We start from the raw sequence: 136,056 nt of genomic DNA on the forward strand, positions 1-136,056 counted from the left end.
AACCCAAACCAATCTATGATTCCATGATATCATACCTGTGTGTTTGTAATCTACGTAACAGAACCCATAGATTTTTTTTTTTTAATTGCAAAAAAATGCTTTGTACAGAACATTACCTGTGGTTTTCATTATGGTTGTTGAACTACATACACATTTTGTAATATTTATAAATAAATTACTATGTATCTATAAGTGGATTGCAATCAGCTGTTTAATTTGCAGTTTATTTACCCAAAAGTGATTTTTCTAAAGGTTAAATTAGGAGACAATATATCCCATCCTATAAGATTATCATTCATTGCCTAATATAATATGCTTTCAAATGACCTTTATGCCACATCCCTTATTTAAGTTTTGAAACAGTAAGTAACAACTTCTGATCTGAGCAACTTCCCCACAGAAGACATTCCAAAACTGAAAGGATCAGAATGTAATACCTACCAATTGCTCTTCTGAAATAATTTTAAGAGGGTTTACAAATATCAACATAATCTTTACTTGCAAAGTAATTTTTATTAATTTTTAAACATTTGAGGGTTTTACTTGGATAAATCTTCTGTCTTAATGAGAAATGGTATTACAAAACAGAAGATAGGGTCTTAAAACTGAAAGAGATTTCTTAGGTCACTGAGTCCACTATCCTGCTATTAGAGGAAACTGTGTCATATAATCCCTTGCAGAAACTTTTCAAGCCCCATCTTATGGTAGCCTGATATGTTTACCCCCCGCTTCTGTTGCAAATCTGTTCCAGAACTTCATTGTTTTGGTGGTTAGAAACCTCCTTCTAATTTTCAGATTAAGTTTATTCAAGAATCCATTTGTTTTTGTGCCAATATTCATCCTTCAGCTTAAATAGCTCTTCTCCCTCCCTGGTGTTTAGCCCTGATATATTTATAGACAGCCATCATATTCCCTCTCAGCCTTCCTTTTGCTAAACTAAATACAGATTTTTTAGTCTCTTCTTTCTCAACAGATCTTCAGTCCACTGGTCCTTCTTCTAGGCTTTATTTCTACTCATCTGAGTCTGAACTCATCTGTCTGAATGTGAATTCAAATTCCCATAATAATCCATTTTAGGTTAAATTACTACATTGTGCAGTAGATCAATATTTCCATATTTCCATAACATATTACAGTCTTGGGTCTGTAGTTGCCTTTTTGTGTAAGTACACTAGATAGCCACCATCTATTCTACTGGTACCTATCTTCTTTTCTACTACTCAGTTACTGGGAAAGTTCTCCATTAACAGCAAAATTTTTGTTAGCCTCCAAGTGCATGACCTTACATTTTGCATTATAGCAGTGTGGTTTGTTTCCATTAGTTCAATCATCAAGGTCATTCATTGTTTTTCCATACAGCATCCCACTGCAGCTTTGTTGATGGTGCCTAGTTTTGTGAAACCAGCCACTGCAATAAACTTATTTTTCTCTTCTTTGCCAAACAATAATATCAATCCCAAGACTAACTCCCAAATAAATCTACTAGAACACATTATTAATTCTGGTACTCTCCTGTTTGATACCACCTGCTGCCATTTCCTTCATTCTGCTCTGATAAATATCACCTTATTTCTGTGATTCTCAATGTGTAGCAAAACTCTTCTGCCACTCAGTCCCTCTTTCCCCAAAAGCACTCTACTTAATGATCCTTTTCATGAACTGTCTTAGCACCTGCCCTTTTAAGAAAGGACAAATAATTTTAATTTTTAACTTCTGAACTCTGCCATTCAGCTGACTTGATTAACTAGATCACAGTTTATTAAAATTTGCTTTATGAAATCAAGGGCTTTAGATATAGACCCACTTTATCTTCTTTCCATACAATTTACACAACATCAACGTTTAGGATCATTTTCTACTACCAGTTTTTCTATACTGTCCTGTCCTCAAACTGTAAGTCCAAGTCTAAAATAGCATGATTTCATGTTGGGTTTGTGACATCTTGCTGAGAAAAGCTGTCAGCTATGACACTCAGCTATTTTTGGGGCCCTGCCACCATTAATAACATTTGCTCTCCAACCTACTAAATCAATTAAATTAAAAAAAAAGGCGAATAGCTTTTTGCCACCTTAATGGGTTGAAGTGACTTAAGTGTCAGCCAGGTACCAAAGACTCCACAAAAAGAGCACAGAAGAGTGTGCAGCCTAAAGGAGGAGAGAATGACTCCATTTCAGCAGGAGGGAGCTGTTGCATGAACCTAGCTTCTCATCTTACCATAACCTATCTTTGGAGCAGCATCTGTGTATGTATTCCTATATATAAAGAAAATTCCCTATTCTTCTTAAATCCTATTTCTTTCTAGATTTTCACTTGTGGATCTCAAAAACTATTTGATCACAAGTATTAAAGATCAAGCACTGAATTTGGTTAGTTAAACCTTTTCTAGTTTCCTAAACAAGATCTTTTTACTTAAGAGGTTGAAGATCTCCTCCTGTGGGGTGTGTAAGAACAGTGCTGAATGAAAGAGCTTCTGTGTACCTTCACATTTGTTTCTTCCCATTAATTCTGGCTTATGATATTCCTTTTTTTATCCTGGTATTTCTCATACTGAATAACTTGAATAAGATCATGGTCCATGGTTTCACCACAGGCAAGTTGCTGTATGATAAAGCTGCTGCCAAAAGTAGTAGTCCTGTCCTCTTCTCAGTAACTAGCTATTAATTTATGTCACCTTTCTATGGTGACATGAGCATTCTTGCAGCTAAAAATTGGCCAATTTTCAGTTGGACCAACATGCTGATCTTTCTGCATGTGCAGTCAGATAAGTGATAGTGCCTGATAAAGGAATGTAGTAGGAAGCATAGGGAAGTAATGTGTATCCCAATTTTGAAACAGCAATATAAGTCTGCAGAAATTGAAGTGATGCTACATATATATAAAGGAATTAGTAGTTTTTGGCTGATGACCTGGCTTCCCTTTATCTCAGTAAGATTGACAATGTAGTTTTTAATTGGTTATTAGCATTGTTTAGAGCTGAGAGAAAAAAGCAAACTTGCAAAATATGAAATTACCAAGTGAATTTTATTTCATAATGCTTAAATTTGGTCAGTTTTTAAAACCTTCTTTAATATATTTCTTGTAATAAATGTAATTTAAAAATCATATTATTAAAATCATAATAAGATTCTCTTACTGCAAATCACTGTAATGATAGTTTGGCAATATTGTGATATGTACTTCATAGACAAAAACTGGAAAAAACAGTCATTTTTTTATTAACTTTTTCACTTTCAAAGAAAAGCCATTTTTCTTCAGTTTCATTTAGTGTCTGAGCCTGTTCTAGCAATGAACAAATTTGCTTTTTTAGGCAACACTTGTCCTTTCCTGTTGGATGAGGACTGTGCCATAGTCAACAGGACCATCAGGTTGGATTCATGCACTGCTCCTTTATATTCTAAAAGGCCATTTGGAAATATTAGTTGGGGTGGAACACAGTCAGGGCATTTACTAGAGAACATTTCCACGATGGCTTTGTTAAACTGTAAGGTGGATGGGTGAATATTCTAAACAGCAGACTCCCTTCCTTGCCAGGAGACTAAGAATATGTCCTGCACAGAGCCTTGCACATGGGAAGATTGCAGCTCTACTTCCCACAAAGAGAAGATTTTGTGATGACGCTCTCATAAGACTCCTGACTGACTTGACCATTTCTGCCTTTAAAAATACTACAGTCTTGGACTTGGGCTTGTGATGAGAAAACCAAAATTCTTTCTCTTTAAACATGTCATCATGGTGCAGCCTCTTTTTCACATACACAGTTTTTTCATCCTTGTTTGTAATAACAATGCTTTATCCTCAATTTCGGACCCCCCACTAGTACACTGTCACCCCCAGAGCTGAATCTGCTGTGATCTTTTTATTTTTGTGATCTTTCAAAGGTCCATAGTTTCCTTTTAACTTTCTCGTCTCTGAAGGTACCTTCCCTTCAATCCCTTGCTCTTACTCTAAAACTCTAATTTCTTTCACAAACTTTTCTTCATTTAGTTCTAAACCATTCTTGCTCATCATAATTGTGTTATACATGAAAATGTAATTGAAGCAATAAAAACTTTGCAAAGTGTATTGCCTACAGGTTAGGAAGTGCAACATTCCCTACATCCCCATGCAACATCAGTTCTAAAAGGCCAGTTCTTAAAATCACAACGAATTTGTGACATGGCTTTTAGGAACTGCCATCTCTGCTCTCTGGAGTTGCTGTTTCCTATCCTTGTGTCCCACTGCCTATGTTCAGCTCAACAGGCAGCTCCTTGTCCCACTTTGTCAGCTTATGGTGATTCAGGCTCAAAAATCCCCACCCTGTGATCCTACCCTCAAGCTGCATTAGTACAAATTCAGACTGGATATTAAAAAGTTCTTCACTGAGAGGGTGGTCAAGTACTGGAACAAGCTCTCCAGGGAAGTGCTTCTGGCCCCAAGACTGTAGGTGTTCAAGAACACCTATTTGAACAATAGTCTCAGATATATGATTTAAGTTGTCCTGTGTGCAGTCAGGAGTTGAATTTTATGATCCTCATGGGTTGCATAGAATATCCAACTCAGGATATTCTGTGATTTCATAGTTCCTTTGACACCTATCACTAGCACACGACAGCTTCACAAACATTAATGCATTTATCCCATTTTATACACAGAGAGCATACCATTAGTGTCAAAAATATGTGTTATTTGGCTGCCTGTTTTGGATGGCTGCATTTGTCAAGGATATAGCATTTATTTCTACACTTTATTTGGCAATCCCATCTGACATCAACTTTGTTTGCAGTTGAAAAGTCTTCACAGCATGGGGCTGGGTGCCCAGAAAGTGAAAAATACCTATTTTTCATCACCTGTCCCAAAACTGAATTAAATGAGATTCAGCCATTGAAACAAGACAAAGAGATAATCCAGTTGTTCAGGAAATATTCTTCTGTCCAAAGAACACACTTTTTCTTCATGAAACTAAATTCCTCAGTCACTGTACTGTGTAGTTTTTGTACTAGAAATGGTAAATACATAGAGTCATACGATCAGCAGGCTACTTCACATCTTATTGTGAGCACTAGATATCTTGTGTACTGAAATAAGTAAGAAATGCCCTGTGGTTCAAACAGAATGTGATCTCTCACAGATAAAGGACTGTATCTTCCAGGAGTTTGAATTAAATCTTCACAAGTAACCTGAGTTTGAATGCTCTCTATTTTCTGACTGTTTTAATGTCTGTGTTTTTAAAACTTCCCAAATTACTTTTAGGAGTTAACAAATCCAGAAAAACAACCATCAGAAATTCTGTCTTGTTAAAGCAAATTTACATCCCTGGGGCTCATCCAAAAAGTTCAAAACTCACAAGTTTATACAACAAATCCTGGTGGCATAAGCCAGTAGCAAATGAAAGTGGGAAAAAAATACAATCCGTGAATTCTGTGTAGTTCGATCATTTGGGAGAGACAAGGTAAAACATTAGGTTGTCTCTTTACCTTAGGAATCCTGGGTCCTGAGCTGTGTTCAAAAGGACCATACATTCCCCTTTCTTCTGCACCACTACCTGCTCTGCAGCCTATGTCTCAGTCTTCCATTTTCTCACATCTTAATTTCCAGTTTGAAGATGCGCATCCTGGCACAGTTGAGGCTTATATCCTAGTCCCCTATTTCTTGAAACATCATTCTAGCTCTAGTTCTTTCCTAATCTCAGTAATCATTCAATCCCTTCAAGCATATCTTCTCACATTTATGTATTCCAGCACCGTTTCCCTGCTCTCAGTTCTTGGCATTCGGGAATAATGACAGAATTTGGACCTCAGACTGGAGCATATCAATATGTATGTAATCAAGAATTTATCAGTCACAAGCTAACTTGTGCAAACAGAAAATTTTCAAACTTACAGGAACATAAAAACATAAAAGCAGTCAAACCAAAGGTTTGTTTAGCCCAAGATCCCATCTCTCACTGTGGCCAGTGGTGGACATCTAGAGAGCAGCAGAAGACAGCAGCACATTGATACCTCCCAAATACTGTCCCAGCTTCCATCTTATCACTTTTGCAAATATAGGTCAGTGAATAGAAATCAAGAGGGAGGGAGGGAGGGAGGAAACAACAGATTGCATACGTTGTCGTGGATCATAGCTGTTAAATACATTGGTTTCAAGGTTTCTTTTAGAACAAACAGGATGTTTTTGTGGATTTCAATGAGCTCTGCCCCATGGCTTTTTGTTAACATTATGTCACATTTTAAAGATTTGGGATTTTCAAGATGCGTAACCTTGACCATATTATCAAAACAACCCACCCAGCCCGAAGTCATTGCTCTGCTGGAGAACAGTTGATCCACTAAGGTAAGTGGCTTGTTTTCCTACTCAATTAGATACCAATTAATCGCTAGACAAGGAATCATAGAATAGAATAATGGAATATCCTGTGTTGGAAGGGGCCCACAAGAATCATCTAGTCCAACTCCTAGCCATTGTGGAAAATGAACTGACTGATTGTGTCAAAATAGAGATGCTGTGAGACAGTGGAGAATTGATGAGGCTGATTCAGCAAAACCACAAGCTTGGCCACTTGCTCACCCTGCACCTGGGCTTGAGCAAGGCTTAACAACCGAATGGTGCCTGGGCTGAACGAGGGGCCCCTCAGCCCGATGATGTCTCAGTGAAGTGCAGAAGAGCATCCACGTCTCTGTGCCAGCCCTCAGCCCCACTGCCCCTTCACCATGCACAACAAGCCTTGGTTTAGATCTGCTCCTCTGAGGAGACAACGATGGGAGTAAAGCCCTGGTGAAGGTGTGATGGCCACCACTGATGACTCAGCTGTGTGGAGGAGCACACTGAAGTACCACAGGTCTGTGATGTGTTTATTTCAGTCACAAGATAGGTAGATCAGTTTGATGAAGGTAATCAAAGACCCTCATTAGTCCCTTGTTTATATATTAAAAACCACACCCACCAATATGAAAATAAGAAAACAGATGTTCCCCTACCCCACATCTACGATGGCGGCAACAGGAAGCCAATGATTTTTAACTATGGTCGTTCATCCATTTGCCCAAGAAGTATAAAATTGATATTTGAAATTCTCCACTATGGAAGGACAAGATTACAACCCTACTCTGCAGACAAGTCAATGTGCTTGCCCCTCTCCTCTCCTCAAGGCAGGTGCAACTCTGTGGTAAGATTTGCGTCTCTGACTGCATTGGAGCTTACCTGGGAACACCTGTACACAGAACTATGCATTGATATTTTGTAATCTAGTGCAGTTATTAGTGATCTAAGAAGAATCTATGACCTATTTTTTCAGTAAACTACACTATTTGTGAAGCTGTGCTTATGAAAGTTCTTATTCAACATGACCAGATTTATAGTGTTGAATTGGTAAACTACATTATTCCCGAATCTGTGATTTGTGAATGTTCTTGCTGAATGCAACCAGACTTCAGTGCCTAATTGGTCATAAATCAGAAATTAAGCTCAGCGCACCAAGCCTCTCTGAGCTCTAGGGACTAGTTGGAATGCAAAATTTTTTTTTTGCATTCTGAGTTTTCCGCCAAATTTCATATACTTACTTCAATAACTCTGCACAGGACATCCCTAAGAATCACACCATATGCCTGCGAGCATTTTTCAAACAATTCTTCAACTCTGTCAGGCTTGGTGCTGTGATGACTTCCCCGAGGAGCCTATTCCAGTGCCCAAACATCCTCTGGGTGAAAACCTTTTCCTGATGTCCAGCTCAAACCTCCCCTGACACCGCTTCATGCAGTTCCCTTAATTTCTATCACTGGTCACCAGAGAGAAAGAGGTTGGCACCGTGAGAAGGTCTCCCCTCAGTCTCAGGAAGAGGTAGAACTTTGATGTAGCACATAAAAGAGGAAGCTTAAAACCACGTAACCTACAGGAGAAAGTTTCATCTGAACTTAAAATATAATTTCTGATAAATCCCTTTATAACAATGCCAAATGCCACAAATTTTAACTCTCTGCAGTATAGAGATCTTTAATGGAATGGAAGAATGTCAACAGATACATTATACTGATTGAAAAAATTGAGTATGAGACTCTCTAACTATGTTGGTAAAACAGAAGTAAAAGTGTGGAACAAGTAAAGCTCTGAACACACCTATGAGAAATGATCCTAGGCTGGAAGCTGCTCTACAAAGATGCTTCAACACACACAATGTAAAATGGCTGGAGATAATTAGTGGAAAATCCCCATTATGAAGACCTATCCATCAGGAAATGACTAGGGAATCAGAGAGCAGAAATTAATGTAATCATGTACTTCATACAATCTGGGAATGGGAAAGAAACGAGTTTCAGAGTTTTCTTGCGCTATACCTGATAGGCTACTGATAATAGCAGCAAAATTTACGATGGCATAATTTACAGAAACTCTTGCTTTGGATTTTGTGGGGACTCAAGAGATGAGAAGTCACTTTCCACTGTACACAGGTGTAGCACGTGATCCCGTAAGAAATTTATAAAATTGAATTGGAGGTCTTCCTTGGTTTTGACTGTAAGCCACTTCGTTAATGCTGTTAATCTGTAAGGACATGTCACTCTCATAAAATGATATCATATTTCAGTAAGAGAGTGCAAGGAACAAATAGACATTTTAATATTTCTACATGCAAACTTATCAGCTGGGAAGAAATTTTACCATCTTTGGAGTCCAGGTGCTCTGTTCTGGCCAGTCACAGTCAAATAGGATTCTTCAGCACAGTCTTGTAGGCAAGAGGACCATTATAACCCTTAAATGCATAAAGAAAAACATATTAAGAGGCTGTAGGGAAGTTATATTACAGTTGTACTTGCCAAAGTTGTGGACTAGTGCTAAAATGACCATTGACTGTTTAGGGTAGTTGGTTTGCTAATTGGAAACCCAACCCAACTTTTGGATGTCATGAAGCCAATCCGTAGTGACAGACACCATTGTACTAAGAAGCTCAGTTGATTTTAGCCTTGTACAAATCCTAACTTTCCTTACCATTTCTCCCCTGGGAAACTTATGTTTGGTAGAACCAGAGCATCTTGCTCTTTTCTTAAATGTGGAGGTCAGATAGAACAAAAAGAAAAAAAAAAAAAAAAGACACAGGCTGCACTGGAACTACTTATCAAGCCTTTGTCTGGGTTCTTCATCACTATAAAGGTTTTAATAATTTTTTCCCCCTAAACTTTTACTATAATTCACATGGGAAATAATTCTGAGAAAGTCTTTATTATGTTATTATGTTATTATTATTTATTATTTATTATGTTATTATGTTGTTTTTGGCACCCAAAGGTCTATTCTAGAATCAATCAGCAGAGAAGAGACAACATCCCTTCCTAGCCTTCTGTCAATAAAGCCATTCTGGATATCCTTTTTTTTCAATAATAGGGCCCAGGTAGTTTAGTTAGAATTAAGAAGACAGATGCAAAAATGTCCTCTGACACTTAAAATACGTGTGATCTAAGGAGTTCTTCAGAGAAAGACTGATGAGTATCATGTTACTGTTTATTTAAATGTGATTATCATAAGTAGATGGTACATCAAGTAGAAAAGTTCACAATGTAGAACTGTTAAAGAAGACTTAAGATCACTTTCTTGTTATGCTATAAAAGAAAAAATAAGGTTTTTGTATTCCTCAGAATATGTATATTTTTATTTCTTTGGAAAGAAGTGGGATTTTGTCTAGAAAAAACTGACTGTGTTACCAGTTTTTCTTCTGGAGGAAAAAAATCAACACCCAAAGTTGTTGGGAAACCCACTGACTAAGCAGAGGTATTGTATTTCCCTCTAAGCAGCTTTGTGTTGCTGGTTTTGTTGTTTGTAGCAATTACTAATTTTGGAGAGCTTTTCAAGCATGATTAAATTCTAAGAGAAAGATAGCACAAAAAAACTTGTGCTTTATTTACAAAGAGCAGTTAATAACAGTTGACCAGTTATTTCTCCTGAATTGGGTTGCATTTCTTAATTCTAATTTTCCTGCAACAACAAACATCAAGGGGATTAATTTTCTTTGCAGTTACCTAGATGCAAGTTCAGATATATATTTTAAATTAATAATTACATTGTTGTCAATATCTATATTTGATAGAGAAAATAATCTGATTCAGACATTTTTGTGTGGATTAATGGGTGCATTAAGAATTCACTGAAGTTCTGTATCAAGTCTGTCGCTGCTGTGAATATCATAACCAAAATAACCAATGTGATGTGTCACAAAAACCAAATCCAATGTGATGCTTTCAGAATTAAAATTAAACTATTTTACTAGAACTAGAAGCAGAGAAGTAAACAGGAATTTGTGTAACACAAATGATATTAATGTCAAAACCTTTATTTGTTTATTCTAAGATATGCACTTTTGTAAAAAACATTTCTTGGTGTATGGAATAGAATTTCAAAGCGGTTTAACTTTCTTTCTTTCACTGATTTAGGGGTGGCTTCAGAACCTTCACAGAATTCCTACCCTTCCCAATTCCCTCAGTTGTAAAGACTCTAAAGCAGGTTTTTCTCAGGTATCGATCACTTTTAAGTTTCAGACTAAATGTGATCAATGTAAAAAAATAGAGAGAAACTACAGTGTTTCCCTGTTGTAGTGTTTTCACTTTCCAATTGTCACTAAGAAGCTGATGTACTGAATATTCCCAGTTATATACCAGCTGAGGTAGCAGTTTTCTAGTGTTTGGCATTGGCCCAGGGAACTGAGATTACTCTTCTTTGCTATAAAATGAAGGAATTATGTACTATTTGATAAAAAGTGATTGTGAAATATTCAACCGTGTTCATCACTTACAAAAATACTCTGGAGGAAAAAGGGAATTAGCTAACCTTTTAGAAAAGATCACTATGAAATTTTCTGCACAGCACAGGCTTTTTAAATGCAGGAGTGGAATATTGCTAAGCCAGTGTATCTTGCATTATAGAGAAAGAAACATGAAAGTTAAGTGTTTGGACAGTACTCATTTTAAATGCAAGGTTAATAATACTGCCTTGAGATTAACCTTCTTTCTCCAAAATACTCAATGTCTTTTACTTACTAGCTGTTGACAAGCTTTATTCCAAGATGAGTCTTGCCAAAGTCAGTGGATGCTGAAAGCAGAATTTTGAAATTAAAACACTTAAAATCATATATATTATATTTTAATAGCTGCAAATATTTCCACCTACTATTTCTCAAGAAGCAGTAGAACATGCAAACAGGCCACAGCAAAACCCATAGGTTTTCATTGGAAGAAAACACTGAACTCCGGAAGGCAGAGCTGTCAAAGGATTTAACACATCAAGTAGTCAGTCAAGTGCCCACTGACAAAGTTAAAAAGAACCAAAGAATGTTCCAGTGCATGCAGAGGGCTGGTGTGAATTCGTCAAAAATAAATGCCACTAACGGAGTGGCAGGGAAACAATGCGGGAGCAGAAAGCAGATCTCAAGAATACCATTAAGTGCTCAAGAAAAAAAGCCAGGAGCATGATTACAACCTAAATGCAAAGATAAGCAAAGAATGACAGTGCTCATTAAATGTATGGGGTGGATCTCCTGCAAAAACAAACAAAGCTCTAGGATCAGCTTCTAACTTGTCCACTTGTGAGGATTTGAGGTGATCAGCTACGGAGCTGTTAGCCCAGAAAGTGACTCCCAGAGCAATCTCACTGGAGGACACAATAGGATGTGAGCCTTAACACATCGATGTGACTTGGATTTCTCAGTGGCACGAGTGAGCAACAGCACCTCTCCGGCTCCGCAATGTATTTTGCAGCTGAGCATGGTTTTACAGGGAACAGAGTAAAGAGTTTTAAACCGAACAAAGTAGAAATTCTACTGTGGACTTGTGGCAATATTTCCACTTGAATATAAGGAAGAACATTTTTACTATGCAGGTGACCAAGCCCTGTAACAGATTGCCCAGAGTGTTTGTGGAGTCTCTCTCACTGAGACTGATATTCAAGAACAATTCTCTGCTATGTGCTCTAGGATGACCCTGCTTGAGCACAGAGGTTGCACCCGATGACCCGTTGTGGTCCCGTTCAACCTTACCTATTTTGTGATTCTGTGAATACCACTTAAAATGTTAATTCCATAATGAAAAGCTGGTTTTAGAGGTTTTGACTACATAGTATGATTTGCTGAAGTTTGTTTCTAAGAATTTTAGTCATTGGAGCAAATTAAACGTTAAACAGTAAAGAAGAAGTGAGCTGGTCTCAGCAGACCAAAGTTTTCGGTTGTCATTACATTTTTGTAATCTGAAATGATCCTTTAACATCATAGTACATATTTGCAAATAACTTGTCATCCTCCTCTGGAGACAGGAAAAGTAATATTTTTAAATAACTTAGGATGATATTGAATGCTTTTATATTTTTAACTCTTTATCTATGTAGAATACAACCATTTTTACATTGATAAGATGTTCTGAGAGCTGGAAAAGTGTCACCAGTATGGGTATGGAAAGCAACTTACTTCACCGGAGGTATCATCTACAAATTTTAATGTTCAGTATTGGAGACAGCTCCTTTGTTGAGTGACAGCTGCATCCACAAGGACTCTTATCCACTGTGTGACAGAGAGAGTGCACCTCAGCAGGGGTGCGAATCTGAGACTGGTGGGAAGCTGGGTGGGGTTCAACACGGACTTTCTACTCTGCTTTGTAATTGAAAAAGGGATACCTGGAATGTCAAGTTTCCCATTAGAGAAACAAATGTTTTCAAAGACTTGATGAAAAAGATAAAAAGTAATGACCAGCGAAGTAGTGGACTTCTCACTACTATTTGTATCAGTCATGGTAGGTGAGATTATCAAGATACACAGCTAGAAGTGTCTCATCTGTTGTGTATGGCACAAAAGGAATCCCGTGGAAACAAAGAGATGCAACATGAAATCAAAAGTGTGATAGTGCTGGCTATGATGTTATTATATTGAGAAAAAGGACTTGCTTACGTGAACAACTTACTCCATCATTATTTGCTTAAAATTACAGTTTAGAATGCACCAGAGATAGTGTGAAGTACCAGAACAGTTAGTTATTCCTGGCAAACTTACCACTGTGAGTAGTAAAAATGACAGTCATTATAGAAGTAGTGTAGTATCTTCTGCAAATAGAAATTATAAAATCAAGGAGAATGGCATCAGCAGTAAGTGTAAAAGAAACTATCTGACACCTTTGGGAACGGCTAATTACCCTGCAGAAGTCTGTGCACACTGAATGATCAGAAGGGGTCAGCATGTGACAGCGTGCCAGCTCTGTTTAGAACATCAGACAAATATTCTGGCACTCTTCAGATACTGATCAGAGAATTAATAACTAATTCCATTTCAACTACTGTGCTGTATATTTAGGTGCAAAAGGTCTAAAATATTCTTTAAATATTCTATGTAATGAACTGTAAATTGTGGAAGTAATAAGGCCCTCAAAGAAAAATTCCCTGAGCAGACAATAAGTTACAATGGCTCAGCTCACATATGAATAGTTCCAGCTGCTTTTTGAGGAAATGGTATCAAAGTGACACATCAGCCTCTCACTCTCCTGCCATGAATGGATTAGTGAAATGATTCATTCAGCCATTTGAGAAAGCAATCTGTGCTCCATTCCTGCATGGTATTAAGCTAGCTAGCTCAAGCTAGTTACCACAACACAATAATCTTCTGTCTGTAGAAAGGCACTCTGGCACTATCCTTTGTAGGACTTAATTTAAGACCTCACCAGGATTTTCTAATCCTTAATGTACAGGATACTGAATAAATATTATGACTGAACAGTTACAACTGAAAACATCAGAGCTTTCATGTTACAAAAAAAAAAAAAGTAAAATTTGGAAGCATTTGGAAAGGTGGAGTAATTAGAACAGAAAGTGATCCCATCCTCTGCTTCACTAAGCTGAAATCTCATAGAACTAATTAGGTTGTGAAGAAGACATGGGATGTTAAGGCCAAAAGAGATCTCTCAAGGTCATGTAGCCCATTGCTTTGGCCAAATGCAAAATTAATTCTATCTTTATCATTCCCAACCTGCTCTTTAAAACTTTAGTTAGCTTGGTTTTAAATGACCTCTACAGCCTCATGAGTTTTATTCCAACATTTCAACACCTTCAACATTCAAAGTTTTTTCTGACATCTAATTTGAATATTTCTTCCTTTTTCAGAACAAATAAAAACAGACCATGTTCCTAATTTCTTCCAGTCTCTACTCTCTACAACTCTAGTCATTCTTTTGGTTTTCTCTGGACTCTTGCTAGTTGATACAGGACCTTGTTCAGAGCCACAAACTGGACATGGCATTTCCTTAGATGAGTCTTCAGAGCCATATAATGTGTGTCTATTTCCTTTGTCGAGCTGACTGTACTACTGTCCATCCACTCCACAGGAGTCTCACATCCTTCTTTGCAGAACAGTCACCTGAGCACTTTATTGTTCTCCATTCTATATTTGATTATTTTTGTCTGAAAGTAGCATCTTTTCTCTGTTGAATTTAACCTTTTTTTTTCCTTCAGATGATTTCTCTGATTTACTTTTTTGAATACTAATCCTGACTAAACACAACTAAAATCTCTCCCATATTTGTGCGAAGTTGAGGTTTCTATTTAACTACTCAGATACCTTTTGAAATAGGGAAAAATACTGAATCCTGTCCTTACAGGACTCCAGTTAATACACTATCCAAACAGTCAATAAAAACTCTATTAGTGCAGTTTTGCATTACAGTAGTTTCATCCAGATCATCTTTCTCCAGGTTATTTATCAGGCTCTCACATATAGGAATATCAAACCCTTTACTTAAGTCAGTATACAAAACATCAACCAGTTCTCCATCTGTAAAACCAATTAATATGCCACAGAAAACAATTTAACTAACTTGCTATGATTTGTTCTATGCTAGCCATAACTTTTGTTCTTTCTGATTCTTACAAGTCATTTGTTCCAGCGTTCTTACAGGAAAAGACTGATTGGTTTATGATTTTGTTATTTATCTTTCTCTGTTTTAAATGTTTTCCCTTTTCTAATCTCTCAGTACTTTTTAGAATTTGTTAAAGCTAGCTGCTAACTACTTCACCCACATCCTAGACAGAGGTTTCTTAGGCTCAGACAGTTTGAGAGTTCAAACACAATTTATATTACATACAGTTACATACAATTACATACAATTACATACAATCCAAAGTATTTTCTAGTCTGCTCATGCTTATTCTTGGCTGAATACTTACTCCTTTAGCAATAGGTCTTGTGTTACCATCTGATTGCAGCTAACCTTGATGGTAGAACCTGATGCAAAAAAAAAAAAAAAAAAAGCATTAAACTATCAGATCTGTTAATAACTTTCTTATGTATTGCTCAGTGGGCCAATTATTTTCTTAGCATGGTATTGCTAATGTATTTAAATATTTTTTGTGAGTCTTGGCCTCTCTGAGTTTTCTACCTTTATATTTATGCTATTATATTTTCATTTCTGGTAATTTGACCTATTTTGCACTTTCTCTGTGTTGCCTTGCTGTTTAAGAAGAACTCATGGTTTAACCAGGTTGGTCTCTTTGTACATTTACTGTCTTTCGTACACAATGAAACAGTTCGCATTTGTGTACATACATTATTGAGGAACTGGTATCATGCCCTAATTTCTGCCTACTTTTACTTCCCAAAAGTCTGGAATTCCTATTTTCTATTTTCTTCTTCCAAGGTGTTCTAACTTCACATTTTCAACCAGTTCCTCAGTTGGTTAAAAGTATCCTGTAGGATATTCCTTCAAGGTTCTTTCTCCTGCTGCATCAACAGTTTTTCACTGTCGGGACAGTCTGTGTCCCATTGTGTTCTTTTCCCAACAAATAAAAAGCCTAATTAATTATCTGCATTATTATCAAATAGTTGCTCTTAACCATCTGTCTACATGACCACAATTAGTTACAACTTTTGGTTTGCTGGTCTGTGATAGGTTCCCACAGTGGTAACACCCATACTTATTTCCTTTATTCTTTGTCCAGAAATCTTCAGTATAAGATGCCCTTCTACCATCTGCAGCTCATAGCAAAGATAAGTCTTTGCTTTTTTAATTATCTATGTCATTTAACAACAGGTTTTACACCATTCTAGTTCCCTGAAAAATAATACAATCTGTTGCTCCGATTTTATGAGCATTTGAATAATGGATTAGGATTTAAAGGTCTTTAGACATAGTTGTATTTAAGTGGAGAAGTGAAAAAAGAGGGTGTTGTTCATCTTCTAAACATCAGGTGAAGACTGAAGATTCACGACTCCTTTTATAAGTATGAACTGTCAGGGGTTCTGTTTAATTTAAGATATCCTCATCATCCTGTAAATTTTTATCCTGCAAAGATTCAGAGGATGCCCTAATCCTTCTAATGCTATAGTGTGGGTTAGCAAATTCTCAGTTTAAAAGACCTTTCTGACTAATCCCAGTGCACCATGCATAAATTTGTGTGGTGTCATCTCCTAGCCCTTGAAGAAGTCTATGGACTGAGGTATATCATGACAGGGGATTCCCGTTCCGCTGTGGGTTCTCTGCTGGAGTAGTGGTGACAGGACCTGCCTTCTCCACTATCCTGGCAAGTAGAATCCTCGAGTATCCTGAATTGGAAAGAACACACAAGGATCATTGAAGTCTAACTGCTGGCCCCAACAGGTCACACCCAAGAATCACACACGTGCCTGGGCACCCTCTGTTATCTACTCCCAGACAGGCCTCAGGGGATGACTCTGCTCAGAAACAATGAAGTGACTACAGGAATCCTCATCTCCCTTCAGAGCAGAAGCAAGAGCAGGAAGAGGTATGCATAGATAGTACTCCTTTGTAGCTGAGCTATTCATGTACCTTAGTCTGGAAGAAATCATCTGTAAATCCTTTCGTTCACATAGTTCTTTCACTAAGTGGTTGTTTCCTCTCACAGCTCACACTTCTTGTTTAGGTTTAGAGATTACACACCTTCAGACAGTCACACCTAATTTATGATTGCAGTGTTTCCTACAGAAACACATGACTGGAAATTAGCTTTTTAAGTTTTAAATACAAGTCCAAGGGGTTTTTTTAAGAAGATTTTTGCAGGAGTTATACAGCAGGCACTAGGATATAACATCTATGTTTTAATCCTACCCTAGATAAAGTTAGCTCTCAATATCCCAGAAAAACTCTGAAATGCATTATTCAGATCAGGTAGGTTTTCTATCATGTTGTTAGGCTAAGAATGAGATTCTAAGATAGACATTGAATAATCAACTGATTTTCAAATGTGACACCTGATAGTCCCTAATGAGCTTACTGGTAGCTCTTAATTATTGTTGCCAATAAAAGCGAACTATGCATTTAGAAAAACAAATATGGATAGAAGATGCTAATTGAAATGTCCATTAGAAAACCAGCAGTTTTTAAGGAGCTATAGGGCAAGAATACAATCAGTTACCACACACCAAAAACTTCTCTTGCACCCTAAGATTACATAGTGAACTTTCTATATACCACATTCTATTATGAGAAGGAAATTTTACTTGAAACTGTCCCTATTTAAGTAATTTTCACAGTGCACTATCTCAGAAGCATTCTGGTTTCTTTAATCTTTCTCAGTCTTTATATGCTGCCGCTGAAATTGTTACTCAGATGCTTTAGTTAAAACCACACCATGCAAATTAAATACAATAGGTAATTTCTGAAGACATGTGTCCTCTGCTTGATTGTCAGTGGAGGTTGAGAGCAGACCCAACTTCTGACCTTTAAAGACATTCTGCACAGAAAGAGGTGCTAGGCTTCCTGAAATTAGCACCTCTCTTTGGAGAGTTTGCAAGCTTTTATACAAGTGACAGCAAAGAAAAACCTGCACAAAACTTGACCTTGACTAATGCATTTCTACACATATTCCAGCTATTCACTACATAGAGGCAATCTGATATTAGCATGTCAGGTTCTTCTCAGGGGTGTAATTTTTATCAAGGTAATTAATTTTTAGTTATCTTCAGACAGCCTTGCTCTCTTCTCCCCAGTCACCCTAGATAGGAGGTGGTCCATCTTTGGCATTAGCACAGCCTTATCATTCTTGTGGTACCTTGCTGTCATTCTCCACTTTGAGGATCAAAGTATTGCATCACAAACATTGAAGCCCGGTGATGCAAAGTCCTGAGCTCACAAAACCTACTCAGAAATATCAAATGTATAAAAAATGTGAAGGTGGTCCTAGAGAATTTTATATTGGATCAGGTATTATCAAGCTACTTTTGACTTCTTGCTGAATCAAGGATACTTTGGCCTCCTATAGACAGTATGAAAAATTACAGCCTTTAAAAAAGAGACTGTATCAAATGCTATGGTAGTGTGATGGAAATGCAGTGCTTTGTTCATGCTTGATTTATATAAATCTGGACTGGAAGGTGATCCACTATGCACGAATTTGGAACCAGGTCTGAGGCTTCTCCTGGTCAAGGGAAACACTCCAATGAATGATCAGTACACTTATTGCACTCATTATAATTACATATAATTTTACTTAGTTACAGCTCTGTTTAGGTGAAACATCCCTTTCACTATTTTTCCCAGGACTTTTAAGGGTAGAAGATAGGACAGAAATAGATCCTTCTGAACTAGTGGATCTAGATACTACAAGGTATTTGTCTATCACACTATTGTGGCTTTATAACATGAATATTTTGTGTTGAAGCAATTTTAAACCGTATGTCTGTGCTGCACAACATTAGGGTAGTTTCTCCATCATCTGGAATTCAGAACTAGTCTGCCCAACTTTTCGAGTCAGACAAATTAACTAAAATAAAAAATACAGGGAATTTTGATGAAACCTTAATTGTTCTGACAACAGTTATGCAGCAGTAGCAGTACAGTTTCCGTTGGTAAGATTGAACCAACTAGATTGCATATTTAACTACAGTAAAAAACAGTGTATTCTAGTGAAATAATCATGAAAATAGGAGACATGCCCCAGCTTCAGCTGAGTAAATGAAGATGCAATATTTTGCCACTTGAAAGTCAAGTAAGTAACCACAGTTTTTACTTTACAGTTACTCCCAGTCAGTATCTGGAAGGTGAGTAGAAAAAGATCTGTAATTGTGTAACTAAAAAGAAACGTGTAACTTTAAAAAATACCTTGTCTGCAACATCTGGTATTTGGGATACTAGGGACATTTACCATGGTATCTTTGTAGGTAGATAGATAGTTTTGTGACTGGTTCCATACAGATCTTTAAACCAGCTGAACTGGGATAAATGCAAAGACAGGACACAAACTCCCACAAAAACAACAGCAGCTCCAGTCTCCAAGAAAAAACAGGCTGATGAATGTTCTTCCTTCATCATTATTTTACTGCGCAGCACAACTAGCTGACTGTGTAATGATGATCTCCAAACCACTTTTTAATGTAATTCCTCTCATTCTACATCAAATAACTTTGCATATCAAGAAGGCCTCTGTAATCTTTGAAGGCAATTTTTTACTGAGACTTCATTCAAGCTTGATCTCTATATGCCATTCACCCATTCATTTAAGCTACCCTGGAGAGCAAGTTTCTATTGCTTTCCACAAGTTTAGAGAAAGAATAAGAGTTGTCTTTGATGGTCTTACTGTATTTCTTTGTATAATATAAGCCTTTTTCACACTGCTGCAATGTGCTTGGTTTTCCTCTCTGCACTATTTATTCCTCTGATCCTCAAACATATGTTGGAAGAAGTAGCAGATTCATACCATAATATGGAATATATATTTTTAATTCTTGAATAACCAAAACTTTTATCACACTCTCAAAATTATTTGCATCTGAGGATGCTGGGATAGGCTTCCCTGGAGTGATTCTGAAATACACAAAGGATGTTTTATAACAGTAAACACAGTGCTTCTCACAGGCAACTCTTCTGTAGGTTAAACATTCACACTGTCTGGATGGACTGCAGTCTGTGTTCACAGATTTATGTGTATTTTTCACCCATTTTGCACAGTATGGTCTTCTGAAAGTTCACTTGGCAAGAAACAGTTTTGCTAAGTATAAAGTGTGAAATCTGGCAATAAAGTTTTAAATTAAACCCAGCATTTTTCAGCCCACATTCTGGCAACTGCTGTCTTCTTCAACAGTATCAATTTCTAGCCAGTATTATGTGCCATGTCCACCACCAATTTTTCAGAGCAACATACTCACAGCTACTGAGATACCAGATATCACAGGGCAACAGGATGGGCAGGGATGAGTATAACACCTCTGTTGAAGATGAGGTGAATGTGACCCCGAAGAAAGAATAAATTGAAAAAGAAGGAGTAAAATGACATTATTCTCTTTCAAATGTATTTCCCATTGGATAAGTGTCTTGTAAGACTAAATACACCTGAGCAGATCCTGGCCAAGTAGCCATTAAGGTGATGTTCAGTCCTGTTGGCAGAAGGGATTCTGTCTTGGGAGACCTTTCTCAGCCCTGACATTTCCAGGTGTGAACAGATGGGTCAGTGTAGACTGAACCTCTTTACTATATGTATCAAAAAGATAATATAATTCTGAGTATTTAAGTGCTCTCTTCTTGAGTACAAATCAGTTACAGGATTGTGTAAATCAATTACTTAGCCAACAAGTTAAAACTGATTGTGTTCAAAGTTATCTATACCATGTGTAGCCTTAAACCCTAACTTTTGTCCTAATATGGAATCAAGGTGGATCATTTTTCACTGTTGAGAACCACTGGGACCTCCAGTACTGTATTCTTCTAACATCATATACGGGGCTGTACTCCATCAATGACCATTTCCAGTATTCCCAGAGGTGAAAACACGCCCTCCACAGAGGGCAAATCCACAGTGCACTAGCACTCTCTTTAAAAATAGCGTCCAATTCTCGTAGTTATCAAAAGGAATGAAGCCACTGTTGTCCCCAGGCCTCTATTTTGACAGTTTTGTGACCCTTGGATGGGCTGGGCCTGCCCCTGTGGTAGGGTGGTCAGCTCAGTTCATCAGGAGAAACAGCACAGACCTGGAAAATGTCAGAATAAAACAAATCAGCCTGCACTCTCAGGAAGAACAAGACATGCTGGCATTGTGGAAGGGATCAATTATTCATTAGGTTCCTCACAGGTGACTTTATGTACTGCCTCTGCTAAGCCTCCAGTTATAGCAGAAAATAAAGTAATTAAGCAAGGAGTTTGATTATTGGTGCTAAACAAGTATTTTAAAAGGCAGCCTATGGTAGCATATTTGCTAAAAGATGAGAGATTAAGATAAGAGAGTTGCAATGATATGAGGCTATAGGGATGTAGAATAAATGAGAGGATTTCCATATACATAACAAAAAGTGTGTTTTTCACACATGAAAGGAATTTCCACTTCAACCTGGTCACTTCCTGCAAGTGCAGCTTGATCTCTTTCTGTTTGCATAACCCATCTCCTTCTTACAGCTCGATCTGCTGCTTGCTCAAGTACAGCAAATTTTTGTGCTGACTGAAGCATTTTTTCCTTTTAACACTGTTCATCCTTCTGTCTTTTATGGGAACATTCACTGAAGTGAATGGTGTGGAGGATACTAGTGTACAACCCATGCCAGAGATAATAGCTTCAGCTGTCAGTGTATTTTGGTATTTTGACCAGCCATCTCTCCATCATCCAAGCACTCTGTCTCAGGCATCTCCCACAAACAGCAGAAGCATGAAAAAATGGTGGTGATGTTGCCATGCTGTTGAATGAAGACTTTCATCCTGCCAGTGCACTTGCACTGCAGGTTGGCACATGCTAGTTCCTCACATTGCCCATGCATCTTCTTTCTTCTTTCCTTCTATGTAAGGCCAGAATATGTTGCATTTGGTTTTCTATCATCTGTGTTCTAGACTTGGCCATATTCGTCTTGATGAGTGGGCTGGATGTCACTGTTCTCCAGTTATTTTCCTTTCTGTTCCTATTATTGACCTGTATCTGTAGCTTCCTTATATTACCCATATGACAATGCAACTTGGAAAGGTTGCTATTCTTCAGTGATGGTTGTACTCACCAAATGCTTAATTGTGTGTCCCTTAATATCAGGTCTTTTTCTCTTACTATCACAGAAAATCTCCTTTGCATTATCTTCTCTTAATTTAAACATACTCTTCACCATTCTTTTTCTATTTTTAATTGAAAACAGGAAATCTGTTCTCTAATCAGTCAACTGGTTACCAAACCAAAGCTAATCAATGCTAATCAGTTTAGTCCCTGAAATAATATACCTCGATGGTTCAAAATTGATTAACAGCACTCCAAGTCTCAACTTCTGATATTCAGTCTTGCAGCTGTCTGTATGGCAAATTTTACCTGTGCTCAGATTCTTTCCAGTGCAAAACCATTTACAGTCCACTGCAATGCATGGTAGTACCTTGTGTAAGTGTGGCCACCAGCCAAATTTAGGTGACATAGTTCAGGACCAAATCATATAAAGATCCCACTTGATTAAATAAGAAAGAAAAAGTAAAAATAAATACAAGGAGGTTTTGGGTTTTTTTTTTGCCATGAGAAATACTGAGAAAGAAAAATTCTTTTGACACAGAGAGCTCAGGTATAAGTAATCAGGTTATTGAGATATTATAAGCAAACTTCTCTCACCAGTCCCAGTTTCTATACACAGGCTCAGAGATAGCTCAAGATCCCTTCACACTTGGACCCTGGCCAGTCTATTCTTTCCTTCCTTTCCATCAAACTGGCCTCTCTATTTTAGGGCTTCACTGAAACCTGATGTGTCTTGGAAAGCGTGTGCACATGTCTGAGGATGCTCTCCTCATTGTGTTCTGCACTCATCACATTCAGGATAGTGTGCCATGATTGGGCTAGTTTGAGAAAAAGTATCTCAAGGGTTCTGGTTGCTTGCAGTTCTCCACTGAGCGTCCACCAAGTAAGCTCATCTGCAAAAAGCTGAATTAGTGACTTTTTGTGGCCTTATCATCTCAGGTTTGATTGTGTCCAGAGGAACTGGACACAGGACTTAGGACATTCCAGAACCCTAGGTTCCAGGTGCTTCTGCATCATCACAGTTTTTTCAAATGTCGGGACATTTCCCATATATACTAACAGAGGCATTCATCCCTAGCCTATCTAAGCTCAGAACATGGGTCCCACTGTGCAAACACTTTAGGCGGCTGGGTTTGTTTGTGATCTGCTTTGTATATTGTACATGGAAAAAGAGGCTGCATGCAGGATGCCCCTGTGAGCACCAGGTGATCAGGTGAGCAGATTTGCAGAGTTGTATGGGTATCTGGCTTTCAGGTTGGGTTTATTTATTTTTTTTTTCTTTCTAGTCCTGTTCCTACAAGCAGTACATTTGGTCCTTTGTCTTATTAAAATAAATGACCACAGTGTCCCAATTTTTCTCAGAATTGGAACATCTAATGAACATCACTTGCTTTGGGGATTTGTTCTCCTCACATTTCTGCCATAGGATAACTGGATTCTGTGTGTGATAATACACTAGTAATCTTGGGAATTTATACTTGAAGAATTTCCTTCATTTGAGAATTCAGAGTACTTAAAAGTTAATTCATTTATGTGAAGTAAGTAAACATTATCCCCAGTGCAGAAACTGAGATACTATGAAAATCAAGACTTTGTAGGCTGTATGTCTCATAGACACCTGTATAAACAATGGCATTATTTTTGAAGGAAGTAAATACTTAAGGCTTCTACTGATTTTAGCCTCTAGCCTTTATCACCTGCTTTGGAAAATATTGACTTAAATAAGTTGTGCTGCATCACAGAATGTTGTGTTAAATGTGTTCACATCAAGTATCTGCCTTTGGTCTGACATTCAAACGGAAATCCTTCTTTAGTTCCCTTTACAGTCCTTAATATTAGGAAAAAATATACCAGGAAAAAAACCCCCACAAACCACCACATCCCAAACCAAAAAGATATATGCATCTTATCTAAGCAGATATGATGTACTGTTGTCTTAAATTTCTCTATGGGATAGTACAATTTCTAATAGATTTCTTTATTGCTGGGCAGCAAAGCAATCTTGCTATGCTACAGATTTAACCAGTGACTCCCAGGAACTGTCACAGTGTGTGGAGCACCACCAGGACCTGTGGGAGCAACTTATTCCAGCCTGTAACTAATCAGTCACTGGTGCAGGGAGCCACTCAAGGGAGCAGTTCCCTGCTGCGTGGTTTAAACGAGATTCCATCAGGGATAGAAGCTGGCTGGCTGCAGGAGAGTTGTTTTGAAGTGCAAGAGGTTTTCTCTGAGATCACACTATCGTTGCAAGGCTGCCTGACCTTCAGGCATGTACAGCAGTTTACTGTGTTTGTTGAATGAGCTGAACTGCCCTTGCATTTACTTTGGGATTGGATCTTTCTTGAGAGATTAACTGGGGAGCCTGTGGCCTTCTTTATTCTGGTCTGAAAAGGGATAAAATGGACTATACTACTCAACTTTGGACTACAACTTTAGGCAAAAATGTGGGTCTATATTTAAAGTTTTTGCTCAAATTTTATTGTTTATTTCACTATCATGATTCAGTGTGCTACAGTCATCAACTACCTGCTTGGTCGCTGAGCTATTTCCTTGAAAAAGTAACTTTACCTTAATCTAAAGATGAGTTGGGGGCAAGAAATATGTGCTCAGGTCTCATTTACTCCAGTCTACAATTTCAGCTCAAGTCCACTTTAATGAACGTTGTACCAGATAGGTGGCAACACTTACCTGAAAGATAGCTGTCATAGGGATAGAAAAACTTTAAGCTGTAGCAGGATCTCCTCAAATGCCTTAGGTGAGGTTTTTACAGGGACAGATTCTTTGTCATGCTCATGAAGATGGATACCTCCAAATTGCAGACATGGAAGGAGCTAGTACCTTAGGGAGTGCTTCTTTCTTCCCCTCCAGTAACAGGAAAACTCTATCAGGTACTGTTTGAGATGAAGCTGGAACAGTAATATCACATTTATTAACCACAAATGCCTGCTTAAACATTTCACTTGCTCCTCTTCTCCCTCTCCCTTTATTCCTTCAGATGGATTAGTTTCCCCATCCTATTTACATGTGGCTGTATAAGCGGGAGAGTAATCCAGTAAGAAACAAGACAGGGACAGTAAGAAATGTCAGGTGAAAGAATGGAGCAGAGACTCTACAGAGCAGTTTAAGTAGTGCTGCTGGGCATGGCCACACTCACAAAAACTAGATTCACAGAGGTTTTTGGGGAAAAAAAAGTAAAACTGTTTAAAATCTGATCTAAAATCTGGTATAATTTTACACATGCACTTGAATTAACAAGTACGGAATAGCAACTATTAGCAAGTTAAAAAAAACTTAATGCCTTGTTACATAATGTGAAATTAGACTTAATTTTCTGGTATCAATTTTAATGTATCAATTTAGAGATTATATATATCTTGCTTTTTTATTTTATTTCATTTTATTTTATTTTAACAGTTAAACTGTACATCTTCTTCCTACATTTCCTTCCTAGACAGGTCAACACTTTTCCCTTAAGCATTTGGCATCAACTATCTGTCAAAAAAATAGTACAATTAATAAGAGAGGCCTTGAGGTTTCTCTAATATGGCAGTTCCTAAATTCCTGAGTGCTACACTACAGACAAACCACATTCCATTAAAAAAAAAAAAAAAAAAAAATCATCAAAGTTAACTATTTAAAAAAGTGTCAAAACAATATTCCAATTAATTTTTTCATAATTTCCTAATTTTTTTCCAGGTAAAATTTTCAAGTTACTGAGTTTTCAGGATGGTAAAATATTTTGACCTATAAAAAATGTTCAAAGATTATAAATACTATTTCTTCTCTAGCTGTAAGAGTGATTGACAGATATGAGTGAAATCAAAGAGGTTTAGGTAAAAATATTAAATAAACTCCTGAAAAATTGAGTTCACACATTCCTAATTCAGTTTAAATTTCTTCCCTTGAAAAATACAAAATTCAATTCTGGAACTGGAAAGCAAATATAAAGTCCACTGAGAAATCTTTTACCTTTTAAGATCACAGTCACTGTTCAGATTACAGAACATTTTCAGCCCCATTGGCACTGTGGAAGAGTAAGTCAATTCACAGAGATATAGCCTTATGTCCCAACTTGAATGGAAAACCAAAAGAAAAAATACAGTGAACAAATAAGAATAATGTAAGAAAATTTACAGAATACATTAACTTAATTGAATAATCAAATACAAGAAATATATTTTGCTACAAATTGTAAAAGAGATTATTTGGAGTAAAAGAGAACAAAACCCCTAACCAGTGGCCATCTACCATATTCTACTGTATCCCAAATTAAAGCTCTACTGCCTCATATGCTGACAGGATACCAAATGATTGTTTAAATGTAAATTAAGGGCTGAATATATTCAGGAAATGCTTCCTTAAGTCTCTGACTTCCTGCTTGCCTTAGTACTTTACTGTCACTCTTCTGCAGAAAAGGTAAAGACAATATGCTGGAAAATATTGTAAAAGGAGTGCACTGCATGCATTGATTATATTATTGGAGAAAGTAACTTTGGAAAACTCACGTAACGTTTGTTAAACCTATATGTCTGTCTGACAAGTACTTTCACAAGCACACATATTTTCATATATTTTCAGTCCTTGTTTCCTTGAGACCAATGTTGTTTCAAAGAATAGTACTGACTATTGAAACATGAATAATTCCAAAATACAGGTCATTCCCATTAAAATAACTTTTAATATGGCATGCATTTAGGTCACTACTAATCATATTAGGTTAGGTTGTAGAGATTTTGATAAATGTGATTCATGTACATTTCAATCCATGTAAAAACAATGAAAAAATGTTGCTGAATTCTGCTAGTGTTAAGAAAAGAATACAGAGAAAGGCAGCTTTCCCACCAAGTTTAAAAATAGAAAATCCAAGTCGTGCTGTCCATCTGGGACTAGAGAGATCGTATTATTGTAGGCTTGTCACGTTCATTGCCACTTGAATTATTCTATTACAGTGATAATTCCAGTATTTGTCACCAGATGGCACTGCAACGACATGATCCCGTAACCTCTCATACTCCATTAGTAGCCGTGAGGTCACCCACCGGCAATCACAAAGAACACATCGCTATTTCGGGTTGCATTAAGCCCCTCTTCCTCCATGCCCTTATGATTTAATATTTTTAGCCAACTGGACTTGGTAAGAAAATCTCAGTAGTGGAGACCAATACCTGCCTAAAGTTAATTTGCCCAGACATTGCCATGAGCAATACTGAAGGCAAACACTGTATGTAACAGCAAGAGAAGAAGCTCCCACCTGTGTCAAGTCATGCACAGAGGTTTGCCTCAGTCCCCTCGCCTTGCAGTTGTGAATAGGATCCCAGCCTCAGGCTGACAATCTAACCTATCTGCCTATCTCATTCCCTACTTTTTCAGTGCAGAATTTTGTGTTTTCCCTTGTTTCCCTTTTCTTCTTGAACAGAGCATCCTCTTCCATGCCCTAATTTGCCTCTCAGTTCTAGAGCTCCCTGATACATTTTGTTCACGACCTACCACTGCAGGTTGAATTACAAGTACTGATCCTAACTGTGACTCATTTCAGATTTTAGGAAGTAGAAGGAAATAAACCTGGGAGTCCGGAGATGTGTTGAGCACTAAGCTACAGTCGCCTTTGAGGAGTCAGTTTCAGCACTATCACCATTGTCATCACTGGAGTGCTGACATCAGAGCAATCACATTGAAGTTGTGCAAAGCTAACCACAAACAATGTCAGATTTTTATTTGCAGATCAAGATGTGTAGCATTTTCAACTTTTCAGCATAAAAAGCTCTTACGGCTTCCTTTTAGAGATCTGATGCATTCCTGATATTCAGCAGGATGCTGATATTTGGTAGGAAAGTAATGCTATGATACAGAAAATTAAAGGCTAGGACAGTTCCTTCTGTCTCATATGGCACATGTCTAGGTGCGTGTTTTGGAAATACAGCCAAATCTCTTGATAGCATGAACACTTTAGCATACACCAAACATAACCTGGCTCTGCAGCAGACAAAATAAAAAATACCGCTGATTTTCACAATTCTGTTACTTTTTTTTTCCAATAAACGTTCTTCTCAATAGAGCAAAAGTGATTGTACTATAGATACTCATGCATATGCAGAATATTTTATTTATGCTAGTAAATTTAAGTACAAAACCATCTGTGAGATGATAATCTAAAACAATACATGAGTAAGAAAAGAGAGTCTGGCAGTACATGTAAAGACAGAAATGAAATGAAATGAAATGAAATGAAATGAAATGAAATGAAATGAAATGAAATGAAATGAAATGAAATGAATTTGCAAAACCCTAAAATTCCTAAAGGAAGTGAAAACAATTAAATGGAATTGGAATGACAGGAATGAGCTGAAACTTCACAAAATGATTTGTCATTGCAATCTCTAGATTTCATTTCTTTTCATGAAATTGAGGATTTTCATCATGTCAGGGTACCAAGATTTCTCTCTTTTCACTTTTTGAATCCTGGCCAGCCATGGCCTATGGACCTTGGCAGCAGATAAGCTGGTTTCAGGTTAGGGTTCAGAGCTGCAGAGCCTACAGCTCCTGGGACACTGACACTCAAAAAGGCAGTGCAAGGGCATCAGGGTAGGTTAGCAACATTGTTGATTCAGCACTTTTTAGGCTGTGCTACCTATGGAGATGACGACCTCTGCCACAATGCCAAGCTGTCATTAGGGTTAGGGCTGTGGTTAGGGTTAGGGATGAGCGAGTAAAGGAGCCTACAGCTTCAGGAACACTGGGGCTGGAGAAGTCCTGACAAGTCTGTTCCAGCACAGCTCCACCATTGCTGCTCCTACATCTTTCTAATCTGGACCACCTATGGTGATGAGCATCTCAGCTCCAGAGAACAGATGCTATCAGACTTAGATGGATTGAGAGAGGAAAAGAGCCTCTAGCTCCAGGAACACTGGAGCTGGAAAACATGTGCCAAGAGGATCATGCAAGAGCCACAACATTTCTGCCTCAACACCTTTCAGCTTAGGGCCATGCATGGGAATGGGCACCTCAGCTGCAGCCCCAAGCTTGTTAAAAGATTTGAGTGAAAAAAAAATAAAATTCTGAAATGAGGTGAAAACAAATAAATGGTATACAATGAGATGAAGTGCAGTGAAATGAGTCAAAACTTCATTAAATTGTATTGCTTGAAATCTTGTGATTTCATTTCCTTTCATGAAATTAAGGATTTTCATTTCAGGAAAAGAAATTAAAGGAGAAATCAAGGAATGAAGGGAAATTAAATGTCAGGAAAGGAAATATAATGACATGAAATGAAATTGAAAAAAAAAAAAAATTCTGAAATTAAGTGAAAAAAAATTAATGGGGGAAAAAAGTGAAAATAATGGAATGGAAAGAAAAGAAGTGCAATGAAATGGGCTGAAACTTCACAAAATTATTTTCTTTGAAATATTGAGATTTAATTCCCTTTCATGAAATGAAGAACTCATGACTGTTTTAATTCAAAATCAGTGCTGCCGGTTGTGGCCTTTTGAATGCCAAGTTGAATAAATTCAGGCTTCCATAAAACCCCTCAAGAATGACAGAATGAATGTCAGTTATGATGTGATTATAACTGTTTCTCCCCCATTCTCCTGAAATCACTTTAATTTAGTTCAACTACATTCAAAATATTAAAGATAATAATATCAAACTAATGGAGAGTGGCTGGAACAGCCTAGGATATCCCTTATCCCTTTCAATGATCTGAACTTGATTTAGTAAGCCATAAAGATTTCAGTGGATGTTTGTAGCTGAAGGAAAACATTGGGATAAGAACTTTAAGGGACCTTTTTATCTCCTTTCAAAATATTTATTGGTTAACTGGTGTCAGTGGCAAGGTGTAGAAGTCACCAAGCCATCAAGACTTTGGGCACTTAGGGAGATAAACCGTCTGGGGCTCTTCTGATGAATGAGTAAATTATTCTGATGTGTAAATAAAGGTGAGAAATGACTGAAAGCAGCAGATATCAGATTCTTTTTGTATGTTACCTTTAAATGTTTGACCATGGGGCATTGTGCAAGTACCTCCTTCTCAAAAAAGCTGAAACAGGTGCGTGCATTATGGTTGTATTCTGAATCTGACTAATTATGCATGACAATGTATGGATCCATGAGCACATTAGGTATATGTATTTTTTCAGATGTATTTCCTTGTTTCTGGAAGGTGGGATTTTATTGCTCTATTTTACTAAACTATAATTTTTAAAATTGAGGTATTGCTATATTAAGGAAAAGTAACAATAGTATGGAATTTGTAAACACTCTTTCCTCTTCCTATTGACATTATTATAGTACACAGGAAATTGTGGCTGCAATTTAAATGGCTGCAGCATTTACTGCTAACCTGTTTTGGAAATCTCTGTTTGAAAACCATGACAGTTTTATTATCCCACATTGGTAAAAACTTACAGCCAGACTACCTTGCATCTCCTTTTTCCCCTCTACTGATGAGTACACATATACAGTGTATAGTCACATCATTTCTAGCATATATTTCACTCTTTTTCATGCTTACCCATTTTAGAAAGTCATTGGTTTGTTGTATGTTGGTTCCTTTTTTGAACACTTGTGTCTTACCACTTGCTATTGAATCCTAAATATACTTCAAAGCATTGTTCTTTGGACAGTCAAGATGCTTTAGGGATCCTATACTGCTACACTAACACCTTCATCATATCGTACACTACCTGACTTCATGCCTTTTCTATGAGTAGATATCCTTCCCCTATCATCTGTATTTTCTGAATTTAGAGGTTAAAATCTGCTTGGTTAAAAAAGCTTGGTGTCTTACACCCACAAGTCTGCTTCAGAAAGAGGTGGACTGATAAAACTGGGAACTTGTGTCTTCTCCAGGTCCTTGAACTGAGCTAGGAAGAAAGGTACAGATCTTTGTTGTACCTCAAGTGGTATAAGACAGGAGAACTTAGAATATTCTGCAATAGACAAAGTAACCCTCAAACAACACACCTGTTGTAGAATTAATTTGTTCTTGAATGTCATGCTTGATATTGCTTTTTCCAAAGAATGGTATATGCCACACACTCGCTGAAGTAACTATTACCCTCAAAAGATGGTCTGGACTTTACGTGCTAGAGTTGTATCAATGAAACAAATAATTCAGAGAAACCGTGCACTGGTTGTACTATTGCTTGAGGCACACAAGCCGAACCAAGCAGCTGTGAATCTGGCAGGAGAGCAAATCACAGTCTGGTGCTGCAGAGGAGGGAGATCCATAGTCTTTGCTATAAGAGGGTGTGCCCGAGGAAGGAAACATTTGACTTTGCACCTCTCAGAAGCAAGCTTCTCCCTTTGTAATGAGAGCTATTGCTCTGTTACAGGTTGCCCTGGAAGCCGTGTAACAAGGCCTCTCTTCACTCAGAATTGTCTCCCGCACCTGCCTCGCTTTCTGTGCCCTGTCTGTCCTCAGGTCCTCCCACATGGCACAGCAGTGCTCGGACAGCCCTTCCTGGCCTGGATCAGCAGTGGTGTGGCCAGCAGGAGCAGGGCAGTGACCGTCCCCCTGGACTCGGCACTGCTGAGGCCACACCTCAAATGCTGTGCTCAGTTCTGGGCCCCTCAGTGCAAGAAAGACATTGAGGGGCTGGAGCGTGTCCAGAGAAGGGCAACGGAGCTGGGGAAGGGTCTGGGGCACAAGTGCTGTGAAGAGCAGCTGAGGGAGCTGGGGGTGTTTAGCCTGGAGAAAAGGAGCCTCAGGGGGGACCTCATCACTCTCTGGAACTGCCTGAAAGGAGGGTGCAGCCAGGTGGGGGTCAGCCTCTTCTCCCAGGGAACAAGTGACAGGATGAGAGGAGACAGCCTCAAGTTGCACCAGGGGAGGTTTAGGTTGGATAACAGGAAAAATCTCCTCACAGAAAGAGTAATTAGACACTGGGCTGCCCAGCGTGGTGGTGAAATTACTTTCCCTGGAGGTACTTAAGGAAAAACTGGACGTGGCACTCAGTGCCGTGGTCTGGTTGACATGGCAGTGCTCGGTCCCAGGTAGGACTCGATGACCTCAAGAGGTGTTTTCCAACCTGATTGATTCTGTGGTTCTGTGACTCCCTCGGCTGTCCCCGCCGCCGCCGCCCCAGCGTCTCTAGTGTCACGCCTGCGTCCTTCTCCCGCAGCGACCAGACACTCCCAGGGCATCCCCCCTGCTGCCTTGCCCTCGGGAGAGACCCCAGCGAGGGGCTCCTCTGCCTGGGGGCGGCCTGAGGAGACCACTGCTCTAACACAACACGGCGGCGGGCAAGCATCTGTCCCTAGGGAGGGAAGGAGGGCTCTCCGTGGGCGCGGGGCAGGTTCAGCGGTGCGGCGGGGCCGAGGGGGAGCGGCGGCGGCGGCGCGGCCGTGAGGGGGAGCGGGGCCGGGGCGGGGCTTCCCGCGGGGACGGCACGACTCGCCGGGGTTGGCGGCGGCGCCATTTTGAACTGGCTGAGGGTCGGAGGCGGCGGCTGCCGAGCAGTGTTCCGCGTCCCCGGAGGGAGAACCCGCGAGGAAGGAGCGGATATGGCCGCGAATAGGAACTTGAAGCAAGTGCGGATCGAAAACAGCTCCCCAGCGGCGCCGCTGGGCATGGTGGGGGGTGGCGGCGGCGGCAACCTGAAAGGATTGCGCGGCCTAGAAGCGGAGAATGAGGCGGCGGCGGCCATGGCTCTGGCGCCGAGCAAAGAAGGTGGCGGAGATGAGGAGCAGGAGGTTGGGTTCACCATCGATATCAAGAGCTTTCTCAAACCTGGCGAGAAGAGCTACACGCAGCGTTGCCGGCTGTTCGTGGGGAATCTGCCTACTGATATCACTGAGGAGGATTTCAAGCGCCTTTTCGAGCGCTACGGGGAGCCCAGCGAGGTCTTCATCAATCGGGACCGTGGCTTCGGCTTCATCCGCCTGGTGAGGATCCGAGCGGGCCCCTGGGGCTGTCTCTGTAAGCAGAGGGCTTCGGTCCCCTGCCCCCCACCCCCTTCCCCTCCTTTTCAGCGGGTGTGAAAAAAGGCAGCATCTGCCTCTCATTCTCTTCCTCCTCGCTGCTAGCGCTGGTCCCTCCGCCTCTCCTTTCTTCCCCCTCCCCTGTTCGCCTCTCCACATCCAAGCCAGACCCCCTGCATCAGAGTAGTCCTACCAGCCCCTGGCGTTTCGGCCCTCGCCTTTACCCCACGACACTTAATACAGTTAATTTTAAAGAATGGGCAGGATTGTTTCGAAATACAGCTGCTCGTCCATCGTGAACACAGAACATAAAATCACAGAGTTGAAAAGGTTGCGCACCGCGGGTTGTTTAAATTACCTGTGCCCAGATAAGACTAGATTTTTAGGGGTAATACAATATTTGATTAAGCATGCTCGAGTTAAGCATGCAAAAAAGGGAATAATCCGAAAAACTTTTGATACTGTATTTAAACGGTAATTTAGTGTCCGAGATTAGTTTTCACGATTGCTCTGTTTAAAATGCACCGATTTGTATCATTCTGGGAATAGCTTTAAAGTGCTTTAGGTGTCTGGTTATGATTTTTCAATATATTTTACTGATTAGTTTTTTTTTTTTTTTTTTTTTTTTTTTTTTTTTTGCTTGACATCTTAAAATACTTGTGGCATTCTGCCATACATCTTTTACCCTGAGAATTCCCCGGCCTGAAATAGAAATTTTATGGAGGAAGTGAGATATATTTGCATCTCGTTACTCATTTTTGTGTGTAATAGAGATTAGATAGAGTTTTTATGTGAACTTCCCTTTTCCATTACGTTTCGGGAATATACATACATACATACATACATACATGCATGCATACATATATATGAGCAACTTGCCTAGCCAGTTGAACTGTGAAGAAAAATATAAAGAATTTCTTTAAATGTCAGAGATTGCAGCTATCAAACCTGGTGAAGATTTTTGAAGTGAGGAAAAAGGTCGTTGTTGACTTACACTGTCTCATGGATGTGGGTGCAGAAAGCCCGTTAATGTGAGACGAATGAATATATGATCAAAGAAGGTAATTTCATCGTTTGTTGATGAAATTTGAATTGGACATCCATTGAGACCAAGTGTGATATTTTCACTTACTTAAAAGCAAAACACCTTAGATCATGTAGTGTAATATTTGAATACAATTTCCTGCTGCGGGGGGCTAGGGATGCAGAATTATAAGCATTTGAGTAGGTAAATGTGAAAAGCATCAAGTTTTCAACTCTACTCAAAACCTTTGTAGTTGCACCATTACGTTTTCTAATTTGCAACAAAAAATTTGTGCCTATGTTGTTTTTTAGAATAAACCATAAGGGGTAATGAATGCATGTTTTCAATCAGAGGACAGGGACTTTGTTGGGTTTTTTGTTGTTGGTTTGGTTTGTTTTTTTTGTCTGGGGGAAAAACATTGAATGATCCTGGTGCCAGTAGCTCAAGTGAAGGAAAACAACTTTGCTACTTTTGGGGGAGGGCACAGAAAAGTGATATTTGTTGTCTTTGAAAATAAAAGATATAAATAATTTTATATCTTTATAAAGGAATCTAGGACCCTGGCTGAAATAGCAAAGGCAGAACTTGATGGTACTATTTTGAAGAGCAGACCACTTCGAATTCGATTTGCTACCCATGGAGCTGCCTTAACGGTGAAGAATTTGTCACCTGTGGTTTCCAATGAGCTCCTGGAACAAGCATTCTCACAATTCGGGCCAGTGGAAAGAGCGGTTGTTGTAGTAGATGATCGTGGCAGAGCTACAGGGAAGGGTTTTGTAGAGTTTGCAGCAAAACCTCCAGCACGGAAAGCTCTAGAAAGATGCAGTGATGGGGCATTCTTGCTTACAACGTAAGTTCACAGGTTTTTGTTTGAATTTGTGAGTATATCTTCCTGATGTGAGCAAAAATTGCATTCATGGTATTCCCTAATTCTTATTTTGTTTTCAAAATCTGAAAGCCATGACGTTAGAAATTAAAGTGTTTTGCATGAATACCACAAATATTCTTTATGGTTTTTTTTAAGAAAATCATCTTTCTTTGCTTACTGTTTATAAGATTTCTTATTACCATATGAGAGTCTGAGAGCAAAATTCTGGGTTTTTTTCCTGTTCATATGCAATATTAATTTTCCTTCACTATATAATATGGCATTTTCTGTTGAGACTTTATTTTCATTGGTTGCACTCTTCCTTATCCCAGTAACAAAATAACAGAATAATATTCCTTCGTTTCTTAACAAAACAGTGCATGGCATTGCTGGTATTTCATATATAAAGAAAGTGTTTTTGTCTCAAAAAGTATCTGTGGCATAGAAGGCCAGGATTTTCTCACTGTTTAGAAATGAAGACTGAGATTCTGAAGAGGTTTGTACTAGTGATGTTTGGAAAACAGTCTATTTCAAGGACAAGCAAGCTTGCAAATAGCAGCACTTCTCTTGCATCTCCTATTTCTGTACTTGCCAAAGAGAGTTGTTAACTGCTGTACTTTACACAGTCACAAGTGACATTTTCAAATGCTTTCTTAAAAACTGCATGAAATGATACATATTTATGATTATTTTTTATTTTTCTGATTCTCACTGGGAAAATAAGGCTGTGGTTTCACAGCATGAAAAACTTGATGCCATTGAATTTAGCTTGGAGTTCTTTTCCTGCCCTGGCTGTGCTGTTCTTTTGTGTGCCGGAGAACTTAATGAGACTTCCATAAGCCATTTGTGCTTGCTAAAACAACAGAAAAGTATTTATTTGTGTGGGGGGTCCGTTGCAGTCTGTTCAAGCACAGGAAGATGCTTGCTAATGTCAAGTCCAGCAGGGAATAAGGCAGGAGAAAATGTTGGCAGGTGAATAAGGGGTCTGGGACTCCAAATCTTCTGTGCTACTGAACTGATTAGATGGTTACATAATTGCATAGGGAATTTAATCTGAACACATCTCTACTGTTACCAGGAGGTGCCCACAATTTATTCTTATTCCCTGGGTTTTCTTGGCATTAGTAATTTAATGGAAGTGCCGTGAGCCAAACAAGGGAAGCAATGTAGTTCAGTGTTACATGAGTGCTATTCTTGGCATGAGATATGTGGCAGGGAAAAAGAAGCTGAGATATGAGGGGAAGGTATTGCTGTTTTACTGCCTGGATAGATCAGTTGAATTGAAATGACCATCTAACTATGGCCTGAGTGAATAAAAAGTACTTGATTGTTTTCTTGCTTAGGTGACTTGTTCCCTAATGCACAGTTGCAAAGATAATTAGCATGAATCTGCTACCATCTATCTTTACATTTTGCTTCAGAGTCTGAAGTTTTATCTTTTTTATCTGAAAACTCTTTGCCTGATCAGAACACCTTTCAGTTCCGGTTTAAATGTATCAAAAGTAGACATTCAGAACATTAGTGTTATAACATAGTTGTTTTACATCATAACTTGATAACACCACAGTTCAGTTACATTTAAATAGCAGAACTGTCAGCAATTGCCATGCACATAGCATCAGAAAAAACAGTTGCTGAGTGGTACCCTGTGATTCTGGACTTCATCTTTTTAATAGGAACTTGAAGCCCAGAGTAAAATATATTGGGGGGAGTCATTGGTTTGGTTTTGGTTTTTCTGTTTTGTTTTGTTTTGTTTTTTCTCATGAGGGGCATGGGCAGTAGGGGAAGATCTGCAAAGTGAAATGAAGGCATGGAGCACAACAAATGAGTGCTGGTGTTTCGAAAATCGTGTCTGTAGTGCTCTGTGTTTTGTAATCTCTGCTCCCAAGACTGATGCAAAGAGCTTTTTACACTACTCAGAATTCTTACCTTGCTCTCTTTGGCAGTACTGGCTCATGCTTGCCTGTGGTTACTATGTATCAAGAAAGCTGTTTTTCAGAGATAATTTAGGATTCTAATTTGTGAGTGTATGGTTGTTCCAATAATGGATTTGAAATAACTTAAACAGAAATGTTTTTCTTATTATCACTGTAATATTAATATCAAATTATCGAGCTGTTTTCAGTTGTAGAGTAACTAAAGCAAAACTAGTTGCAGAAGTCAGTAGAAATATGAATAGGTTGTGCTGCTCTGTTTTGGGTTTGGTGCTTTCCCAGAAAATCATGGCCTCTGTGGTGCCTCACTGATGAAAACAGAAAGGTAGTTCCTTCCTAAATATTTTGTAGTTATTGGTAGATGGTTTTGGTATTTAAAAAAAAACCAAAACAACCCAGAACTGTGTCAAGTAAATTGTTGTTTCTAGGCTGAATAGCTGGATTTGGGCATAGAAAATTACTTTCTGAAGGTAATTCTTAAGATTGGGATTCATTGGAATTCTGATTTAAGACAAGACACAGGAATTACATGTTAGCTTTCTGATTGTTTCTTCAAAATGCTAAAATGAGTTATAATTGCTTCAGTAATGATTCAGTTATTAAATTAAAAATGTTTCCCAGAACACCTCGACCTGTTGTTGTAGAACCAATGGAGCAATTTGATGATGAGGATGGACTCCCTGAGAAGCTAATGCAAAAAACACAACAGTACCACAAGTAAGTTGTGGTTAGCCTTTTTTATAAAACATGATTTATGCACTTAGTTACCTTTGTAAATATACACTAATTAATTAATTTAATTAATTAAACTTTTGAGTTTGTGTAGCAGGAGGAAGTGCTTCTGTATGTTGTGCTGTTTTGTTTCAAAGGATTAAACAGAGCTTTCCCAAATTTCCTAATCATAATGAATTTAGACATGGCTCGTTGGTTTAACGTTCTGTGCATTTATTGTAGTAGAGAGATTCTTGGCCTACACTGCATTCAGTGGAAGCTTGTTGGTAGCAAACTACAGCCTTTTATGAATTAAAGGTGTGGTCTAATCCTGCAGAGATTTTGAATACCCACAGACCTTTATGTTCTCTGAATAGCCCCTGAACTATTTGGAGCCTCCCTGGCATGTAAATCTTTGCAGCTTCCACAGTTCAGGTAAAACTTTGAGCATGACATGAGAAAATAAATCTCAATCATGAGATAGAAGACCCCTAATCTGAAAATACTAGCTTTTAGTATTGTAATTTGCCATTCATGTTGCTTGAATCTAAAATGTTTATGTTGGTAAGACTGTAGAACACCACTTCTTAAAAATTTGTCACTGTTAGGTACAGTATAAGTGTTAGAATGGGAAATGCAGGCTCATTTTAATGGTTACAGATTCTGGCTAATATTCTGGGCTGTCTAGTAAGCATTTATGTTTATTTAAATAACTGGTTTAGTGAATTGACTGCTTGATATAGAAGGCTGAATGCTGTTAATCTAGTGTTGCAGCTTAGTCTTTTGTACTGATGTCAATACAAATTTTTATCTTAAGATTAAATAAATTGAAATTTTATTTGGGCAATTTTTGGAAAATTGTCTTTTTACTTGTCTTAATGTCTGATCTAAGCTGTGTCTCGTTCAGAATGTAGTCATCTGACAGGTTAATGAAAAGTGAGATCTACACTTGAAGTGATTATTTATAACATTCTCTAGCTGTTATAGATGTTGATCTAAATGTATCCTTCTGTACATTTTTTCTGCAAAATTTTTATTAGGGAAAGAGAACAGCCTCCACGCTTTGCTCAGCCTGGAACATTTGAGTTTGAGTATGCTTCGCGGTGGAAGGCTCTTGATGAGATGGAAAAGCAGCAGCGTGAACAGGTTGACAGGAACATTAGAGAAGCCAAAGAGAAACTTGAGGCAGAAATGGAAGCAGCTAGGCATGAGCATCAGCTAATGCTGATGAGGCAAGGTAAAACCCGATAATCTACTAGTATTAAATTTGTTTTGTCACAGATATTTTTCTTTTGTGTAGCATATTGAGCTGTATGCTTGGACATTTTGCTGGTCACCGTTTAATTAAATGCATTTAACTGAGAAAAAGGAATACTTCTCTATGCACATATTCCTTGATGATTTGCAGAAAATAAGTACCTGATAAAGAGGTGATTGTCTAAGTCTCATTTTCTTCACTTTCTAAATTTATCTGGAGGAAGAAGTTTACTTAGCCTATTTTTCCTGAATAGGAACATATGCTCCCAGTGTGGAGCCATGCTGTTTTTCTGAGGTTTTGTACAGAGCATAATGTCTTGTGCAGAAGACATTAAAGCATAAAAAACATAAAGAGCATAAGGTTTTATAGAGGGTGTAATAACATATATATTCAAAACAGAAAACTGTTTTGAAATGCCAGACAGTTGCTGCAGCACCTGAAATGACAGCTGTTTCTTGGTTTATTTTCCAAGAAAAACTGTTAAAAGCATTAAATTTCCTTGTAAGCACAGGTGTATATTAGAGGTGAGGAATGTGCATATGTTAATGTTAATATGATCCAAGAATGCTGCTGACAATACAGTACAGCCCTCCCCTGGCAGCTAGACACACATTGTAATTTTGTGTGTGTGACTGACATTTGTAAAGATAGTTCAGTGCCTAAGATACAGGTTGGATAAATCTACTGTTGACTTACCTAATTGTTAATATTTAACAGTGTTTTAATCCAGTTCCAGAATTCATGCTCTTTAATTTCCTTTGAATTTATTCACCTGTTGCCTGTACTTGAGGGCAAGAGTAGAGATTACTTTGTCCTAAATTCATGTCTTAATTACACGTTAAACTGAGACAAGATTATGGTGGCCTCTTCATTAAGATAGAAAAACAATTGATGGTGAAACATGGGAAAACATCTTTCATGTGTTTTTGGATATTAGGGTTTCTTTTAAGGACAACATGAAGGAAAAGATATTCTGCTTTTTCAATATTTGTTAATTGCCATTTTATATGAAAAATGAGAGCATTATTCCTTCCATTAAAGAGCCACTAAAACATGAATATATGTGTGAATTCCAGTGAGAAAATATGGGGGTTTTTTTTGGGTAGGGGGACGGTTTTTTCCCCCTCACAGTTTGGTTAGCAGAGTACCTCTTTGGTACCAGATAAACTTAGAATTTTGTTACAATACTTAGGTTTCTTCTTAGTTGCCTGCTGACATTTAATTTTCAGGGATCTAGGGATTAATAAGTATTCCTCTGTTTTAATCTTCTTAATTCTTTGGCTTCACTATGCATGAAAATAAGGTGTTTTTTTCACTTGCATTTATTTTCAAAGATTAGCTTCCTCTTGTTGCTCTGAACAGTGTGGGTTTAAGTTCATGCCATGCCAAGAATATTGATTATATTAATGAGATGCATCCCATGATGCTGTAGAAAGATGCAGTGAAGTTTCTAAGGCACCAGAACCTAGAATTAATACTTTTGTATCCCTGGTGCGCAACATCAAAATTAAAGATGTATTGAAGCAGTCATTACGAAACATGAAATAAAATATAAAATGTCATGTTTTAGTTGTGGAGTTCAGAAGAATACAGGAAAGATGAGCTTACTGGTCCATGTACTCTAGCAGGTGAAGGTTGTGTTGAAACTGCTCCATGAGAGCTAATAGGACTGTAACTCTAGGACATGTTGGTTTGAGTACTCAGGTTTTTGTACTGTGATATTAATTCTGAAGGTAGATTTAATTCTTTTGATATGTGTAATTTTTCACTTTTAAGTGTCATATTTTGACAGACTGAGTCAGAAGTAATTTGTAAAGCAGAATACATGTTTGCGTGTGTAAGTAAATTGCATGGTATTTCTCATCTATGTACTGGTGGTATACATCAAACATTTGTAAATATTTCTCATAACAATGGTTAAATAGATTAAGAAAACACTGGAAAACATGACTGAATTTATCAGAGGCTTAATTTTTTAATCAGTTATATGGAAACTTGACATTTATTTTCCATCTTTAGAACCTGAAAAATCAGCAGGTTAAACTGCTTAAAAGTCTTTGTGGAGTTGATATTCCAGTTTGTAGGATTTACTTCTGAGTGAGAGAACACCTTCACCTTCTGCTGTCTGTTATGTAGAAGGTTGAAGGTAAAATGAAGACCTTGCCCTTTTAAAAGCACAAGAAAGTGCAGAGGCTAATAATAATGCTCTCTATTTGTTTTCTTTTTTTCCCACAGCTGATTTAGTGCACATTTTTTCTGTTCAGAGAAAGGGCCTGTCAGTCAAGAATTGCCATCATTACAGGTCTTCTAATATGAATGGCTCTTGTGCGGAGTTTGAACCTCTATAACTGTGTTTTCACCTGGCCTAGTAAGCCTTTCTGCCAAGATTTGGCAGGTGTCAAATGATACTGAATCTTAATTTTCTGTGTTGAATTTTTAACATACTAACAATTTCAGGAAAGGCAATTAACTATGCTGTGGAGGAGAACACTGAGAAAAGTAGAGTGCTACGTCTTAAGAAGGGGACAGTAAATTATAGTGGTAGAGAGAAAGTATATGACTTTCCTTTTTCTGATGTGTGCCATGCAGTAGGTAGTGGAGAGCGTAAAAGTCCATGAATATTGCAGTAGTTTTCTCAGTATTGTGACTTTATCAGGATACATACAGCATTGTGAGAAAATTGATGCAGTGTCCTAGATGTAAAACCAGGATGTGATTTAAGGGATTGAGAGAGGTTTGTTTTTTTCCCCTTTTCTTTGAGAACTTAAAACTTCTGTTTCTGCAACCTGCTCCGGGGGCTTTGCCCATTTTCTACCTTTCTGTGTTTGTAAGCCACGGATCCAGGGTGTTTTCAAGTATTAGACTTAGCTTTATGGAAAGAGATGAGTTAAATGCATTGAAAATTTTGTTTAAAAAATTGAATGTTAGAACTGTAATCTGACAGTAATAACAATTTTTGTGTTGCCACATTTTTGATTGACAGCTTTTATATTTAAATACGCTTTTAATCCTGTTAGACCTCATGCGTCGTCAAGAAGAATTGAGGCGCTTGGAAGAACTTCGAAATCAAGAACTTCAAAAACGCAAGCAGATACAATTGAGGTATTTTGTCTTCTACTGTGCGAAGGTGTGGCATGCAGCCACTGTAGGCCTGCATGAATTTGGATATGTTAGCTAAACTTGCTTCTCAAAAGCATAATGTCTGATGTTTCTGATAACGTAATTCTGATATAAAAGATTGGTTTCAAGTGTTGCTTGTTTTTTTTCACTTAATTCAACTCTGCTAGATTTGTTATTAATTTCTGAGATTGCTAAATAGCATAGAAATGTCTTAGCCTATTTTTTTGCTTCATGTTTATTTTAACTGAAGCATTGCTGTAATAGGAACAGGCTTCTAAATTTTATGGCTAGGTGATCTGCATGGAGAATCATAGCATTGCAGTGTTATAGTCTGACATGGGATTTTGGAAGTTATTTTCACTTGATATTCTGGTATGTTGAAAACAATTTTTCATTTAGGATTTGATTCATGCAAAAAACTGTTTTAATGCCTTTTCTAAAGTTTAAGAAAATAGACATAGTCTCATCATGTTGATTTATACTTTCTGTGTTAAATATCACAATAAATGTCAGATAAAAAATTAGCACAAATGCATCTCAGAATTAAAAATGTGTATTTTGGCACTGTCAATGTTTTAATCCATTGTGGCTTTTTAAAAACGGAAATATTTTAAGCTGTTTACTGATATATAGCTGGAATAGTAGGTATAGAATGTATTGGTATTGAAATTACTTGTATTCCAGTAAAAAAACCAAATTAAACTTCAAAAGTACTCAAACTCATCGAGTTGAGTAGATTAGTGCCTTACACTACGTAAAAAATAATTAATGACCAGTTCTGTTTATATGCTTGATGTTACCTCTGAGACTGAGTGCAAACCTGAACAGTTCAAGAGACTAAGCTGACATAATTTTGAATAATACCCTAGACATGAAGAAGAACACAGACGTCGTGAAGAAGAGATGCTACGCCAGAGGGAACAGGAGGAGTTACGACGACAGCAGGAGGGAGGATTTAAGCCAAATTTCATGGATAATGTAAGTACAGTTCTATGGTGAAAGTCCAAATTGCAAAAGAATTTTTTCATTGTATCTTTTTTTTGCTAGTTATTGAACTGCCATCTTCTTGTTGGCTGTTTTCACCTCAGTATTTCTTCTCCTGAGTGAATTGCTACATATTCAGTAATGTAGTTACTCTTTTGTATGATGACATCACTGTTATTTTTCCTTCAAGCTGGTGGTATAACACTTCTATTAAGTGAAGGTGTTCAGATACTAATTTTGTTTACTTGGGAATTGAAATGTTTCAGTAAAATAGTTTTTGCTAAGTGGGAGGTGATAGGAATCACCCATCCTGATGTGCCCTACTTTGCCTGAAAGTTTAAATTTTCAACCAATTCATGCTGCTAAGCTTGTTTGAATTACTGGCTTTGGTTTATGCTTAACTTATTAAGAAAGTTTTCAGAAACAAAAAGGGCGATGTTAATTTCATATGGAGCCTAGAATTGCTCTCCCTTTTGACCCTGTGTAAAACTATATGATGAGAACATCCAAATCATTACTAAAGGAGACTGAAAGATTATAAAGTTGAGGGGAAATTTGTCCTCTGCTATAATCTGTACGTTGTTTATATTAGTAATTTAGGTATGCTCTGCCTCTGAAGACTCATCCTGCAGGATTAACACAATGGTGCTGTCAAAGGAGTCAGCTTCTAAATTTTTTGGTCAGAGGGTATGACTTTTTTCCTACTAACCAGATCAGTTCAGTGAATGAAAACTCTGTTGCAAATGCTTCAGTTGTCTCTTGAGTAGGATACCTTTTACTATTACAGCTATTCCTAGTGAGGAAATAATGAATAAGCAATTAATACAATGCTCTTTTACATTATTAAAATAACTGTAGTCTGCAGGAGGGTATTTTGCTCCCCTTCCACAGGTGCAACTTCATACATCAATCAGAAATGAAGTGCTGTTTTCTCAGCTACTTCCTGTGAAAGAAAAACCTATTTTACATTCTATACCATGAATTTTCTGTAGAGTTGCGAAGAATTTATTATGTATGTTCTGAGACATCCTGAGAGATCCAAAAAAATAAATGATTTCCTGTTCTCAGTAGGACATTTTTCCCCCTCATCTGCCCCTTAGTGTTTTTAGTAAAGATGGGGAGAAAGCAAAATAGTTGCTTCGATTTTACTAACAGGTGTAATACATTTTTGCTCACTGTGTTTGAGGGACTCACATCCAAAAGCAGATGGTAATTTATTTCCATATGTTCTGACTCTAAAAGAAAACTGCTTTCAGCACATCTTTTCTTCAGGGTGATGAAGTCCAAGAATTCAGAACTCGTACTGTCCTTTAGTGTGTTCTAAATATTATTGAACATAATTGGGGAAATAGCATGTAACAGTTGTCTGATATAATTTAGTAGTAGTACTTACTTATGACTTCTGTAGTGCCAAATGTGAAATTTCATATAGCTGTAATATCTTAACATAGCCTCTTTTGGGGTTGCCTGACTTTGTGACCCTGTAAGCTACTTGTCAAAACCTCCTGGCTTCTCCATGAGACCTGTGCTTCTTGCTGCAAAGATCTGTAGTAATAGGAAGCTGGGGAACCAACCCATAGCCCTGGCATGGCAGTAGCTCCCTCACATTCCATTATTGTTAGGAGGTTGTGGCCTGTATTCTGCAGCTTGGAGTGGGAAAACTAGATAATGGTAAAGGCCACCACAGCCTTTATTGGTTTAATCTTACACGTCTTGAGATTATAGATAGTATTTAGTCTCTGTGCTTAAATCGCTAACCACAGTTTCTCCATCTATGTTGCTTATCTACATTTTTGAATTCCAAACCATATATGAATAGAAACTGTTAAAATTGGTGTGCAGGATTTGGCAAGAATGTAAGATTAGAGAGGAAGAAGAGTGGTTCAAATGGAAAGTGCAAATGGAAATCACTATGCATAATTGTTATGACTTTTATACATCAGATTTTTGGAGTGGAAGGGTTAAGAGTGGAAGACTGCTTTGCAAGGGTGTAGCTTTCCTCCTCATGCATTTCTGAAATTGTGTGTTCATCTGGACTTAATTAACACACTGCAAGAAGATACAGATGTAGTTTTGCAGTAACAGCCCTACCAAAAACATTTTAACTTATGTATAAAGGACTGTAGAGTACAGGTGGTGTTTTTTAAACATCGTATGAAATTGCAGTGGCATATACAATAATACATGAAAAAAGTGTGTTCCCTAGACTAGTCTTTAGTATTCTGGTTATGTCTTGACTTTGGTTTTACTTCAACTTTAAAAGAGGAAAAATTGAAACAAAGTGGCAAATGACGTGTTTACTTTCTTTAGCAACAGTTTCTAATCAGGGCAGCTGTGTGTCTAAGCATGCCTATCATTTTATAGATGCTTGTTATAAAATGTTTTTAGATAACTGTAGTTATGTAGTGTGAATGGGAATTGAAAAAGCCTTTGCATTTTGCAGCAGAGAAAAACTGTAAATCTTTTCTAGAGATTGGAAAATGACACATAAAATCTGATTTCAACTTAGAATTTCTTATACAAATAACTTGTTTTTATTTGTTCTTACTAATACTTATTTACTGTGAACAGATTCCATCTTGCACTTACTTCTACTCTCAGATCACCATTGTACAAGTACTGAGAAAGTTATTCTCTATTTTCAGAGGTTAAAAGTTGACTCTTGGTGAGAATTGTGTTTTCTGATACTGTTGGATAGTTTTTTACCTTATCAAGTTTTGATAAACTCTTCTGGCATTATACTTGCACCATATTACAGCCTTCTGCCAACAATGTATTTAGTAGGGCAATAATAATTGTTTCTAATCCTTCTTTTTGTTTCTTAAAAGCTTTGAAAAGTAAGCTTCCTTCACTTATACCCTATCACTTTTTACTGGTCAGTCTAAAACAGGAAGATAATGGTAAGTGCAATGGCAACCAGAGTTGGACCCTCTCATGTAAGGCTGCAGTTCAACAGGCTTTCCTGTTGAACGTTTCTATCTGTGTCTTTTCCCTAACTCATTAAACTTGAATTTTTTAAAAAATAGAACTACTTTTGAAAAACGTCTTGTAGTCAAGTCTAATGCAGCTAGCGATTACTTGATTTTGTTAATGATGATAGAAATATTTTCCATGAGAGGATTTCTTTTCCTGAAGCATTCTTGTTGATGGTGATGATGAACATTAGAAATTTGATTGCATTGATTGTTAATCTAATGAGCCAGCCTGATGATGCCTAAACAATTTATTAATCTAGTTATGTGACCAGTACTAGATAAATTATTAATTAACACTTTCGTAATGATTAGGGTTTTTCCCTTCCTTTTTAAAAGTTAGTTAGTTGAAGTGTTCTCTTATAGCTCAATAATTTACATGCATTCTGATTTCATAGTAGCTTTATTGGGAAACTAGTTTTCCAGTAGTATTTTGCTAATTTTTATTTTACATTATTCTGGCTGAAAGAGGAACTGGCTGATGGTGATTTATTTTGCAACACAAAAATATTTTTAAAAAGAAAATCCTTCTGAGTGCCAGTAACACAGTAATTACTCAAACATGCAATGGTTATTATCCAGTTAGGGATGGCTTGCTTGGATTTACATTATTGAATCTCAATCAGAACAATTTTACAAAATAATTCCAGTTTCAAGACCTGCTTTTATTTGTGTCATCAACTTAGTGGTTTGGATTTAGCGTATTTAAATATTTTCTATGTGTCTAAAACAGACAACAGAATATGTATGAGTCCTAGTTTTGTATGCATGGATTTACTTCTGTAGTAAAACTGTGAAATAGTGCCAGGTGGGTATTGTACTTAGTGAAACACTAGCTGCAATAACAACCTAAAATTTACAGATCTTCTTACTGATAGTTTAAAGACGGAATTGAGAATTTTGGATGTCCTTGCCCACTTCTCTCCAAGGAAAACCGCTTTTTGAATGTGTAAGGGACTGTTGCTTGAGAATTCATCAGTTTCAGTTTCTGAATGCTTGCTGTTTTTTCATGTAAGACTTTGTATATGAAATACTTTTATTTTTCATCTAGTCTTTTCAGGAATTATTTCTGGAGGTTGTCTTGCTCTCCTTTAGGTTTTCTTGCAGAAGCACTGCTCTCAAGTATGTTGAGTAATTATCAGCATAAAGTGTCAGCTGCTAAAGCAGTGGAGATGCTTCAACAGCTGCGATTGTAGTGGACTTGGATGAAGAGCTGTAAGACAGATAAGACGAAGAAAGTAAAAAAGCACATTGCAAAACAGCAATGATGTTTCTAACTTCAGGAATGCCAATGTAACATAGTTTTTGTTCTAAGTTTGGTCCTTTGGAGCAGTTTATAAATGAAGCTTTCCATTTCTTACTGTTTAGAGCCCTATTGAGGCTTGTCTTATCCCTCACTCCTATGTTCATTTGCAGGTTAAGCATTAGACATGTTTGAAACAAGACTATCAGTTAGATTTCCTTGAACTTCAGTAATTCAGGACTAGATTTTTGCACTTCCTGCCTGTTCAAGTGAATAGAACTGGTTTTTGATCCCATCTTCTCGTAGCATTTTGCTGAAAAGCTCCAGTAATGTAAGCAGTTGGAATTTTCACTGAGTGGTGAATTGTTTCCTACCTAACTCAAAACTAAACTAAGGCAGATGCCCAGTAATAAATTATGAAACATTTTTAAGAATCTTTTCCATTTTGGTAAGTTTTCTAACAATAAATGTTGGCTATTTTATCCTGACAGCCTCGTCATATTTAAGCCTCGTATACTTAATGAAGTTAATGATGGTGAAGTTCTGTAAGTTTGTATGAATAAAATCTCAGTTTCTTGCTGCTTTATAAAAGCTCTTTTGTAGAGCGTGATTGGGCAAGATGAATTACATCCATACTGCAGTCCAGCATACATAGTTCATGTGTGACACCTTAAAGACTTTTTAAGGTAAAACTAGCTTGGAAAAAGACAAATCATTAAATGTAGACTAAAACACACCAACCTAACAAAATACTCTTGCTTTTCTTAGCAGCGGTTTTACTTCAGTGGTCAAGTTTCTTCCTATGCATAGATCAACACAGGATAGGCCTTTTAGCAAGCACTCTGTAAATATGCAGTTTGTGTTTTCATGGGCAGTCCTAGTTTTGGCAGTAGCACTGCATTATTTTTTCAAGAGTGATATACACCAGTAGACAGATTCTTAAATCATGTGTTTCTTCTGTTCCTTGGTGTTTCAGACTTGTTGCTTTGGGCAAGAGTAATACTTCCTAACTAAGCCTTAAAATACTCAATTTACATTATTTTCAGTAACTAAATAAATTATTTTCAGTCTTTAATTACATTGTCAGGTAGAAAAAACATTTAACTGTCATATCTGCTTTTAGTATGAAAAGACATTGCATGAAATCTTCAGGTATCTTTTTGTAACATGTGCTTATATACATTAAATGAAGGTGTTTCTGGAATAAGATCTTTTGGTTGGAAGTATTTCATGACCATTTTAGGATGATTCATAATGTATTTTCTAGTTTTTGTTTTTTATGTATGTTAAGGATGCTACTTAAAGTAATTTTCCAGCAGCAGAGCAAATAATTGTTACAATATTATATTTCATTTGTAACTACATTTTTGTATGTCTGAACTGTGAATATTTAGGCAATGTGATATTTTTGTGTTTTATTTAGGAGACTAATCTTTCGCTCTTTTGCAGTCATCTTTTAATGTTTGCACAAAGTGCTTTGGAAAATACTGATATGTATTTCATGTGAACTTGCAAATAGAACAAGTGACTATTCATAAGTAATTTTTTCTTTAATGTGCTGTCAAATGTGCATAAATCTCCACTATGAATTTAGGTGCTGTGGTATTACTTTTAAGTTTTCCCAAATTTGCACTTTTCTACAGTAATTGATACAGAATTTTCTGTCCATATTCTTTAGATTATCTGGTTCTGTTTATAACCTTACTCTCTCTCAGTAAGACTGATGATCAGGAAAGGAAAATAACACTTTACAGATGCTACTTATGTAATAGCAAAATGACATTAGTCTTTGTCACTCTCGGTGTTTCATGAGGCCTCAGCTGTAGCAGATGCCATTTTTGTTCAATTATTGGTAGAAAGACCTCAAGTGCATCTGTGCTTGTTTATAGAATACTCAACTTTTGCTGTTTCATGGGGTTTTTAGTAAAAAATAGAAAAATCTATCTAGAGCAGATTTAATAAGTCTATATTAATATTTTATTATTATTATTTCTGAAAATCGTTGCTGCTCACAATTTAAATAAAATCTAGTTATTCAACTTAAGCTACTTAAATAGAGTTCTTCAGTTTTTCATATTCTGACAAGTAAGAATATTTAGAAATTATATATATAACTTAGAAAAATTCCTTGTTGATGTGTTTGATAAATGCCGTATATATTTGAAGAAGCTAAAATTAATGTTTGCCTTAATAATTTTCATTTTTTCTTCCTCAGCTACTGGAGTTAAGTTTGGCTTGGAGTTTGTACACGTATTTACCCAGACTAAGAAGAAACTAATTTTCAGTTTCAGTTATCTGCTTGGTACCTGTTTCGGGCTCATCCACCTCTCTAAATCCTGAGATCTTGCTTGGTGGCACTGAGACTTGCAACCAAAATAAATTCCTCTGCTTAGTTTGTCTTTGCTCAGGGGATCTGTGTTTAAAGAAAGACTACAGCACCCAAGAAGCAATAAATGAGATTTGTTTAGAAATAGTAATTTTGGATGTGAGGAAACCTGTTAATGGGTCTGTTGAGTAGTGTGAGCAAAGTCTGTTTAGTGACCTGGTTACTCTGAAGCCAGTGCCTTCCGAGTAGTTTTTTTTTCCTTAATGTGACCTTTTGCTTAGCCTCTAGCATATTGCTTCAGTAGCTTTCACAGAGCAGAAAATTTTAGTAGTGATAATGCAGTAAACTGATAGAAACAGAAAAAATAGAAAATAACTTAGTGTTGTTACCTGTCTATTGATACCAGTCTGTCATTTTTTAAATTAAAATATTCATAACTTTTCTCATTAATATTTCACAAATCTCCTTGTCAAAGTAGTTTTTTCTTATTACTGGAGGTAGTGCTTGTTTTGGGTTATTGAATCTTCCATGAGGAAAATGGAGTTTAAATCTGATACTTCTGTCTTCCATCAAGTACACTTTAATTGTGCAGAGATTGGATATTACTTTCCTATTAATTAGCGCTTCTAATAAATAGTGGGTTTTGGTAAGAAGATGAGTTTTGGTAAAGCTGTTTTGTCGGAACAGTCATATGGGGAGCTCAGTAGAAACTAAAGCTTAAAGAGTCAATTAGATATATCTAAGGCAGATGTTTCTGCCTGAACATAATCTTAAAATCCATGGTTTGGTTTGGAAGGGGCCATTAAAGTTCATGTAGTTCATTGCCTCCTGCAATGAGCAGGCTCCTCTTGAGCTACTTTAAGCTGCTCAGAGCACCATCCAGTCCTTAATGTTTCCAGGGATGGGGCATCTATCACCTGCCTGGGCAACTTATTTCAGTATTTCATTGCCCTCATTGTAAAAAATTTCTTCCTTTCACCTAGTTTGAGTCTATCCACTATTAGTTTAAAGCTGTCACCCTATGTCCTGTCACAACAGGCCCTACTAAAACATTTGTCACTGTTATGATTTCCTGTGGTGGCTAATGGCTCATTAGTTTAGGCTTAGAATTGTGTAGGAGGAAACAGTGTTTGTATTAGTTTTGTTGTGTACGTGATATGAAGCTCTTACTACAGGTCCCAAATGCAGTTTGGGTTATCTGCTTGACAGGATAGCTGTTCCAAGAAAAAGACAATATGATGTTGAAATTAGGTTCTTCAGGCTTTTTTATCTTCCTACATGCCTCTGGTTTATAATACTTTTAAAATATTATTTACTTATGGAGTCTTCGTATTTGTTTCCCCCACCATTTCTGAATTACTAAATATTTGTTTTAACTACAGGGGAACTTCTGAGTTTAGCTAAGAACCAGCTATTAATGTTTGTCCCTATTGATTTGTTGGTCCTCCTTGAGTGCCTAACGTAATTCTGCCCTTTGGGTCTATTATACATAAATAAAATAATAGTTTTTGTTGGATATTTTTGATTAAATCAAACACTGTATCTTAAGAATGTGTGATCTTGGGTTAGGGTATTTAGCTAGAAAACAATGCTTCTCAATCTGTTTGGATTTATTCAGATGACCAGTTTCTTAAACTTGTGATGGAAATACTATAATTGCCTGGTAGAATGTACTATTTTCATCAGTCAGAACTTTGTTTTTTCAAATGACAAGCATCTTCCTTATTCAGGTTGGCCTCATGTTGCTCCAGGCCATTTCACAGGAAATAGCCTACAAGTTGTGTAAAATAACTGTGCAGCATGGCTTCCTGCAGAAAGTTTCACTGATACTTCTCTCTTTATATTTTCTTACGTTTTAGTGTGCTGTATATGTGGACAGGCCATAAGTTCATTGGAAGAATCTTAAACGTTGAACTATTCTGGTTGTAAGCAATATCCGTAACATCTATGAAAGACACTGTATGGGTGCTAGAAGTTTCTCCTACAAGACTTCCTTGTAGCATTGAAAGGCTTTGGCTTTCAGCTTCCTTTAGTCAAATACTTGCATATTCTATTCACTTGGTAACTCGAATTAATTGTGAGATAGCAACTACAATTGGACTGGTTTTATGTTATAATTTATTTGGCATATGTAATATCTGCTTGGTGAGGAAAAATTGTTAATACAGAAGTCAGGCAAAGAGTCATATTCAGTGCACTGTGGCTATAACTAATGGTGCTTTTAAGTAGGTTTTGCAGTCTTACAGTTGACACTTCAATTAAGAAGTAGATTTTCACATTAATGTTGTATAATAAAGGGTATTCTTGGCTGTTTAATTTATCTTTCAAGTAAACATGGGTGACTTTTACTACATCTTATCCTTGAATCTTGCATTTGGGGAAAACTTTTTTTGACTCCATATAGTGTTCACTCTTTTTAATATTTATATAGATTCTGGTTTTGTGCAAGGAGAATGTAACAATTTGGGTAATCTGAAATGCAGCATTGTTCTATAACACCTGATTTTCAGTTTAGTATTTTAATGCACTTTTGCATGAGGGTACAGTTAGCCCAGTCTTTTTTACCAGATAAGCAGCCCTTCAAGTCCATCCCCACCATGATAAATAGTGGAGTGCATCTTAAATCATTTGCAGCCTGCCAGGTTGTCTGTTTTGATACTTATCCACTCTTTTGACATTTCTTCAGCTCATATAAAGCCAGAATAATTCTAAGATGCCACATGAAATTCTCTAATATGCCTCTGAAGATGTGAATATATTGTGAATGTAGTGTAATTGTTACATGTCTCAGTTGTCAACTTGGTGATATGCTGTATCTTTCTTCTAGAAAGTACTTTTGTGGGTAAGTAAAGTGCCTTTGAAAAAATATTTGTATTATGTTTAGTTGTTGATCTATATTTAATTTATATTTTTAATTTTTTAACTGTTACTGAAAAAAGGAAGCTAACAGAAATGTGAGAAATATTTTTTGTATTTCTGAATCTAAGGTGGCTCCTAACTCCAGCAGAACCAGATTAATTGGCAGAATTGAGAAGGTTGCTATTAGGGGAATTGATATAATGGGATCTCATTTTTCAAAGGATTTCCAAATCTATTGAAGGTGGTTGCCTTCTATAAACACCTTCGTCTTGTAAAACAATATTTCTGAATTTTAGATTAAAATATTTGAGAAGCAGATTTTTACCTTTCTTGTGAGTCTTAGTTGTAAAATCAAGGGGAAAATTTGCCAGAACACCTCTGCATTTGTTTTCTCTCAAATCATCAACAGCAAAGGCATTTAGAAAAAGTATCCTTCTTTGCAGTTACATCCTCAGAGAGTGTTTCATGTATAGTGAAGGGATATGCTAGGATTTTTCTTTACCTGAACAGATGATGTAATGATGACTGGAGGCATGGAATTAAATTTTTTATTTTATTCCTAGCTACTGTGTATGTATGCAATTTGTTTAGGGCCTGATTTTGCCTTCTGTGTAAATTTTTTTTTTTTTTTTGGATGATGCATAACTTTTGCCTCAGGCTATGAGAAAATGAAATACATTTTTTGTAAGTTTTATGGATATTGTATATACAATGTTTTACTGTATTTTAACAAATGAGGATGAGAAAGGTGGGAGAAAAGCTCACAAATTATATTAATGTGGTGGCTTAAATGCAATATTAAAATTCAGTAAGGAGCAAGTAAGTAAAAGACAAAATAATGAATCAGAAAAGATATAAATTGCAATATGGAATCAAGTTCTGTAATCAACAGAATAGGTTCAGTGGTGTATCTTGCCTTCTTTTAGACTGTTTTCTTTTTTGTTAACAAGTTAGATTGTAATTTGAATTTTGACTTGTAATTCATTCTGAAAGTATGAGTTCTAGTATAAAACAAAGCTGTTACTTTTGTGTGTATTAGATAGTGTTGTCTTTGACCTCTAGGATTAACCTTTCCTTTAATATTTAGGATTATTAAATGTTGCTGGTTAGTGATGTATCCCCTAAAGGTCTCTTTATTAGGAGTCATATTAGTGCAATTAAACTGCTTTCTTTTCCAAAACTGTCAGTTTAGACCTGACTTAAATGTCATGTGAGAATTGATGTATTGAAAGGAAGCTAACTTCAGTTCAGATTGGGTTTTGCATCCAGCTGTAAGAGAATGACAAAATCAATACATTCTGTGAGGTCTGCAGCTGTTTAACAGTTTACTGTAAAAAGTATTTGTGAAGAATAACTTCAATTTACAATAGTAAATACTTTTGACCAGTTTTAATGACATTTGTTAATTTGGCTGTTTTTTCTCTGTGGGCTTTAGCTGCCGAGGACTATCCTTAGCAACTGATGCAGAAGGGAAATGAGACCTCACAGAAGTTGAAGGCTTTTTGTTCTCAGAACTAAAAGAAGAGAACAGAGATGTAGTGCATAGAGGTTTTTTACAAATACATCTCTATACTTTTGTTGTCAGTTTTAAAAGAGATTGCCTTCTTCAAATTAAATTGATACTTCCTTTGCAGTCTTACTGAAATGACAGTAATACTTAAGAAATTAAGAAATACTTAAGAAATACTTGACTAGTAATACATTTTTTTTTCTGTAATTGTAGTTTTTACTACCATTAGGAGTGTTTTTCCAATTTGCAGCATTTACTGGAATATGTGTATTTGTTTGTATTTCATGCAGTGTATATTCCTGATTTTACTGAGGTGATACTTTTGAATGTTTAAGGTTTTTTAGTGTTGGAATTTAGAGTCATCTCCATCAGCTTAATTTGTGACTCAAGTCAGAAAGCAGTAAATTGCCTTTATCCCATCTAGCCTTCTTAGTGTGTTTTTTCAAAGACTGAGTCTTTGGTGACAGCCACTAAACCTAACAAAAATTCCTTTCCTTAGGATTCGTATTTAAAAACAAGACTCTATCGTTTACTGCATGCTATATGTTTTATAGCTACTATTTACTTTAGTTGTTACCTAGTTTGATGTATTTGTGTAGGTTTGTGTGAAGAGATTTTATGTTTTTTCTAGACTCTTGGGTGCGTGTTATAACTCAGTTCATGGAGTTTTGAGTAGTTCCAGCTGGAAGACATTTCATACATTATACTACATCACAGTATGATGTCCAGCTCAGAGTAGGGATCAGCTCTGAATTTAGACTTCAGTGGTCAGGAACACATACAAATCTTGGATTTTGAAAGATATGTTTCATTTAAAATTAATTACTGCTATTGTATATGAACTGTGTTGGGATATTGTAACTTTTGGATCTTTCATAGAGATCTTAATTGAGGAACAAACTGCAGAGGGAAGGGTGACAAGAAGCAGTGGATGGAAGAGAAGCGTTTTATTATTTTAACTTTTTACTTTTTATTGGCACTTCCAGTGCACTTGTCATTGGAGTGAAATAGTGGACTATTCTGAGGAAAAGACAAATAATGCACAATCAAAAGTATCCCCCAAATTCTATTTTTGGTTGCTAACTAGCAGCTTTAATTACTTGTGTGATTTATGTTGTTAAAATATAGGTGTCTTTCAGTAACTTCCAATATATGTAAGGTTTAAGGGCCTTATGCCTTCTTAAGAAGTCTTTGGAAACAATTTTTCTTTTCTAGAAGGAGCTTAATGAAATAAACCACACTAGAAGAGAGTAATGAATTCTAGTAAGAGATACAGAAATGTCATACTGTTTTGATAAATATATAGTCTGTTAGACAATAAAATTCAGTTTTCGTGTTAATGAAAACAAGTGAGAATCAACAGCACTGTTAATTACAGTTTGCTCTACGCACACAACCTAGATAAAGTGCAAATTAAACGATTAATTTTCAAGTTTATGGGGAAAATGTTCTCTTCTTGCTAGGGCATTTTTTGGATGCCATGTCTTAGCATTCTTGTGGTTACTATACTATGAAAGGTGAGTAAATAGTCGCACGTTCTTCTGGACACAAACCGTTGAAAACTGTATGGTCTGTCTTCATAACATTTCTGAGATATCTTGCTTTTTTGCAGTTCTAAAATTTTCCATGCCATATTTTGTTCATACTATAATTTTGACAGCTTTGTTGCCATGAACTTTGCATCATTTGGAGACAAGATTAATTTTTGCTGGGCTGCTGCAATTGCAAGGCCCGTTTTTAAGGAAAAAAAGTAGCACTGGTTTGTCAGTTAAAAAAGTCAGGCTTATGTCTATTTGTATTTTTACTTGCAGTGTGACCTGTATCAATTCTTAGGTGTTTTTCAAAACATTTAGGTTCATGGTTCTGTAGAACAAATTTTAAAATAGTGCAATATATTTAACAAACTCAGAAGAATCATCTTGACTATTCTCTTTATATTTAGACTGCTGTATCAGTGGAGATATGAGGTGTAAGAACATAGCACATGTTACACCTCAAATACTTTGAAAAACTTGTTTCAAGTACTTGGTAAAAATGGGAGAATCCGTACTATATTAAATATAAAATACATATTTTAAAATGAGTGTATTCAATATTTTTGTTTAGATCTACTTTTTACATTTGATATTAAAATTAGTTTGCATTGTGAGAAATAAATTTTTTAATGCTTCTGTCTAAAGTAATTAAGTATTATCCTATAGTTGCCATTATAGCAATTTTTCTAAAAGATTACCCGAACGAATTGGACCCTTTTGAGGGTTGTCTGCATTAGTGCGTTCTGAAGTATTTTACAAGAATCCTGGCAACAAATGATTTGGAAAGGTTTGAGTTGTGTAAAGAGTGCTTTTGCAGTAGGACGTTTTTTGTTGCTGACTTTATCTTTTTGATAATGTTTTTTTTCTGATCTTCACAAAGTTTAACTTAAGCTTTCCTGCACATTCTTTGTCTTAGGGATTTCTTTTTTCCCTGTAATAGCATATCATCCATTTTTCTTGTTCTATTCCTGTTAAGATTGTCTTCCCAGGTACGGGTGACTTCAGAGGTTCTTAATCACCCCACATATTTCTCTTTTAAGAGTTTAACCCTGTTCTCATGCTGCTCAGTTTTAACTCCCTGTTGTGGGTAGTTGTGGGTGCCTTTGGGGAAGGGGCTGAAGCAGGCTGCTACTGAGCAGAAGAATGGGGAGTCATATAGTGAGGAAAAGAAGCTCTGAGAAGGTAACACTATCTTTGTAAAGCTCTGCAAAAAGCTTGAGTATCCAAAAATGAACCTCTTAGGTGGGCTGGAATTACCAACCAGGACTGACTCAGTTATTGTGTCAAACTGCCTGTTGGTATTCCTATCTGTTATATTTAGGCAAAACCAGTGGACTAGTTGACCTAACTTACCTATAGCAAGATGTTTATGCTCACATATTAAAGAGGTGTCCTGATTTGTGTGTGACAGGACTGATTTTTTTTTTTACCACCCAGGACTCCTCCAGATAAAATTTTTGAATACATCAAACTTTAATTATATGTACTGCTGGTTAATGTTGGAAGTTGAGTATTTTCTCTGACAGGAAGTGTAAAGTTGCCAATTCTGTGTTACGAGTACAGAAGAATTTCCTGTGCTGAAAAATCGAGGGACCATGATATGTTTCGAACATGCAACAGTAGGAATAATTATAAGCAGCAGCATCTTAATCTTGCAGACATGTTGATAAAGTAATAGGCAACAGAGACCTTAAGGCACATTTATGGATCTACCTGAAATGTTTTTTATGCTGTAATAATTGAACACTGAAGTTAAAGCTAAAAAAATGGCAAATAATTACTTCATGCTTTTTCTTTCAAAAGTTAAACTAAACAAAAGTAGGTTCTACTTATCTTTTGCTGTACTTCAGTTAACTGAAGACTGGTAGCATTTCAAGACAGGGAAAAAATGATTGATTACTACGAGGAAGACCAGTGTGTTTTTTATCATCAGAGCTTGCATATGCTTCTGTCCTTTACAAAGAAAACAAGTTCTAGTTACTAGTGCAGCTATATAGCTCTGTACTTAACATGCTTATCTAGCCAGTATTATACTTAGCCTTGTCTTGTGGCACTTGTCACATTAAGAAAACAAATACCAGCTGACTTGCAGTTGAACCTGAGATGAATCAAGTAAGGTTTGTGCCTACTGTAAAGTCTGGTGCTTTGTTTTGTAGTGAAAAAGTTTCTCACAACTGTTCGTGACGTGTCTGGTTTTCACACAAGCATGTAGGCGTGCATGTGTGCACACAATCTGACTAGTGTAAACTGATAGCCACTGTCTTTCCCTGTCCTTTTGATTTAGGGACTGACAATAGGGGTGATACACCACTTTCCCTTCTGCTTCCTGATGTCAAGACTGAGGTGTACAAGTGGGCTAATAATCAACGTGGTTGTATGTTGATTTGTGACTAATTCATGTCAGTTTATGGGTATGGTTCATCCCCATGGGGCTGCTGATTTTACTTAAAATGTCAGTTGATGTTACTGTGAAAGGTCGGTCAGAGTAGCTGCATGTTCTCTAATAAAATTTTAATATGGGTTCTAGTGTCAGAAGAAGAGATCCTCCTTAGTGTTCCATCAATGGCCTTTTTTAGCTGGACTTCAAAACCTGCCTGTGTCTTTTAGTTACCAGACCTTGTTTTTCCACTCCACATTGAGCCATATTCTTTTGAAAACAGTGTGTACTCTTCTTATGTAAAGTACTTTTTCTAGGTTAATATGAGTTACTACAAATAAAGTTGTTGACCTGAGAGCTCTTTATCATGTATCTCATGGCAATTTCCTATAGCAGGATATTTTTATAAAACTATTGGTTCTCTTCTGTCAAATAGTGGTGTCTGCTGCTTCAGGTGGCTGAAGATAGAAGACTCATGTTTGGCATACCAAATATGATTGACCAAGCTAGACTTTTGTGAACCTGTACAGATACTATGAATGTATTTTGATTTATTAATATTTCCATGTAAAAATCACTTGTACACTGATATAGTTGCCTAGTATGTGGATTTGCTTTCAAAGTGCATCTGAACATAGGCTCTTAAATCATAAGTGGAATGGTTTTTCAGAATGAGGTATATTTTAAAAAAATTTCTTATTCTCAGCATGAGTTTACTCAAGAGCAGCGTACTTGTTAATATTCCTGTAGAAAAATGAAAGAGAATTTTTTTTTATAAATTCCATTAGTTTTGTTTCGAACTGTGGATTTGTTTCTGTTTAATCTTTTTGATGTAAACAGTAATCCTAAAATCCCTTGGAATTGTCTCTGATAGAGTACTTTGTTTTCCCATAAGTGATGATTTATTTGCCACTCTGGGTACTATCCTTTGAGTATTGTTTCATAGCAGGATGGGGTTCATGTTTAGTAATGTCAGAAATCTTTTGCTGTTGGGTGATTGAGCATCTGTTGAGTCTGGATCAATTTGATGTGTTATTTATCTGTTTAGTGTAAATGAATGTTACAGTTTCTGGTGATACTACTGTTTTATGCTGATTTTAAAAGGATGTTCAGTATCTGAACTAACATCAATAGCAAAGTATAATTCATTAAAAAAATATACCACCACCAAAGTTAAGTCAAAACGATTTGAGCAATGATTAATTGGCAGGTTGAATTTATATACCATAATGTAATACATTAGGTCTTGGTTTTCAATCAACACAAGTATTTTTGAGTGTTGAAATCAGATTGAGTATTACTGAACCACAGCATTTAGGCAAGTACTGTAATAAGACCTGTTTATTTACAGGTAAAATAGAAACATTTATTAATTATAAATACTGCGAGAAGATGGATTCATTTGCAGTTGGGAGCTTTAGATTGTTGCATCTGATAAATGAAACTTACGATATTTAATCTTTAATATGCAGAAATGTACAGCATTGTTATATTGAACTTATTCATCCCTTTGATATTATAAAAATCAGGAGTATAATTAACTTCATTCCTTGCACTGTTTTTAATTAATGGAAACTTTTGAAACTGACATTTTTATTTTCATGGAGTAAATGGGAATGTTTTAAGTTCTATAAATGATAGGTTGACCATGAAAACTATGTTTACTTTCAGAGAGAACAGGAAATGAGAATGGGTGATATGGGTCCTCGTGGAGCAATAAACATGGGAGGTAGGGATCTGAAGGAAAAAGGCTTCTGTAATGTAAATTTTTGTTCTTTGGGACTGTACATGTTACTCAAGCACTATGAATTAGTGACAACTGGTAAAAAAGGAGTAAGCAATATTAGGAAATAAAAAAACTTATATCTTGCTTTCAAGTAGCTTTTCCCCCCTGTCCCCAGCGTATCTATTTTACTGCTTTGACTATACATGGTAAAAAAATTATGTGCAAGTTAAGAGAAACAAAAATCAGTGAAAAGTGATGCTCTGGGAGTTATCTGATGCAAAAGAGGAATTCTATGTTCAAAAAATATTTGGCATAATTTTGAAGGGACTACTTATTCCAATAAATTGTTACTGTAATTGCATGCAGTGAAATGATGTAGAGGTTAAAATTGGCAAGTTCTTTCTAATGTACTTGGTGTGATAAATGAATAATGTGCTTGGTGTTCTACCAATTTCCTCTAAGTCTCGTATTTGCAAATATTCTCAGTTAGCTCTTGTAACTTAAAATACTGTCACTGCTAAAAACTACTATGTGTAATCTAAAAGAGTATAATAATTAGTGCTTGCTCCATATATGCAGACTGAAACAGTTTTGAATCTTACCCAGAATATCTGCTTTTAAACAAGACTGAAACTTAAAATATTTCTTCAAAACCCCTAAATCTAACTGAACTGTGTGAACTGTTATTCTATTGGAAGCTTCCTAATGGTAATTTAAAATAAATTAAGGTGGTAATTAAAAAAAAAAGTAATACAACTATTTTTCCATATATTTTAAAATTGAAAGTGCAAAACTTAGTAAACATTTCACTTGACCTTTTGAGTAATGTGAATTTATAGAGTAATGAATCTGCTTCAGATTTTAAAACACATTATTCACGATTTCCTTGCATTTGTTGAGACACATAGCTGAAAAATAGAAATAGGCTTGTGCTTTCAGGGATGATGAAAATGATTTACAAAAAATTGTGAAGAAGAACATTGTCAAGTTATCTACAAATATTAAACTGAAGCATAAATTGAGGTGTAATTTTTATTTTAGAGTTGTACTTTTGGATATGATTGCATCATACTTGAAAATTTAATTTGAAGACTTTGTAAATATTGATACTGTGCCAGTTGTCCAGATCCACAAGATACACTTTTTTACATGTAGATTTAAAATGTGTATTTACTGCAGTTCTTAACAGTGATGTTGTTGGTCTTGCTTTATAAGTTTTATGTTAAGACTTGATTTTAAGCTTAATAATTTTAGAAATAAATTGTATCATTAAAAAAAAAATGTTACAGTAACATTGAACTGCTAATTTAAAACATCCATAGCAAATAAGTCTATCATTTATTTCTGCAGAGGCTGGATTTTAAGTTCACTCATAGAGATTTTGGTTTTTCTCCAGCATATTAACTCCATTGGTACAATCAAAATAATTGACCCCAAAACCTTACAGTAGACCTTTAAATAGTAAATCTTTAGTTGTTGACAGTAGCATCCTTTCTTACTATTTCTCTTGGAATTGTAACTATTTTTAACTGACTTCTACCTGTGCCATTTGTGGCTTCTTTTAATGTGGGACAGAGGGAGCTGGAATATCTCCAGTAACTGAAATACCTGCATGATAATTTCTTAGAAAGCAGAGTACCTCTGTGACAGATTTAGTAAGTGTTGGGCTGACTTGTATAGAACTGCTCATTTTTACAGCTTTCTGTGACAAATTCGGAGAGAATATTTATACCTCATCAGAGTATTTAGTTGGATCTGTAGTGCTAAGTGCAGATTATAAACTTAAGTATGGAAAAAGGGGGCTTTTTTGGGGAACAGTCTGCATTGATGAAGATTATGGACTTTCTTGTTGGTGCATTTCAGGCACTTAAAATGAACTTTTTCATCCCTTTGGTTTGCAGAAAAGGACTTTTTTTTTAGTGTCTACATTGTCGCATGAACACTAATGACTGCTTTCCATCTGTTACTGAACATGGTCCTGTAAATTAACTCCTCACATCAGTGTCCCACCAAAAAGAAAGCTGTTAGGGTCTGCTTTGGAGGATTTTGAAGTACCTCTGAGTTACAGCTAATGTATTGTAGTGGCCTCTCACTGAAAGTATGCAGGACCCCACTCTCTTGTTGCATCATACTCTGTATACAGTTTTGCTCCTTTCAGATCTGACTCTGCCTGAAACAGGATCAGTATTCTCACGGTTTGATAGTATAGGTTGCTATCTGCCACCCTGGGTGCATTTATATGATATATGGAGCATGAGAACTTTTTGGCAGTTGACAGCTAAGTGAGAGTACCTGTGTGTGGCCACCTGGCTCAGTTTGATTAGGCTGATAAGCCAACCAATAGTGAGTAATTTAGCATTTAGTTAGTGGCACTACTGCATGTACTAAGTGCTGCTGCCATCATGATACTCCTGCAGAGTGCCTCTAGCCTCTGAGAGTAAAGGTTTCTCCTTATATTGGCAGTTTAGACTTCTCATATATCTAACTGAATGAGTGACAGTAAAAAAACGTTTTTGAGCATATGCACTGTGATTTTCTTGAATTGTAGCCCAGACTTGCTACTTGAATTGATCATGTGTATGGATAGGTATGAAGCATCCAGCCTGAGTGTACCTTTGCTTTGAGTGTCGTAGGGAGAGGTCTCATTGCTAATTACTCGTTACTAAGCTCAAAGACTTCTGCATTTCGAAGTTACAGGATTTCTGTAACTTGCAAACTATTTCAGCATTTCTCATGTGCTGCTGTGTAGCACGCACTGTTTTTGCTGAGGCGTATGTGGTTGACCTAATGTATATGATCAAACCCAGGTCTTCAATTTTAGCAGCAATGTCTTGAATGCCATGGTTTTCACTGGCTGCTGTGACATGGTGTTCTTAAGGCAAGTAATAGAGATGGAATTGTGCATACCTGCACATAGTCACAGTACTGTATCTGTGTAAAGTAGCCTTCTTCAAATGATGTATATTCATATATTCATTGCTAAAAAGATGCAGTTGTGGTGAGAAGTGTGAGGGTTTATTTTTAAATTATAAACAATAGGCTTATTAGTCTAGCAACATATCAGATTTCTTTATATTATGAAAGTGTATACTTAAAGTGTACACTAAATTCCAAAGGTATGCTTTCTACCATTATCAAATTTTGGATGCATACTTGGGGCTGAAAAGGATGGATTATTGTGGGGAATGGGAGGAATGCATCGCTATCAGCCTTGAAGTTGGTATTTCATAATAGTAAGGTGTGAGGTAGATAATCAGACTTCTTTCTTATAGCAACATGTGAAAATACTACAAAAGCATTTCTGCCTATGTGTTCAGTATGTTAGCGAGTACTGTCAGAGTGATGCTTCTTAGTGTAATATTACAGCTAAATGATCCCCTCAGAATATATTTTCAAGATTTTCTTCTTCTACCTCTTTGATTCAGACTTTTGGAGGAGATTGTTCTGTCATTTCAAGTTCTAACAAAACTATTTAATTTACTGGTACTTACACCATAAGAAATTACAACTAAATGCAAGATTTTATTTATTCTGTATTACAAGTAATTTATTGTGAAGCTGAATACCATCTCTGTTATTGCTTTTAGACCTTAGACTAATCTACTGTACACTGTATAAAGTAGCATACTACTTACTGGTAGAAGACTTCTTGCAAATGTACATTTCATCTGTTAAGATCCCTAAAGAGCCAAGTTGCTGTATAGCTGCCAATATCTGTAAAATCACTTGAGATTTTTGCTAATTTATGGTGTGCATACTCCACAGAAAGATGCAATATGAATGCATTGATTCCTGCACAGAAGCTGTACAGCTATATTTAGCTGTAAAGGTTGGGATTTTCAAATACACGAGGCAAATTATGTAATGAGAGATTATTTAAAATCTGTTTAAAAGCAGATGATTGAGGTAAATGTACAGTCTCAAAGAATATTTTTTTTCCAAGTATTTGAAGTCTTGTACATTTGGCTTTTTAAATATTGTAAATTGTTTGTTTGTTCTTTTAAAATTAAGATAGGACAGCTCTAAGTATAGATTGTTTTGCATAGATGCGTTTAGCCCAGCACCTGCTGGTAACCAAGGCCCTCCTCCAATGATGGGTATGAATATGAACAACAGAGGAACTTTACCTGGCCCTGCAATGGGTCCTGGTCCTTCCATGGGACCAGAAGGAGCTGCAAATATGGGAACACCAATGATGCCAGATAATGGAACAGTGGTAATGTATCACAAATTTAATTCCTTTGAATAGCTGTCATGTCTCATGGCCCATTTTTCTTACCAAAGGTATTTTCACGCTGAGTAAGAATGTGCTACATGTTTTGGATCTGTTAAAAGTGATTGATAAAACCTTTTCATGCAAATAATTTACAAACCATAAGAGAATTTTTTTTTTTATATTGCTGTGAAACTCCTGCTTCCCTTAGGAAAGAAAATCTGTAAATTTAGACATTTGCTGTTCTTTTCTTTAGTACAACTAAATTCTATGAATTAGCTTGTTGGGTTTTTTGATGAACAGTTAAATGTTGGAAGGTGCAAAGTGTGAAGATATCTTTGTGTAAACTATTTAATTTTTTAAAGCAACTTTAGTATGCTTTGTATTTCTTTTCTAATACTGTTAAACGCATGAGATTGACAGTAATTACGCCATTTGGAAAATCAGTAGCAAAGAGCTATTGATAACTGTTGTATCAATACAGGAAAAATAATATTGCCCAATTGCCACAGATAATAGGGAATGTTTTTTACATGTCTTGGATTTTTAATCAAGAGCAGATAGGCCATTTTTGGCATGCAGTTAAAGCAGATAGACCATTCTTACTTTGTTTTTACAGCCAGTCACTTTCCCTAGCTGTAATGTCTTATGTAGAGAAACAACTATATAATTTGAAATCTGACTTACATATTTTTTCAGTACTGTTCTGTTACTAGTGGTGTGCAATAAAGGAATACATACTATTAACAGTTATTCTGTTACAGTTTTATTGGAACACAGAAGCATTTTGTAGCTGTGATTTTTTTAGATACACCTTCTCAACAGTATATATGTGATTCAGCAATCTTTATAATGAAGTTAGAACAAAATCCTCTGTTCCATAGAAGAAAATGAGATTTTGATTTTGCACAAAATATATTGTGGGTCTGGTCTTTACTAGATAAAAAGGAGAGGATCTTACTTCACATCATAGGAGCCAGCTCACTTTATCAGTTGTGTTATTTCTTACAAAGTGGGGAGGATGCTATTCACAAAATACTGGATTTGGAAATGCTTTTACTGGAGACCCCTATTTTACTGGTCACCTTGAGAACCTTCTCTTGTTATTATAAAAAGAAGTATATGGAAAAGAACATGATATCATAAATCATGGTATCTAACGTAAACTGTTGTTTTTCTACAAAAAGTCATTCCAGGTATGGAAATGTAGAAAATATACTGACACGTCAAAGTGCATGTTTAAAAAATATTCTTTTTACTTCCATTTTCTTATGCATGCTTCTGAAGGACAAGTTAGATTTTAGTTTTTTCTTCATTTTGGTCTTTGAAGGTTTTTAGCTTGGGGGGGTCAGGCTTATATAGCCTTATTGTATTATTGCTGTTGTTAGAAAGACACTTTAAAGATCCTTTAAGAACTATCTACTGAAACACTGTAACAGTTACTTTCCACTGAGGAAAATGAAGAATATGCTTTATAGACCAGAAATACAAATTTAGTGTTTTTAATTGGATGTTTGTTTGAAGTTTTGAAGGGAAAGTTGTAGCAATCTCCTTTTTGTTTCACTGAATTTTTTGAAACCTGGATTTTCTTTGAACATAACATTTTTAAAGTAGCTTCCCCCACTTTCTAATGTAGGTAGTTAATTACAGCATTTTTCTTCTTAGCTGGAAAGAAGGGCCCTTATTGGAAAGAGAACTTGACTTTTTGTCCAAAAGTCAAATGGTTAAAGGGACCAGGAGTATGTAATAAGTTGTTGAAATTCATATCCATTGCTAAGAAGCTGACATGCATTAAGATAATTTTAAAACAGTTTTTATCCAGTGCTACAGATTTAAATGTCCTTTAGCTCAGTAGTAGATCTTTATGCAGCTCTTGAAGTAACCTTTCCCATGTACAATGTTACACTTGAAACAATGCACATATATACAACTGTAGTCTAGGTTGCATGTACTTTTATCTATATAGAAAAAATGCTGGGGTTTCAGTTATGTATACATACATATATATATGAATTAGCAGACTCCAGAGCTGCTGAGCTCTACTACTGTTACTGGAGTTAGGCTTTCAGAAGAATTCTTTTCTGATTCAGGCATATAAATAAAGTGCTGGTCTTAAATGTCCTGATTGAACTCTGAATACCTGAAAGTGATGTAGATCTCTGTACAGAAGGAATTTCTTCTGAAGGCATAACTGTCCTTAACTGGTGAATGAGGAGTTACTTCCACATCTTATTGTACCATGTATCTGTGCTGTTAATGGTCTATGTTGAGTTTAAATTTCACCGTGTCAGGTACTATTTTTAAAAATTTGCATAAATACTGAACTGTAAGTGCTCATATGGATGCTTTTAGAAATTAAGCAAATAAATCTGTGTAAGGATATATACCTTTACTGATATTAAGAATAAAGCTAAGGAAATATGGAATATTAATTGGATTTTTCTCTCACTGATATTTTAGAATGAGCCTTAGTTACGTACAGAATTTTTTATAAACTAGGAATAGTCCAAAATTTACATTTTGTCACTAATGTAGTTTTGTTCTGACAGAATTTCAGAATTTTAAAAGCCTTAACTAAAGATCTCTTAAATACCAAACAAAAGGCTAACTCCAGGTAGCATGGACTTGAAATATCCATAGATATGTGCGTATAGAAGTCTTAAGGCTATTAAAAGAATAAATATGCAGTAGCTAGAAATACAAAAGGTGATTTCCTCCCCTCCTAGTTTGACAATGTGACTCTGTCTAATTTATTTAGGGGAGGAGCTTTGTAGTTGGTATGTAAGGTGCAGTAGGGCTCAGATATAAAAGTGTTTGCTGTCTCCTCTGTTAAATAGAGAATATGTTTTGGTTCAGATTTGTGTGTAAGGATGAAGTTACATTCAGCACCAGAGTCAGTCTTAGGTATTGTTTTTAATTTTTAATTTACTTTACAAAGTTGGAGCATAACACTCTTTAATTTCCAGCTCTTTTTCCATAATAACTAATTGAATTGCTCCTTTCTTCCTTCTATGTGTGATCCTGATTCTGCTGGACTATCTGCTGAACTCCATGACAACATCACTTGTGGTTTTTGTTGTAACTCACATTTGGCATGTTCCAAATGGACTTGTGTTAGCATAATGAGAGATTCGCTCAAGGAGGCCCATCCCAGATGGGTTCACCTCTGGTTAGTAGAACGGGCTCTGAAACTCCTCAGCCGCCAATGAGTGGTGTAGGTGCCGTGAGTGGTGGACCTGGTGGCTTTGGTAGAGGAAACCCAGGGGGCAACTTTGAAGGACCTAACAAGCGTCGCAGATACTAAACCTTAATTCATTCCTTACTGTTTTAGAAATTCCAGTAAAATTATACAGTGATATGCCTTTATAATTTTAGCTGTTATCTGGAAACGGTTCTATTGTTATTGTAGTCTTTAAAACAGTTTCTTTTGTAAAACTTTTTTTGTATTCAGTCATAGGCTTTGTAGTATAGAGCAGAAATGATGCGGATCATTATGTAAGGCAATGTGTTTGTGACTAGCAAAATACAATGTGTGACTATGCTGTAAAACATGCAGTTATCTGATTACAATAAAACAAAAATCACTGGAAAGGATTTTGGGAATGTTATTACTAATACTGAGTAAGAATAATTTTATGCTTAATTTTAAGAGTCATCATTTTCATTTTTACATAGTTTCTACTATGTGTCAAGAAAGGTCCATTCTTAATAGTGAATATTTAGCTAAACTGCATGGTGCAGTACATACTATGAAAAACTTATAACTGCTTTTGTTTTGACTTTTGAAGAGCATAAAATTTTATACAAAGTGTTCTCAAAGATACTGTGTCCTTGCATCTCAATCCACCACTGCAAACTTAGTCACAGTAAGAAGTTATCGGCAGAGGTTATCTGTTATACAAGTTATTAGAAAATTTAACTTAGGGAGGGAAAAAGCCAACTTTGGAAAGGAATCTCTGTGTATGCTTTATTCATAACAGTATGAGTGAATTTACGTAAACCATATTTATAGAGGAGAAAATTGCTTGTGACATCTATGTGTTCTGCTGATGGTTAAAGTATCTTCCATTGCAAGGAAGGAGACATTTCTGCACGCTGGTTGAAAGCTTTCCACTGTGTTTGCGCATCATTATTATTAAGTATACATTTTCCCCAGTGGTTGGTTTGAAAAAAGCCATGTCTGTTATCAATGAGTAACTGTATAATTAGGAAGCAAATACATGATTTCCAGCAAAAGTAAGTTCACTTATAGTTGAGTATTATGCATTTAGAAGGATTGCGCTTGAGTATTCTTCAGAAAGGTTTTACAGAACAAGAAATTTGGAAAAGGCCTATTTACAGCACAACTCAGGGTATATTTGCCTATTGAGTTTTAAGATAAAACTGATAGTAAACCTACAAGGAAGCTTATTACGATTCTTTTTTGTCAGTCTTGGAAGATGATGGAAAAGACCTATTGGTTCTATTCCTGTAATGGCAAATAAGTAGGGATATTGGTTGGTTACTATTACTCTTTTTCCTGTACAAAATAGTTGTAAAATAGTAGTGTTCTTTTTTATCAGTTCACTCACGTTTTCAGAGGTAGACATTACTAAATTTCATCTGCATGAATTGTGATACTAAATTGGTTAAAAACTAACTTGAAATAACCTGGTACCCTAATAACATCCAAATGGTATATACATGGCTCAGCATGGGATGCAAGCAGCAGAGAGGGCTTATGTGTGTTACTTGTTAATGTAGCAGTGATTGTCTTGGTGGATTGAATTTTGAACACATGGTTAAGAAGGAAATTGCATCATTGCTGGCATATGGGAAATACATTGTTAGTTAAATTGCCAGTGTTTTATGGCTTAAGATACTGTTTTCATACAATTCAGGAGTTACCTTAGTGTAACTAAGTGTGTAGTCCTCACTTGTGACATCTGTACCTGCTAAGCATTTTCCTTCAGATTGTCTTTAATGTTGCCATGTTTTGCTTGACTTGATACATGCCACATTCTTAAAATAAACCTCAACCAAACTGCAAGTGATTTTATTGACACACTGGTCCTAAATGTTAAGATTTGGGAAAATTACTTTTTTCACGGCTATAAACTAGTGTTTGTATATGGCAATTACTTAAGCTCTCTGCTCTAGTGTCCTTTATTCAGTTCAAAGTACAGTTTACATTGGTATCTAGTAAGGTGTCTAAATATGAGATTACTATTTTCTCATCTTTTCTGTCCTTGTACTTGACTTTTTTAGGGGATTGAGAAAGTATTGGTGTGATTTGGTAGCTCTCAACTGTAAAGCTGTACAGGGAACATGTTTTAAATACAAATTAAACTAGATTAAAAAGGTTGGTTCATTTTCTTCGGAAGAAAAGGCTGTGTTGCTCAGGCCTTTTAGCTAGCTCATGTATATTTGTTTAGCTATATAAACCCTCCTCCTGGTACTCATATTCATATCTGAGTAAGTTTCAGAAGAGCATTTAATATACTGAATCAGCAAAAGCAGTTCATACTTTCCATGCCAGCTTCATGCTATTTTAAGTACATGTTTGTTGCACTGTGGTTTTGGTAGCAAGTGGAGGTATGCATTTATTTGAAAGTTCTTGTAGTTTTTATTTAACATTAGTGATTGTCATTTCACAGTTGTGACCTGCCCTTCCTGTAAACCTCTGACTTGGATGGCTCTGCTGCATGGTAGCAGTGGGTTTATCAGTTATCCTTACTGCAGAAAATAATTTAATCTATTTTTAAATTTCCAAGCCATAACAAATTCTGAAATGTATTTTTGGGCAGATTGCAAATAGTTAATGAAGAATGCCTTTTGTAGCTGATTACGTACTGCTGAGTTCAGCTCTTGAAAGTTTTCTTTGGGCTGCTTGGCTCAACTCTAAAGGCAATGCTTCTCATTTTGCTAAATGTGGTAGTAGCTATACAATAAACACACCTAATTTTGTTAAAAAAGGAATGGTCCCAAATTATTTCTTAAAAATGTGTAGATGTGGCCAACCAGTTTTTACATGAAGGTTCTGCCCTTCTGTTAAAGTGATTAATTTTTCTTGTTCCTCATCTGATTGATCAGCTTATCATTTTTTCTGTGTACACATGTACTCAAGTTTTTAACTACATTTGCACTGTTTGACTGGAAAGCACAGTGAAGTCCTGACTCTCTGCTATATGGTATGCTAAAACAAATAGGCTTGGAATATATGTGAATCCGCCACCTACAGTGCAGTTACTTTTGTAATGTACTTGCTGAGCTTTTACATTATTCCTGAAGCTTCATATTCCTAAACTGTGTAATTTTCCTGTGAGATAAAATTTTGGTATTTAAAGATAACAAAGCTTTACTGTTCCGTTTAAGTTTTATGCTGTTCTGACCGATGTGCTCATTAGATAAAGCACATTGATATCTTGGGAAACTTCGTGGTGATCCTAATATATTCTACTGTATTTATTTCCTAAAAAAATCACAAACTACTGTGGATTACCTAGAAAGAAAATTCCTGACATGCAGTTTTATTTGTTGTCAACGTTTGTTTTATGCAGTTGCACAAAAAGATATAATAAATTGAAGATTCTTACTAAAACAAAATTTAAAATAGATATAGATGGCAAGAACACAGTATGAACTAAATACTGCATTAATTTAATTTTAAGCATACTCCAGTAGGATTTTATAGTATGCATGCTTTGAGGAGCATTCTCATCTAAAGTATGCTGCCACATTTTAAAATGTAATATCAATTTCCCTCTTTTCCACTCTTGATTTCAGATACAGAATAGAATAGAATTTGTAATTACAAATTCTTTGAAAGATATAAAACACAAGCACAGTAACGTTTATGAACTATGTGTTGCAAAACAGTTGTGATCTACCTTGAGATAACTTTGCTCAAAAATGCTGAAATACCCAATCTAAAGGCAGATTTTCAAGTGAAAACCAAAACCCTGTAGGCCTTTTGAAGAGAGAAAACATACTTGGAGGTGAGATGTTCAGCAATTAAATGGTGTGCTCTGGTGGCATGAAGTTCATTTTACTTAAGCATGTTGCAGAAACAATTTTTTTTGCATACTTACTAATCTATTTTTTTATAAGAGGTTGGATCATTATTTTTCCCTTTAGAAGTCAAACTAAAGCATAATTGAGCCACTAAAATAGCATGGAAGGCAGGGTAGCAAACAGAGTCAGTTTATGTTGGACCACAAATGTGAAGGGGTTCTAAATCCCATTCCTGAGACTTGAAGTGTTGCATATCTGTGGGTAGTTTTAGAGTCTGCATGCAGCATCTTTTGTTAGCTTGTGCTTGTGGCCATGAGTGGGGGACTTCAGAGAGCACGCACTTCTGATGCAATTTAATTTTCTTCTCAGGAGCCCTCAAATTATTAATATGGGCCCTGTGCTGTTACTAAGATGCTCGTCTTGAAGTTTGGTGCTTTCCTTGGGCTGTTAGCTGACTCCTAGCGTGAGGGAATATGAGTCCAAACTTTCCTGATTCAGGAGTGGTAAGGAGGGAGTGAGTGTGGCCTATGGGAAATGCAGAGGATGTTACTACTTTTGATTATTGGCCATTCAGTGCTAGTTTGGTGGCAAATGTTGAACTGTAGTAACTTGAAAACATTTGCTTTCTTAAAACTTCACTTACAGAAATGTAAGAACTTGGTAACAATAAGAGGATTGGCTAAAAACTTGGAATACCTAATTGCTAGGTATAATTTTTCCCATTGGATTGTTTTTATGTTACCTTTTGTTACCTTTGCAGATATACTGTAAAGTAGTTTTAGCAATCTCACAGGTTTGGTGTGTTTTGTTAAAGTATTGGTTTTCCATATTTCCAACAGTTTTGGGTGTTTTCCATAAAATATTTTAAAAATCATAGCTGTAGGCATTTCAGGTGTGTTTTCACAATAATCCATTAAATACTGAAGCTAATTATAGAATTGTCTAAAGTGTTACTTGTAGAATAAATAAACTGAACGTGAAATTTTCATGTAAACTGTAATTTTTATGCATGGAAACAAACCCTCAATGTTTTCATTTTCAGTGGGATAGATTTAATAGGTCTTTTCCATCTTGAACTTCCTTAAGATACTCTGAAAGTTAATATAATTTAAATTTGGAGGCATCCTTATTAATGACCTCAGCCTGACTTTTAAAAGCAGTGTGAGAAGTTTCTTCTGTTTGGAACAGCAGCCCTTTTTTCCTAATTGAAGGAGCTATTCAGAAAACCATTCAGAGATAAACAGCATACTTTCAGGTAAAACTTATTAAGAAACCCCTCTGCTCTAATGTAATGATTATTATATATACACAAATCACACTGAAAGAAAGAAAGCAAATTTGTAAATGTGTGTAAAACCTCAAGTGATTTGTATGTGGTCCTTTGAGTGGAGAATAAAATTCTCATAATAAGAGGTATGAGATTCAAAAAGATCTAGACTGTGTTGCTACATATGCTTATGGATAAGGTTTTCCCATCTTTTTGGGTAAATGATTTGTCTAGAGCTTCCATTGTTCCTAGATTTACTAGTGTGCTTTTATATCTCAATTTCTGTAGAGTAAAGCATAGCTGTATAATTTGATTGAATTTACATGCTAATTGTATGCGGGACATTAAGTGCTTGACTTGAAAGAATTGCAGTGAGAATAAAGATACTGTTCTTTAAGTAAAAACTGCATAGATCCTTGAACAGGAATAAGTGTGGAGGGTCCTGTGTGTAAACTGAAGAAAAAAAATGGGAGAGAGGGAATAAAGTAACTTAATAAAACTCAGAAAAGTGTGGTTTAATTTTATATCTACAGCAGATTCACAAAAATAACTTTAAGTCTTGTTCTACATGGAAACCACAAACCAACTAATTTTTAATAGAAGAGGTAGAAATACCAGTTACATTCATGTGTTGGGTTTTTTGAATTGAATTTAGTTTTGTGCAGATGGCCAAGGAATAGCAGAAAAACAGAAATGAATGAATGTTTGAAAAAAATTTTGATATTCTTGGCCTGAAGGATGGGATGACTGCAATTGGATATATCTCTTCTGTGTTGTTTTTATGAAGTTGTTGTGTAGGACTTGATTTTGTGGCTGAATACAGCAACTGTATACAAGGCACACACACCATGTAAGTATGTAACAGCTGATTTTAAGGCTGTTAGCCTCTCATCAACCAGTGAGAATCCAGTCTTAAACCTGAGTGCATCAGACAGAGAAGCACCAAACAGAAGACAATGGAAAAGGAAAATTAAATAGTACATATCTGTTAGCAGTGATGAGATGGGATTAAGGTATTTTCATTGATTTTTTGCCTTAATTCACTGTAATAATTTTTTTGTGTGTGACAGGGAAATGGATTTTATTATCAGTTAATACTTGAAAGAAAAAAAATCCCCAACAATACAAAACAAAACAGCTCTCCCAAAGAAATCCCCAAACCCTAAATATCTCAGTGTACAACCCAACCCCAAGCAAAACACGTTTTCCCACTTTAAATAACCACACAAGCAAGGTGGAAGAGAAAATAAATCTGAAAGGATGTAAAAAACACAAGGGTTTATTGTAATTCTTTTTCCATCTGTTAGCTATTGATGTTCTGGTCATTTTAAAGTGTTGCTTTTTAAAAGAAATTCCATTACTGTTCATTAGTTGTTATAAGAGGATTTATTCTACTAAATTTATTGTTTCTAAGTTTTAAATATTTTTATATAGTGTAAAATTGCATGAAAAAACGCTGTGTAAACCAGCTATTGCAGTACTGAACTGCCAGCTGAATTGATCTTCCAGGCTGCTTACAAATGTTTTAAATATCTGTATGCTAATAGGAATTTGAAATGTTTGTATGCATACTTAAAATAATCCAGTACATGCCTTGCTGCAGATACAGATAGCCTTTTGTTCTCCTTACTGCTTGGTCCTGCTTCTGTGTCACCAGGCAGTGAGCAGGAGACCCAGGTAAAAGGTAAAGGAGATCCAGTGAGAATTACTGATTCTGCTCATTTCAGTGTGGAAGGAAAGAAGAGCAAGGAAGGCAGTAGAGCAAGACTCTTCATACTTGTGCATACTTAGTGTAATTTGTGCTGTAGAGAATCTAGTTTAATAAGTGTTCTCATAAAGTGAGTTTGGGAGAAATACATAGCCTAGAACAAATGGGTAAGAAGCATGTTGAGGGCTTTAGATGTCTGAATAATATGGTTATGGTTTACATTCTTGGTGATAGTGGGTCCAGGAGGGCGAGTATTTCAAGCAATGAAGAAAAAATGTACAGTAAAATGTTGAGCCAAATTTTATGTGAGCTTGATCTGTCTGTTCACTTTCTGCAGTTGCCAAGAAGGTTACATGCAAGCCAGTAAAAAAATGGAAAATAGTGTTCTTCGTGATTTCTCCAGGAGAGATGATGTGCACAGTTGCTTTAAAAAGAAGCAAGACTATTCACATGTACTTTTTCTTGGAAGAAAATATATAAACTGCCATTACAAAGATGGGAAATACTGTCTTTTAAAATGCTAACATTCTTCATTCTTTGACATGATAGCACTGTGTTGTTCCATATAATATGTTCCGCTTTTAAGGGAGAGAGCATGTGAAAGGTAAGCCACAGCTCCAGTTTTAATCAACTTCAAATTAAAAGCTTTTCCCAGAAGACACACCTGTAATAATGAAACAGTAGTTCATCTTCAGTTTTGTTTGAGTGTGGAACATTGTGTTTCTAGAACTTCCAGCATTGTACCAGTAGCAGTTCCACATCTGTCATTTTCAGAACTAGAGCTGTGCCAAATCATACAAATAAAGTTTTTGTCTTAGTGTGTGAAGAGTGCAATTACTCCAATTAAAAAACTGAATGTTCAGAGTTTTGAAAGAAAATGTATGAAAGAATTGTCATCTATTGAATTGCTGGTTTAAAAGTGAAAATTGTCAACTTGGTAGCAGGGATGGCTGTATTTCTAAATTATTTTGGGATATGTGTCAGTTTATTATTGATATGTTACACTTTGTGTAGTTGTTGTAATAACACTTAATGCATGTTTGGCATCATTCTTTTGCATTACACTTGTGTAGTTTCATATATTATTCACACTGATGAATGCAACTGTCTGTAGATGTGGGTTACCAGAGCTTTTGTTTAGTATTATCTAACTTGTTTAGGAGAGTTTTTCATTGATAAGCTTGTTTTCTGTCTTGTGTTTAGTCTGCATGTTCTGAGCAAAATACACTTTTTTGACTTTATATGGGGAAAAAGTAGCAAGTCATGAAAAAGTGTTTATTAGGAAAGTAAATAGAAAATAAATTGAAGTCTTGGATGCTTCTTACTGCTTCTAAAATGACAACTCTCTCAGGAGAATAAATTGGTATACTTTCTGCATGATTATTCTAGACACTTTCCTGCTTACAGCACACTTCAAGGTTAAAACCAAAATGTTTAATTTCTGTCTGGTTTTAGTCCTAAGCATGTTTACAAGACAGTAAATTAAACACAAATGTCTTGATGTTTATGACTGAATAGTACTCTTAACTCCCCAAGTTGTATTAAACATAAATAATTTATTGATTTGATTTTCATAGTTTTTAAATACTGAATTAGCCAGTCCCCTCGGGGTGGGGCAGGGATGTAGAAAGCACATATTTGTGGAGAAATCATACTCTTGTTTTCAGTTGCATTATGTTTCTGGGCATGCATTTTTTACTCTTGACATTGGGACAATTTGTTACAAAGATTTAAAAAGAAATATAATTTATCATATTTTATCCATTTGTAAGTATTAGTACATAGCTATATTGTAAAAATCGAACGGGTTAGTTTTGGCACATTTACTTTACTGGACATAATGGCATGTAATATAAATATCAGAAATAGGGTAATTCAAGTGTTGTAGTTACTGATGATATGTTGTTGTGCCTTTAAGCCTAGTTGGATAAAAGCTGATACATATTGAGCATAACGACATTTTAAAACTCAGAGCCCAGAACCTTGATGCTGCACTTGCATTTCTGCTTTATTGCTCTGGTAATCACAAAAATACTCACAGGTTTGAAGGTGTTCATCTAGATATATGGGGGAAGGTAAAGGATTAATTGTTGTATGTTGCTTGGTTCTTGAGGTCTTGTGTGAGAAAACGGGTATAGTAGAATCTTCTTTATATGGTTGCTTAAAAATTTACTTTTTTTTTTTAAACTGCCTTGTTTATTTAAAGTGTCCAGTGTGAAGGAAGCCAAGTGGTGCATCTCTAAAGAATGTGGGAAAACTATTTTACTAGAGATCTTACTTGAGGTCCTAATCTTATACTGCTTTGACACTGAGGACATGGTGTCTTAACTCTAACCTTACGTTACAATTATGTTGGAAATTGTGCAAGCTTCTGTCAAGCTTTAGAAGTGATGTGAGGGTGTGAGGTGACATACTGACTGTAGGATTGGGCCAAATCATTCATATTTGACACTTGTCACTGGCCTGCTCTGGTTATTCTAATCCATTCCTTTTAGTATTTTGTTTCTTTTTCTGTATTCTAGGTTTTCTTTTGTTGTAAAAGGCTTTATGTTTTCCTGATGATGTGGAAGATATGAGCTATATGAAACTTTATTTGGGGCTCCTAACACTGAACTTAATGGAAATGGTTTTAAGTAAGGGAAAGGTGTCAGATGCACAGCAAAAACTAATTCTTTCTATGATTTGACAAGTTGTTACATACCTCTTCATATGTGCCTTGTTAGTATATATCATATATGTATTCTTAACCTGTTGTGCCTTTAAAAATGGTTTATGTCTCTTTCTAAGGGGGGCAAAAAAATTGTTCTGGATTAATTTCATAGCTTCTCTTTTGTGTAATTATGCAATAATTAAGTGACAGAGAGTACATGAGAACTTAATAGATAGTTACTCTCTCTGAGCTCACAGATGTGTGCAATTACTAATACAGAAAAGTAAAAGTAGATAAGTGCTCTTCATAGATTTACAGATGGGGGAGATACTGTTGTGGAAAAACAGGAAAATGTGGCTTGATCTCATCTTTTACTTTGCAGCTTTTAAGAATTTGGGAACTACCATAGAATTAAAAACCCCAAAGAGGGCTCTCATAAACTTCATCTAAAATTCTTAGATGTTGTTTCAGATTTCTACTATAAACAAAACTAGTTCAGTGTAAACATTCAAATAAAATACATGCTTTAATTGAAAAAGTAATTCTGAAAGCCTGTGTTTTATTAAGATAAGAGTAATGTTATTGGGGAGTTAGGTGTATTTTCTTGCATCTTTAGTTTTTGACTACAGTGTCCTAAGGAAAAGAGGTGAAATTAATGACATGCAGGAAAAGGTTAAATATACAGGACAAAATTTCCTGGGAAAGGAGTGAAGTTCAAATATGTATGACTTTACTACCAGTGGTTCCAGTAGAGGGCTTCTGTCATGAGCTTAGAGAGCTCCTGCTTTGAAACAGGTGCTGCCTAACTCTGGTCTTGCTCTTATGGCAGGAAAATGGTCATCTTTGCCTTGATTGTGACAAACCAAGAATAGGATTGTCAGGATTTAAGTTTATGAAGAACACAGTTATCTTGCCACAGTGATAAATATATGAATGGTTGAAGAGTCGACATCTTAGATAAGTTTGCTGAGTTGGTATGTGTACAGCTGCATGATTGTCACAGCCTTCCCAGGACTTGGAATATGGTAGTGCCTTTGGTTGTTTCAGCAGTTGCTTCATGCGCCTCAGTTACTGAAGTTCACTTATGGCTGCACGGATGCTTTTCGAAGTCGTCTTTTCTGCTTAGCAAATTCTCGTGGGTAATGACAGCCCGAGTTGTGGTTTGAGAGTGATGCCATCATGGGGTGCTTAAATCAGCATTTGCTCCTATCAGCTGCAGTCGTCTTAGTTTATACCTGTTCAGTCATTACAGTGCACTTCCAAATATTACTTTTCATTAATGAATGTTGTATTCTCAATGAGGTACTGATCTGGGCAAGTTAGAGTTGAGACTTAAGAAAATAAAAAAAATACAAACTAGTTACATTTTTGCTGTCAATGAGACAAATTCCTTTAATAATTCCAGGTGTGTTACGTAAAATTAATCTCTTGGATGGTTCCTATTCCCTAAGTTTGTAATAAAGATACTTGGATGTTGTTCTACCTCAGTTTTTTGGGGTTCATCTTTAAACTCTTTGGACATCTGCATTTTTTTTTAGCTTTCACAGCTGGATTTAAACTAGAGTCCTTGAAACTTTATGCATAATATCCTATGTCAGAGCATACTAATCAGTGAGGTGCTGATCTGATGCAAGATTTTGCAGAGTTCAGAATGAAAGTAAGTTGACCAAAATAAGTTGTTAAATAAGATGGAAGTAAAGTTACGAGAAGATGAGAACAAGATTGAGCAGAATAGGAGAGCAAACTGCTCTGAAGGTGGTCTGTAAAAAGTGGTGCGAAAGAATCTGATAACGAGTACATGTCCTGTTAATTATTCAAGGAAATGGATGCATCAGGTTGCAGAACTTCAGTTTGAAATGCAGACTTCTTTGGAGAAGCTGCTGCTTGCTTAAGTGGAGTTTCTTTTTCAAGACATTGCAAGTAATGTTTGTAGTGTATTAGAATGGATGTTTTTTTACTTGCATACATTAAAAGTCATGGAACAGGTAACTGAAGTAACAGTTTTTATATTTTAGTCTGTGTGTGTAACCATTTTCTCTTTAATGTGTTGATATTTACAAATTTGGCACCCAAGATAATTTTGATAGCTTGTTTGTAAATTAGTATTTTTAATGTGAGAATTATAGTGCGAGCTTGCATCTTGAAATCTGAATGAGCCATAATGAAAAACAGTACCAACAATCAGTCTCTGATTAAAAATATTCAGCTTTGAGTTGCCAAGTTATTGCCTTTGTATATGATATCAAAAGGAAGTTCCCCAGTTCTCACAATGTGGTCTTGGCTTAATCCGGTGCAAAGGAGCGTCATCACCGAGGTCTTCACTTTGCCCTCAAGTGAAGAAAATGGTAACCAACTGGAGTGTCTTTATGCAGGGTACGTGGTGGAATGGCTAATAGTATTCCTAACACTAAGATGCCTGATCTGTTATTCAGTCTTGAAGTTATTTCTAATATAGTGCTTTTCAGTCCTCTTTACTATATGTTAGTGGGTGTTTGCTTTGTTCCATGTATGACAGCTGAGTTTAAAGGTTTTTTTAAAATGTTTGATATTAACTTAGAAAGCAATTTTACTTTGGGTAGGAAAAATAGCTTTATCCTGCATGTAGTAGTGACTTCTACTAAAATAAGGAATGCTGTACATAGAATTTACAGCATTCTGTGGTACTATAAAGCTGAAATAAGTCCTGATAGTGCAGCATCAGTAATACGTCCAGTTGGGCAAGAAAGGACAAAATGCCAAGTTTCAGTCCCAGCTTGCCAGGCAGTACAAGAGTTGCAAATAGAGAAATGGTTCCTTTATTCAACATTGCTTTGTGTTTTTTTTTCAGAAACAGGTAAGTCTATATCAGTATACCGATACGGGGTAGAACATTTGCAGGATACCCTGCAGTTTATTAATGCTATTTGTTGTCTTTGTCTTAATACAAATTCCATTTCCTATGTATTTCAAATCTAATGTAAGATTTTCTGTTTTCTACCAAATATGGTTTTATTATGGTGGAAACCAGAAGCTGGTATTCTGCATGTGTTATAAAGTAATCTGAGATGGAAGTTGTCACCCAGTAGAGTTAATACAGGAAGGAAATTACTTAATCACATAAAGAATTACAAATCTTTTGACAGGACTAGAGGCAATGGGTACACACAGAAACACAGGGGCTTACTTCTGAGCATCAGGGAACATTTTTAGTGTGAGGGGTGAGCAAGCACTGGCACAGGCTGCCCAGAAAGGTTGTAGAATCTCCATTATCGGAGATCCCACAAGCCATCTGGATGTGGTCCTGGGCCCTGCCTGAACTGAGGAGTTGGACCGGATGATTTCTAGAGGTCTCTTCTGAAATGAACACATCCGCAGTTCTGTCAATTAAGCAAAGCTTTGAATTTATTAAACTTTATATGAATGAATTAACAGTTAAACCCTGTTATATGCTTAGGTATTTGAATCCTTCCTTGCTAGGTTTAATTTCAATGTAGATGTATGTACTGGGAAGTACTGCGAAATTTTACATTTTCAAATGAGGCATGTCAAAGATGGAAGTTCTTGGAGTGAATGAGTTGTTTTTAACAAAGACTGTGACCACATCTTGCCCTGCCCTTCCCCCAGCACACTCTTACGGCTTCAGAGATTTTAGCCCCACAAAGATAATCAGTTCTGCTGTCATTATTTTGGAAGAGGAGGTTAGGACACTGGCCTAACTTGGCACCTGCTGCAAAAATGACAGGTAAGGAACCTTACAGGAGGGAATGGGGAGCATTGTGTGAAGTTCTGTAAAGCAGAATTGCAAACACTTCAGAAGCTGTGTATTAGTGAGTTTCACAGTTAAAAATACTGTTGTTTTTTTTAATTGGAGAAAATTGGATTATGCACAGTGTAAGAAGTTCTGTGTGAAACTAGATTCCCCCTTAGGTTTTGGAAGATCCAAAATGTTCTCAAACTATGAGGTCATCATAACTATATATAAGAATTTTTCTACAATACAAAGCTTATGCTGATTTTCTGTAGTCTTAAAACTACAGTATGAGAAAACTCTTAGACTTTGCATATACATATTTTTGCTACTTTAAAACAGTTTGAAATTATTTTGAAATAAAGATTGAGTCTTAATAGAAGTATGCCTATTTAAACATCCCTAAATCTTACTGGTTCTCTTAACTCCTTGGATAAGTGTAAATTTATTTGCATTGTGTGTAGCATAATGGTATCCTGACTTCTGTTAAAACAGTAGAGCTGTAGTGGTCCTACTTAACTCTGTGTCAGCTGTGCTGGTTTAACAGTATCTTGTTTACAGTAGACTTTTCTAAATCTCTTTCTGTAACAGGTGACCTCAGAGTTTCCAGAACCTGGCAGAACTATCTTGTGAAATTTTAACTGTAGCTTCCAGTGCCAAGTACAGGATTTTCAGGTGCTTTTAATCTGTCAGGTTTCTTAAGTTTTCTTTGTGAAGTCACATCTATACATCATTATTTCTAGGTGAAGGAGATGATGAGGGTTAAAGGTTATTCCTTTGTTCCTTCAGCAGTTTTGTACTTTTTAGCTGTTCATGATAAAGTCTCACAAAATGCTCAGGACTTCACATCCATGTAACATGTCATGTGAGTTCTGAATGGAGGAAATTGCCATTACTTTGACATTTTTCCAAGTTGCTCAGCATGGACATAGTCATTGAAAGTAAAAAATCTGAACATTGAAAGGTATTTCTGCTGCCTCAATGACAACATTTGTAAAATGGGTAATTACAAAAATCACTGATGAGCCAGCTATTCTGGTGCTACAGGTTCCTCAACTTGAAATGAGTGTCATATAGGGAGGGGGCTGTATTAAAACATACAGGATTTAGTTGCCGTTTCATACAGGATTATCTTAATGACTTGGAGTACTGCCCCACAGTGCACAAAATTTTGCAAAAAGTATAACGTGTGTGTATGTGTGTGTATATATATTTATAAAAAACCCACTTTTATGGTATTGTGTCTTGCATCTGGGAATGTAATGACTTGCAAATGAACAACTTTTATTAATATTACCAAATGCTTACAAATTTTAGTATCTTTTAATTCAGACCTTACTGAAGCTGTACAGATGAAAACTTTTGAGTCTTCTGTTTAAATACTTTCAGACATGCTCATCATTCCCTAAATACTGAAGAAATCATGTAATTTCTATTTGCAATCCAAGCAAAACAGAAACAAATGTCGCTTGACTGCAGATTGTCACTGGCATGGGTTCATTGCCACCATTTGTTCTTTTTTGAAATCTGATCCCAGAAGAGGAATATTACTGTATTCACATTCCTCATTCTGTGTAACATGCTAACGTCAGGTATCCTATACCTTGTAACTTAAAAGTTGTGAAATGGATGTAAAATTAAATGCCTTATTGGCTTAGCTGAAGTAGTATTTTCCCTTTCAAGGGAAGGGAAGTTTCAAGGAACTTAATTCTCCTTTTGAGCCCTAATTCAGTAATATTTTTTTCCCATAAATGCTTGCTTGCTTCTACTTCTCTGCAAGTGTGTGAACTTATTAAGAGAATTTGACAAACACAAGATTGGGAAAAATTGTGTTGCAGTTTGTTTCCTATAATCCCTGGCAGCAAGGCAGTGATGCCAGGTAACAACTCATTTAATCTCTGGGGATTTTATTGCCCTCAGCAGGGACTGCTCATAATTAAGATGAGCAGTTTTGGCCAGACTGAAAACTGAGAGAAGAATGGGGAGGATAAGATTGCTTGACCATTTAAGAATGCTTAGCACTATCTTCTGTTAGTATGTCAGCAGTCAACATTGTTATCTGTTACCTCTTGATAGGTAAGCCTGAACAAATGCAAACACGAACACAGCTCCATGGATCATCTTGGGTTCCCTTTGGAAACCCCAAATAAGTGGCCACAAGGGATTGTGTGTTTTCCTGAGAACAGCTCGGCATTGGAGTTCTTCTTTCTGTGTGCTGGATAGTGGTTCTGCTACTCCCAAAATCATACCTGTGCCTGCTGGTGCAAAATGCTGTATGGTCACTTCAGTGGAAGTCAAAATTTACCTGTGCTGCTGTTGTATGTTGCTAGGTAATTTTTAAAGTAGACCTAAAATAAAGGGGGAATGGGGGAAGCTCTTTGTTACAGTAGCCACTAAAAAGCTTATTAATTAAAAAATGGAAACCAAAAAACTCAACCAAACCACAAACCCTGTTCTGTCAGTCAAACTGGTGAAGCTGCCACACATCTGTGTGCAAGGTAAATGTGAAGTGTCCTTCAGTGTTGTAGTGTTCATGCTGTTCCTGAGAACTGAGAGCTGTTCCTGTTCTGAATTAGCACTGGCAGCCTGGAGCCTGTCCCGCACAGCCGGTCTCTGCGGGGAGGTATCCTGCTACACGCTGAGTATGCATTAACTTGAGATAGGTGCACGTAGGAGCTGGTTTTCAGTTTTCCTTCATAATGATCCAGTATGCACAGTATCACTCAGTTTGTGTGTGATGCCTCTCTTCTCTCCACAACAGGCATGTTAATCATACTGTTAGCCTTTTAGACTATTTCAGATTCATTTTGCTTGGCACCATACCCCCTTTAATTTAAAGAAGAGTTTTATCATATGAATCAAAATTCAGTCTTTTACTTTGAAAACAACTTTCTGTTGTGTTCCAGCTCACTCTTAGAAATCACTTTTTTCATCACTGGCTGCTTGGATACATTCAACTTGAACAACGTTATTACTGCTAATCATGAACAGTAGAGTTTATACAGGTTTATGTAGGGTAGAGAGGTTGGACTGATCTTCCAAGAGAGACAATCGTGAATAAATAAGACAGGGGCACATTCCTAATAAAAACCATACACATTTTAACACTCCCAGCAGTCTTACTGGGTGGTTTTAGAGCCTGTCATCAGAAATATACGGTATTTATTTGGCTACAGTTTTGTTACTAGTATCTACTGATTTCCGAGAATATGGCTCACTGCTTCTCTTCAGTAAATCTGGGTGACCAAGAAAGAGAAAGTAATATGCACGGTCAGTTACAGAAACTGGACAGACTGTGTTAGGCCTTGATGCTTTAGCTTTATTCATGGGAGCAGGGGGGAAAGGAAGAAACTAATTATTGTTTTTTTAATATTAAAATACAGACTGAAAGATGTGCAATTTATAATTTTAGCCTTCCTGTTAAATGGGTACATACATATCAATAGCTACATTAACTTCACCATGTTGAGGTCATGTCTTGGGACACAAACACTTGTCCAGGTGATGGTTCCAGCCAGCTCCCTATGACTGACAGTTCATCACTACAGCTATTACTGCATTTGACTTGCTAAATGATTGTAGTATCAACACTTGCCACGTTGTATCTCTAGTTAGAAAGGGTTAGTAGGCTGTGCTCTGTCATATGTGCTTTAGGAAGAAAGTATCTATCTTGCTACAGAATAGATAACTGAACTTTTGAAATCTGATAGCAAGCTTCACCATGGGGTGGGATGGGAGATGAAAAAGGAACCAAATGGGAGAATTGATTTAATAGGACTCATACATTAAATCATGCTAACTTTAAAACCATATTTATTCTGACTGCAAGTCTCAGCCTGTTTTAAAACTGTGTCTGATAAGGTAAATGTTACCTTTATTGTGTTTGTGGTTGTGTGTTGTAATTTACACGTATGTCACCTCTTGAGTTGCTTTTTGGGACTGTTCCTAAAGTGAAGCTAGCCTGAAAGGTGCAACCTGTGTGTGGCTTTCCAAAGGAATTCTTTCTGTAATAAATACTTTGCAGGGTGTGCTAAGTTTTGTGATCATCAAACAGAACCTCAAGATGTTGGAAAATTGTTCTAACAAGTCTTTACTTGAGAGTATGGGGAGTTCTTCGCCCCTTTGTGCTGTTGTAATTAGGACCTTTCCAGGCAGTCTTCTCTGTAGACATTTCATTAGACATTTCTCAAGCTCTGCAACGTGTTTCTGTGCCTGAGTAAGGGATTATGCTAAGCCTGTCAAACATTGCAGTGCTCACATCTTGTAAGTTGGAGGCATTTATGGAGAAGAGGTAATTTTAATTCTGGGAGGAAGGAATGTGTCTACAGGTGAGAGCTGTTTTGAAGCCTGAATGGCTGGGGCATGGAGCTGTTGAATTTTAAACACTTCGGATACTTTCCTTGCATGTGTACTCTATGAGAAGACACACACTGCAAGATGGATACCCTTATTAGATCTTCTATTTAGGCATTTTTAATAGAATGACAGTAATTTATTAATAATTAGTAAATATAGTAGGAAAAATATTGACTAGCTGTTCTTCCAACTGCACTTAGTGCAAATACAAGCAGATCTATTGCAGAAGTTGTAAAATTATCCAAGTCCTTAACTTTTGCATCAATTTCTAATGCTTGTAGTATTAAAACTGTGTTTTGATGATACTTTCTGTTGCGAGATGTTACTATAAAGGGGAACATTTTACTCCAGCTCAGCTTAGTTGTATTATTTTGATAGATAATTTTGCCCCTAATTAATAACATCAGTACAACAACATTCTGCAGAAAGAGAAGGAGACTGCAGTGAGAGCTGTTAGTTCTCAAGTGTCACTAATCACTCTGTGTTGTGTGCAGGGATTCTGATCATTTTAGTGGCACTAATATTAAAAGGATGAAATGCCACTTTCACCACGTGCCTTGGCAGGCCTAAAAGACAACATGTGGAATGTCTTCTGTCACATGAACTACATATGTTTTAGAAAACGTCCAAAGAGGAATGACTTGGCTCTTTGGAGCAGAACTGCAATTAATCTACTCCAAGAAAAATATTAAAATCTAGGAACTTTTTAATGTTCTTGGAACAGTTGTTGTTTAACTGCTGAGGTAGCAAAAATTTAAATAAAATCTGTGGAGAAACAACTAAATGGTAAGTTTGGATAGAGAAGAAATGGATTTTTTTCTGGTAATGGGAAGTTTTATTATGGTTTGTTACTTCATATATAATGAGTTTTGGAAAAAAGCAGCTTTTACTGTGTTTTCTCTTTTGCTTGAAATGCCAGTTATTTACTGTCTCTTTATTTTTTAGGTTACTATTAAAATCTTAAAATGCAGATGAAGACTGGCTTGTGCAGAATCCTTCTGCTATCTTACGCAGACAAAAGGGAATCCTAAACCAGATTTTAGTACAAGGTAAGTATTAAGGTATATGGCTTTATCCAGCAGTTACTGAAATCGGTACCCCACTTTTTGTTCAGATTTGTGATTTGATGTAGTTGTGCTTCTACACTTCAACTAATACTTGATTTCAGATAATGTAATTAATTCCTGGCATAATTCCTGCCACGTGTTATGTTTTTAAAGGACTTCAAGCATATATACACAGCCTCTAGCAGCCAGCTCAAGCTCTGCCCAGCCATTCTAACCCCATAGTGCCATATGAATATGATGCTGTGTCTGAGCTGCTGCATGTTACTGATACACTGCACTCAGAATCCTGTTTGTTTTTACAACCAACACAGCAGTTAGTGATTCTGAAGCTTCTTTGGCATTAATCAGAGGGCTCTGGTCTGGAAAGCAGTGTCCATGCACTCTGGAAAGCCTGGGGCACAGTTTGGTTTGCATGCACACAAGTGTGTAGTGCCATCTGCCCTGACTGTGGGCAGCATCTCAGTGGGGACAGCACAGTTTCAAAGGGAGTTGTATGCAGCTAAGTTCAACAGTCCTGGTAGTTCCAAAATTCCAAAATACCAGTTATTCTTATGAAGTAAAAGTAAATTTAAACACTGGTGGGATTTGACCACGATGTGCAAGTTCTACTGGTAAAGCAAGAGAAACTTGCTTTTTTTCCGTGTGTGTTTGGCTTAGCAAAAGGACTCAGAGCTGTCTCTGTAGTTGTGTTAACAGTAAGAGAACTGGATATATAAAGGATCAGAACAATTTATCTGTTTCATAATTACATATAAAAGGTATCTCTGTCCATGGCAGAGGTTCAGACCAGATCATCATCTCTCTCCATGTGCTGGCAACTTTCTTTATAAAGCAGGATGCCATTGGCTACCTTTGTGGCCAGGTTGCGCTCTTCGCTTGGGGTGGTTCTTGGACTTGGTTTTCACCAGGGCCACCGTGTCCTTACCTGCAAAGGGGCTTTCCAGCCAGCTGGCCTCCAGCCTGTCCTAGTGTCTGGGATTATTTCTCCCCAGGTGCAGGATTTGGTGTTTCCTTCTGTTGAATTTCACAAGATCCTGTAAGCCCATTTCTCCAGCCTGTCAAGGGATTACTGGATGGTGGCATGACACTGTGGCCTTAGCAGCCACTCTTCTCAGCTTTGTGTCACCCGCAGACTTGCTGAGGATGTGTTGTCCCATGAGCTAGGGCAGAAATGAAGATCTTGAAAAGGACTTGCCTCAGTATGGGGATACTGCTATTCACTTGCATCCAGGGGGACTTCATGCCATTGACAACCTTTTAGGTCCGTCTGTTCAGCCAGTTTTTAGTCCACCTCATGGTCCACTTACTGAACCTGACTACTGTCAGTCGTCTGACAGTATCAAAATAATAACTGGAGATACTATGGCAGTGTCAAAAGATTTCATAAGACAAGGTACAATATCCACTGCTCTCCCCATGTCCACTGAAATGGTCACCTCACCAGAGAGGCTCTCCAATTGGGATCCTTATGAATTTGCAAATAATCTCTTTGTAAATCCATGCTGACTGCTGCGACTTACCTTCTTGGTCTGGAAATGGTTTTCTGGAGTAGTTGGTCCATAACCTTCCCAGGGCCTGTAGTTCCCTGGGTCCTCTTTCCTGCCCTTGAAATGACTTTTCCTTTCCCCTGGTCCTTGCACACCTCTCCCAGTTGCCACACTGTCAGCAATGGAGAGTGGCCTTGCAAGGCCAGCAGCCAGCTCTTTCAGCACTCATGGGAGCATCCTATCAGGCTCAGCACATGTGACTTGTCCAGTTTGTGTTCCCTAACGTGGACCCTGTCATGTACTTCATACTGGGAGGGGCACTGAGGAGGTGGGAAAGTCGTTGCACACCTTGTTTTGTGGTTTTGCTTTTGCCCTTTACTAAGGAGTCCTATTATTTTCTAGCTGTAGTAAAATCACAGTATAAAAATTATCACACAGTAATTTGTAATATAAACCAGACTACTGAATTAAGCAAGCTACAAGCATTTACTCACAAAATCTAAAAAAGACAAGCAGCTAAAACTCTTCATCAGGAAAGTAGTAGTGAAACAAATTGCCCAATTTTTTTAGTTTTATTCAAATGGGATTTTTCTTTTTTTTTTTTTTTCTTTTTCTTTATCCAGGGGATGTTTTGTCATGTAGCCATTGGAATTCAGTCTTGCTTGTCACTACATATGAGACTGCTGCTGTGCATGAGAGCCATTTGGGAACCTCAGTGTTTGGCAGGTTTCCCAGGCATCTCAGAATTTTTCTGTCAGCTTAGTTTCCTTCCTGTGAAGGGAAAAAAGGATGGTCAAGGTTCCTTGGAGATATAAGTATTCCTTTTACTGGCTAAATAACAACTCCTTGTCTCAAGTGATAAAAACCTTTCTTCCTCTACCCCATTCCTCACTTGTCTGTGGACCTCAGACTGCAGTGTGAACCTGGCTGACAAAGTGTAATGGCCTAATGAAATTGTGTTAAGTGTTGTGCCAGGCTGCCTGCTCCTGGGCTTCCTGAACAGAGGGAGCTCCAGGTAAACTTGGCTGGGAGGACTGTCTGAAAAATTGCTGGCATTTTTCAGCTCTTTATCCAACTGTGTTTGCTGATGTGTTGCTCTGTTATTTGCCATTTGAGTCTTAAATTCTCTACTTTGATGACAAAAGCACACTTGCAAGGAAGTTATCACTCAAGTGTCTCTTGTAGCTCCTCAGCTTGAATCATACTTATTTCTTGGAAATGTTCCTCTCCACTGAATGCATTAGGTTTCAATGAAAGCCACTGGTGGCTGCCCACCCTCAGAACTGAAGATGGCTGTTACATTGTGATGATGTATAAAATGCTGCTCTGCACCTCTGGAGTTACAAGGACCATCCGGGTGAGATTACACTATACTCGTGTTGTCACTTGTTAGAATTCCTGTAATGGTACATTTTGTACTCCGTTTTCAGTTTGTTAGTACTATTTTTGTGCTTAATGTGTGTATGGTTTTATCCTTTGTATCTCTCTGTGCTCTTGGGCACACAAATAATGCTGTTATCTAATAAAATAGTAACTAAATCTGTCACACCTGGCTGAAGGTAGGAGAAGGACAAACTGAACATTCTCAGTTAAGCTGTTTTCTCTCTGCTTGCAGACAGGCCAGACCTGTGAGACCTGAAGGAAAAGGACTGTTTGAAATATAATAGAAAGGGACCCAGCCTGGAGGTGGTGTGTTCCCCAGCAATACCTCAGCTTGGAAAAGACATGAGAAGAATGTGAATATATCTGCCTGAGAGCTCCAAGACCTCTTCCTACATGAAGAAACAAGTTACAGCTTTTGTGATGTTACTGTCTTCAGCCTCTGGCACAGGTGGTGCCAGTCCAGCATTTCCCAGTAAAGCTGATGTTGGTCTATTTTGATGTGTAACTGGAGGTACTGATGCCCTTTTCATCTAGACTGCACTCGAAGTAGATTTTCTTTCTAGAAACAGTAGTGTTAAGGGAAATGGGTGTCAGTAAAAGGATTAAAGTTTGTACATTCTACAAGAATAATAAAGAGTAAATGATATATTCAATTGCTGCTTCTTGGTTTAAATGATTGTTGGACTTTAAAAAAGTAAGAAAATATTTTCAAGCTCTACAATTTATGATAAAGAACAGGGAAGTGGTAGGGTTTAAAGAAGCAGTAACGTGGATTGTGTTTATGCTGCAGTAGTTTAGAAGAACACAAAAGTATTAATTACCTAGAGAAAAATGTTATGAGCCAGTGACAGCTGAAAAGAACTGGAAGGAAATGTTAATCATAGGGCAGATTACAGCTGCAGTAAGTTGTCTGTACTGTTGAGTAGGAATTTATGCTACAAATGCCTGCTGTCTTAATGAAGGCCAATAAAAAGATGAAATACCACAAATGAAGAATGAAAAATTAATTTTATGTGATGTATTTGAAGACTGGCCTGTAACATATCACCAGGGTTTTCTATAGCTATTGCAACATTGTTTCAAATTAAATGAGTAACAGCATGTGTATTTTCTATTTCCTGAAATCAGCAAGGCAGTGGACATGAAGGCTTGACAGGAACCGTACACAGTTAAGTCCTGCAGTGGGAACTGAACTAAGTTGATGCAGTTGTAGATCCTGGACACAGACTGGTGGCAAAGCAGCTTTGCAGAAGCTGATATGAGGCTCTGAGGGACAAGTGAAGGTGTCCACCCACATGCTGGGCTCCATTAGAAGATCATGGCTGAGCAGGGTCCAGAAGAGCACTCTCTGTTCAGCACTTCTGAGACTGCAGCTGAAACACTGCCCAGTTCTGGGCTCTTGAAGACAAGAAGATGTGGGAACAAGTCCCATGGAAGCCACTGGGACATCAGAAGGCTGGAGCACAGGAGCCATGGGGCCAGGTAGCAGGGTTTTTTCCACCTGGAGAAGAGGAGGTGGGGGTTAAGAGATCCTGTTAATCCAGCTGTGTAAGAGAAGTGCATAGAGAAGATGGAGCCAGGCTCGTGGTAGTGATGCACAGTAAGGTGGTAGTTTTGTACCTTTGTTTCAGTGCATGGAAGTGTTGCACCATACACTTAAAACAGTGCAAGGCAGTACTGTGTGGCTGTCCTTACCTGGACTCCCTGCACTGTGGAACCATTGAGGGCTTCCTGGTAATCATTTGGTTTCAGGAAAGGTGGTTGCAAGGGGACCCACAACCTGGTCTGAGGGTTCACTTGTGGTTTTAGGGATCTTAACCCTGCTATTCACAGAAAGAACTATTCTGATATTGACACAGTAGAGCTGACACATCCAGAAAGGTGAGGGAACTTCCAAAGCCTTTAAAGCTCCTGTGCAAGCTTTTCCATACAGGTTGTCTCACCCAACTTCATTAAGTCTTTTTTAGAAAAACTCTGTCAGCACAGCACCTTTCCCTCTCCCCCACTGGAGGGCTGTATTCAGTGTAAGGCAGCTGATATAATATGCCTAACAGGGCTTTCTTCCCAAATTCATCTCTTTGTTCTTGGCTAGGGAAAGTCTGTACAAGTAGCAGCTCCAGGTGCAAGAGTTCTCATCAGAAGGTGGCAGTCTGTGCTACAGATCAAGATGTCACCACATGGGTAATCCTGTCGCTTCAAGCTCTGGTGGTCCATGCCCACCACTTGCAATGAATTCAGTTTTGGAGCAGGCCCTCATCTCCCTGTCTTCAATTCCCATACACATGGTTTGGATTGTCTCAAGAGCAGAGCTGTGCCTTCCATTAAGAGCAACAGGCACAGCAGAGGAGGGAGACAATGGGAAGGTCTGACCCCTCTATTTTAACTGCACCAGTATCACCAGTAACTGATCAGAGGAGTTCCTTACACTTCAGATCATGTTAGAAAATATTACAGACATTCTTGGAAAAAGATGTAGTTGTAGCTACCATGCATGACACATGAGACTTTGCTGTGGAAAAACAGGTGACTTGAAAAAGAACATTCTGCCTAGTCCCTTTCTTGCTGGCTGCTATACTTGATGTATCTGAGATTTGAGAGACCCTTTTAAATCTTTATTTTTCCTGCTGTGTCAGTTCTGCTCAAATTTCTAGTGTGTGGTATCTTCTTCAGAAAGTTTTTTCCAAACTTGTCTTTGTCCCTCATTCAAACATTTTAAGAGACATTCAGAAGGTGAAAAATATTTTCCTTGTTTACATGGGATACAGAAAACCAAGAATTCTGAAGTGTCGGGATTCAGTGATGGGCTTGCAGTGCATGCCCATGCTGCAGTAGCTTAGAAACACATGGCCTTTTCATATAGTCCTCTTGCCTTCTTAAGAGACATGACTCCATTATGGACTCTAGCAAAACTAAACACACTGCTACAGGAATGCATCCTGCAAGGTCGTCACTGCTCCCATGATCCTGGGCAGCCACCACTTCCCGAGGAAAGACACGTTACAGCAGCTGTTTTCCAGTACTGTATGGAAAGGCACACGGTAGTAACAGAATTACAGCAGAGACAGACAAGTGGAACATTTTGAGACAGCTCCTGTGCACTTGGAGCAGTCCTGGCTGGCTGAGATGGCATCAGAATGCTGTGCTGTCTGTTCCCCGTATTGGAACAGCTTTCTTAAATTCAGTCTGATCAAAACCCATATTGTTTTTGTGAATGGGTGCAGAAAGCACAGAAGACCTATGGCATGATCAGCTGCATCACCCACCAACCTTCAGCACCTGTGAAAGAAACCACCAACAGCAGTACTGGTGCTGGAGCAATGAAGGTAAGGACGCTGAGCCTTCAGAAACATTTGCTACCACTGCAGTTCATGGGAACTGCAGCTGCAGCCCTTGCTGGTGGCAGCAAGAAGAAACAGAGCAAGTATTTCACAGGTATTTCTCCACAGTGCCTGAAGAATTGCTTTTTATTGTAGCTACTTTCTCTTCATCCTTTGTCCACCAAACCTTTTTCAGCAATTGGATAAAAACTATACAATAAAAACAGACAAAACCCAGCTTCAAACAGCTTTCCATACACTTATGCATCTTCAAGAGGGATTCTGAATTTATATTACCAACTAAGAGAGAAAGATGGCTGCAAAATATCCGTCCCTAATAAAAGCATCATGAAACTCAGATCTTCATTCCCATGTTCTGTAGAACTCCTCCCCCTCTCCCAAGTGCCTCAAGATAAAAAACAACCCTCCAAATCAACAGCCTTTGACAAACTACTTGCTCTATCAACTCTTGGAGCATTACTAGACATTTTTAGGTTAGACTGTACAACAGTTTCTAAATAGCATCTCTATCACTTAGACATTTGTTCAAAACACCTTTTATCCCCACCTGGAGCAGCTCCAGTATTTCCCACTGGCAGGTGCTGTACAGAGCTTGTCCCACACACTGTGCTGCCACACGTCCTGTGCCACAGTAACTGTGAGGGGCAGCCACGTAGATGAAACCTGGCACTCCAGCGTCAGGAAACACGAGCGTCCCCTTTCCTTATGCATCATCCAGGGTTACGCACACTGACTAAAATTTCAGCTACACAAAGTCCCAAGTGCTGGCAGGGACATACCTGATTCTCAGCCAGTGCTTTTCATGCATCTCAGGTGTTCACACTTAGCAAAGTGAGGTATCTAACATATTTCAGAGAGGTGGAGGTATAAAGTCTTTTCAAAACCCAAATTTGTTAAGATTTCATCAATACTGTGCAAAACTATAAGCAACTATTGTAAATCAAAACAGAAATGAGTATTCCTATGTCATGCTGCTGTTCTAGTTTTATATAGGTTAATGTGACATTCCACAAAATTGGTGTCCTTTGTTACTCATTTGGCATCTCTTAAATATGAAAGATTTAAACTTCAAGAACCAAAAATTAAAAACTGGTTAATTGAACTCTATATTAAAAAAATCACAGTTCTTAAAAGGATACTTTGTACAGCTGCACCATTTTGATGGTGAGCAGTCAAAATCATCAAGAATTTATGCACAATAGTTTTGCTAATAATATAGGCACATAGTGGCATGTAAACTACACATAACAACTAGAACAGCAAAGGCACGATCTGGTTTGGTTTTTTCTACCTTTCAAGATGTTGGTTAATTTACAAAGAAAAATATTCTATACTCCATGCAGAAGTATTACATTTCTATTTTACAGCACAGGACCATTTCAAAACTGCTGTCATCTGATGAGTAATTTAAATAAAATAATAATATAATAATAATAAAATAAAAAGATAGCAGCTTTTTGTACTGAGGAACTGAATTTCTGAAGTAAAGGACAACACATGTTCTGTCATCTGTCAGGCTGAGGACATCTGAAATTCTCTATGTATCTTCTTGTCTACAAGAAGCACTGCCTGGACACTGAAGGTAGTTACAAGCTTTTTGGTTTGCTATTTTCAGCTTGTGTTTGTTTTTCCAGATGTCACCTAAGACCTCAAAAGTTAAGATGTTTGTAAAACTATCGGTTGCTTCTCTAATACCAAAGCAGGTTTAACCAGTGATTTACCTGGGAACCTGACTGCAACCCTTCTGTGAATTGAGCCTGTTCAGATGTCTTTGTTCATGCCTGCAGACTGAACTCTGTTAGTTCAAAGGGGATCACTAAGCATAACTCTAATTGAGAGACAAGAACAGGAGCAGTTTTAAACCAGAACACAGCCCTCAGCAATTTAAAAGTTAAACCTAATGCAGTAATTTTAAAATGTAATTTCTGCCCATGGCTCAAATAATATGACAGTTCTGCATTTCACAGAGAAACATTAGAGTAAGTAGAAAACTTTAGTTTATAAATGAAGATCTTTAAAAAAGACATTTCATGTAATTACCTTAAATAGTTCTTATATGCACCATTCCACATTGTGGAAAAGCTGAAATATGCAGTCTGGACTCCACAACTTAAAGAAAAACAGAATTATATGTATTGACACAAATACTTACATCTACATCTGTACAAAGTAAAAAATGCTGATAACCCTGTCCCACCAGTGCAGCGTATTCAACTGCTCTCCAACACACTCTTCCTGTGACTGCCAACGAGTGGCAGCAAGCTGGGAACTGAGACTTCAGAGTGTGGTGCCAAAAAGTTCCAAACTACTTTGTCAGTCTCTGAACAGAGGAATCAGAAGTATATCCAAAAAAGTGTCAGTCCACTCGGCATGCTCAGAGGTCACTGCAGTTGCACTCTGTAAGCCCTTATGAGCAGCTTTATCTGTAAAAGCAAACAAAGACTTCCATTATAATAACAGAACTAACCCTTGGCAATGTTCCCAAGTTCTGGCAATGTCACAGGATGTAGGAAACTGGGATGAGGAGACAGAGGAAAATCCTTAATTTTACAATTGCAACATACAGCTAGAAGCAGTCGGAGTATGGAAGAGTTACTGTACAACAAATGAACACACGCATTTAATTTTGAGGACATTTTGTACCTTGGCAGTAGGAGACTCTGCCAACCGTATGAAAAGCTTGTTAAGGCCTGCAGTAGGGCTGAAGGAATAAATAAAGTGACTATCCTACAAGGAAAAAGAAAATGGACAAAGTTAATGGTAGTTTATGGCTGAAAGAGCTATGTAAGAGGACTAACAGAACACAACATTGCCACTATGCTTTTTTTGGAAGAGCATTGTGTATGAACCTTAGAGGCAACCACTGAGAAAACAAGAGGACTTCAAAATTGTGCAGTGTGATGCATTTAATACATTAAAAAAGAAAACCCAGAAATTAATAGAACTTTGAGGTAAGTTTTTAAGAAAACATTTAAGAACTTACTTGGGTCAAAAATGTGAGAGGCTTGGTCAATTAGAGGAGAAGCCTCAGTCCCAGAATCACAGAAGGCTGGAGGCTAGAGAAGACCTCTCCAGGGCATCTAATCCAACCCCATGCTCAAGCAGGGCCACCTAGAATCAGGTTGTCCAGCACTATGTCCCTGACATTTAAGTCATAAATTTTTATGGAATCTAGTACAAGCAAACTTTATAGCTCTCTCCATATCCAAAGAAAATTAAGTTTTTAAATTAAGTTGAGAAAAAACTCATCATGGTAAAAAGTATGCTCCATCACAATACTTTAAATTCAAATTACGGCACTGAGATTTCCCAGGCTGCTCTACGAAGACTTTATGAAGTAGTTTTACAGTCAATCAGTTATATGAGAAGATTTACCAAAAATACAGGGAGCTGGAATTTGTCATTTAAAATCACAGCTTGTACACTGCATGGTCCACAGAGCCGAGCAAGAACTTCTTTCCCAATAAAATTCGAATGGAAAATAAAGAGAAGAATTCCAGATCCTGAAAGGGAAGACAATTCAGTTACATGAATTTTAAATGAGATTCATTATCTGGAACAGCATACACTGGCCCTTTGAAGACAGGTGCAAATATATACAGATAAAAAACATTATATGGTGTATAATAACAAACCAACAAGCAAAAATCCCATTTCCCAAGCCAGTGGATCCAGATAAACAACTGGCTTGGTCACCAAGTTAAGGACTTTTCACAGCAGAAATCATTTTATGTGGCTATTAGAAAGGAATGCAAAATGGAAACAGCAATCCTCAGCACAGTTAACTTCTGTGGTTTCAGGTTTACTCAAAGAGAATTATGGAATTTAGTGTGGTTTGGGTCTAGTCAAGAGAACAGAAAACTGAGCCCAGTCAATTATAGATCTTTATGAACCTCACTGAAATTCAATAAGCAGCAATTTGACCTACCCACAAATGCTTCATTTTAATATATAAACTTACATGAAGTTTCTTAATTCTGTAAGACAGTATATCTATAATCAAGAATTGGAAGACTTATCCAACAACTCTGAACAACCAGGAAACTGAACAGATATGTCCACTTTCAATCTGAGTTCAAGTGGATTCTAATAGTCACAATGATTTATCACTGTAAAAAAAATCAGTATCAGTAGATATTTCCCTGATATACTCATCAAAAATGACTTAGCTAAGCCAAGCAGCACAGAATAGTATCTGAATTCCTGGAAGAATAAAGAAACATTCCCAAATACCTTGGGAGTTTGATTCCCAGATTTTTCAAAGGTTTTGTGGGCAAAACATAGTTGACTGCAGCTACTTCGTTTTCCTAGTATTTCTAGACTGCACTTAGGGCACTGCTGGGACTACATTCCAAGCTTTCAGCATGTGACCTACTGTCCATTGAAATGAAAGGATCCACTACAAGATCTTCTCTAGTAATCTAGTAAGCCTAGATTTTCCTGAATCATTAATTCTAAGGTAAAGGTAAACCACTCCTTTCCTATAATGCTTGTCACTGAGCTAATGTTACCCATGAACAGAAAGAAGTTCACACTCTGTACATGGCAATTAAAAAAAGTCTCAAAAAAATACACACAATCCATACCCATAATACATCAAAATATAATTGCTCTCTCTATGTTCCATAACCAGAGCAGTCTTAATGTGATGTACTGCAAAATGATACAAAAATAATTTTGCATAGGAGATAATTTAAGATGTGCTTTAAACATACTGTTCTACCTTTTTTAAACAAACAAAACCCCCCACCACAACAACCAACCCCTCCCTACCTTCTGACACATTTTGTGGAGGTTTATAGTTAAAATCCAAAGAAAAGTCTGGCCCTTCGCAGAGACGATGACACGCAAGTGGGAACACTGGCTCCAGCAAAGCAAGGCGATTTTCAAAATAAGCCCTGATAGTATCTTCCGCTACTTTTGAGAGCCTGAAAGAACCAAACAAGTTAGGCCTGTGCTTCACACAGTGACTTATTTTACCAGACATAGGCTTGGTGAGAGCTGACACACACACACACACACAAAAAGGATTCCAGATCACCTTTTTAGATCCCTGATTTTCAGGGGTGAATGCCCTCCTCAGTAGCATTTATACGTAAGTGAACCACAGGTCCCAATACTTTGTTAATAAAATATTTTATCAGTAATGTGTTTGTGAAATTCAGCTAATGGGTCCAAAAAAATAAAATGTGAATACAAATTCACTACAGTAGATTAAAAAAATAAAAGAATCTAACTAGCCACATATTTTGAAGGCTTTATATACAGAACAATATCCCAGAAACAGCAATATATACGTGGTGGCTAAACAGACATCCCCACTTTCCCAGCCTGACTGAATTATCAATCTGCCTACAAGTAAAAATAAAAAAGTACATCCCTGTATAATTTTACTGGCAATACTACTGGAAAAATGCAGTTCTTAGTTAAACTCTGTGAATAAAACAATGAAAAAGTAGCCATTCTATCAATGAAATAGATAAAGTGGGGATTTTGGTTTTTTTGGAGGTTAGGGAGGCAGGGGGAGTAGCAGTTCAGCCTTCAAAGAGAGACACCCACCGGTGTCTGGCACCTCTGCAGGCAGATTACTCAGCAATCCTCTTCAGAAAACTGTTTTGCCAGAAATGGGTTTTAAATGCTTTAGCAGAGCAGAGGTCCCGCCTCTGGCAGATTTGTAGCTTTTTAAGCTATTACCCTACTAACTGAGACTATCCTCTGCAGAATCTAAAACTTCAGTGTTTCACTGGAAAGAAACCATAAGAACTGCCATGCCTAAGCAAGCCCCAAAGCCCATGTAGCCTATTCTCCAGATGCTTGACAAAGCCGTATTAAATATGAGAAATTAAACAGCTGTCCTTTTTTGCTACACTGTCCTATTTTCCAGCAATCTGATTAAGAGCCATCCAAAACTAGAAACTGCAGCCAAATCACATCTCCTTAGATCTACTTAATGCTTTCTAAAATCCCATGTATTTTTGACCACAGCATTCTGCATCAATGAGATCCATGATTCAGTTTTGCTGTGCAAAATATTCTTCCACTTCAAACCTATCACTAGATCATTTAGCAAGATGGCCTGCAGAACCTGTCTCATGGCTTTGTGTTATTTTCTGTTGCTGTTTCCTGATCTTACATTTTGACCTTTTAATCATTTTATTTTCAGCTTCACTACTACTATATTGTCCTCCTTTATGACTGACAAAAAGTACTAAACTGGTATTTTCAGGTAGTGAGTTTAAAAGCTTCCTGAATTAGCAAGAGCTGTGTTACTCCCTGTATAGTTCACATCAGCACAGTGATACCCCCAGACATCACTTTGCAATCATCAATATTTAATTTCAATTGCCACTTCACTGGCAAAATTATATGGTCAAGATCTTCAAAAACTCATTATTTAGATTAGCCAAAACTGAAGGTAGCAGATGTCAAATAGGAAAGAAACTGGAAAGGCATCAAATAGTGAATGAGTGACAAAGTCTCACTACACCAAAACAGCAGACACCAGATCACTTATCTGCATGTTTGCTGTTGCCTTCAAAACCTTAACTAGCAGGTCATGATTTGCTTCCCTAGGCAAGAATCAGCATATTCCATTCACCCACTTCAGCTACCCTGATCACTTCAGCAGGTTTTCAGTTTCTGAAAAATAATTATTAGCTTTTATGCTTTTAGCACTTTTCTTTTCCTTTTAGCATTCTACAAGAGAAAAATATTCCTTAGAGTGTTCATCTGCTCAGGACTGAAGTTTGATATAGTGATCTACAGTACCTCAGACAAACTTTACAGGGCACTAAAAACAGTGGCATCACAATACTATCCTCCTGGTATGAAACTGGATCTAAACACATTACTTCAGTAAAAATCAGTAGCATAAAATCCAGCTGGAAAACAGCACTACTGTTGCAACCCTGAGATCAATACTGGGTCTGGTCCTGTTTAACATCTTTATTAATAACCCAAAGGATGGTGCAGTGAACCCTTCGCACTTTGGCAGATGAGACCAAACTGGGAGGAGTGGCTGATAGCTTCTGGTGTATTTCTGTCATCCACAAGAGACCTTGACAGGCTTGACAAGTGGGCTGACAGAAACCTCACGATGTCCAGATATCTTTAGAAGGTTTTGAAGGACCTGACAACCACTCTGAGCAGCCTGTGCCAGTGCTGCATCACCCTCAACAGGAAAAAAGTATTTCCCGATGCTCAGAGGTAGCCTCCTGTGTTCCAGTTTGTGGCCACTGCCCCTTGTCCAGTTACTGGGAACCACTAAGAACAACCTGACTCCATTCCCTTTACCCTGTCACTTCATGTGTTTTTTGATTGATACAAATTGACCATTACGAGGCAGTATCTGTAAAGAAAGACTTAAGTCAGCTGATGGGAAACACAAGAGATACGACGCAGAAAACAGCCAGGGCTTTCTGTGCACTGGAAGAGAGTTAGTTTGGATTACAAACTACTTGATAGATTTTCTTATAATATGTAGATAAATCACTAGGACTAAATCATCATGAAACAAGAAAAAAATCTTACACTGAGACAGTGTTCTTCCAGCACTAACTATGCATTCATGGCAAAATCTCACCTGCTGCAGAAGTCCTGAGATCCTCCCCGAGTGTTCCCCAAGTTTAGAGATTGCAGGTTATAATTTTCTGCCCATATACTTTCACTACAGTATTTCTCCAAATGGGTATTTCAAGAGCTTGCTCCTTCTCTGTATGTTTGCCTCAGTTTAGCACAGTATATTTTTACATGACCATATGACATCAACACTTTACATGTCACATACACTGCACTGGTCTTCAGTCATTCTGCATGATGATGATGATTTCCATCATCTACTGGGGCATGAAAGTTTTATCCCTGGCACTTTCAGCTCATAGCTGATGTTTAAAGGTCCAACAACACCACAATCACCTGCACAGATTTTTCATGGTGTTTCTGCTTGGTGTTCTTTTGTTTGATTTTTTTTCCTGTGCTTTCTAGCAAGGTATTTTATTTAGCATGGCCTACTAAGAGCTTACATTAAATGGTCCAGTGCTTATACACTTCTAAGTTTTCACAATTGCTATATCTTAAGTTAAAGGAATCTTTCTAGGAATTACCTTTTCCTCCTTTCTGTGCTTTTACTTAGTGCTTGAGCAAGTGTATGCCAATTATGCTAGCTCACATAATTTTAACTTCACATGATTTATTAGTTAGCTTTCTGCCCAAATCAGGTCTGTTTTCTTTCCTGACATTTTCCTTGACTTAAACCAGAATTATGATATGCCTAGCACTGAAAACTTCAGCAGAACAAACTTCCAAGTACAGTTTACTCACTTTTCCAAGTGGTTCCTGAGCTGCTCATACACCGTTATGTTATTGCACTGTTTAGCAAAATGCATGGCACTGTTCTGATGCTTGGACAAAATGTTGCAGTCGGCTCCATTTTCAATCATGAGCCGAACTATATCAGAATTCCCTCTTTTACAAGCCTGTACAGAAAGGAAGAAGGTGGAAGGACAGAAAACAATGACAAACCCGTTAGAATAGAGCATAATGTGTGAGTAAGCAGAACTGCAGAAGTGAATTAAAACCCAAAATTAGTTATAATTCAGAAATTCGACTATTCGTTCTGTGAATGGTACTACAACTTGAAACTCAGGAACACGCTCCAAAAATACTTCATCTTTATCCAGGCAATACCACAGACCCAATCCTACGGAAGCAGAACACTCAGGATTACCAAGCAGACACAACTAAGAAAAAAAATAAAATAAATAGAGCAAACCCCAAAAGTTCTGTGAAAACATGCAATCTGCTGGAGTTCAGTAACTGTAAATTTTATTGCAATTGTTACCTGAGTAAATATGTTTCTATAGAACTATTTGGAAATGATTAAAGTAACATTTTCAAGTGCCTGTTTTTCTATGCATCTCAGTTTAAAATGGTACTCTGGGTATGCAGTAAATTTACAGAATTTGTCCCAGACTGGTACGTAGCTGTGTCAGACAGTCACTTTTATCCTCTGCATAAATGTTCAAGACTGTTCACTATTACTTACAGCAAGAATTTCAGGGCACATCAACCAAAGACTTAAAAAAAGCACAGGAAAATCTAAAAAAAGTTTTACTTTGAAGAAAGCAAATGCATGCTCTTGGTCACTTGTTTTCAAACATTTCACTCATATAAATTAGGGAAAGGCACAAGAGACACAACATTTTTATCTTTTTAAGAGCTTTCAGACCACAGCTTCTGAAATTCATCTCTGCTCTGAACTTTGATCTGTGCCTTCAATCTATCATCTTCCATAAATAGGACAACCCACCTGCCTTCCTCAAATCAAAAAACACAGAAAAATCTCACACTACCTGACAGAAAGGAATTGAGTGCTCAGATTTTTTTCTCTCCTTAAAAAAAATATGATCAAACTCCTAAGGTTAAATAAGAGTGAGTTGATAAACACATTGACAGATTTATCCACAGAGGGCTAACACTGTCCCAGAAAGTTACTGGAAATGAAGATCCTATTCTTTGTATTTGCATTACAAAAAAAACACCTGGAATAAGGCACTGTAGGCTGCTAATTGTTTTGTATTGCTGTGCATCAAAGACTAACAGAAAATAATGTTTAAAATGTTTAAAAACAATGAAGGTCAAGACTGAGGTTCATGGAAGTGGCCAAATTATGAAGAGATTTTGGACTGAACTGGCTGAGGAAACCGGAAGTGAGTTGCTGTCTTCAGAGAAAATGCAAAATCCCCACACTTGTTAAGCCTCAAAGAGTGCAGAACAGAAACAATACCACATTGTCTGGGCAGGAAAGCTTCTGTAACCCATTTGACAAACAAACTACACAAACAGCCTACACATAAATTCAGCAAGTTTATGCAAAGGGACACTTCGGTAAAATTCATCCACATAAAGAAAAAAGTATTTAAAGCACAGACTGTTTTAAGAGTATTAGAATTTTCCCATAAAAAAAAAGAAATTCCTTTGTGCCTGGGGGAGTAATGGCACAGAACAGGCACTGGGAATCAGACTGTAAATAGGCTAGATTTTCCTTTTGGGAATTTTTCTCCTCCTGCTGAAAATCTGACTATCTCAGCTGGAAGACCACATCTGCATTTCTTCAAACGACAGAAGAAGATGATGAGCCACATTTAGCACTGCATGCTAAACATGCAGTTTTAACACAGAAGGCATCTGTGTTTCTTGTTTAGATATTACAGTACATTAAAAAAAATGGATTAAAACTCTGCTTAGAATAACCATGAATCGTACTTTTATTTCAAATATGGTACATGTTTCTGAAATCAATTCTACAAATACGTTTCTATGTTTTATTAGTTTGACAAAAGTAGTCCTATTAAACCATGCAGGACAAACACAGAATTTACCTTCATTAAGGCAGTTTCACCACTGCTCTGCTGCATGTTCACATATGCTCCAGCTTCCAGAAGAATAGCCACTGTTGTTAGAAAATTCTGGGGAAAAAAAAACCAAACCAAAACCACAACACAAGTAACTAAAAAATATTCTGATTTTGTTTCAGAATATAAAAGGTTGTTTACTTAAAATTCATCCATAGAATTCAAAACATGAGTCATGGCACAATTATCATTGATCTCTCTCACGGCTAATAAAGAGCAGTTCAGACTTAGGCAAGTAGATAGCCCAAATTATTTACAATTCTTACTTTTTTTTTCTAAATCTTGCAATAATAAACATCGCAGGAAGGAAGCAGCGTATTTGCATCTGCCACCAAACTGGAGTGAGTCTCCCTTCTGGCTTTCTATCTACTATACATGGGAAAGCACAGGGACCAACCTGAACAGAAGAGTGCACCCATGAAACCCTGACTTGCTCTAACTTACTGCTTTAGCTGGTCTTAGTTTGGGAAGAGCTTGCCGCTGTGTCCATTGCCCAATTGCTTAAAAATACCAAATTCTGTTTAATCAGAGATTTTCTTTCTAAGTGTCTCCAGTTTGGATATTGTGTAGCCAGACATCATTTTGTCTCAGACAAAAAATTCAGCAATACCCTCTCCCTCCACTTTTCCTCCTATGATATTCTCTGTTCAGGGCAAGGTTTATGACCAGAGCTTACTTACACCACAATAACCACAGCTGCTGAAATTATGCATTTAAGGTCACTCTGCTGTATCTTGCTTACCACTTTTTAGGCAACATACCCAAAGGTAAAAAATTGTGCACCACCTTTAAATGTAAGTGAAAGTGCCCAGAACCAAATACACAATAACCAAGCCAACCTTTTCAGCTGCATGTATCAATGCAGTTGTTCCATTTTTCTGTCTCCCATTAACTTTAGCTCCTTTCCTGATCAGCACCCGCAGAAGGTCATCATGCCCTCCAGCAGCAGCAAGCATTACCAGGGTCATTCCACTTGAGTCCTGGAACAAGAATCATTGCCATTAAAAAATAATAATGATGAAATACTTCAAGATAAATCAAAGCTGGAAGATAAAAATTTCAAGTGCATCAACATGTTTCACAAGTATTTCCCTCCCTGGCAGAAGACTTCACACATACGTGGCTGCCAGATACCAACAAACTATCACCTCCTACTTCTCTGGGCCGCAGGTCTCACACTCTGAGCTCTGTAATCTGCAAAATCCATTGCAGTTCTGAGGACCAGAAAAAGGAGCAAAAAAACCAGAACGAACCAGGAAGAAAGGCTGTAAGGTATTTGAGAGAGGGGAAGACAGTTAGACTGTGGGAAACAGAAGTCAGCACCCCTGGAGAAAAAACACTATGGCTCAAGTCAGCTGCTCCCACAGTATTGCTTTTTGATTTCATCAGAGCGTAAGTACAAAGCCCTTTGTGACCAGCCAGTCTCCTCACTCATTCCTGCGTTTTTCACCAGACCTTACAACTCACAGAACACACGATGGCCTCAGTAGTTCATTTGGCATCTTCCCTATGACACCTCTTACAAAAGACTGAGAAGTCTTAGCATAATGTGGAGTTCTCAAAATGCTACATAATGGAACTACACAGGATCACCAGTGAAATAGCAGTATTGGAGATTTTAAAACTCAAATATGGAACTACAATACTATTCAACAGGAAAATAGATCCTTGAAAGTAAACCCATTAAGAACACAGCTGATGACAAACTGGCAGAAAACTAATTATGAAGTGAAATGGTCCCAGTGTATCAAATAACTTTCAGGTTTTTGGGTTTTTTAAGTTTTATTTCCCATGTACAATGTTTTACATAGTTCAGCCACTTGAACTGATGGTTATAATTCCTAATAGCATGCAAAGTTCCACATTTAGTCAGTTAAATACAGTGGGCAATTTGGGTGGAAAGCTACTGGGATGGTTCTATCAAACTTCATTTTTTCTTGGAAGAAATGGATAAAAATACTGAAACTTCCAAGTCTGTACTCCTTTTTGACACCTTGTGCTTTTTTACCCAGGTGAGATGGAAATCTGCTAAAACCCAAGAGAAGAAAGCTTTTCAAACAAATCAAAATTTGTATTCTTTCCCCCTACTGTCTTCCAATACTTCTATTGCACAAAAGTTACCTCTTGATCCAAATTATAGTCCTCATTTGAAGAAAGTGCCATTTTCACTGTCATGTAGTCTCCACTTTTAACAGCATCTCTCAGGAGAGCTAGAAAATAAATTCAATGTTGTTATAAGGTATTTCCCTTTGAAATGCCAGCTAAGAAATAGACCTCCTTCCCAGAAAATACTCACTACTTGATATTGGTTCTGTTGATACATGATTCTCATCTGCTCCATCAAGATGCTTCTGGAATTCTTCTAGTGTCAGCCATTCTAACTGCATGTCCATACCCAAACTCAGAACTTGCTGCTTGCCATCTAGCATGTATTTAATTTTGTGAAAGAAAAAAAAAAGTAAAATAAGTAGCAAATTGTAAATTTTCAAGCTAATGAATGTTTGCCCTTGCTTCAATGATCAGCAGCTTAACAAATGGCTACTGCTACTTTTCATTCAAATAAACTCTGGTAGTCAGCATAGAATGGTTCTCAGCAGCAAGGCTACATTACAAACAAACATAAAACACTTACTTGAAAGAAACTGTTAATTTGTTGTAATAAATAAGGCTGAGTGATTATGGGAAGGTGAACACTACATCACTGTAGTAGCAGAAGCACTGAAAACACACTGAAAAGGTATCAGTGAGCTTCAAAAGAAAACTTCATTTCAACCTCCTGCAGACAAGAACTGGAACACTAGAGATGCAAGCAGGATTACAGAAAATCTCATATACCAGTGTTCTCCATATGACTCACACCCAGTACTTCTCAATCACCTTCTGCAGCAATGCAAGTCCATGTGTCTGCTTCACCTCTTATATTTCTCCTTTCCTTATATACCTTGCTCTTTTTAAATTCTTCTATGAATTTATATTCTAGCAAAGATTCTTCTCTTCTGCAGCTATTCTCATATTTACTTTTTTTTTCCTTCTGAAGCTACATTAAACAATTCAAATGCACTTTTGATGACCTTAAAGCCTAGAATATTGAGACAATTACCAAGAGTGACTACTTGAGCCACTAAAGACTATTACATAAAAAAATTTAAGAAAATGACCAGCATCCATTTAGAAAAGATCTGTTCTCTTTCTGTAAGTATTGGAGCACAGAGCAAGCTGAACATAAGACAAAAGTCAGAGAGAACTAATCCACCTACCCTGGTAAGTCTGAGTTCTGACTGCTTTCAACATGGTACCAGCTTCCTTTTAAGAAATGCAGTTTAAAATTGTGCATTAATTACTATTTCTAAAATACAGTTCAGTATCTGTGATGACCAGACAAAGGACAAGTGCTGCACAGAAACAATCATTAATAATTCTGCTTCTTACTACTTTTCTTAAGCACTGTAAGCATCTATGCCACTTTCAGAAAAAGGTGCTTCTTTAGTGAAAGAATTTATCCTGAAAAAAGTAGTCTAGAGTTTTTCTGAGATCAAGAGCAGTAACACTAATAATCCATTATACTATTAGGAGTAGAAGCAGAACCTAGACATTTTTCGCTGTGTATCATCCAGGGCTGTATGATATAAAGCATCTCTGGCTGAAGCAGGAGGCAAGATGCTAGTCTGATGGGAACCCCTATTAGTTTTTCTAAATATAAAAAATATATATGCATAATATTGTCACAACACTTCTGAAAATAGTCAATGGGTGGATGAATTCCTCTAAAAAATAAAAAATAAAAGATTACTATTACATGCCAGAGAAGCACAGTTGTCAAATAAAAAAAGCAAAATCCTGACTTGTCTGCAAAAATGTCAGAGACCTCTATATACTTCCGTGCTTCATACATGAAGCATATATTAACATTCGCCTAAAGCATGTATTAGCAAAGCCGTTAAACAGAAGACTTTTGCTTCCTAAAATAAAAACAGAATTCTTTATTTCTGGGGTGAGGGTGTTACAAAACTACAGAACATCTGCCCTTATAGAAATAAGAAGAGAATGCCCTGAAGGGTCATTCCCTTCTCTGTTTCAAGAAGTTAGCACTTACTTTTTAGGACCTTCTGTTCTTTTCTGACTTTTTCTTCTTTTTCAGACTCTTTTTTTTGAGATTTTTCTTTAATTTCGGTTTTCTTTACTTCTCTTTCCTAAAATTGAAAACAAAGATCAAATTTCAGTGGTAAAGAAAAAATGGAAAACAAACTCCTTTCACCACTCCAACAATCAAGTATATTTATAATTAATACCACCGAACAGTATGCAACAGTCTTGTAGACATTCCTAAGAATTAAACAGGTGAGTTAGGAGTTCAATCTGTGAAGGCTTCTTCCCTAACAGTAGGGGTATTATTTCCTGAACATAGTAACTTCAATTCATAGTTTTACTGCATCCCAGCCATTCAAGTTGCTTTACGGAAGAGCTGCAGATAAGATAAAACCAGCACTTAGAAGGAAATTCAAAATTATGAACTTTTCATTTGTTCCAAATAGTGAACCTGAATAGAATGCAATTATTTCAGAGCATTTAACAATTTTGTTGCACTGCATTTGAAGCATTCTGATAGCATTGACTTGAACCTCAACTGAGAAAACTTGACAGTTGGACAAAAGATTCCAAGCTTTCCAATTTACACAGACAGAATGTTATGGCAACAGTTATTTGTAAAAAAAACACTCAGCAAAATCCACCCAAACTCATGATATTCCTGCAGAAGTCTGAGCTTAGCAGTATCTAATATCACAGAAAAAAACTTATTGTAGATGTAAATATATAATCAAATTTGCCAAAATGAAATTCAACTGTCTCTAGCAAAGTTAGCCTTTCTTCTCCTGTAATCTTCTCTCTTCACTCAGCAAATTCATTGCAGAGTAGGTTGGACAAGGCATGGCTTTATATCAGTCTCTGATACTAACCTGGCACAGGGAGTAGCACTGTCTTCCTGGAAAAACTGTCCCAAAAGAAGTCCTCACCATAATTCATATTTATGCTACCATCTGACATAGCAAAAACCTTAATTAAACCAGATTAATTTGGTGTATCATCATGTATTAACAAAGCTCAGACATTTAATTGCTTTCCTCACTGCCTCACTTCCCTCCACAAACCTCAGCTTTTGATCACTGACGTGATTAATGCTAGCACAGGCAGCTGCTAATCCTGCCAGATGCTTGGTATTTAAGAGGAAATCCATAAAGAAAGTCCACTAAAGGGACTAGCAGATTTTTGCTACACTGGGGCTGTTAAAATCAGTAATCCTGAATTCTATTCCAGATTTCTAATGCTTATCAGATGCACAACATACACATTTATTTTTGGAGGCAAATGAAATGGAAGGAATGGTTCAGCATGGAAACTGACCCCAAAAAGAAAATACTGTGTTCTAAATTGACATGGTTGGTGTTTTATAAAGCAGAGTTACATAAAGAAAGACAGGTACCTGAAATATAGGTGATTTTCTTTGAAAGGTATCATCTACTTGGGCCAATAATTTAGTGAACAAAAAAAAACCCTGCAGACCTCTCCACCAAACCCTGCCATGCTAGTCCACACTGCTCCAGAGAACAACTAACCGGTTACAGAAAACACTGATTAAGCCTTCTACACTCAAAAGAAGCTAAGAGCAGAACGCCTTCCTTACTTTCCTGGTACCTTGGAGCATGACCTTCTATGGAGCACAAACCCAAGAAAAGCATAGAAACAACTTACTGAGAATGCTAACTGAAGAGCCACAAGCAAACCCACTTTGCTGTTGATTTATTCATGGTCAAGGTCACAGGATTTTTATACAACTGGTAAATAGAACAGAATTCCAAAGACCTTTCCTATTCTTGTCTCTATTCTCACAAACACTATAGCTCTGAACTATAAATAAAGTATTTGGGTAATGAAGGACCATATCACTTCAATTAATTACAGAGGCTCGTAATATAGTCAATACCTGTGCTGATTGCCAGGGCCACACTGCTGCACTACAGATGGGAGTTAGTCCCTGTGGTTTAAAAGCTTTACAAATCCGGCAGACTGATGTTACACACATTCCTGAATTCGGATGTTTAAAATATGTGCATGTGTCAGTCGATACTTATTCCTCAGCTATATGGGCATCAGTACACTTGAGAGAAGAAGGCTGGGATGCCATCATACATTGGCAATTTGCCTTTGCTGCTGTGGGTATCTCTTATAACATCAAAAGAGATAACGGACCTACATATACATTACAAAAAACCAGACACTTCCTACAACTCTGGGGTGTGTCACACCACACCAGTATTCCCTGGTTAGCAACGGGACAAACCATCATCGAAAGAGCATATGGCACTTTAAAGTGCATTTTAGAAAAACAAAAAGGAGAAATGTGTGATGAGACCCTACAGAGCAGTGTAGCAAAAGCTGTTTATACCTTGAATCACTTAACAGTACCAGAAGAATCCCAGAATCCAGTTATCTTAAATAATTTTCTATCACGGCAGTAATCTGATGATGTCCAGTCACCTAAACCTAAAATACTGGTAAAAAGATATTATGACTAATAAGTGGGAAGGTCCGTGGGATCTTATTACATGGGGATGGGGGTATGTTTGTGTTTCCATAGAAACCAGAACAAGATGGATACTTGCCAATTGTGTCTGCCCTGCCCTACGTCCTGCTCAGGACCAGACATCTTCCTGATGAAGCTCCAGCAGATGTCGTGAATCAGTGAGTTAAGACAACTTGTGCAACTGATACATGGAGATCTGGGACATCTAAGGTGACAAATTTATTTAAGGACTTTGTTTAAGGACACGCACATTTTATATATTTGAAAATGAGGAATTGAGGATTTTATATATTTAAGGATGTGAGTCGGAGACCTGAATTGAAACAGATTGTTTTCCTTGTTGGTACGTTTTCCCATGGTTTTAAAAGTTGAAATGTTTCCTGGATTAAGTTGTAAGTTTGTAACTTCCTAATAATAACCCTGTGGCATGCCAATTTGGAAGGTCGTATTGTTGGTAATCCCACCTGACAGCTCCTGGGAATGAACATAACATCTCCAATGATATGTGGGATGCATCACTGGCTGGAAGAGGCTAAGCTTGTCTGATTAGGTAGATTCGTACGTGCCATCATGCTGTCCTGTCATTCTATCTGCAAAGGGTCCTTGCAGAGGGATGACAGAGAACACCTTGCAATTTTAAAACAGAAAGGGTGAACTGTGACAGCTACAGCTGGTCTACAGCTGCACAGGTAATTTGGCTTAACAGACACCAACTCAGCTCGCCAAGTTTATTACAGAATAGAAGTAAACCAGTCCTCAGGCATGTTACTGATTGGTCAGATTCAAACCTAAACAGGGACTGCAGCCAATCCCTTTGAACCACAGTCGCACCCGTATCATTGGCCAGGGAGCTGGGCAGAGCTAAGACTCTTAACCAATCGCGTTTGTAGTGTGGGAAATGTGAAGCCCCTATAAAAGGCGGCACCCAACAATAAACTTCGGCTGTCCCTGCCTGGATTCACTGTGTGCTTGTCCATTCCTGTCTCCGTCATCAGCCAGTCTCAGACATCTACTAAGTATCAAGGTGTGTAACAGGCTGCAATCCTGTTAAATCACAACATGGCTGCTCAATGTTTTATGAACTGCTAACTGTATTAGAACAGGCTGAAGCATCTGAAATTACATTCCCAGAACATTACAATAAACCTTTATTTTTGTCGTATTTTTTTTCTTTTGCCTTTACAATACTGCTTTTCTTAAAACCCGACTGCATTAAATAAGGAAAAATAAATATCCTGGTATTTGCATAGCTCATTTCTTACAACAGGCACAGCATTTCTATTTCTATTTAATATGAAACTAAGCATTTGCTGTAAGCACACCAGGGATTCTAACAAGACAAGCCTGCTACAAAATTATCTTGGACACCAGGGCTTCAGAAGTGATTTCACCATTCCAGTTCTCAGGCAGATGCAACCACACGTAAGCCCTAACGGAATGGCCGGTGTCTGAGAGAGCAGAAACAACAGGATACCTTGCAAGAACAGGAAATTTCATTCTAAGATGCCATAGTATACGGAAGAAATTTATCCTTAAATATGCTCTCCTCTCCTAAAGAATTCCTCCCTTTAGAGTGTTCAGAATCCAGAAATTTCCTAGTCTCTGTTACACATTGTACAGTGGGTGTTTTTTTAAGTTCATGCAGCTCAGTACCTTTCCAATTTGTACTTTTCTCTTTGCCATCATGAACAGTTGTGTTTGACGTATCTGTACCTCGAAATGACTGATTTTACACCCCAGCCCCCACCCTACCATGCTCACCTCCTCAGGAGAATCAGGGGGCTTGCACACCCTTTCAGCAGAGCTCAATTTCAAACCCTTCTGCACTGGTGAAGGAACAGGTGACACTTTCTCCAGCTCTCCTGGTGCTTTTTCTTGACCTGTTTGCTTTTTGTGCATGCTCTTCTTCTCTAAATGAGTATCCTGAATTTCTACTTTTCCACCTTCTTCTCTACAGTCTTCTACTTTCTGAATTTTTTTCTTCTTTCTTTTAGCCCTAGTATCAATACCATCATCTTCATTACTAGCTGAGCCATCAAGATATATATCAGTAATGGCATCTTTTTCATCAATTTCTTGTTCCAATCTCTCTTCTTCACTTACTACCTTTTGTTTCTCATCTTTATTTTCAGAATTTATGTTTGAATTTTCATTATCAGTTCCTTGATAAACTGAGTAATCTACAGTGCTTGATTCTGATTCAAACTGAACCTCTCCATGCTTCTCCTTCTGTGATTGTTTATTTTCTTTAGAATCTTCTTTAGATTTTATTTTTGAATCTTTAACTTCTCCCTTCTTTTTCTTGATTTCTTTAGTATCTTCTTTCCTTTGCTTCTTTGGGTCCTTTGAATCTTCCTTAGCTTCTGAAGCCCTTTTCTTTGCCTTTGAATCTAAAACCAAAGCATCTGAGGAATTCTCACATTCTGTTCTGGGTTTTTCCTTGAGTTTTGCAGACTTAGATTTTTTCTTCTTCAGGTCATCTGAACTTTTATCTTCTCCCTCTTTTGACTTCTTCTTTTTCTTCTTTGGTGAAACATCATCTTTTGTTTCACTTTGCCAGTCACTGTCAGACTCTGCTTCAAATATATCATCATTTAGAGATAGTTTCTAAAAGGCAAAGAAAAAAAAGTTTTTCCTTCCCCAATAAACTATCACTTTAGAAGAAAGTATAAAAAAATGGTAGTGGTTGTGCTTGGGAAAAGTAAATTTTTAAGCACTTTAATCTTTCGATCCCTGCCAAGATCATTCCTCATTGCCAAATTGCAGAATGTGACAATACAATTCTATCTTACTTACCTAAATTGCATTACTAACTGCTTGGATGAGAATCAATACACAAACAATTCAAGTAAACCAATTACACATCCAACAACAGATTTCAGAACAGAAGTGAATTTGAGCTGTTTTACATCAAAAATAATTGATCTGATTTTGTAGGATTTACCTACAGGTTTCCCAGAAGCAGGGTACCAGTTTCCAAAAAGGATCCTTTTCAAAGGATCACTGATTTTTCAAACTGACTGAGCAGTTAAGAAAAGAAAAAGCCATATTATGCCCTCTGGCATCTAATCTTTCTGTATTCCTCTCTTACTAAATGTAATGATTACATGTTAAAACTCATTGATCTCCTACAGAAAGCAGGAGGGTGATTGGAACAGTGTGCTCAGCTTCAGTGACAAGACAATATGCATGTGGGTAGGGGAAGGGGGTTATTTATGTTGCCAAAAACAAACTAAAATGACCATACATTACTTACATAGTGCCATTAGAAATGGAACTGAAGATTAGATGGATTCAGTCTACAAGCAAACTTCTCAGCAAAAAAGTCCCTACCAGACAATGGCAACAATACTGAGTTTCACAAGAAACAAAGCAGTTTTAGGTGAGATTCCTTAAGTCTTCTTAATTCCACATTTCAAATGCCTTCCCTTCTCCCCTCCTCTCATTAGTAGAGTCTAGATAGGGATTATGTCTCCAGTGTAAGACACTGAAAGTTGAAACACACCTGTATGTCTTTTTTAACAGGTTTAGGCTTATTATCCATAATCTTTTTTCTGAATTCAAGAAGCACTTCTTTGCAGGCTTTCAAGTGAAACTCTGGTTCCCAGGTATCATCATCAGAGGTGTATCCTTTCCACCGGACTTTATAGAGAATTTTACCCTGCAAGAAAAACACACAACATTTAATAAAATATAGCATAGTATTGCATCAGCTAGTCAGTTCTTGAAGATGTCAGTGGATACACAATTATGTGTGTATAAAAATCAGTATTTCTGTAGTTGGAACAGTTTTATCCAAAATACTTGCAGTATATAACACTTGTTCAGAACCAGAGCTACAAATGTACATATCATAAATTCCCAGTCAGTTTATCAAGATGGGTTTTCTGACACTTATGAAACTATTTTTTAAAGTTTTAATACTTCTTCCATAAAAAATTCAAGCTTGATTGCTTTCTCTTTGCCAAATTACTTGATATAAGCCCTTAAGACTTCTAACAAATTAATACCATTCACCAAGTTTCATATTGGAATTTATAATTTATGCTACATTTGTAATCAATTCTATTTTTGAAAAACTGAAATACCAACAATTAGGAAAAAATCCCAGCAATGACATCAAGTTAAACCTAGAGAAAAATCATAGTGCGTGCATCTCAGTGGACTTAGTTATGAAGATTTTAATCGATTACACACAAAAATCTGAGACCAATTGTTTCAACAGTATTGAAATTCACTGAGGGATAAAATTGCACCTTGGAGTCTCTATCTAGTTTCTTGTACTAAATTACACAGTCCTTCACCATTAAAAAATTAATTTTTTTAGCAAATGTGCTAAGGAAAGCACCTTTACAGAGGCAAAATAGTACCTCTTGCTTTCAAACATAGACTGATAATGCTCTGACAGACCTTACAATGCTAACCAAGCCTGGAGAAAGGAAGCTTCAGAAGAACTGCCATTTGGCACTTACTGTTAAATGTCTATGCATAAATCTGCCTGAGCATAATTAACCTTTGACCAAGTGTATACACATGCCACTGAACTTCAGCAACCAACTCTATTTACAATCTTCTGTATTTTGCCTCACAAACATCTAAATAAATAAATAGCCTATATTCAAACACCTTAGTTTAACATTTCTCTTAAAATTTAGCTTGACTTATCTCTCTTCATTTAGGAATTAAGTTTTAAAAATCATATTTCTTCCTTTCTCTCTTCTATTGGCATTACTTACAAAATAAGCAACAACTTCTTCAGAGCATAACTTTCTCATTACAGTCATAACAGAGTGTGTTAGGTTATAAGAGCTCTCCAGAACTAACGAGTAAAATGCCCTCTCAAAGCAGGACTGCTTACATCAGATATCTGCCCAGTCAGTGTATCCATGTAGGTTTCCCTCTCTTCCAGGTTGCGTCCATTCTCTGTCTCATCCTTTCCCTGTGCACCCCCAAGAAGGATCTGGTTCCGTCCTCTCTACATCCTCCTGCTAGATACAGATACTACTGTGATCTCCCCTGATTCTTCTCTTCTTATGACAAAGCAAATCCAGCTCTCAGCTTCCTAACTGTTTTCATCACCCTCCTCTCCGGTATGTACATGTCTCTTCTGTCCTGGGGAGCTCAGAACTTCACACAGTACTCAGCACGTTTCTCAGCACTCTGAGAAGAGGGACTGAAGCATCTCTTGATCTTCTGGCTACACTCTTGGATGCTTCTGGCCTTCTTTGCTGCAAGAACTGCTGACTCATGTTCATCTTACTTGTCTGTGGGGACTCCCTTTCCTGCAAATCTGTGTCCTAGGCAGCTGGACTTCCACCTGCCTGGTGGCACAGGATTATTCCCTTTCAGAGGCAGGACTTCTGCTAGCTGCAGTTAGGTACATCCTTGTAACTCAGGTACCAAATAAGCTACAAGTCCTTTTTCTCATTAATTGAGAAAGCTGCATAAAATAAAGTCTAATGCAAACGCAAAACCATTTGGCTGTTGAACGACTACATCCCGTACATGGAAAGTGACAGAAAAATGCAGCTTAGGAGAGTGATACAAATTTCAGGTGAAGGCAGAAGATTGATTCTCACACTTAAGAAACACAACCTTACACTCACCCATCAACAGTCTTTGACTACAATATTGGGTTGTTTTTTTCCTGTTATCACTTAGAATGCTTCCAAGCATTTTTATACTGCTCTAGCTTCTGTGAGAACCAGTGATGAGATAGGACTAACATGGGGTACCACCATGTCATTAAACAGCAGTTAAAATTTCCCGCTTCCACTGGGGAACATCACAATTTGCACCAGAGCCTATTGTTTTAGTATAACAGAGATGCAGTAAAAAAAGCTTTATTGATACATGGACAGACTACATTTCCAAACTTTTATTGCTTATTCTCTTGAGTAGGACACATTAATGTTTTATTTATCCACAGTTCTAACTCCCCAGCCAAACCCAGGAGAGCTGTTTCTCATCCTACCACTACTGCCAGCCCCAGTAACACCAGTACTGTGTGTGGGAAGAGCTGTGCAGGGCTCTCCAGCTGTCACACTTCTGTTCTGTGACACAGAACACCCCGCCCGGCCTCATGCCACGCTGGACAGTGGCTGACTCACTCTGTGGTGACACATGTCTCTTCCCAGCCATTTGGGAAGCTACACCTGAGAACGAGTTCCTGCCTCGCCCTGCACTTGTGGAGCCCGTGAGCACAGGCCCTGCCTGCTGCAGAGCAACTGAGAGGGCACCTGATGCATTTGGAGCTCACGCCACAAAGCCACAATCCAACATGTGCTGGGTACACCCACATCTGAAGCTCATTGCACTGACCCAGCCTGGAAACTCAGAACCTGCTGCACAACAGGCTGCTTGGAAGGGGATGGAAAGGAGACACCCTCTTACCAGCACGTGCCAATAACACTTCTAAGAGATGGTACTTGATGTATTGCAGTACTCTTTAATGGTATGTCTCACACCACGACCACCTAAACCTATAGATTTCAGGTGCCATCACTTGGGAGTGGATGCAAAGAAAAGAAAAAAAAAAGAAAAAGGAATCCTCTTGTTTCCAAGATTGACTTATGCTGACCAACACTTCATACAGCCAAAGCTATAAATACTGTATACCCTGAAAGCAGAACATATTCTTAAGACATCAACATATTTCAGCTGAGGTGCAATTTAATAACATCACAAACATCGAAGAAAATGCTGATCTTAAGGTTCTCCAGCCTAAAGCCTTCAAGACTGATCTTTTTCATGGATTTGACAGAATTTTATAATGTCATGTACTTGACTGATGATTAAAATAAAAATCTTTCAGGCACAAAATCATAAAAAAAAAGTGTTAATTATTTTTTCTACTTGAGGTTTAGGAAAATTTTTCAAGAACTTCAACCAGTCTAGGTTGCTTTCAAAGAAACAAATGAAACTCTGGTATTTCAGTGTAAACAATGCAAGATCACTGCAGTTTATTATTTTAATTAGGAGAAGGCTCTCTTATTTTAGGAGGTTTTCCCCCGTTTTCCATATGTGAATACGGTCCCAGGCAAGATACCTTGAAAACACCTCTAAGTTCTGTTATATTCGACCCTGCCCATCTCTGCACTAAAACATTTCACATCAAAATACTACCGCAGTTCAGCCCTAAGAGCCAAGAGCTGTTTAACAATGCAGACAAAACCCAATAACTTAGTGAAGACTTATCTTTGGCGGAAGAGACTGAATCTGGAACAAGGGACAAAAAGCCTCCCTGCAAAACTCTGCACAGCACGGTTAACTTTGCAATTGTAACATGATTACTCTTTTCACGTGCTCCTCGCCCAGGGTAAAAGACCCGAGCACTCACCCCCTCGTTCTTCACGTCAAGGATCTTCTCCACCTCGAACACATTCTCCCCCTCCTCCTCGTCCTCCTCGCTCTCGCCGCCGCCAGCCTCCCCGCCAACTGCTGCCGCAGCACCCGCCGCTTCGCCCCCCCCGCCGCCGTCTTTCTCCCCGTCCTCCTCATCCTCCGCCGCCGCGGCCGCCGTCTCCTCCTCCTCTCCCTCCGCCCCCTCCAGCCTGGCCGCCACCGCTGCTTCGGCCCCGCTCCCGGCCGCCGCCGCCATCTTGGGCCGAGTTCCGAACGACAAGGGCGCAAAGCGCTGCGACATCCGCGCCCGGGCGCGGGGGGCGGGGCACCGGCCGCCCCGGCCAATGGCCGCGCGCGCAGCCCGTGACGCAAGGGGCCGCCCGCCCTCTGCGCGGCCGCCGCTGGGCGGGGCTTGGAGGGCCCTCAGGGGAGGTCGCGGTGCGGCTCCGCTGGCGGGTGGGGACAGAGCCCAGAGCGCTCTGAGCTCCCTCAGACCTGGCCTTGGACACCTCCAGCCGTGGGGCATCCACAGCTTCTCTGGGCAACCCGTGCCAGTGCCTCACCACCCTCACAGGGAAGAATTCCTTCCGAACATCTAATCTAAATCTCTGTAGTTTAAAAGCATCCTCCCTTGCCCTATTGCTATCTGCCCATCACTTTTCCTCTTTTTTGTAATCCCCCTCTAGGTACTGGAAGGTGCTACAAGCTTTCCCTGGAGCCTTCTGCAGGCTGAGCAATCCCAGCTCTCTCAGCCTGTTTTAGGAGAAGTTCTCCATCCCTCTAAACACCCTGGTGTCCCTCCTGTACTCACTTCCACAGGTCCCCATCCTCCCTGTGCTGGGACCCCAGAGCTGCTGCAGCCCTGCAGGTGGGGTCTGAGCAGAGCAGAGCAGAGGGGCAGAATCCCCTCCCTGGCCCTGCTGCCCACGCTGCTCTGGATGCAGCCCAGGACACCTTTGGCTTTCTGGGCTGGGAGTGCACACTGACAGCTCATGGCCAGCCTCTCACCCACCAGCACCACCAAGTCCTTCTCAGCATGACTGCAGTTCTTCTCCCAGTCTGTACTCATGCTTGGGATTGCCCCAATTCAAATGCAGCATCTTCCACCTGGACTTGTGGATCAAAGGTATTCTTTGCCCTCAGCTGGATGAGGTTTTGGACAAATGCACAAGAAAGGTGTACATGGACATCTCAGACCACAGCCAAGGTCCTGCTGTGGCATTGATATGGTTTCTTTCTAAGGAAAAAGAACTGCTTTTAATTCCATAGTATTTTGCATGTTAAAGTACTTGTCAGGTGTAGGTTTTTTTATGTAACATTTAGGAGGAAGAAACAAGAAGTCTTGTAAGAAAAAACAAATAAACCACGCCCTATGTGCTTAGTCCTTATTGCCTTTAGCTAGAGCCAGTGTGTCAGTATATTGGATCTCGGCAACAGATCCTTAGGGAACCGACATCACTGAACCAAAACTCATGTTTTAGCGTTAATGTGTATCTTCCACACACATACCCATGTGGGATGTATTACTGCAAGAGTGACAGGCTTACTGAAGAAAAAAAAAATTCTTCCTATTTTTGCCAGCACTAGCTTTCTAAGGTAACTCTAGTAATGGATAAATTGACCACACAAAGACTGAACAGCAGATTTGGAAGCTAGTTTATCATTGACTATATTAAGGAATCTTTCTAATACTAATTTTATTTCTTAAGAAACACATATCCCAGCTCTTCTCATAGTGTAGTACAAATATTTCCTTTGCATTTTTACTAAAAAGAGCCAGTCTCTTCCATCTTGAGAACAAGGATTCAGAGCACCTTAGAAACAGAAGGACATTTGGATATCCCTCCTGGCAATGTCCTCTACACAATCAGGTATATCTGCTCCACCCTTAGCACGTTTGCTTAAATTCTCAGAAAAACATCTATGTGAAAATTCTGCAGTTTTCCTCAGTAACCTCTTAGTTCTGTATAACTGCTAGGGAGCATTCTTCATTTGCAAGGGCAGCATGAGGCATTACCTATGGTACTGTTGAGTCTCCTGCTTCTGAATATTTTCAAAGGATGAACAAGTGTGGAGTGTGTTCCATACCCACTAGATCCTTCAGTGCAAGCCATTGTGCAGTCTCCAACTACATTTCATCAGATCACAAAGTACCAAAGTGTTGTTCTGTGCAGGTCCTTAATTTAGAAGATGTAGTGTGCTCATTAAGCACCTGTGAAAAACCCATTAAATTAAAATAAATGTTAGTCCGGTTTTGTTATTAGGCTACAGTGTTCGGTCTGGTATAGAATAAAATAAATTAATTTGTTTTTCATCAGCATAAAATCAGAATACAGAGTAACAACAGGAAAAAAAGAGAGAACTCTTTCCTCCTAACAAAACTGACCTATGTATTCACAAATCAACCTATGATCAGTAAGAAAAGCAGTGCAGTAGAAAAATATCTATTCTGCTGTTTATGAATTTCGAGGCACACTGTAGGAATTATAAAACCACCCAATTAAGAACACTGATATGTTACAAGGATATTTATTTGTTCCTTGTTAATCACACTCTTGTATCTGCCAAAACATCTCCTGCCGTACTTAACTGAATTGCTACATTATGCTTTCTTTACTGTGCCATTGAAGTACATGAGATTTAGGAGAAATGAAAACAAAGATATTATATATATAAATATATAAAAATATATAAAATATATAAATATAAGATATATAAAAGTACTTCACAATGTGCAACAAAACAGAAAATAGCATAAAAATAAATATTAAGGTATTTTAAACAGTTACAGGTAAGTAAAATATGACATATATGTAAAAACAACACTTACTAATTTTAAGACCCATTATTTCCGTACCTTAAAGTATATGACTGTCAAAGTTATTATTTAGTAACAATATAAGATCAAATGCCCTCAACTTAAACATTGTACGTAAAACTGCAAGGAAAAAAACCTCTGTTATTTTCTTAAGGAATTATTTCATTAAATATTTTTTGCAGAAAGATAATTCATGTTAGATAAACTCGATACCAAATATCTTCTTGGTAGCAGAATACCAGTCTTTCCCAAGTTCACCTGGATAGAAGATAGATGGAAATTGCCTTCTTACCAACTCTGTTGCTTTCTTCATCAATACAAAAGCCCAATGAACACCACAGTGAGTAGAAATGAAGTGTCATTATAATAAAATCTTGTAAGTCCACCAAAGGAGCAGGAAAAAAACCAACTTCTTCTAATGATAATTGTTTTAAAGACATAGTTTTCTATAGTGTGATGACCCAGCATGTATAAAATATCATCTTATGAAGAATAAGTAATATAATTCCTCCGAAGAGGAAGGAAGATTTCCAGGGCTCTCCTGACTGTTTCTGTATCCTTTTCCTATATGCCCAGTAAAGCATGAAGTGTGTAAGTCTTCCCCTTTTGGCACATGGAATATATTACATATTGGTTATAATATTCTTTAATATAGCCTTTGAATCTCCATGATGATATTAGTCTTTGTATGTTGAGAGGATTTATACATATGATTTTTTTTAAAAAGGTCATCTTCAATTAGTTGAATCTTCCAATTTCATTAGTGTTTTGAAAATTATCCCTTTCAATTCCTTTGGGTATCGTATGAACTGTAGCACAAGAATAGCAACTATCAAAGGCAGTAGCTTTTCTTTTCCGTTTGGAACCAAGGAAGAAGAAAAGGGAAGCAACATTACTATTTAAATGTTTTATTGACAACAAAAACGGTACTCTCTGCAAAGGCCTTTAAACCAGCATTTGCCTGATGCCAGTTGTTTCACCATGTAATCACTACTAGGGAGACAACTCACATTAGTGGTTTGTTAAACATGCTCCTGGGTTTCACACTTCAACTTGGTAATGGGTTATTGGGAATTTTGCAGTTTGTATTTGCTAAGGTTCCAGTCTGCTTCTGGCACTGATGAAATACAGCACTAACCAAAATCTCCTGCCCTAAGTAGTCTAGATCTGATCCTTTGGAGCCAAAAGCATTTTCCTTTTCACTGAATGTTCTTTGCTTTAAGTGCAGCCTTCACTTACAAAAATTACAGATTTCCAGAAGGAAGAAAATAATTTCTGCTATGAGCAAGCAATGAGAGGTATGACACTCCAAAAAATATAATTAGGGGGAAATAATATTCAGATGTGACAGTGCTTGTTATTAAGGTAAATTTACTTCACATAGACTAAATTACAGAAAAATCTTAAAAGCTGGCCTAAAGAAAGAAAAAAAAGATGAAAAGTTGCATGTTAGATTTTTGCAATGATAAGCATTCCATACAAAAAGCATTCTTTAAAACAGAACTAAAGTGATTTATTTACTGTAGTAAACCCCTTCAGTGATGCCAAATCATGTATGATGTTCATTGAAAATGAAGAAAATTCTGTGAAATCCATGGGTAAAGACTGATTTTAAGATCATTAAAATATAAACCAGGGAGCAACAATACGGAAACACAAGCTTAAGATTTATGACTGGAATATCAGAATAGAAGTATTACAAACTGCCACACATTCCTGGTTGTGGTTCAGTGTGTTTTGCTGGTTTGATAATAATGATGTGCAAAAAATTAAGCCATGACAAGAAAGTAACAGCTGGCTCTTGGGTAAAAAGGAAGTAGAGGAACTCATCTGTTCCAAATTTGACTGTATTAATTCTTTCTCTGAAAAAAATTCCAAAATATGTAAAGAAGTTGGCTTTGATTGGTGTAAAGCTGAGCCTGCCATAGAATTTGAGCAATATATTAAAATAATAATTCCATTGGACAGCTGCTCTTCAAATGGTGTTTCAAACTCTGGTTGAAACAGAAGCATGCAAGCTTACAGGAGGAGAAGCAAAATAGTCAGGGCAATGGACAAATATTACTTCATTAGAAGTGTACCCAAACATCTTCATTATTCTTATTTTGGAATAAGAGCAGAATACAGCCATATTTTAGAGTTTTAACAAATATATATGTGTTTTGCTTCTAATGCCTGAAAAGTGAAAATTCCCTGTCCTTCACCTATATCCCAGGAATCACATGAAAAACTGAAAAATAAATTTTCTGGTTTCATGTTCTTACCCAATTTACTCTACTGCAAACAGCACTGATTCTAAATCTTAAAAAAAAATCACAGGTATAATCTTTTAGTCATCACTGCCACCATCAGTTTGTGAGAAGTACTAGAATTAAAAAGAATGTGCAAACCAGAAGTGCATACCATCCTAGCTAATAACAGAGATGCTATAAAAAACAAAGGTTTGCAAAAATGGAACAGTGAAATGCCTGAAGAAGTGAAGGTGTTTCTACTAGGAAAGGAAAGCTTTGCATAAATAAGAACCACTTTCTCCTTTCCTTGAGGGAGTTACTCTATTATTGATTGCAGTCATCAGAAAGAAATCCCAAAACCAATACATTTAAACTAAGCAACACTGATGAAAAGGAGGAATAAGAAAAGACATCATTGTTGGAAATAAAATATTATCCTATTAAGTATTATCTTACTCATTTTGGTCAATTTCAACAATGGATGGACAGATTAGTCATGTGAAGACTTTGCATTTCATGTCTGCAGCATTTTATTTTATGTAAGAAGAAAACTATAAAAAGGAACTGAAAATAACTAATAGAGCCAGGGCCTTAATATAATGTGTAGCAAAATAATAACCTGGAATCACATATTTTAAGATATTCTCTTGAGTTTTAAGCATATTTCTCAGGCAAGGTGTTTCTGTGAGTGAAAGAGGGGTTGAATTACGTTTTCTTTCCTACCTAACCTTTTGTTAATGTTTTCCAGTGGTGATAATGACCTTTTCTGTGACAGCCATACCCGGATTCTGTTTGTGGGTGCTTCAGAGTGCCAGAAGTGCCAGCTATGTCTTTGTCACTTTTTAGTGAAAAAGATTCAAATACTTTTGAGAAAAATCACTGCAGCAGCAACAACTACAGCAGAATGCAAAATCTCGTAAGGCTAAATGCCTTAGAGTAAAATACTGTCAGATTCTATAAATATTTGTATGTAAATTGTAAATACAGTCTTTAAGATGTAATGGTTTAATAATTTGTTTATATTTAATTAGTATAGCAATTACATGACTCATAGATGCCACTTAGTCCCAGCCTCAGCTGTGACTTGTTTGTTCACATCCACTGCTTCAAATGTAACATCTGTATCAAAAGCTGTAGTCACATATTTAGGAAATACAAACAGCAGCACAACAGTTGGGAAAAAAAACAGCTGTGATTTAACAGAAATGATTGGACACTGTGTTGAGACATTTTACTTGCATGAGGCAAAGGATAAACTCCTAAAGATTCTGTGCAACTGAAAAGAAAATTAATTTCTGGAGAATGCTCAGCTTAAGAAAACGGATCAAAATGCATTTCCATGGTGTGAAATACTCACCAAAACTAAGCTGGTTTTGTTTATGATGTTTTAGCATATTCATTATTACATCATGAACAGTATAAGTTATGCATCATGTCTTTCATTTTGTTGGGATGCTTCGTTATGCACTTTTGAGGTACGTGCACCTGAGAAATCTAGGTATTTAGGTAAAGCCATGTTAACTAATTTAATTACAGCCTGGCAGTTTGTTTTCTAGCAGAGGAAAAAAACTCCATCACAATATTTATTTAATAACAATATAGTGAGTATTAATTATTTTGTAAGGACAGAGAATGACAACAGTAGATTTAATAGAGGTAGTCCCAAGGCCTATTTCCAAAGAGGTTACAGAAAGCCTACAAGGTGCAGTTTCCATTTACATTTTATGTTTTTTAAAATAAAATTTGCTTTCCCCAAAGCATTTTTAGATAAGAAGACAAACTGGAAAGGCTTCATGTACAATAGAACTTTTCAGCTGAGAAGAACAGAGAACCAAGCTGCTTGCAGAATGAACAGTAAAGAGAAAGAGATGAGAAACAAATGTTTTTTGGGATAAAACTTCCATTTTAAATACACAACAGAACTGTCAAGGCAGAAGCATGGCTATTGTGAACTTTATCTGTACAACTATGTATGTGTTTAATATTAGATGGTATTTCAATACCCATATCCATGGAATATGATAAATAAAGAGAAAAGAAAAAAGCCATGAATGGCACTCCAGGAAAGCTGACGTTTAATCTGCATGCCATGAGGATGAGCTATGTCTTCTGTTCTTTTTAACCCTTTAGATGAAAGTGGGGAATACCTAACTTGTTAAAGAAATTTTTGTTCCTAGGCTACCCAGAGAATAACCACCTTGATTCATTACAGCTATTCATAGCTTAAAAGGTTAGAAAGGTCATTTGGCATGATCTCCTCTATAATACATTACATTCATTTTCTAAAGCAAAGCTTTTTAACATCCAGCCAGATTCGATTTCAGAGAAGGCGAGTTTATAATTTTCCCTGGCTAACAGTTCCAAATCTCACTGGTAAAACTGCATGTCTTTTTTCTTCTTTTTAGCTTTAATTTGCAGACCTTGCTTCTCTTCTTCCACAACAGCATTTAAATTGCAATTTGATAGGTCTAATAATACAATCAAGATACAAAAAGACCCAAGACACCACATGATGTTGTAGAATCACCTCCCATTTTGTAGAGGTCAATATGTGCAGGCCAAAGGAGAAACAGCAGCACAGACACAGCAGATAACTCAAAAAGATCTGTCAATGCAAGTCAATTTTCCAAGTCCTACAGGAGCAAATACATCCTCAGAGATAGTTACAAGGCCTTCTACCAATCACAGCAAGCCTAAGTTTATGGTTTAGTTGCTTTATGACAAGAATGATTACAAACAATTATCTTCTAACAAAAGAGGAGAAATTAAAAGGAAAACAATCATAAGCTTGTTGAACTTACTCTTGTGTAACTACATTCCTCCAGGCATGGAACTTTTGCTTCTTAACAAAATGTTATTTTAAGACTGTGTTTTAACAAACCTGCATGTTTTCATTCAATGCTTTTTCCTATTGCCATAGTGACACAGAAATTGGCACAGGCAAGGAGCTACTGCCATTCTGAAAGCGCAGTGCAATGACTGAGTGCAATAGGTGATTAGATCACAACTGTAGAACATGGAGATTAATTTCCAGCACTTATTACAAAACTATCCTAAGAAAACCCCAAAACATAAACCAGAAACAAGATTTAATAATCTCATAAAAGCCCATGTTTTCCAAAACAATAATTTAATTAGTGTTTAGAGGCACTGAAACGAAAAGCTAAAACAGAAGCTACTATTTGATATTTTTTGATGAAGCATTGAATTGATAATGAATTGATAATAATAATAATATGAAATGTCCAGCTTCTCATAATTCCTTCATTTCTGGCAAAACCTGAAGAATGGTATCAAATGTATGGTCTAAATATTCTTTAGTAGAAAGAAATTTCTCAACAAAGACGTGACTCAGCAAGGAGTCTGTAACTGGAGAATTGTAAATTTTCTGGTAGGCACTAAGCCACGATATTCAATGTACTGCTGCATCTTGGTCCATTTGCTATGCTCCATCACCCTGACTGATAGCATTTTGATATTACCTCTTCTTTTCATTCACCACTCTCTTCTTTAACCTATGAAAGATTTTTCCAAAATAAGCCATTTAATCTCTACAGACAGAAAACTTAGCCAATATTCTCTTAAATAACATGACTACATTGAAATACTGCTAAGTGGTGACAACAAAAGACATGAGAAAAACTAGGATCAGCATTGTACATCTTCATTACTAATTAAGTGGTTTCAGACCTTGAGATTGAAGGAACTACATCAAAGGCAAAGTACAATAATATTTTATCTTTCCAGTGATGGGTTTTCCATTGGTAAAAGCTTCAAATCCATAAACAGCAGCTTTATCATCTGAAGGAAAGATATATTTAGCTTCAACAGATTTACTGTTTTAATTGGTGTAAGGCTGTAACAGCACTACCTGAAATGAGTATTTTTTTGTGCAATATTTAAATTGTGATTAAACCATCAACACTTTCAGTGTAATACTGCTTTTCACTACAAAATGTCAATCATCACGCCACAATTAGAACTTCTATTTATACTTTAGAAATGAAGGTATAATATTCATCAATGCTTGACAAATAGACATCTCCAGAAATACACAAGGAGCTGTAGAATTTTAATCTCTAATTCCTTAATCAAATTGCTTCCAGAAGAGGAAAAGCTGGCCTTTTCAAGGTTATTCAAACACTGGCAGAGCTGGAGATGTCAGGCTATTGCCTACAAAAGAAGGCACCATTGTAGTAGTGTGTGCTTTTATGCAGCTGCTTTGGCACTAAAACACCTTGAATACAGATTCTTGTGCAGTGGGAAACTGGCAACCAGCTTGTCTGTGGGTCTGGATGGCCAACTTGAAGCTCTCTTGGATGGCATTTTTCCATCAAGCAATGAGTTTCCTAAATTGGCAGACAGTGGTGGAAATAGGGAATTGTGTTCCTTGATTGAGGACCTCCTGGATGATTTGCTTAATCACCCCAGCATTGTGGATGGCTCTCATCCACCCATGGAAGTATCTAACCCACAGTTTATTGCTTGTGATTCTTGTCTGCCTCCTAACCTTCTCAATAAGAATTTGAACAATATGGAATGGCTAGATGGAGCTTCTGTAAGGATAGAGTTTACATAAATTAATTTTGTTAAGATTAATTCCTGTTCAGTTTTAGTGATATTTTAGTAAAGCTAAGTATTAATAGAATTAATTGTAAGTTCTGTTAAAATATACTTGATTGGATTATAAAGTACAATTCTTTCGCTATATTGCATATAGTATCTGATTCATTTTTGCTTAGTGTAAGTCTACTGTCTTGCCCCATATTGTTTTGATTTTATATTACCTTTATATTTGTAACAAAAACACACACACCACAAGTATCCTTCCTCATTGGGAGAGCCTGTAGATCTCTCAAGAGCCTGTTATACAACCGAAAGGGGGAGTAGAGGCAGTGTCCACAGGGGAGAGGCTTGCTAGAACTGTGTATGCAAATAAGTTTTTGAAATTTCTAAAAAGATCTTGTTAATCACGTGGGGGAGGAGATATGCTTATATTTTCACAGGTAAAGGACCTTGGTGGACTCTAGCTAGAAACATAAACCCATACTTACCTCTGCTGCAACAACACCTGCAAGAACACCAGGAAGAATCCCCAAGGGAAGCAAAGACAGAGACCACCTAAGAAGTTATAGATGTGGACAGATTTTGGCTCCAGAACATAGCCTTCAAGGACTGGTTAAATGGATTGTTTAAAAAGTTGGGGCTTTTCAAGTTGATGGTTTTCGTTGGTTAAAATTGGGTTATTAATTCTTTTAACTGTAGTTGTTTTTTAAGATGAGTTTGTTAATTTTTATTGTAATTACTGTTATATCATCATAATTGCCATGTTAACTAGGAGGAATGCATTTCCCAATCTGTCCTGAAGACCAGTTTTTGCATGATTTAAAAAGTTTGCATTTGGTAATGCATAGGCTAAATAAAGAGTTTATGAAAGATTAAAAAGCTATTTTTTGAAATCTACACGTGGGAAGAATGATTGAAACTAATCCTGTATCAATGGCCCACATTCATTTATGAGGTTCAGAACAAAAAAGTAGCGCTCAGTTTCTGCAATGCGTTGTGCACTGCTGAGCTGTAAGCTGTCTATCTAAGGGATCACGAGTTCAGGATAGTTCTTTAAGCTTCACAAGGTCTTTGTTTAGAACCTCACAACAGAATTATTTAAAGACCATCTGATGATTTATGTAGAAGTACTTCCTTTGCTTCTCTTAAAATGCCCTGTGGCAGAAGTTGCTACTGCTGTTGGTAATTATACCTGGAGGAAATCTGTTAAACAGATGCTACACAGATGCCACATGGTAACCACTAATTTGGTAACATCCACAAACAAATGACAAATTACTTTTTATTAAGTTTGCTTTGAACAAGTACTCAAGAAAGGGTTCTGGTAAACATTTATGACACTCAAGGAGCAAGTCAATATACAAACAGAAAAACATTCTTACTTGCATACAGTAAATGACATTGTAAATGTAAAATGACAATGACTCTGTGTCATTGCTCTCTTGCACCAGTTCCACTCCAACTGCAGGCTGAAATGGTTTTGATTGTCAGCAAGGCAAGCCTTATGGATATCCTTTGCCAAAAAAAAGAGGCATCTCTGGCAGGATCTAAGGAATTTATATTATAATTGCATTAAAAGACGGAAATTTGTGTTTTCTCTGTACTTACAAGAATGATGTAGCTGTCAGAGTTCTGCCTGTCACCTCTCCAGAGGGTCTGGCAGCTTGGGCACTGTGCCAGCCTTGTCAGCACAGCTGTGGAGCCCTGAAAGATTGCTGTGAGAAGACTGCAAATTCCTGCCTCTCCTTTGCTCACCTGCCTTTGGGCTTAGGCTCTTTCTTATCCACAGTCTCTCAACTGAACTATGTTGTCAATATATCTGCATGCAGCCTTGCACCTCCCTGGCCTCAGCTCCTCATGGACTCAAGTTCCTGGTTTGATCTGGACCTGCAGACCAGCCACCATGAGGAGGCCAAACAGACTGACCCTGGCTGCTATCACCAGCAGTCAAAGCCACCTGCTCTGATCCTCCTGTTTGGATACTGCACCACCAGAACCACCGCCAGCCCTCCCCAGCTGGCTGAGCATTTCCCCACCAGTTCCTGCAAAGACAAGGCAATGGACTGACTTGCAGCACAGTAACTGATCTCCTGAATGACTGAACTCCTGCCCAGCCTAAAAATGAAGGAGCTGACACAGGAGCTTAGGGGGAGCTCCTTGGAGACTGCCCTAGGCAGACCAGCTGTGATTAGGCCAGCTGGAAGGTGTTATCTCTCCAGAGATGTTGGCTAACTTCTTGTTCTGACAATCCAGGCAGTCCAAGGAACTCCCCTGAGCAGTTTATGCTCTAGGTGAAGGAGGAGACCAAGATGTGTATGGATTGGTAATTTTAAATAATCTCTGGAAACTGTCCTGGCACATGCAGGAAAGGAAATGATACACAGAACAGTCTGTGCATGTGGTTACAACAGCTCAGATATATTTTGCATATGCTTTAGGATAATCAAGAGAAATTGATTATGTATATGCTGGAGCATTTGTTAGCGTCAGCTGGAGGATGATTATAGCAGTTCCCTGATTCTCCTTTGATCCAGCTGAAGATGCCTTCACAATTATTACAATGGAAGCTCTTGTCACCATTTAGAGAGCAACTTGGCTTCCTGATGAAAGCATTGAATTCTCCCCATGAGTGTTACTCTAATAATAAGGTTCCAATAAATTAACCTTTTTTAAACTTACAGCCTGTGACTAGTTATGCGAAGTATCCTGTCAGTTTATCTAGTGAGTATGTTTAAAACTTGTGTAGCACAGGGCTTACAAGCAATATGGAAAAGTTATCTGCCAAAGGTCCTATTTTCTAGATAACAACTTTTTGGAAACTATTCACTCTATTTCATTTTGGTGATGTCTAACTTGATGGAATTCCACCAGCATCTTTTATAGTATCTCATCACCAGTTCCCTCATCCATGCACCTTTAACCTGGAGTAAAACACCTGCTTTGCTCACCTTTAAAAGAAGAGACTGTTAAAATGAAAGCTATTGCAAAATTGCAGAAAGAGCACAAAGCAACAAATACTGAAAATGGATAATTTAATTCCACACTGAAATAAAGCTTTAACTCTTGTTAGTGCAATATCTATGAAATATATTATTGCAGCTAGAATATGAAAACAGTATTTAACAGTTGGATATTATTCTGCTGTCATACTCGACTACTTGCAAAGTACCTCAGGTATGGCTAAGAGACAGTAAAATAACCTGAAATAAGATGGAATATAAAACAGATTGAAAGAGAACAATATTGTGTTGATTCACATTGCCAGCTTTAATGTATTGATGAAATAACATAAAGAAGATAATAAATTTCTTACTAAATGTTTAAGTACACCACATGATCCTAAAACACACGGTAGAAGTCTTATTTATAAAACGCATCCTACAGATGAATTGACAGTAACAAATGTTCTATTATTTTGTTCTCTCAAGGCAAGAGGAAAAAGGCAAAATGCTTTTTAATTTACATGAACTACAGGCAACAGCTAGTGAAATGTTTATATAAGAGGCTGCATAGCAATGTCTTACCGCAGTTCAGTATTGACCCAAGAACTAGTCTCTGTCTCTCAAATGCCTTTGGGGCAAAATAAACAGAACAGCATCCCACTTCTTGATTATTTTGTGAATTGTTTTTAACTGAGATTTTTTTTTTCCTTCAATATAAATGCTATTTCTCTTGTAAATTAATTGTAAGTGGGAAGAATTAGTAAAAACTGTTTTATTGTATTCTTACAGATAAGATGCAATGAGATTCAGAATCTTTATGTCTCTGTGGTTTAGTTCTTGTAAAAGCTACCAATGATTGAACATTACTTACCAAATACTTACCAAACTGAATCTACCTGAAATGTGTCAGGAATCTAAATATCCAAACAATTGGATGTTGTAAAAAGCATTTGCCACAAATAGCACTTCCTTGTGTCTTTGCTGATATATGCAATGTAGTCATTACAGTTTCTTAGTACATTTATACAATATTGCTAATGTACTCCCTACTCACCAGAACACATATATATATTATTTCCACATTTAAAAGTGAAAGGAATGCTTTTCTGCCATATAGAAATTGAGGAAGAGCATCAAAAGCGAGATTTTAAATCTAATCTCTAAGTGAGATTTAAATCTATTAAGATTTAAGCAAAGCCATTCCAGAATTAGGGAATATTCTACTGGCAAAGCTCTTCCAATTTAACATAATTTTGCCTTCAGTTACAACAGAGATGAACAAAATTCTTGCCTTAAACAGTGATTTTATTTTTTTTTTCTTAAGTCACAGTTGTTTGTTAGCTCATAGGAACTCAAATTACATGAATGAAGATTATCCTCTTCAATGTTTAGATAGCAAAGTAAAAGAATTGAGATATGTGGGAAAGTGGGATTAAATGAACCATAGGTTTAACAAAAGGGTGGAAAGGCAGTTGCTCTTAATAAGAGCTGCAATATCCAAAGGCCTTCAGCAGTAGCTGTGCATTAATTACATGTCACCTGATAATCCAACAAGGACTATAAGTAAAACTATTTTTCCATTACAAGGGAATGGCTGACTGAAGGATGATTGAAACCTGCTGCATGCACTGCCTTCTGTGACTATCTTCTTACATAGCTTGATTTGTCTCATGAAAGGGATCCTAAGAATTGTGTAAATTGCCATAAAATAAAAAAACTCATCTGCCCTAGGGAAGTACGGCATGGTTTTAGTGTTATGACTCTAAAGCAAAATTTGAGATAAAAGTCTCTGAAGCAAGGATTGGAACAGACTGCATGGGAAGTGATTGAGTCACTATCCCTGGAGGTATTTAGAAGATGTGCAAATGTGACACTTAGGGACATGGTTTAGCGGTAGGCTTTGCAGAGTTAGGATGGTTGGACTTGATGGGCTCAAAGGTCTCCTTCAACATAAACAATTCTATGATTCTGTGGATTTCCTGACGTACAGAAGTATCAAAAGTGTAATTACCAATCCCAGTCTGAAACACAGCGTACATATTTGCTGGGAAAAAATTACTTCTAATAGCATTTACATATTCACCCTCACAGAATAACAAGAATTAACTTATATCATTTAGGCTTAGGTTGTTTACTGATTCAATTAGTAAACAATCCAGGCCTTTCATAGAATTATCAGGTACATGGACATAACAGTCTGCAGACCCCAAATTCTTACCTTAACAATAACATAACTAAAACCCAATTCAGTGATGTGTTTCTTTATTCAGAGTTTCCCCTCTTCAATGAGAGAACAACAACAGCATAGAAATTCTAGCCAGGGGAAAAACCCTCCCTGGCTCTTTTGTGGAGAGAGAATATTGTATTTAATTTCTTTAAATGACATTTCAGTAGTACAAAATCACATGCATTTAAAATGTAAATGGAATATTTTAATTTAAATAGTGAATTAATATATAATCCCTACAGTTCTTGTTTCTCTACATAACAGCAAAATTCTGCAACACTTGCACCACTTGATATTTTCCTTCTGAAATCTCAGAAAAAAGTAAGGCACTTAATTTGTGATTAAGCACAAAATTAACTATTCTACCATTTTCTTTTATGGATGTTTTCAACTTGCTCTTCTCCTGAACAAGAAAGAATTTCAGTTTAATAAAGAATACACTGTTTGCAAAGATTGCCATTGCTGTTCTGTTAAAAGGGTTTTTTTTGGCTGAAAAAACTTCTGTTCCCACTATCCACCTAAGTAGTCTCTCATATTCTTGCAATTCCAGGGAGTTCCAAAACAAATCCCATTTTATCAGCATGCTATTCAAACCCACTCAGAACGTATCTTAATCAGTTTTATTAATTTTGTTTAATTATGTGGAAAATTTAGTGTGACCTACATTTTCAGTAAAATCATGGCTTGAACTAAGTGAATGCTCTTTTCTTAATCTCTTGCTGCTAATATGTGCTGCTAGTAATGTGGAATTACCTTAATTTGGACTGGAACACCCTCACCTTCAGTTCTCCTTTTACACAGAACCATTATAAAATAACTCTTTTCCAAGAATGCAAATTGCACTTCATGTTTCCACTCACTGATTTATAATCTGAAAATATTAAAACAAACCCCAAAACAAAACCCTCACTGCACAACATCTGAAAAGAACTTTGGAAAACTGCTCCAGACTAAACCAAATGCAGAAAACACACAACACACACCTAAAATACAACAAAACCCCCAGACCCAAGAGGACAGTATTAATTCAGATGTTTTCTGTTAGAATTCACCTCTGGCAGAGAAAGTGAGGGTGAGGCAGGGGAAAGATGGAAGTAGGAATGCTGCTCTTCTCAGCAGTGTCAATCTAGATAATCTGTAAAACAACTTGAATGAAAATTGGCTGCATGTCATTTGTGACAAACTATGCTAAGATATGAGAGACTGGGAAAGTTTCATTTAAACAGGAGTAGAATTTATGACAACAAAATGTCACTATTTGGCTTAAGTGATTAAAATGTATCATCAATGTGTATTTGTTTTCCCAGACACTTGTGAGTGTGCAGTTATTTTAAAAGCTGATTTTGAAAGAATGATAAACACTGTGTAAATGAACACACTGCACAGAGCACTGACCTCTTTATATAGCATATGAGCTCCTCAGCATGTCATGGGGCTTTCTAGGGTTTCAGAGCCCATCAGTGGTAAATAAGTCTTAAGTCCAAGCTAGCTGGTCTTATGACTGGGTGGGTTCAGACAGAACAAGCCAAAAACAATGCCCCTATTAAGCTTATTTGAAGCACAGGGCACAGTTTAATTTTCTCTGAAAGGCATTTCAGAGGGTATGCTTCAAAACTACTCTGAGAACTTAATCAACCTTAGGCAGCTCTTGATTTTGCTTAAACTGCATTACTGCTCCAAGCCAAACTAATGCAGACACCCTGCTAATGCTACAGTAACTAGTATGAAGAGAACACATGCTTGTAAAACAAAACATTCAGGTTTTCAAATTCATAAGTTTTTTCACCAATGAATGTTTGGATCCCAGTGCACTGTGTCTGTATCTCATTCAGAGGGTTTGTATCAGTGTCACTGGTAAAGACTTTTGCTCTATTTATATTTCTGAAAAGGCTACCTGATGATGTAAATTTTCCACAGTGACCTAAGGCCAAGCAATTTTATTTGTGAGATAACTGGACAGAGTTGACACTGTAGAATACTTGGCCCCTCTAAATACATCCTGCACTTGCAGGATGAGGCAGAAGAAATCAGAAGCTGCTTGTTCAAAGCTAATGTGAAAGGAACGCAGTTCTTGTGCTTTGCAAAAACATCTTATGGTAAACTTCTCTCTCTCTTGCAGAGGCTACTTGGAACCAAAGTACCTTTTCTCTGTCTTAATGAGAGCTCCACATAGTCTGAAAATTCTGATTAAGCTTCTATCCTTCTAAAAATAAACAACACCTACACTAAAGATGGCAAAAAAAAAGGAAATAAAGGAAAGCAGCTGCTGTTTGAAGTACTTGTGCTCATTTCCTAATTCACATTTTTCTGCCCTATGTATGTGCAAATGGGGAAACATTTATTAGAACATTTTCTTTAGACTAAACCCAAATAACTTAACTACCCGATAGGTCCTTCTGGCTTTAAAATTATTGGTCAAATTGTGCCAAAGCATTTACAAGGTAAATAAAACCTTTGCATCAACCCTGCCAAAAGATTCTGTCTTAGTGCAGAAAGAGAATAAATCAAGAGACAGTGACAATGCAGAGGAAATGTTTAAATGGCCATGACATCAGCACTTGACAATCTCATATAAGATTATTATCAAGGGCCAAGTTGAGAAAACATGATTAGGATAAGGTTTCAGATAAAAAACAAGTCCAACAAAACATATTACCCTGAGGTAATTCTAGGCTGAGATCTAGAGCATGATACTTTCACTACATTTAAGGGGTATGTTTGTTTTCTTACTCTCTGACCTATTTGATTTTCAATGTATGCATTGTTTCTTCAGCGCAGTAAAAAGGAACTCAGGTGGACAGCTACTGTGGAATAATATAAATTATTAGCTAAAAATTAAGTTGTTAGTCAAGGAGAGAGAGAAACATACTCCATTTGAATTTGGGTTTTTATTAAAACCTGGAAAATCAACACTATGAGATACAATTTTACCCATGTCTGTATATGCTATACACCTGATGGAACTGCCAACTCTATGATGGCAGCAGGTGCATTTAGGTCAGATAGATAACAGATCAAAGGGCACATGAGGTCAATATATACCTATATATTGTGGTTCTTATTTTTGGTTGGTTGTTTTTGCATTACCAGTGTTTTTGGCATAAAAGTACTCTCTGCTCACACACACACACAAAATGGGACAATGCAGTCATCAGTCACAGCCAGCATGGGTTCATGAGGAGAAAGTCCTGCTTGACAAACTTCATTTCTTTTTATGACAAGGTAACCCACCTAGCTGATCAAGGGAAGCCAGCTGATGTAATCTTTTTGGAGTTCAGTGAAGCTTTCAAAATTGTCTCTCACAGTGTTCTCCAGCTGAGGGAGAGGACCGTCCCGCTCTGCTTTGAGCAGGTGTGGCCTCACCTTGAGTCCCATGTGCAGTTCTGGGTGCCACAATATAAGAAAGACAATAAACTATAAGAGAGTATCCAAAGGAGGGCCACAGGTATGGTGAAGGGCCTTGAGGGGAAGCCTTATGAAGAGCAGCTGGTGTCACTTGGTCTGTTCAGCCTGGAGGGGAGATCTCTGCAGTCTGCAGTTCCTTGTGAGGGGAAGAGGAGGGGCAGGCACTGATCTCTTCTCTGTGCTGACAGGACCTGAGGGAATGGCCTCAGGTTGTGTCAGGGGAGGTTTAGGCTGGGTATTAGAAAAACCTTCTTTACCCAGAGGGTGTTTGGGTACTGGAACAGGCTCCCCACGAAAAGTGGTCACAGCACCAGCCTGGCAGAGTTCAAGAAGCATTTGGACACTGCTCTCAGGCATGCGGTGTGATTCTTGGGGATGGTCCTGCTGAAACACAGGCCTCACCTGAGGTAAGTGACATAAGCACTGTAGCATAGGTATGAATTAGCAAAACATTTAAGTGTAACTGCTGGGTCTGACTGTAGCCAGTTCAAGCCTGGGCTTGAAAGTGGTAAGAAGGGAGAGGCATGTTGGCTGTAGCAAAAGGCTAGACAAATGCAAAGTCCTAGGGTTCATTTTCACAGATAGAAAATAGAAGAATAAATCATGAAGAATCAATAGAGAATCAAGAAGAATCAATAAAGCACAGTTATAGAAGAGCATAATAGCAGTTAGGTGAATGTGATGGATGTGTTAGATAGGAATTATGTACTGTGATTGTAGCCCTAGGATAAAGAAACCACAAGTTATGTAAGACCCCAACCCTTAAAGCTGCAGCTTTTAGATAAGCAAACAAACAAGGGCAGATGCCAGAACTTTAAAGTATAAAAGCCTGTGTAAAATGAACATCAGTCAGATGTGCACATGGAGGTGCTAACCCCTGCATGATCTCTGGGCGCCAGTAAAGCTGTCTTACTTTACAGGACCTGCTGTGCAGTCAGTATGTGCCTTTGAATCACTGTGCAGGGCCAGGAGCTGGACCTGATGGTCCTTGTAGGTTCCTTCCAACTCAGGATATTCTATGAGCCTATGAATTTTGGAATACCTGACAGAGATCAGGAATTTGAGTTAAAACCTGTTCAAAGCATGTACCCAGCAGCTTTTCTGTAGCTTGAGTGAGGAAGAGTCTCCCTGATCTCTCTCTTTATCGATTAATGCTATCACTGGATAGTGGGCCCTTTTCTCCTATTTCCCTAGAGAAAGACATTTCTTAAGAATTTTAGCAGTGTTTGGCTTTACTAGTTTTGAATGGCAAAGTGTATAAAATTCAAAATCAGAATTTGTATTTAAATTAAAACTATTTAAGTCTGTGTGTTCAGGATTGATTAGCTGCTAATAGAAACTTTTATAACTGGAATACCGCGTTGTTGCAGCATCTAATAAGGAAGTTATGCAAAGTCTAAGTGCTGACAATTTTCCTTGCTTTAATTCTTACAATTTACATTGGTGGGGATCCTTAGGGTCCCAACAGCCTCAAAAGGATTTCACACAAACCCTCAAGCCTGTACTTCATGATCAAACCACAAATTCAACACCACTGCCAGTAACAGATTATATTTTTAGCACGTAGAGGGAGCCAAAAATAAATTTCTATCATCCAACAACAGACCTTCAACAATATGTAGTCAACGCAAATTAATAAATTGGCTATATTGCTTGACGTATTGGCAAGTCTGGCATTTTCATTTTTAAGAACCTCTCTACTAGTATTTTCCTACTAAAGGTGTCAAAGGGGCTGAATGTGATGCTATGGTTTAGAAAGACACAAGTACAAACCCTTCTATATTCTAGCACATTAGTTTGTCAGTGCTAATGAAGATTGTCTGAGGACAACCGTGTAGACACTGTATTTGTACCTTGCTAAACCGAAGTCCAGGAAAAACGGTGGCAGTACATCAGAAGGAGCCCTATGGGGCTACAGAAAGAAACAGCGAAAGTTAGAACTGATGGAGGCACCGGAGAAGGCTGTCCCGGGCTCACAGCGCCCCGAGCTCGGTGTCGGGCCTGCCCACAGGAGCCGCAGCTCCAGGACACAGCCGAGCGCGCTCCCCCCGCCTGCAGCGTGACGCTCTACCGCC

At 37.3% G+C, this 136,056-nt stretch overlaps 2 protein-coding genes across 9 annotated transcripts; one reads left to right on the forward strand and one right to left on the reverse strand.

The window, feature by feature from the left end:
• Positions 1 to 32,294: 32,294 nt before the first annotated feature.
• On the forward strand, positions 32,295 to 88,771 carry PSPC1 (paraspeckle component 1). 7 transcript variants are annotated; one of them, XR_009276605.1, is made up of 11 exons: positions 32,320 to 32,784; positions 34,393 to 34,694; positions 37,268 to 37,363; positions 38,398 to 38,594; positions 41,633 to 41,717; positions 42,605 to 42,713; positions 59,213 to 59,270; positions 63,314 to 63,483; positions 85,127 to 85,230; positions 87,980 to 88,092; positions 88,351 to 88,771. XR_009276605.1 is itself a non-coding variant. In XM_058829719.1 (9 exons), the coding sequence occupies exons 1-9, from the start codon at positions 32,404 to 32,406 to the stop codon at positions 66,782 to 66,784; spliced, it is 1,584 nt and encodes a 527-aa protein (XP_058685702.1). In that variant the 5' UTR covers positions 32,295 to 32,403; the 3' UTR covers positions 66,785 to 67,074. The 7 variants fall into 7 exon arrangements, 2 of the variants coding, with proteins under 2 accessions (XP_058685702.1, XP_058685703.1); XR_009276606.1 differs by having other exon boundaries at positions 88,355 to 88,771; XR_009276607.1 differs by lacking the exons at positions 59,213 to 59,270; positions 63,314 to 63,483 and adding an exon at positions 81,902 to 82,155.
• Positions 88,772 to 88,909: 138 nt separating this feature from the next.
• On the reverse strand, positions 88,910 to 116,111 carry MPHOSPH8 (M-phase phosphoprotein 8). 2 transcript variants are annotated; one of them, XR_009276604.1, is made up of 14 exons: positions 115,788 to 116,111; positions 111,954 to 112,109; positions 110,210 to 111,055; positions 105,962 to 106,058; positions 104,165 to 104,290; positions 103,990 to 104,078; positions 102,708 to 102,848; positions 101,836 to 101,922; positions 99,776 to 99,930; positions 96,230 to 96,384; positions 94,832 to 94,959; positions 94,100 to 94,183; positions 93,609 to 93,879; positions 88,910 to 89,619 (listed from the first exon to the last, which is right to left on the reverse strand). XR_009276604.1 is itself a non-coding variant. In XM_058829718.1 (13 exons), exons 1-13 carry the CDS (start codon positions 116,091 to 116,093, stop codon positions 93,838 to 93,840), a joined length of 2,412 nt encoding a protein of 803 aa, XP_058685701.1. In that variant the 5' UTR covers positions 116,094 to 116,111; the 3' UTR covers positions 91,558 to 93,837. The 2 variants fall into 2 exon arrangements, 1 of the variants encoding a protein (XP_058685701.1); XM_058829718.1 differs by lacking the exon at positions 88,910 to 89,619 and having other exon boundaries at positions 91,558 to 93,879.
• Between the last annotated feature and the right edge of the window lie 19,945 nt (positions 116,112 to 136,056).

This window comes from Poecile atricapillus, chromosome 1 (genome assembly GCF_030490865.1).
Source record: "Poecile atricapillus isolate bPoeAtr1 chromosome 1, bPoeAtr1.hap1, whole genome shotgun sequence".
Classification (NCBI taxonomy): domain Eukaryota; kingdom Metazoa; phylum Chordata; class Aves; order Passeriformes; family Paridae; genus Poecile; species Poecile atricapillus.

Excerpts from the sequence above, each read along its gene's own strand:
- PSPC1 (XM_058829719.1), top strand. The coding sequence starts at position 32,404 with ATGGCCGCGAATAGGAACTTGAAGCAAGTGCGGATCGAAAACAGCTCC. Across the intron at positions 37,364-38,397 it reads AAAACACAACAGTACCACAA|GGAAAGAGAACAGCCTCCAC; the intron begins GTAAGTTGTGGT and ends AATTTTTATTAG. Across the intron at positions 41,718-42,604 it reads CGCAAGCAGATACAATTGAG|ACATGAAGAAGAACACAGAC; the intron begins GTATTTTGTCTT and ends ATAATACCCTAG.
- MPHOSPH8 (XM_058829718.1), bottom strand. The coding sequence starts at position 116,093 with ATGTCGCAGCGCTTTGCGCCCTTGTCGTTCGGAACTCGGCCCAAGATG. Across the intron at positions 96,385-99,775 it reads CTCAGGAACCACTTGGAAAA|GCTCTCAAAAGTAGCGGAAG; the intron begins GTGAGTAAACTG and ends TGGTTCTTTCAG. Across the intron at positions 94,960-96,229 it reads TCCACAAAATGTGTCAGAAG|GATCTGGAATTCTTCTCTTT; the intron begins GTAGGGAGGGGT and ends CTTCCCTTTCAG.